The sequence below is a fragment of the Salvelinus namaycush genome, chromosome 1, assembly GCF_016432855.1.
Source record: "Salvelinus namaycush isolate Seneca chromosome 1, SaNama_1.0, whole genome shotgun sequence".
NCBI classification, from domain to species: Eukaryota; Metazoa; Chordata; class Actinopteri; order Salmoniformes; family Salmonidae; genus Salvelinus; species Salvelinus namaycush.
Window position 1 is genome coordinate 24,009,953 of NC_052307.1, and position 144,179 is coordinate 24,154,131.

General features: G+C 43.3%; 4 protein-coding genes across 4 annotated transcripts; 1 reads left to right on the top strand and 3 right to left on the bottom strand.

The window, feature by feature from the left end:
- Nucleotides 1-15,892: 15,892 nt before the first annotated feature.
- On the top strand, nucleotides 15,893-23,543 carry LOC120054613 (alpha-1A adrenergic receptor-like). Its single transcript, XM_039002093.1, has 2 exons — nucleotides 15,893-16,796; nucleotides 22,993-23,543. Exons 1-2 carry the CDS (start codon nucleotides 15,893-15,895, stop codon nucleotides 23,541-23,543), a joined length of 1,455 nt encoding a protein of 484 aa, XP_038858021.1.
- Nucleotides 23,544-31,543: 8,000 nt separating this feature from the next.
- On the bottom strand, nucleotides 31,544-54,256 carry LOC120051082 (dihydropyrimidinase-related protein 2-like). The gene is made up of 14 exons (XM_038997732.1): nucleotides 54,233-54,256; nucleotides 53,960-54,078; nucleotides 53,639-53,823; nucleotides 53,246-53,410; nucleotides 52,999-53,060; nucleotides 51,268-51,348; nucleotides 51,107-51,175; nucleotides 35,959-36,079; nucleotides 35,322-35,478; nucleotides 34,142-34,283; nucleotides 33,718-33,888; nucleotides 33,006-33,185; nucleotides 32,686-32,869; nucleotides 31,544-31,999 (listed from the first exon to the last, which is right to left on the bottom strand). The coding sequence occupies exons 1-14, from the start codon at nucleotides 54,254-54,256 to the stop codon at nucleotides 31,908-31,910; spliced, it is 1,752 nt and encodes a 583-aa protein (XP_038853660.1). The 3' UTR covers nucleotides 31,544-31,907.
- Nucleotides 54,257-64,404: 10,148 nt separating this feature from the next.
- Nucleotides 64,405-79,277, bottom strand: LOC120066195 (BCL2/adenovirus E1B 19 kDa protein-interacting protein 3-like). Its single transcript, XM_039017432.1, has 6 exons — nucleotides 79,172-79,277; nucleotides 68,333-68,594; nucleotides 68,151-68,232; nucleotides 67,932-68,026; nucleotides 67,369-67,518; nucleotides 64,405-66,591 (listed from the first exon to the last, which is right to left on the bottom strand). The coding sequence occupies exons 1-6, from the start codon at nucleotides 79,257-79,259 to the stop codon at nucleotides 66,543-66,545; spliced, it is 726 nt and encodes a 241-aa protein (XP_038873360.1). The 5' UTR covers nucleotides 79,260-79,277; the 3' UTR covers nucleotides 64,405-66,542.
- A 2,283-nt stretch (nucleotides 79,278-81,560) lies between these two features.
- Nucleotides 81,561-93,156, bottom strand: LOC120066266 (serine/threonine-protein phosphatase 2A 55 kDa regulatory subunit B alpha isoform). Its single transcript, XM_039017564.1, has 10 exons — nucleotides 92,842-93,156; nucleotides 92,268-92,345; nucleotides 87,975-88,072; nucleotides 87,682-87,847; nucleotides 87,389-87,501; nucleotides 87,056-87,233; nucleotides 86,669-86,833; nucleotides 86,162-86,331; nucleotides 85,736-85,827; nucleotides 81,561-84,254 (listed from the first exon to the last, which is right to left on the bottom strand). Exons 1-10 carry the CDS (start codon nucleotides 92,846-92,848, stop codon nucleotides 83,978-83,980), a joined length of 1,344 nt encoding a protein of 447 aa, XP_038873492.1. The 5' UTR covers nucleotides 92,849-93,156; the 3' UTR covers nucleotides 81,561-83,977.
- Nucleotides 93,157-144,179: the final 51,023 nt, after the last annotated feature.

A 144,179-nucleotide genomic window follows, 5' to 3' on the forward strand; every position in this document is an offset into this window, starting at 1 on the left:
ATTGAAACAGTCAGGGAAAGTTTTAAGGAAGTTATTCAAAAACCTCCAAATAACCTATAATTTCCATTCTCAGAGAATTAATAAAGACTGTCATTGTAAATAAGAATTTGTTCTTAACTGACTTGCCTAGTTAAATAAAGGTTAAATAAAACAAGTAAAAAATACAGGAAAACTTTCAAGGGACCAGAGTAAAACATTCTCAGAACCTCCCTGCAACCTAAAAATAAACATTCCCAGAAGAGGCAACATTTCAGTTTTATCGGTCAGGAAACGTATGGCTTCATTCCCACAACCGTTGTGAAACCAAAAACATCTGTACCCACAACTTCCAAAGAACCAAATGTTCTAGCTGGGTCTCTAAGGGAAGTCATTAAGGTGAGTGTCAGTGTAAATGGCAATATTTGTAGGAATGTTTAGACAAGATATGTCCCTAAATTAAGTGAAACGTGCTCTACCTGTCTAATTTAATTGATTTTAGAATTGTCAAAACTCAGCAGTCTGCCCTGGTGTCTGAAAGGCTCAGACTGATAATTGCCATTCTGACAGGTCTTTTACAGATGGAACTTGACAAGATGCACACACAGACAGACAGAGAGAGGTGGTGGAAAGGGAGGGAAAGAGATACAATCTGTATTAGTAATAGTCTGCTATTGTTCTAACATTTAGAGAAATCTCTCATCTCTAACCAAATTAATCTCTTTTTTTGACATGTGTTCGTATTCCATCATTCAATTTAATGATGTCTTTGATATTTTTTCATCACTGATAATATCACATCAGTGAAATTAAATGGCAGATGTGCAGGAAGGAAGGGTCAGACCAGATTTACTCTGCATGATCCCAAATGTGCAACCCAAATGTTGTCATTGTGAAATATGTTTACTACCATTGCTAGTAATTTTGAGTGGTGATTAACAACTAGGAGTTGTCATGGTTATGTAAGTGTTAGGAGGGGAAAGTGAATCTTCCCAAAGCAGTAGCAGCAGGTACTGAGAGGCGGTTCATTGCTCATCTGCCAGGAGAAAGAGGATTCCCAAAGCTCTGCTATGATAGCGTTCTAGAGGCTTGGGTTGGTGTTGAATCTTTATGAGTTTGAAAACAAACAAGCTATGAACAGTTTACAATGGATGAGAATTAGAGAGAGTGTTGATGGTATCCTCAATGAAATTATTAAATATACAGACCACAAATTCCAATTGGCTATACTTAAACTCTTTAACATCATCCTTGGCTCTAACCTCTTCCCCAATATTTGGAACAAAGGACTGATCACCCAATCCACAAAAATGGAGACAAATTTGACCCCAATAACTACCGTGGGATATGCGTCAACAGCAACCTTGGGGAAATCCTCTGCATTATCATAAACAGCAGACTCGTACAGTTCCTCAGTAAAAACAATGTAATGAGCATATGTCAAATTGGCTTTTTACCAAATTACCGTACGACAGACCACGTATTCACCCTGCACACCACAATTGACAAACAAACAAACCAAACCACAGGCAAAGTCTTCTCATGCTTTGTTGATTTAAAAAAAGCTTTCGACTCAATTTGGCATGAGAGTCTGCTATACAAATTGATGGAAAGTGGTGTTGGGGGAAAAACATACAACATTATAAAATCCATGTACACAAAGTGTGCGGTTAAAATTGGCAAAAAACACAAATGTCTTGCCACAGGGCTGTGGGGTGAGACATGGATGCAGCTTAAGCCCCACCCTCTTCAACATATATATCAACAAATTGGCGAGGGCACTAGAACAGTATGCAGCACGCGGCCTCATCCTACTAGAATCTGAAGTCAAATGTCTACTGTTTGCTGATGATCTGGTGCTTCTGTCCCCAACCAAGGAGGGCCTACCACAGAACTTAGATCTTCTGCACAGATTCTGTCAGGCCTGGGCCCTGACAGTAAATCCCAGTAAGACAAAAATAATGGTGTTCCAAAAAAGGTCTAGTTGCCAGGACCATAAATACTAATTCCATCTAGACACCATTGTCCTAGAGCACACTAACAACTATTACATACCTCGGCCTAAACATCAGCGCCACAGGTAACTTCCACAAAGCTATGAAAGAGCTGAGAGACAGGGCAAGAAGGACCTTCTATGCCATCAAAAGGATCATAAAATTCGACATACCATCTGGATCTGGCTAAAAATTCTTGAATCAGATATAGAACCCATTGCCCTTTACGGTTGTGAGGTCTGGGATCCACTCACCCACCAATAGTTCACAAAATGTGACAAACACCAAATTGAGACTCTGCATGCAGAATTCTGCAAAAATATTCTCAGTGTACAACGTAAAACACCAAATAATGCATGCAGAGCAGAATTAGGCCGATACCCGCTAATTATCAAAATCCAGAAAAGAGCTGTTCAATTCTAAAGCCACCTAAAAGGAAACGATTCCCAAACCTTCCATAACAAAGCCATCACCTACAGAGAGGTGAACGTGGAGAAGAGTCCCGTAAGAAAACTGGTCCTGGGGCTGTGTTCACAAACACAAACAGACCCCACAGAGCCCCAGGACAGCAACACAATTAGACCCAACCAAATCAGAAGAAGAAAAAAAAGATTATTACCTGACACATTGGAAAGAATTAATAACAAAAAACTGAGCAAACTGGGATGCTATTTGGCCCTAAACATAGAGTACACCGTGGCAGAATACCTGACCACGATGACTGACCCAAACTTGACTATGTACCTACTTAGTGAGCATAGCCTTGCTATTGAGAAAGGCCGCCGTAGGCTCTCAAGAGAAGACAGGCTATGTGCCCACTGCCCACAAAATTAGGTGGAAACTGTCAAATGTATGACCATTTTAAAGACATATATTTCCCTCAGATTACACAGATACACAAAGAATTCGAAAACAAACCAAATTTTGATAAACTCCCATATCTATTGGGTGAAATACGACATTATGCCATCACAGCAGCAAGATTTGTGATCTGTTGCCACAAGAAAAGGGCAACCACTGAAGAACAAAGACTATTGTAAATACAACCCATATTTATGTTTATTGATTTTCCCCTTTGTACTTTAACTATTGGCACATAATATGACATTTGTAATGTCTTTATTATTTAATGTCATGTTTACTGTACATTTGTGTTGTTGTTTTCACTTTTGTTTATTATCTAGTTCACTTGCTTTGGCAATGTTAACACATGTTTCCCATGCCAATAAAGCCCCTTGAATTGAATTGAATTGAGAGAGAGAGAGATCATTTTTATTGTTTATTTCACTTTTGTATGTTATCTACCTCACTTGCTTTGGCAATGTTAACACATGTTTCCCATGCCAATAAAGCCCCTTGAATTGAATTGAATTGAATTGAGAGAGAGAGAGAGAGAGAGAGAGAGAGAGAGAGAGAGAGACAGAGAGACAGAGAGAGAGAGAGAGAGAGAGAGAGAGAGAGAGAGAGAGACAGAGAGACAGAGAGACAGAGAGAGAGAGTATAGGACAAGCCAGAGATGGTCAGATGGTCTTTTCAGGGACAGTGACATCTATCCCTGATAAAATAATTTAGGGTCCTACTACAGTCATCTCTCACTGCACCCATTAACCCCTTATATCTGGAGCCATCTGGGAAACAGATAAGATTTCAATCACATGGCATTTTATACTATTTGTGTGTGTGTGTGTGTGTGTGTGTGTGTGTGTGTGTGTGTGTGTGTGTGTGTGTGTGTGTGTGTGTGTGTGTGTGTGTGTGTGTGTGTGTGTGTGTGTGTGTGTGTGTGTGTGTGTTTGTTTGAGGTCCATAAGAGATATAAGACCAATATTTTTTATTCACAACACATAATCATCTGCTTTGTTCTGCAGCTCTTCTAAAGAGTAAGCAAATGTACAAGTCAAGGGAGATTCCATGCTTTGCCTTTTGCCATTAAGTTAATTGTGCAGCGAGTGAAATTACATTTACAAACTAAAAGACCTGCAGGCATATTTATTTTAGCATTACAAACAGGGGGAGAGCTTTAGGCATTTTGTATAACTTTATTTCTTCTTTATGGACCTTCCACCTCAATAGTTTTGAGTTTAAAGAAACATAACTGTACAGCAATTAATTAAGGAATAAACGGCTAAACAGGCTCTCCAAATCTGTTTTATTATATTCCTTAGTTTGATCGCGTTATAATGAACCATTCTTTTCTGGAAACCATGGAACATTGCTGTGCCGCCACCCTGTTTATATTGCTGGGGAAATCAAAAGTTCTGTATAAATAGTGATGACGCAAAGGGATGCTAATCTGATGAAGGAAAGAGAGGTATAAGTTATAATGAAGCCTATGCGGAGGCAGGGGAGTGAAGGGGTGATGGTAGCAATGACTAATTCCGTAGTCATCGTTTCAAGGAGTTAATGCTCTTGAAGAGCAGCACTTGTAATGCGGGATCCCAGGGCTTTCCATTAGGAGCGCACTTGGCTATCTGCGTTAATATCAGATGCCTCACCTCGGTCAAGATAGCGGAGCACATCACATAAGCCCGCAGTCATTACACCATGATTACACCTAACAATACCTCTTTTTCATATTCCTTTTTGCTTTACCGTATACTTGACATTTGTTGATGTTCAAACCATCCGTACAAGGATAAAGAGTTAGGTGAGTAGCATGCCGGTCCGGTAAAAATGTTTTATTGATTGCCTTTGTCAATGGGATCGAGTTTAAGTTTTTTGAAGAAGTAGGTTAACTCATTTATTGCAATATATTTTGGTTGATTGTCTACAGATATGTTATTAACGTTTGCTTGCATTGCATAGGCTACTTGTACGCAGGGCTGCATTGGAATAATAGGCTAAAGAGATTAAATGTAGGATAGTCTAATTTGGGGGTAAAATTACACCCAGTTATATTGAACACGGTTCCATTTATGAGAATCACAGTCACGGACAAAAGCTCGAATATCTACTCGACTTTTTCATTCTCCCATTCTTCTTATTTTGTACAGAATGAAAACGGTTCATTCTAGTGTCTACAGTTCATCATAAATATCTGCATTTTCATAAACTTTGTCGTTTTCAATAGTGGTCTAATAGCATAATCATCGTTAGATATCCGCTGCTTTTGCAGAGCCTGGCTTGTGTAGTTAAAATGTGTACAATGACAGTATCCTGCAGTAGGCTAGTAACGATACCTGAAATAATATGTTTAATTGTTTATTGCATTGCACTTTACATTAGCCTCGAAGAGCAGTAAGGAGAACCCGTTATTTGTTAGGCTATGGCTTCTATGTCTTCCTTTCTTTCTTTCTTACTATCTTTCTTTCTTTGCAGAGGAAATGGTATGTTCTTACAAATTGTGTATTCTATTTCTTTGATGCATTTTTTTCACACATACTGTATTAATTTGCTTCCTTCCTAGTTTTATTTCATAGAATTGAGCTGAAATAGGTCTAGTCCAATAATGTACGTGAAAAACAAACAGTGTGACTATTGAGCATTAGAGCTACTGGTAAGGGACAGTGAATACAACCATACTAATCATTTGGTGGGTGCTTATATTTGTCCTATTTCACACAGGTACAAGTGTGTATTCAACACATGCAAATTGGAAATGTGTTTTATTGCATATCCCAACTCCCTGTGATACACCCTCGGAGAGAGTGGGGTCACAATTCTGGGTCTGCTATGATCAACTGTTAAAGTGCCTTGCTCAAGCACATAGACAGATTTTTCACCTTATCAGCTTGGGTATTCAAACTAGTGACCTTTCAGTTACTGGCCCAACGCTCTAACCGTTAGGCTACCTGCCACCCCATGCCATGTGATAGCTGAGCAGCCCCATACTATGTGATGGCTGTTCATTAAAGCGTACCAGTATTTGTAATGTAATCTTGGACAGAATGGATGTTGCTGTAGGGGCAGTCACGATTGCAGTTATGCGGACACAATGTTTCAGGCTTAATGTAATGCTTGCCTTTAACCATCCATGACTTATCTTGACTGTTTGTGCAGCTTGCTAGACTCAAACGATCCCTGTTTTCTTGATTTTAGTACAATGTGTTTGCAGTTTGGGTTTGTGGTAATTTATTGAGACATTTCAGGAGACCTGTGCACCTGAGTCTGGTATGCACCTAATATCTAACATCCAGATGTTGCCTACAGGGCACTAGGCTGAGGACAACTGAGATTTCATGGGTGACAATGATGCAACTGTCATTGTTGATTATTCTGGAGAAATGAACTAACAAATGTCATAACTTTGTCATGGGCTGTTTTTAATTTGTTCCACACACTTCAGTGGCTGAGAATCAGATACAGTCTTAGCACCCTATACTGCCCTCAAAGCAAATTAGCACTCTCTTATCCTGCTAGAACACAACCCAAGATATATTACAGTCTTAGCACCCTATATTGCCCTTAAAGCAAATGAGCACTCTCATCCTGCTACAGATGTAGCATTTTAATTTGAGCCAGTTTCCTACAGCAGGAAAATAATCCTGCACCAACAGGAAATGTGAATTATTATGTGGATTATAATTAATGGACATGTTTGTAGGGGTTGACATATTTTTCGTAAATGCAAATCAAGTCTGAAATTTCAAAGTGGAAATTGCAAACTTTAGAAGCTTTTTTAAACCTCAAATACACTACATATTTTACATTTCCTGTGTTGCTGGACAGTTCTCCTGCAACAGGGTGATCAAATTAATATTCTACATCTGTAGGACACAAGCCAAGTGCTGTTGTGTGTTATAACCATACTGTGAGTAATATGGCTGCACCATCCCAGTGTTAGCTCCAGCAGCACAGCACAGGCAGGAGCTGGTTGGAGGTGTGAATGTGGATGGCAGCTGACTGCACACAGGAGTCCACCAGGCTGCTTCGGCAGCTGCTCAGCCAGTGTGGAGCAGGACTCAGTGGGGCACAGAGGAAAGGTCACGCTGTGGTTAATAATGTGACAGAGGAGATATCGAGGGAGGACAGTAGCGGACTAAGTAATACTTTAGAACCATCAACACACATCTGCGTTTTTCCCACCCATTGTATCAGCTCTGGAACCAGAAATTGGCCCTGGCATTTCTAACACATCAGCTCATTTTTTCCTTGAGGTACCTATTATTAGCCAAATAATGATCACATTGCGCAAAAAAAGAGACAAGTTAGACATGCCCACTGGCCTAAAAATGGACCAGCCCATCTGGCACTTGCCTGAAATGCCACATGGCTAGTCCGCCCCTGCTCACCTATTCTGCATGGCAGGTCTAATGGATAGGGTGCGTGCAAAGTGCAAGAGAGGGGGTTTGGTTAGAATACATAAACCTTGACACTGATGGACATATAGTTTAAGAGCTGCAATCAGATTAACTTCTAATGTCATCTTCTCAGTCAAAGCTGCTTATCATAACCCAATATAAATCCACTAGGGCTGTTTCCCTCCACTTTTAGTATTCTACTCTGTTGTCAACGTCAGGCATTTTATCAAAACCATATTCCATAGATGACGTCCACGTACCAATTGCCACTGAGCAGCGAGACAGTGGGCATTTTATGTGAGACATTGTGAAAGTTTGTTTTGAAACAGGAGAGACAGCCAGAAAGATTGTTGCATTTCCGCCATATATCAAAGTCAAGATTAATTATATAAAAGGATCTAGCACGGCATGTCTTAAGATTTTTGACGTCATTAAAGTCAACAATCAAATCCAATTTTCTCTTCTATTCTTAATCTACACAGATAAATTGAGATAAAGGGACATATTTGCTAAGCGTTTGCAGCAGGTGCAAATTCTGCATCTGTTTTTCTTTCAAAGGATAATTAAATTCAGGACGAGAGAATACAAATGTAAAAGAAAGGTTAGAAGAAAGAGTAAGGCTGTTATTGTGATGGAACAGTTTTATGTTTTAGCTTTGTTTTTAGTCTTTTATCCCTTCCCACTGGGCACACACGGATTGAATCAACAAGGTTTCCACATCATTTCAATGAAATTTCGTTGAACCAACATGGAATAGACGTTGAATTGGCGTCTGTGACCAGTGGGTAACTGAAAAAAAGCGTGACGAAAGCTTAGTAAATCTGGATAAAAACAAAAAAATTCTAAATGCTAAATATTTCGCATAGACTGCCATTATTTAACAGTGCATTCTGGTAATTATAAAAGACAAGTGCGAGTAAAACCAAAAGCAAGTAAATTGATGCCATACAATATGGTGCAGTGTGAGGAGTTAAACATGAACAGTACAGCATTAGAATCCAGATCGTAATCAACATGGCTTACAGTTGTCACAATGTGATGTATTGATTATCCCACATTGATTTACACGGACATGGGATAGAGATTGATGAAGTCAAGGATAAAAGCATTTCAAAGATAATGTGTTTATAAAAGGTTGTCACTGATATTGAAATACACTATATATGCACATATACAGTACCAGTCAAAAGTTTGGACACCTACTCACTCAAGGGGTTTTCTTTATTTTTACTATTTTCTACATTGCAGAATAATAGTGAAGACATCAAAACTATGAAATAATATATATGGAATCATGTATTAACCAAAAAAGTGTTAAACAAATCAAAATATATTTAAGATTTTATATTCTTCAAAGTAGCCACCCTTTGCCTTGATGACAGCTTTGCACATGTAACCGATGTGAAATGGCTAGCTAGTTAGCGGTGGAGCGCGCTAATAGCGGATGGGTAACGATGCTTCGTGGGTGACTGTTGTTGATGTGTGCAGAGGGTCCCTGGTTCACGCCCGGGTTGGGGCGAGGGGACGGACTAAAGTTAAACTGTTACACACACTTGAAATTCTCTCAACCAGCTTCATGAGGAATGCTTTTCCAACAGTCTTGAAGGAGTTCCCACATATGCTGAGCACTTGTTGGCTGCTTTTCCATCTCAATTGGGTTGATGTTGGGTGATTGTGGTGGCCAGGTCATCTGATGCAGCACTCCATCACTCTCCTTCTTGGTCAAATAGCCCTTACATAGCCTGGAGGTGTGTTGGGTCATTGTCTTGTTGAAACCAAATTATAGTCCCACTAAGCGCAAACCAGTTGGTAAGGCATGTCGCTGCAGAATGCTGTGGTAGCCATGCTGGTTAAGTGTGCCTTGAATTCTAAATAAATCACAGTGTAACCAGCAAAGCACCCCCACACCATCACACCCCCTCCTCCATGCTTCACCATGGGAACCACACGTTTGGAGATCATCCGTTTACCTACTCTGTGTCTCACAAAGACACGGCGGTTGGAACCAAAAATCTCAAATTTGCACACATCAGACCAAAGGACAGATTTTAAATAGTCTAATTGTCCATTGCCCGTGTTTCTTGGCCCAAGCAATTATCTTCTTATGGATTTGGCATTTTACCAAATAGGGCTATCTTCTGTATACCAGCCCTACCTTGTCACAACACAGCTGATTGGCTCAAATGCATTAAGAAGGAAAGAAATTCCACAAATTAACTTTTAACAGGGCACACCTCTTAATTGAAATGCATTCCAGGTGACTACCTCATGAAGCTGGTTGAGAGAATGCCAAGAGTATGCCCAGCTGTCATCAAGGAAAAGGGTGGCTACTTTGAAGAATCTCAAATATAAAATATATTTTGATTTGTTAAACACTTTAGTTACGACATGATTCCATACGTGTTATTTCATAGTGTTGATGTTTTCGCTATTATTCTACAATGTAGAAAATAGTCAAAATAAAGAAAAACCCTTAAATGAGTAGGTGTGTTCAAACTTTTGACTGGTACTGTATGTGGACACCCCTTCAAATGAGTGGATTCGGCTATTTCAGCCATACCCGTTGCTGACGAGTGTATCATCAAGCACACAGCCATGCAATCTCCATAGACAAACATTGGCAGAAGAAGGGCCTTACTGAAGAGCTCAGTGACTTTCAATGTGGCACTGCCATAGGATGCCACCTTTCCAACAAGTCAGTTCGTCAAATTTGTGTGTGGTTGAAAAACTTGTTTTAATGACTCCAACCTAAGTGTATGTAAACTTCCGACTTCAACTGTAGATATTCCATGAAAATTTTGCCGTTTCCTGCTACAATAGTCATTTACAACATTACCAATGTCTACACTGTATTTCTGATCAATTTGATGTTATTTTAATGGACAACATTTTTTGATTCTTTCAAAAACAAGGAAATTTCTATGTGATCCCAAACTTTCAAAAGTTAGTGTATATACAGTTGAAGTCAGAATTTTACATACACTTAGGTTGGAGTCAATAAAACTAATTTTTCAATCACTCCACAAATATCTTGATAACTGTCACGATCGTCGAAAAGAGTGGACCAAGATGCAGCGTGGTATGTTTCCATCTCTTTTAATAGGAAGAGAAAAAACTCAAAGAACAAAAACAATAAAGCGAACAAACGAAACGTGAAGCTAATAATAGTGAACACAGGCAACTATACATAGTCAAGATCCCACAAAGCACAATGGGGAAATGGCTACCTAAATATGATCCCCAATCAGAGACAACGATAAACAGCTGCCTCTGATTGGGAACCATACCAGGCCAACATAGAAATATAATTCACCTAGATAACCCACCCTTAATCACACCCCGACCTAACCAACATAGAGAATAAAAAGCTCTCTATGGTCAGGTCATGACAGTACCCCCCCCCCCAAAGGTGCGGACTAAGGCTGCAAAACCTGACTCAATAGGGGAGGGTCCGGGTGGGCATCTACCGTCGGGGATGGCTCCGGCGCGGGGCGAAGTACCCACTCCGCTCGTGGACACGTCATCGGAGAAACCGGACCGTGGCTTGTTGCCGGAAGAACCGGACCGTGAGTCGTCTCAGGAGGAACCGGACCGTGAGTCGTCGCCGGAAGAACCGGACCGTGGGTTGTCGCCGGAAGAACCGGACCGTGAATCGTCGCCGGATGCTCCGGACCGTGGATTGCCACCGGGGGCTCCGGGCCGTGGATCGTCGCCGGAGGAACCGGACCATAGATCGTTGCCGGGGACTCCGGACCGTGGTTCGTCGCCGGGGACTCCGGATCGTGGTTCGTCGCCGGAGGCTCCGGACCGTGGTTCGTCGCCGGAGGCTCCGGACTGGGAACCCCCAGGTGGCACCGGGCAGATGACACGCACCTCAGGGCGAGTGCGGGGAGGAGGCACAGGACGTACTGGACTGTGGAGGCGCACTGGAGGCCTGATGCGTGGGACCGGTACAGGTGGCACCGGGCTGATGACACGCACCTCAGGGCGAGTGCGGGGAGGAGGCACTGGACTGTGGAGGCGCACTGGAGGCCTGATGCGTGGGACCGGTACAGGTGGCACCGGGCTGATGACACTTACCTCAGGGCGAGTGCGGGGAGGAGGCACAGGACGTACTGGACTGTGGAGGCGCACTGGAGGCCTGATGCGTGGGACCGGTACAGGTGGCACCGGGCTGATGACACGCACCTCAGGGCGAGTGCGGGGAGGAGGCACAGGACGTACTGGACTGTGGAGGCGCACTGGAGGTCTAGAGCGTAGAGCTGGCACAACCCGTCCTGGCTGGATGCTCACTTTAGCCTGGCATGTGCGGGAAGCTGGCACAGAACGCACTGGGCTGTGAAGGTGCACTGGGGATACAGCGCGTATCACTGCATAACATGGTGCCTGAACGGTCACACGATCCTTACGGTGAGTACGGGGAGTTGGCTCTGGTTCAAAACCTAGCTCCGCCAACCACCCCGCCAGCCCCCCCCTCAAAAAAAATTGGAGGCTGCCTCTCGGGCTTCCGTCGTGGCCGTGAACCCCGGTGTCGTCATTGTCCTTCCTTCACCACTTGCGTCTGCTTCCATGGAAGGCTTTTGTCTCCTGCCATTATCTCCTCCCAAGTCCAGGATGTCTTTACCTCCTGGATATCCCCCCAGGCCCAGGATACCTACTCCTGGCCATGCTGCTTGGTCCGTTTGTGGTGGGATCTTCTGTTACGATCGTCGAAAAGAGTGGACCAAGATGCAGCGTGGTATGTTTCCATCTCTTTTAATAGGAAGAGAAAAAACTCAAAGAACAAAAATAATAAAGCGAACAAACGAAACGTGACGCTAATAAAAGTGAACACAGGCAAATATACATAGTCAAGATCCCACAAAGCACAATGGGGAAATGGCTACCTAAATATGATCCCCAATCAGAGACAACGATAAACAGCTGCCTCTGATTGGGGACCATACCAGGCCAACATAGAAATATAATTCACCTAGATAACCCACCCTTAATCACACCCTGACCTAACCAACATAGAGAATAAAAAGCTCTCTATGGTCAGGGCGTGACAATAACAAACTACAGTTTTGGCAAGTCGGTTAGGACATCTACTTGACACAAGATATTTTTCACAAAATTGTTTACAGACAGATTATTTCACTTATAATTCACTGTATCACAATTCCAGTGGGTCAGAAGTTTACATACACTAAGTTGACTGTGCCTTTAAACAGCTTTGGAAATTCCAGAAAATTATGTCATGGCTTTAGAAGCTTCTGATAGGCTAATTGACATCATTTGAATCAATCAGCCAAGACCTCAGAAGAAAATAATTGTAGACCACCACAAGTCTGGTTCATCCTTGGGAGCAATTTCCAAACGCCTGAAGGTACCACGTTCATCTGTACAAACAATAGTATGCAAGTATAAACACCATGGAACCACGTAGCCGTCATACCACTCAGCAAGGAGACGCGTTCTGTCTCCTAGAGATGAACATACTTTGGTGCGAAAAGTGCAAATCAATCCCAGAACAACAGCAAAGGACCTTGTGAAGATGCTGTAGGAAACAGGTACAAAAGTATCTATATCCACAGTAAAACAAGTCCTGTATTGACATAACCTGAAAGGCCGCTCAGCAAGGAAGAAGCCACTGCTCCCAAACCACCATAAAAAAGCCAGACTACGGTTTGTAACTGCACATGGGGACAAAGATCGTACTTTTTGGAGAAATGTCCTCTGGTCTGATGAAACTGTTTGGCCGTAATGACCATCGTTATGTTTGGAGGAAAAAGGGGGAGGCTTGCAAGCCAAAGAACACCATCCCAACCGTGAAGCATGGGTGTGGCAGCATCATGTTGTGAGGGTTCTTTGCTGCAGGAGGGACTGCAGGAGCTCAAGACATCAGTCAGGAAGTTAATGCTTGGTCGCAAATGGGTCTTCCAAATGGACAATGACCCCAAGTATTGGAGTGGCCATCACAAAGCCCTGACTTCAATCCTATAGAAAATGTGTGAGCAGAACTGAAAAAGCGTGTGCGAGCAAGGAGGCCTACAAACCTGACTCAGTTACACTAGCTCTGTCAGGAGGAACAGGCCAAAATTCACCCAACTTATTGTGGGGAGCTTGTGGAAGGCTACCTGAAACGTTTGACCCAAGTTAAACTATTTAAAGGCAATGCTACGAAATACTATTTGAGTGTATGTAAACTTCTGACCCACTGGGAATGTGATGAAAGAAATAAAAGCTGAAATAAATCATTTTCTCTACTATTATTCTGACATTTCACATTCTTAAAATAAAGTGGTGATCCTAACTGACCTAAGACAGAGAATTTTTACCAGGATTAAATGTCAGGAATTGTGAAAAATTGAGTTTAAATGTATTTGGCTAAGGTGTATGTAAATAATACTACTTGAGCAAAAGTCAAAAAGTATTTGGTTTTAAATATACTTAAGTATCAAAAGTAAATGTAATTGCTCAAATATACTTATCAACAGTAAAATTATAAATAATTTAAGCAAACTAGACTGCAACATTTTATTGTTTTTATATTTTCATTTACGGATAGCCAGGGGCACACTCCAACACTCAGACATCATTTACAAACGAAGCACGTGTGTTGAGTGATCCTTGACTGGTCTCTCAAAGCACTTCATGATGACAGAAGTGAGTGCTACAGGGCGATAGTCATTTAGTTCAGTTACCTTTGCTTTCTTGGGTACAGGAACAATGGTGGACATCTTGAAGCAAGTGGGGACAGAAGACTGGCATAGGGAGAGATTGAATATGTCGATAAACACACCAGCCAGCTGGTCCGCGCAAGCTCTGAGGACGCGGCTTGGGATGTCGTCTCGGCCGGCAGGTTTGCGAGGGTTAACAATCTAAAATGTCTTACTCACGTTGGCTACTGAGAATGAGAGCCCACAGTCCTTGAGGGTGGTGTTATCCTCAAAGCGGGCAAAGTGTTTAGCTTGTCCGGGGGCAAGACGTCGGTGTTCGCTACGTGGGTGGTTTTCCCTTTGTAATCCGTGATTGTCTGGATTCCCTGCCAAATACGTCTTGTCTGAGCCGTTGAATTGCGACACCACTTTGTCTCTGTACTGACGTTTTGCATATCTAAGCCTACCTCTTGATCTGTCTCTATCCTCCTGACTGGTGTTTCTTTTTTTTAAAGAAACAAAATATACTCTGCATTGCTGATAAAATCTGGGTAAAAGATTGAAAGGAATGTGAGTTTTATTCAGTACATTTAGTTATTACTTGCTTTTCTACCAACCTTGCCAGCAGGCATGCCAGCTAAGATAGACAAGCTAGCTACTCTAACTTGATTGATAGCCTGTAATGCCTTCTTGGTAGCTAATTGAGGTTGTGAGATAGGTTCTCAATCTGGGCTAGATAAAGCCAACTTCATACAATTGCTGGGTGGCTAGTAGTATTACAAAGAAACAAAAACAAAAAAATGTAACAAAACAATAATTTTCAAACAGGACAAATCTGAGGGGGCACGTGCCCCTGTGGGCTTTATTGCACTTTATTGGTCACTCGTGTCCATGGCTGGATCTGCCTCTGTATTCTTCAACCAACATGTCCAATCAATAACAACAAAATAAGGCCACAGCTCCATTGATCAGCCAGAGGAGAGGGCGTTCCTGAGACATGCTCTCGCTCCCATACAATGGCGATGGATATGAGACAGTTTTTTGAACAGCTAATGATATTGAAACATGCTGCAGAATGCAAAATGTGGCTGTCTGAACATTTTTATAAGATGCACTTGTCTGATGAGAGTTGATTTTGCATGAGATCTTTTGTGGATGTTGGATGTCAAACCAGCTTACACTTTTCCTTACTCGAGCAAAGCATCACTGTGGCTGTATCTCTTTGTTACAGGGGGAGTCACGTCACAGACACACAGTAACTACTGAACTCATCCACGTCCAGACAGGTTGTCCCAACATTCAGAAGACTTGGACAGACTTGCCCTGGGACTGGCCTGTTTTTTCACCTGTATTAACCCCCCTACCTCCTACCCTGGCAAGGGGTCTGGTCTGGAGCTCAAGCTTTAACAGGGAGGACATCGTTCAGTATTCACTTCCATTTGGACTGGACCAAACTAAAACCAAACTACTCGCATTGACACTTTTACAGATTGCATATGCTTCACTTCCTCTTCCCACTATTCAACATTTTGATATGATACAGACTTGCACTTGTTCACTTTGATCTAGCTATTGGGAAAATCAAAGAGAGGGACCCCAGAACCTATGCCTATGATAATGATCCTCAGTAACCAAATACTCCTCTGATAGGTCAGACTGTCAGAGTCAACTCCACACTCCATCAAATATATTTTAGGTCTCCAGCTGTATTATAACTTGTGGTTTAACATCAAGGATAATCTCAAGATGGATTAGCTTTTGTTTGTTAAATAGCGTTCCTCTGCATACACAATGCTTGTCTCTATCAGTGTTTTAAACAAGCCCATAGCTTTCTATTTTTGATTAATTGTAATTGCCCATTAGTTTAAGACAACATGAGTCAAATGAAGCTTTGACATGACAGACTTAATGTGATCATTATTTGAATGGCTCTCAGGAAAGTGCTCTGATGTCTTTGTCTTCTCTCAGCGAACTTAACTGTTTGTCTGTCAGTCTACTGTTCAGTACAGGGCAGGACAGTGTATCAATACTTTCTAGAGAACAGATGGTTCCTATAGCAGACAACATGAACATGACCCCAGAGCATCCAACACAAAACTGCTCCAACTGCAGCCAGGCGTTTGTCCCAGAGCTCAATGTGGTCAAGGCTGTCGTGCTGGGACTGATACTTGGGACAATTATTGTATGTGGGGTTTTTGGGAACATCCTGGTTATCTTGTCGGTGGTCTGTCATCGACACCTACGAACAGTCACACACTACTTCATCGTCAACCTAGCGGTGGCAGACCTCCTACTGAGCTCCATCGTTCTGCCCTTCTCTGCCACCTTTGAGATCCTAGGGTACTGGGTGTTCGGAAGGCCCTTCTGCAATGTGTGGGCAGCGGTGGACGTGCTGTGCTGCACAGCCTCCATCATGAGCCTGTGTGTGATCTCAGTGGACCGCTACATCGGGGTCAGCTACCCGCTGCGCTACCCAGCCATCGTGACAGAGCGCAGGGCACTGCTTGCCCTGGTTGGCCTGTGGGCTCTGTCCGTCACCATCTCCATTGGCCCTCTGTTTGGCTGGAAAGAGCCGGCTCCAGAAGACGAGTCTATCTGTAAGATCACAGAGGAGCCTGCCTACGCCATCTTCTCTGCTGTGGGCTCCTTTTACCTCCCGCTGGCCATCATACTGTCTATGTACTGTAGGGTGTATGTGGTGGCCCGCCAGGAGAGCCAGGGCCTGAGAGAGGGGCACAAAACAGACAAGTCAGATTCAGAGAGCGTCACGCTGAGGATCCACCGCGGCAACATGGCCGTGTCTGAGGACGAGGCCCTGCACAGCCGCACACACTTCGCCCTGCGTCTCCTGAAGTTCTCCAGAGAAAAGAAGGCCGCCAAGACCCTGGGCATTGTGGTTGGCTGCTTTGTGCTCTGCTGGCTCCCTTTTTTCCTGGTTCTGCCCATAGGTGAGTGTTACCCATTGTACCCAGGCTCCTTACCTTGTAGACCATGCTCCACAGCTACCATGTCATGCTGTTAATGCCACACCCTCTTGTATCTATACTTGTCAAAAGAATTTATGAGGTTTTGTAATTCAAATGTATTGCAGAGATGGCTGTTGGCCGGAGGGAGGGTGAGGAAGAGAGTGTTGGATGACTCCCAAAATAGATTTTCACAACAGTCTCTGGTGCCATATCATGCATACCTTTCTTATGTCATACGGTATCAACCATAGAAGTAGAACAACTTTATTTACATGTCTAATAAATAAGTTATTTTATGTTATGTGAGGATGTGGATAATGTAAAGAATTATATTGAGCTATGTGCTATTCTTCCATTAATCAGTAATGGGCTGCATCTGCAAAGATTTCCTTTTATTGATGCCAAATTAAAACAATCTGAAATAAGTCAAATGTTGCATCAGAAAGTGTACACATGCAACACTTCAATCTCCTCCTCATCCTGTTGTTATTTTACCTGTCACGACCGTCGTTCAAGGAAGACCAAGGTGCAGCGTGGTGAGCGGACATACTTTTATTATAATGATGTCGCCAACAAAACAATAAACATAGAAACGACCGTGAAGCTTAACTTGGGCTATAATGCCCCTAACAAAGTCAACTTCCCACAATGACAAAAGAGGAAAAGGCTACCTAAGTATGATTCCCAATCAGAGACAACGATAGACAGCTGTCCCTGATTGAGAACCATACCCGGCCAACACATAGAAATACAAAAACATAGAAATCAGAACATAGAATGCCCACCCCAAATCACACCCTGACCAAACCAAAATAGAGACATAAAGGCTCTCTAAGGTCAGGGCGTGACATTACCTTTCGTACACGACTGCTTTGAAATATCATTTAACTACCATACTATTTTTTTATGAGTATATGAATACACGTACTAACAATGTGGTATTTCATGTGTAACTAATAAAATAAAGTAATTTCAGTAGCTTTTATTTCAGACCACACAAAATGTTGAAAGACAGGTATAATTGCCGTAAGCGTTTTCTGATGTTAACACAAGCTTTGAATAGAGTCAGTATTATTTAAAAAATAAAACTGATTGATGAAAGTTTCAGAATAGGCAATATTATCATCCTCACTATTTCATATTATGAAAGAACACTTTTGTGTAGAAATTATTGAGAGTATTTTCAGGCAAGCCAAAATACCAGTCTCAAGAAATGATCCTACATTAGAGAGTTGAACTACACACCCACCCACCCGCACGCACGCACGCACGCACACACACACACACACACACACACACACACACACACACACACACACACACACACACACACACACACACACACACACACACACACACACACACACACACACGTGCACCACAGGAGGCTGCTGAGGGGAGAACAGCTCATAATAATGTCTGGAACAGAGTAAATGGAAGGGCATCAAACACCTGGAAACCATGTTTTAATGTAATTGATACCATTCCACTGATTCCACTCCAATCATTACCATGAGCCTGTTCTCCCCAATTAAGGTACCACCAACCTCCTGTGGTGTGCACACACAAGCAAGCTCACACATTAAAGAGTGAGAGTGATAGAGAGCTACTGAGAGACCTAGAGTACTTTTGGAACACCCATTTAAACTGAACAAAAAGTGTAAAGTGTTGGTTTCATGAGCTGAAATAAAAGATTCCAGAAATTGTCCATAAGCACAAAAAGTGTATTTCTCTTTTTGTTTATATATAAACATTTGTTTATATCCCGGTTAGTGAACATTTCTCCTTCGCCAACATAATCCATCCAGCTGACAGGTGTGGCATATCAAGAAGCTGATTTAACAGCATGATCATTACACAGGTGCACCTTGTGCTTGGGACAATAAAAGGCCACTCTAAATGTGAAGTTTTTTCACATAACACAACGCCACAGAAGTTTTGAGGGAGCATGCAATTGGAATGCTGACTGCAGGAAAGGCCCACCAGAGCTGTTGCCAGAGAATTGAATGTTCATTTCTCTACCATAAGCCGCCTCCAACATCATTTTAGAAAATTTGGCAGTACCTCCAACCAGCCTCACAACCGCAGACCACGTGTATGGCGTTGTGTGGGTGAACAGTTTGCTGATGTGAACAGAGTGCCCCATGGTAGTGGTAGGGTTATGACATGGGCAGGCATAAGCTACGGACAACGAACACAATTGCATTTTATCGATGGCAATTTGAATGCACAGAAATACCGTGACGAGATCCTGAGGCCCAATGTGAGGCCCATTTTTTAAAGGTATCTGTGACCAGCAGATGCATATCTCTATTCCCAGTCATGTGATATCCATAGATTAGGGCCTAATGAATTTATTTCAATTGACTGATTTCCTCATGAACTGTAACTAAGTAAAATCTTTGAAATTGTTGCATGTGTGTTTACATTTTTGTTCAGTATACATTGACATTATTAATTCATTTCTAGTTCATTTTTCATTTTCAGACACTCTTATTGATTTGTTATCCAGCCAGCCCTTAAGTGCTTTTCAAATTAATAGTTTGGATGTTATTTGAATTGGTTTTTCAGAAGGCCACTGAGGGGTTACTGTAATTTGGGTGTCAGGTGTCTCAGTGATGCAGTGCAGCTAACTCAGGTAAAAGCTGTGGTCTGGTCTAGCATTAGGCTAGCCAGGTACTGAGCCATCATAGGGTTCCACAGATAACAGAGATACTCTCAGCATGGGTGGGTAGTCCCTTTTCAATGTTTTTATAGTCCCTTTCAGTCAGCCTCTGTCCCAGTCATCTTCTCAGTGTGATCAAAGAGCTGCTGTGGTAATGCTGCTGCTGAGAGCTGAGCACATGCTGCCGGACCTGTTAGCTGCTCATATTTCAATAACACACTTGAGCCCCCACTGAGCCAATAAGTCTTCCTGGCATTTGACAAGATAACTGTTTTTTTTCTCGCTCTCTCTTTCTCTGCCTCTCTCCACCTCTCTCTCTCATCTCTCTCTCTCTCTCTCTCTCTCTCTCTCTCTCTCTCTCTCTCTCTCTCTCTCTCTCTCTCTCTCTCTCTCTCTCTCTCTCTCTCTGCCTCTCCCCATCTCTCTATCTGTCTGTCTGTCTGTCTGTCTCTCTCTCTCTCTCTGCCTCTCTCTCTCTCTCTCTCTTTCTCTGCCTCTCTCCATCTCTCCATCTCTCTCTCTCTCTCCATCTCTCTCTCTCTCTCTCTCTCTCCCCCTGCCTCTCTCCATCTCTTTCTCTCTCTCTCTCTCTCTCTCTCTCTCTCTCTCTCTCTCTCTCTCTCTCTCTCTCTCTCTCTCTCTCTCTCTCTCTCTCTCTCTCTCTCTCTCCCCAGGCTTGTCATCTATTGCTCTTGCTTGCAACTCACTTATCACATAGAGGCATTCTCAACAATGTGATCACAGCAGGAAGGACAGATAGTCATCACATCATTGCTTTTATTGAAGGACGACCTCGGGTCCCCTTCGTGGTTGTTTAATAAAGAACAATATGGAGTTCAGCAAAAGCACAAATGTGTACTACACTCACTGCTAGTTAGTTTCATAATTTTAGTATAGGAAGAATGTGGGAATGAAATACAAATCAAGTGTTTAAAAAATATGTATCTGTTCAACTCCGGACTTCCTAACCCCTCAGGGTTCAGATTTATTATACGCTCTCATGCTCATAAATATAGCAAGCGCAACAGAGGGCTGGGTCTTCTTGGTGGTTATTCTACTCCCTAACCATGGCTGGCTGCCCTTTCTAACAAAACCATGAAGGCATCAAGGACAACATGTCACAATGTTATCTATTATTATCCTGTTAAATATAACGATTTTCCATTTAAGATTGATTGTGTTAGGCTGGGGATGGTTATTTCTGTTTGCTTGTTTTATTGGGACAGGCTTTATAAACGAACCCTTGTGGGGATTTGAGTGGGTCTAAAGGTTAAGGAGGGATATCACTGTCTTGGCAGTGTGTTTATTTTGAGACTGGTTTGTTCTTTTTTCTTCTTGACATTCCAGGAGCCGTTTCTGAAGGCATGACCAAGAGCATAGCAACGGTTTGCTCACGTGTTCACAAGGGTAGTGGTATTTTGCACCCTTCCTGCTGGTGCTGTGGTTGTTAGTCAGTAGTTGCTATGGTGCCAGCCATGTATCTTTGGTATTGTTATCTTAAATCATTATCAACAATATGAATCATATTTGGTGGTGGTGGTGGTTCTGATGATGATCTACAGTACTATAGCAGTAGTTTATATCCTTGTCTTCCTGGATGTACAGTATGGAAACGTCTCTCTTGGGAAGTAAGCACATATCTATTGGTCATCCATTATTTATTGCTCAATCTATCTTGTTTTCCTTTGCTATACATCACTATATAACCTCTGTTTTCTTTAAAAAGCATGTTTTGCATCACTGTCTTTTTATGGGTTCAACATTTTATAGACAAATGAGGCTACTTGAGTAACGACAATCTTAAATGTATGTAGTTCTGTCCTCGAGCTGTTCTTTTCCATTAATATTCTGTATTATTTCATATTTTATGTTTTGTGTGGACCCCAGGAAGAATAGCTGCTTCTATTACAACAGCTAATGGGGATCCTAATAAAATACCAAATACCAATCAAGTTCCCCCTTAGGAGGTTTTAGGCTCCAAAATGTATGAATTCAGTCACAAGCAGAGTAATATAATTATTGTTGCTCGTTGCACAGTAGGAGTCATCTGAGATGTGCTTAGCACAGAATCATATCGCTCAAAATACCTCCTCTCTCTCCTCAATCTCTCCCCCTCTCTATCCATCTCCACATCACGCTGTCATTTTTCATTTTTGTCTCCGACGGCCTCTCCAATAAAGAATTTCACAAGACAGCTCATCCCATCCTGCCTTTGAAGATAGATGCTCCATTTCAAGGCTATCCAAGACCTCAGCCATTTCATTATTTTAATGTGTCAAGCATTTGGTGTGAAAAGTCCAGTGGTGTAAAAAGTACCCAATTGTCATACTTGAGTAAAAGTAAAGATACCTTAATAGAAAATGACTCAAATAAAAGTGAAAGTCACCCAGTAAAATATTACTTGAGTAAAAGTCTAAAAGTATTTGATTTTAAATATACTTAGTATCAAAAGTAGATGTTATTGCTCAAATATAGTTAATTATAAAAAGTAAAATTATAAATCATTTCATATTCCTTATACTGTATTAAGAAAACCAGATGGCACAATGATTCATTAAAAAAATTATGGATAGCCAGAGGCACACTCCAACACTCAGACATAATTTACAAACTAAGCATTTATGTAGGGCTGACCAGGGATGTTCTCTTGATAAGTGCGTGAATTGGACCATTTTCCTGTCCTGCTAAGCATTCTAAATGTAACAAGTACTTTTGGGTGTCAGGGAAAATGTACAAAGTAAAACTACATTATTTTCTTTAGGAATGTAGTGAAGTAAAAGTTGTCAAAAATATAAATAGTAAAGTACAGATACACCCCAAAACTACTTAAGTACTAGTAGTACTTTAAAGAACTGGAAAAGTCTGCATGTAATGTGTATCTTAAACCATTTCCTCTACTGCACTATTAAGTGTGCAGCTCACACACTCTCACACTTTCTCACATTAGTCCCTCTAATCAGAAGCAGCATGATTTATGAAGGCAATTTTAATACAACAAATACCTTGATGTCAATACCTTGACATTGGTAGCTCTAGAAATATGATAAAACTATAAATTGAACCCAAGTGGAAATAAATGTGTTTTTTTCAACACAGTCTTTGGCTCTTCTGTTGAGTGTGTACAAAGTATCTGCTTCTTTCACACGTGATCAACATTAACCCTGATTGGATTTAGATGTATTAGGAATGTTATAAAGTATGGCACAAAATCTTAATGGAAATATGTTCCTCTAATTGTTTCTTCTTATCTCATGTTGATATCCTGATTTACGTAGTCATATCATCAACAAAGACTCTGAAATAACAATCTGGGTTAAACACCTGTTATTGTGTTGTGATAAAGAGCTCAAGTATGATAATCAGTTTTCTTCCCTTTGTCTGTGTGTGTGTGTCTGTGTGTGTGTGTGTGTGTGTGTGTGTGTGTGTGTGTGTGTGTGTGTGTGTGTGTGTGTGTGTGTGTGTGTGTGTGTGTGTGTGTGTGTGTGTGTGTGTGGTATGTGTGGCCTATTATAGGTTCCATATTCCCAGCATACAGACCTTCGGACACAGTTTTCAAGATCACCTTCTGGCTGGGCTACTTCAACAGTTGCATCAACCCTATCATCTACCCCTGTTCCAACCAGGAGTTTAAGAAGGCCTTCCAGAGTATTCTGGGAGTGCGCTGTCTGAGAGCCCAGTCCAGAGCCACTCATCACCCGGGTCCAGCCCAGGTTCAGGGTCATTCTCTCACTCTGAGACTAGATGGCCGAGGGGACCCCTCCTGCTTCAGCCCCTCCTCCTCCATAGCCCTGTCCCGCACACCCTCCTCTAGGGATGGCAGGGAGTGGAGGGTATTCTCTGGAAGCTCCGTGGCAGGGTCTGGGACAGCGGTAGAGACAGGACGGGCTAAGGTGGCCCAACTGTGCGGTAAGAATCTGCTGAAGACCTGCTGTTGCATCAGAGACAGGAGCTTCAGCCAGGGGCCCAGCCAGGGGCCCAGCCATCCCCAGCCCCCTCCACACGGGACCCTGCCCATCATTAAGATCCACCAGCTGTCTTTGTGTGAAAATGGAGAGGCTGTATAACCAGAGATAATAAGTGATTTGGATCGTCTCTGGTATGAATGTACTGTAGCTCCTCACTCTTAACCCTAACAATGATCCACCCTCAAGGTCCAGCACTATTAAAGGAAACTGAAGTGAATAGTGAATACATGTCTATGCCAGTGGAGTTTACAAGGATGGAATAATAATAATAGCTGGAGGAGATGGTGGAAATATTTTAATATTTGTAATATTCTGACTGCAGTTACACAATGCCAGTGGATTTGAATTAATGACTGAAGAAAAGTTTGTTTTTGTACACTAAACCAAGGTTTTACCTTGAGATGTTTCTACTTTTTAAGACTTGAACATGAATTCCCCCCGTGCACATTCTCTCGGGCAGTCTTTGCCACTCTTCACACTTTACTATTCAGTTGATTTAAATAGTAAAGAAAAACAGTCCAAATTACTATGCTAAGAGCAAACTATTTCCCCCTCCCGGTTTTTCACAGGGAGATCTGTCATTTTACTGGGACCTACACTTTAGTTATATCAATATATGTATTATTTATTCCAGATATTCCTGAGAAGATATTGGGGTTTGTGAAGGTATTTCATAAAAGAGCCAAATGGTTTGTTCCTTGGGTAATGTTTACAAGTTTTAACAGGTCAAGTCTGTACATAGGTTATTGATGGTAACCTCATATATTGTTCAAAATGATTACCTTTCTCCCAGTGTCTTACCATTTACCAAGCTCTTTTCCTGTTGTGAGAATAGTGTATATGACTGTGTCTAAAGCAGGCAGGAACCCAGGAGGATACTGTCATTCCATGTCACGTACTCCAATAAAAAGAATATGAGATATTCTCAGTTTTTCTTTCATTCTCAGTAATTTCATAAACACACGTTTCATAAACACGCATGGACAATAATACTTTGTACTCCAACATTCCCATGATACCCCTTTCCTCTGCCAGATAGAAGATTAACTTCTTCCTGTGGATTTCTGAGGGATCGTTTCATGGGTTTTGACCTCATAACTGCTCCCTAAACCTCTAAATCCACCATGAACAAGTAAGAAATGAGCTATTTGCAGATTGCATCCATATGCACTTACACGCACAAGCACACACATATAAGTAATTGCATGGATATGCACTGGCCACAGTGTGGGCATAATAATCTTTGCATCGGCTTATCTGTGACTTACATCAAGGAAAAACAACGAGTAGTGAACAGGATATGGAGAGCAGATAGTATTGATTGACTTTCGTATCGTCTGAGATACCCAAAGATTGGAAAGCTGCCGTGGTCAACCCCCTCTTCAAAGGGGGAGACACTCTAGAAACAAACTGTTACAGACCTATATCTATCCTACCCTGCCTTTCTAAGGTCTTTGAAAGCCAAGTTAACAAACAGATCACCAACTATTTTGAATCCCACTGTACCTTCTTCGCTATGCAATCTGGTTTCCGAGCTGGTCATGGGTGCACCTTAGCCACGCTCAAGGTCCTAAATGATATCATAACCGCCATCGATAAAAGACAAAACTGTGCAGCCGTATTCATGAACCTGGCCAAGGCTTTCGACTCTGTCAATCACCACATTCTTATCGGCAGACTCAACAGCCTTGGTTTCTCAAATGACTGCCTCGCCTGGTTCACCAACTACTTCTCAGACAGAGTTCAGTGTGTCAAATCGGAGGGCCTGTTGTCCGGACCTCTGGCAGTCTCTATGGGGGTGCCACAGGGTTCAATTCTCGGGCCGACTCTTTTCTCTGTATACATCAATGATGTCGCTCTTGCTGCTGGTGATTCTGTGATCCACCTCTACGCAGACGACACCATTCTGTACACTTCTGGCCCTTCTTTGGACACTGTGTTAACTAACCTCCAGACGAGATTCAATGTCATACAACTCTCCTTCCGTGGCCTCCAACTGCTCTTAAATGCAAGTAAAACTAAATGCTTGCTCTTCAACCGATCGCTGCCTGCACCTGCCCGCCCGTCCAGCATCACTACTCTGGACGGTTCTGACTCAGAATATGTGGACAACTACAAATACCTAGGTGTCTTGGTTAGACTTTAAACTCTCCTTCCAGACTCATGTTAAGCATCTCCAATCCAAAACTAAATCTAGAATCGGTTTCCTATTTCGCAACAAAGCATCCTTCACTCATGCGGCCAAACATACCCTCGTAAAACTGATCATCCTACCGATTCTTGACTTCGGCGATGTCATTTACAAAATAGCCTCCAACACTCTACTCAGCAAATTGGATGCAGTCTATCACAGTGCCATCCGTTTTGTCACCAAAGCCCCATATACTACCCGCCACTGCGACCTGTATGCTCTCGTTGGCTGGCCCTCGCTTCATAATCGTCGCCAAACCCACTGGCTCCAGGTCATCTATAAGTCTTTGCTAGGTAAAGCCCCACCTTATCTCAGCTCACTAGTCACCATAGCAGCACCCGCTCCAGCAGGTATATTTCACTGGTCACCCCCAAAGCCTGTTCCTCCTTCGGCCGCCTTTCCTTCCAGTTCTCTGTTGCCAATGACTGGAACGAATTGCAAAAATCACTGAAGCTGGAGACTCATATCTCCCTCACTAACTGTAAACATCAGCTGTCAGAGCAGCTCACAGATCATTGCACCTGTACATAGCCCATCTGTAAATAGCCCATCCAACTACCTCATACCCATATTGTTCTTTTTTTTGTTCTTTTTTTTTGCTCCTTTGCACCCCAGTATCTCTACTTGCACATTCATCTTCTGCACATCTATCACTCCAGTGTTTAATTGCTAAATTGTAATTATTTCGCCACTACGGCCTATTTATTGCCTTACCTCCCTAATCTTACCTCATTTGCACACACTGTATATAGATTTTTTTATATTGTGTTATTGACTATGTTTGTTTAGTCCATGTGTAACTCTGTGTTGTTGTTTGTGTTGCACTGCTTTGCTTTATCTTGGCCAGGTCACAGATGTAAATGAGAACTCAACTAGCCTACCTGGTTAAATAAAGATGAAATATAAAATATAATCCCTCTGATACAGCGTATCTCCAGCAAGTCTTGGTAGCCAAGTGGACATGCTTTCCCGAGGGGAGTGGCCAGAAATACTTTACATTGGCTGACATGACTGTGCCCCTCTGTGAGTCATACTGTCTCAGTACTGACATCATCGAGAGGCTATTGGCTCTGGTCATCAAACCACAGATAGTATTGATGAGTGATCGGGAGTATGGTGGTGGTGGGGGGGGGGGGGGGGGGGGGGGGGGTAATTAGGAGAGAGAGACAGAGATACAAGAGATACAAAGGGAAGTCCAATTCAATTAAACCTGCATTAGTATTATTAAAAGCACACAGTAGCTTTTTCAGATCATGTAATAGCATCATAGAAAAGTTGTGGGTACTGTAAAAATGTACTATCAAATCAAATTTATTTATAAAGCCCTTCTTACATCAGCTGATATCTCAAAGTGCTGTATAGAAACCCAGCCTAAAACCCCAAACAGCAAGCAATGCAGTTGTAGAAGCACGGTGGCTAAAACTCCCTAGAAAGGCCAGAACCTAGGAAGAAACCTAGAGAGGAACCAGGCTATGAGGGGTGGCCAGTCCTCTTCTGGCTGTGCCGGGTGGAGTGTGGGATTACTATTAGTACCGAGTAGACACCGTTCCCAGGTAGATGCTCTTGCTGTAGTTTCTAAAGAAAGATAAATTAGTCATGGAGGTAACATCCCACCAGTATCGTCAGTCAAATAGATTTTTTTAAAGAACAACTGAGAAAGATACTGCGTCTCTCTACGCTACACCCCCCTGCTAATCTATTTTAATGTTCTAATCTACAGTCTTTGAAATGCAATAGAGCTTTGGCTGAAAAGGGATCAGAGTGGAAAAATACAAAAAATCTTCTGTTGCAATGACTGACTTTGTTCTTGACTCAGCCCAATGTGACGTGCTGGTGACATATGAAGGCTAGACTTCCATAGAAATACGTTGATACAAAGTTCCCACAAGGGCAAAGATGCTGCTCATTCATTTTCTCTCACAGAGAGACTCAGAGAGAGTGAGCAGAATGGGAACATAATCAGAATAATAGCTCCCTATTAGTGACTGTCATATTCTCACTGTTTTCTAGGAACACTTTTAGAAAAAAGGGTGTCCCCATTCCACAGAGGAAAGAGTTCTACCTGGAACCAAAAGGGGTCTTCAAAGGGTTCTCCTATGGAGACAGCTGAACAAACCTTTTTGGTTCTAGATAGCACATTTTTTTCTAAGAGTGAAGACACTGATGATGACTCAACATGGTCCTGTAAAGGATCCCCTGGAGCTTCTTCTAGAGTTCTTCTACACTGTTTGTTTTCAGAAGCTCTCATGAAAAGGGGTGGATTGATCGACCCAATGCTCTCCCTTCTCCACTCCACTATCAATTAGTGTGCCCTCATATTTATTTTATTTGACCTTAATTTAACAAGGCAAGTCATAACTAGATTCAGTCATAATTGGACAACTGCTTAGATACCACTGCTGCCATGGGGAATGCTTCAGGAAAATCATGATGCTTCTGGTGGACTAATTCTACATGTTGCCAGGATTCATTACCCCCATCTTTCTCACCATTGTGTCTCTCATAGGAAAGGAGCCTGGAGAAAGGGAGAAAGAGCCAACCCTGACCATACAAAGCAGACTGTCTCCACCTAGTGTGCTTGCCTGTAGCCTACAATTAAAAAAAATCTACATCATTTCTGCAACTCCAAGATCTCAGAGGTTATTAGGTAATACATACACTGAGTGTACAAAACATTAGGAACACCTTCCTAATATTGAGTTGCACCCCCTTTTGACCCCAGAACAGCATCAATTCGTCGGGGCAAGGTGTTGAAAGCGTTCCACAGGGATGCTGGCCCATGTTGACTCCAATGCTTCCCACAGTTGTGTCAAGTTGGCTGGATGTCCTTTGGGTGGTGGACCATTCTTGACACACATCGGAAACCCAACATTGTTGCAGTTCTTGACACTCAAACCGGTGCGCCTGGCACGTACTACCATACCCTGTTCAAAGGCACTTCAATCTTTTGTCTTGACCATTCACCCTCTGAATGGCAGACGTACACAATCCATATCTCAATTGTCTCAAGGCTTAAAAACCCCTATTTCACCTGCCTCTTCCCCTTCATTTACACTGATTGGAGTGGATTTAACAACTGACCTCAATGAGGGAGCTTTTTCCTGGATTCACCTGGTCAGTCTGTCATGGAAAGAGGTGTTCCTAATGTTTTTTACACTCAGTGTAAAATTCAAGTACATGAATTATCAAAAGAATGGTGACGGCGCATAAAGACGGAGGAAATCAGATATGTGTCTTTGTTTTGAACACTATCCATAGACTTTTCAAACTACGGAGCACGACATGGTTCAATGTGCCTATAAATCAGCACAATTTACTTTTTCTTATTTTATTTTTATTGCTGCCGTCTTGGAGCTAAAATTGGGATCATGTATACTGTGCTAATGCCAAACAAAAAATTAGTAATGGAGAGCACTGTAAAATACAGCGAACTTAGCAAATGAGTTGTTTGTGGTAAAGTACATGGGGGTCGTCATCTTCAAGCATCTTCGCCATTCAAGACAAATCTAATGAACAGCAAACTACTACAGTGAAGAACATTGACTATTCACCTTAAGATTTAAAACAGTGATTTATACTTACTGGATTAAATGTAACATTGAATTGAAATAGTAGTTATTACAATGGGAACATGAGATTCCTGACATTTTAATTTATACATATGTGTTTATTTACCGGTATGTATGTACAGTATTTTATGACTACCAAAACTAAAACAGTATCTGCTAGCACAATAAGTATTAGACAATAATTGTTATTAGAGAGACACATCAATTGTTTTATTTTTTATTTTTATGTTTAAAACCATTTAAGTCAACACTGATAGTATTCAACGTCGTCAGGAATAAGTATTCCAAAATCCCAAAACATACATGGTCAACAGTTTATCACAAGATGGGAGGGAGGGCAACGACAGTGCTAAAAATCTGAAATAAAAAACAAACACTATAGGAAACCTCCCCACCGGCAATTTACTTACAACACATAGCTTGGCATAACAACCCAAACCTGACAAGGCAAGGAGGAGGAAAGAATACAATGCTTGTACAGTATACAGAGAACTGGTCAGAGAAATGAGGAGCCTACTGTAAATGTCCCTACTGTACCGTTCACAGTGTCGAGTGAGTGGTTAATAAACATTGGCTTGTGGTCTAGTGTAACATTGTTCATACTCTGATGCGTGGCACTAACAGTAAGGTCTAATGTGAATAGGTAAGAGGGTAAAGCGAGTGATGATGGAGCGAGCACCTGTTAAAAGTGGCTCCCATCGTCAACACTCACAGGGCTAAGAGGAGGTGCTATTCTAGTGACTCCAACAATAAGGACAGGAGTCAAACCACATCATTAGTGTAAATAGCTTTTTTCTCTGGATCTCAAAGCACTACATGAACTAGCTTGGTCACTGACAGAGGTTAACAGGTATTTGTACTAGCTTGGTCACTGACAGTGCTTAACAGGTATTTTTCATAAATACATGGTTCTTAAAGCGTACTATCAATCAATACTTTATAGAATAGGCAGGCAAGTGATATTGAACAAACATTCTGAAAAAACAACAAAAACAAACATATCAAATACAAAATCAACATTGCATTTCCACAGATTCACCTTTTGCACTTTAGCAGATAGAAAACGAAGACTTGTGTCATGTAATAGCCGACTCCGCTCCCCCGTAAAGTAGTTTCACAAAGCTTGAATTGCTGTGGTTGAGTGGAAAAAGTAGGCACCACCATCTGCACATACACAGCATTGATCAAATAGCACCTGGTGCAGAGAGGTTGTTAGGGGCAACCTTCTATCGAGCATGGCTGTCAGTGTCATAAGAAAATAAACAGCAGTGTGAATATAGGAAGCCTGGTGTCTCGGCGACCTTTAACTTCAGACAGCTCGTGAAAAGAGAGAAGAAAAAGGAGGAAAGAGGCAAAATGTCTCGTCAGTTTTTTGGGGGGGGGTGAAGGTTCTCCCTGCTGCCATGTATTGTGCATGCTTTATGTCAAAGGTGTTCCGACTGAGGGGAGTGAGGAGATGAATGGTTTAACCATCTCCCTTGACTTCTGCGCATTCCATCAGCAGACAAGCTAAGATCTAAGAGTCAATATTTCAGAGATTGAAGTAGTGTTTTAGCTCTAGACACGATCAAAAATGTATAATATTAACAACAAAAACATTACAACAATACAAAAAGTGCAGCAATGAGACAAAGTAAGATAGAAGTGAATTTGTTCAGCTGAAAGTTCTGTTGTAATACTGACCAGAAAGTCAGGCTATGGAAGGACAATAACTAGAACTCACAGCTGTTTAAAAATCATACAAATACTGCAAACTGACTTAGTGAGGTAAAAACGTTATCCGAGTTCCTTCAACAACACTATTTTACAGCCTCGAAAATATAAAAGCATTTGTGAAACCTTCCATTTACTTATAGGATGGAAGAAAAACAATAACCGATGTACTATAGTTAAACATGCCATGTGTCTTTGACAGTGATCTAATGCAATGGCTCTGAGTTTACAATACATTAGGAACACCTGCTCTTTCCATGACAGACTGACAAGGTGAATCCAGGTGAAAGCTATGATCCCTTATTGATGTCACTTGTTAAATCCACTTAAATCAGTGTAGATGAAGGGGAGGAGACAGGTTAAATAAGGATTTCTAAGCCTTGAGACAATTGAGACATGGATTGTGTATGTGTGTCATTCAGAGGATGAACGGGCAAGACAAAAGTGCCTTTGAACTGGGTATGGTAGTTAAGTGCTAGGTGTACTTTTTCATGCTCAACAGTTTCCTGTGTGTATCAAGAAAGGTCCACCACCCAAAGGACATCAATCCAACTTGACACAACTGTGGGAAACATTGGAGTCAACACGGGCCAGCATCCCTGTGGAACGCTAGAGGCTGTTCTGAGGGCAAAAGGGGGTGCAACTCAATATTAGGAAGGTGTTCCTAATGTTTTGTACACTCAGTGTATATACAGAAAAACATCAATTCACTTGACTCTTCTTTAAAAAAAATGAAAAGATTGCATATGGCATGTAGGTAATAGAAAACAAAACATTGAGTGCTATTTCTTTTTTTTTCTTTGAATGAGGTGACAGAGCGGTTAAGTAAGAATGAAGATGGATGGAGTGTTTTGACCACCAGCTTGCAGTTAAGTCAGGGAGACGGGACTACAATAGATGAAGCTTTGTTGGTTGTGATGGTTGGTCTGGGAGCTGAGGTGGATCCTCCTGCTCCGCTCCTCTCCTCCCTAGCTCAGCTGACAGTAGAGCTTAACCCAGGCTGGTGATGTTGGACCTACCACCAGGGGGCGCTGCAATGCGCTGGGTGTTGCGGCGGGGAATGTTATCATCAACTTGTGCACCTGGCATGAGAGACAAGAGAAAAGAAAGTCAGTTACACTACATGACCAAAAGTATGTGGACGCCTGCTTGTCAAACATCTCATTCCAAAATCATGGACATTAATATGGAGTTGGTCCCCCCCTTTGCTGCTGTAACAGCCTCCACTCTTATGGGAAGGCTTTCTACTAGAAGTTCAGCCACATGAGCATTAGTGAGGTCGGGCACTGATGTTGGGCGATTAGGCCTGGCTCGCACTCTGCGTTCCAATTCATCCCAAATGGGTTCGATGGGGTTGAGGTCAGGGCTCTGTGCAGGCAAGTCAAGTTCTTCCACACTGATCTCGACAAACCATTTCTATATGGACCTTGCTTTGTGCACGGGGGCATTGTCATGCTGCCACAAAGTTGAAGCACAGAATAGTCTAGAATGTCATTGCATGCTGTAGCATTAAGATTTCCCTTCACTGGAACTAAGGGGCCTTGCCTGAACCATGAAAACCAGCCCCAGACCATTATTCCTCCTCCACCAAACTTTGCAGTTGGCAATATGCATTGGGGCAGGTAGTGTTCTCCAGGCATCTGCCAAACCCAATATGGTACAATGTCAGGCCAAATGATAATACTTGTGTGCTTACACATCATAGTATTATGCTATTCCTATTGATATTCCATGTGGAGCTGTGAGAGAAACGTTGAGCTGTACTGACCAGACAAGCTGAAGCCAGACTGGTGCAGGTTACGGACGGGCTGGGGAGCCTGCTGCTGTTGCTGCTGCTGCAGCTTGGCTGGAGAGGTCTTCACCGAGGTGACCGGGGTCATGACCTTAGGTGTCACATTCTCACACACCGGCCCGTCATAGAGACCCCTGGGGACCCCACTCAGCTCCGTCAGCTGGGAGGACAGAAAGACAGACGAGATAACAGCATCAGTTCGGCTGTTCAAGTTCATCACTGTCAGTGAGAATGGTAATTAACAATCAACCATCTATATTCTATTCAATGTCAGTTTCACTGCACTATAAACTCACCCTGCTGCGAGCCTTTATCCTCCTGTAGACATGGTCAGGGAAGGGCTTGCGGCTCACATAGCGCCCACAGCCCTCAGTGGTATGGAGGTTGCCCTCTTCCAACACTATTTTGCCCTGGCTGACCACCACCAGGGGAGCTCCACGCACCTCGGTGCCTTCGAAGATATTATACTCCACAGCCTGCAAAAGAAGAGCTTTGATGAGAAGACTTTCAAATAGACTGACAAAGTACAAGAGGGCAAATCACAGAGAAAGACAGCACTTACTCTACTTTCACATGCACATTGCAAACCCCCAAAAATATTTCAAAGATTTGAGGCCTTTTTCCATATGAATTTTAGTCTAGGCCCTTATATATTCAATGAATTGTGCCAGCATGGTAACTGTGGCATTCAGCTGACATCATCAGGAGAAACTAGTGCTGATGTAGCCAGCTAGCTCCTCTAAATGAAAGAAAGTGGTGACTCATTGAGGGATAACTCAGGCCCTGTCTGCATGAGCTGTTCTCTAACAACTCATTTCAGGTCAGTAGATTTTACTTAATGGTTTGTCTCAACACTTCGTAGGAAAAAGGCTTCAATGTTTCATATGAAAATGGGTAAGAATTGTTTGATCCAAACTGAGTCTTACATACAGTAGGTGGGACTAAAACCATGTATAAACACCACGGTTATGATATGGTTAGTACAGTGTGGGTTGGCCAGGCTCTCACCAGGTTGTGACTCTTGGCAGAGATGATCTTGCTGACGTCTGGGTCCCAGAGGACCAGGTCGGCGTCAGAGCCCACTGCAATGCGGCCCTTACGGGGGTACAGGTTGAAGATCTTAGCTGCGTTGGTGCTGGTCACAGCCACAAACTGGTTCTCGTCCATTTTTCCAGTCACCTAAGGGAATAAGAAGACAAGGCATTGTCACTTCCTTACTAACAAGACAGCTGCAAACGTTCACTTGAACAACTGAGAACCCCTTGATGACATGAATGACTGCATCACAAATGGGGAAAGTAAATTGATTGTTAATTCTACAAAATCTATATCTATTTACAAAGACAGGATCAATTTGAAAGAAGAATGTTTGATTGTGGTATGTTTGATTGTAGGAAAACCAGCAAAAAAATGTCAGTAGGGTGTGCCTCACCACACACTTGTCCCAGATGAGGGAGAGTCTCTCCTCAGTGCCGTTGGTGCCTTCTGGGATGAGGGTGAAGTTGTCTTTGCCCACAGCACGCTGGGAGGTGTGGAACGTGCAATGAGCACTACCAGTCACCTGCAGGTCACCACTGGAGAGGAACAAAGGATGGAGGGAGAGAGAGAATGAGACACTCCACTGAGTGATATGACTTTCCATGGGCCTCATTTATCAACCGTGCGTACATTTCTTTAAAAAATTCTCCCTGACTGTCTAGCTTTCATTTCTGTGATTATTAGTGAGCTGTAAACAGTCAAGAAACTGTATGAAATGTAGGTCCATTATCATTTTCTACACAGTTTTGATTGGATTATAGTCATCTTAAAGTATACTGAGTTCGTTCCCCACCCCAAGAATGTATAAAACGTTATTGTTTTAATTCAAACCACCGGTGGGCCAGATTGGACCCCCTCGCGGGCCTTATGTTTGACACCCCTGTTATAGCATCTGAAATTAAATAGGCTTGGCTACGATGTCGCGCTCCTAATCCTATCGCACAGCAATACTGTAGCCTACCCGTACTGTCACATACTGTCGAGGTGAACAGCCTATTTACTTTTGAGCCTGCTTAGCTATTGAATGAGCGATTGATAAATGGTAGCCTACTATTTGTTGTGTAATGGGAATAATTCAAACCAGTTATGTCAGAAAAGGAGAGACATGTCCTGCAATTTGATTATGATTTAGGCCTATATAATAAAATTAAAATAAACATATTAGATGACATGCTGCTTGCTATGCGATCTCCTCTTAGGGACCTTAGCATAGTAATTTGGATTGTTTTTCTTTACTATTTAAATCAACTGAATAGTAATGTTTGAAGAGTGACAAAGACTGCCCGAGAGAATGTGCACGGGGGGAATTCATGTTCAAGTCTTAAAAAGTAGAAACATCTCAAGGTATTTGCGTGGAGATACACACACTTTCCCATCAAGTTCAAAATCGATAAATACCAACCTTTGCGGGAAAACTGGAATATATATATATATTTTTTTAAACCTTTGATAAATGAAGCACCAGGAGGCTAGAATGACATATCACCTTCTGGTGGAGGATGTGTGTAAGTAACACATGATTACTGCTTATCTCTGTGTTGAGTAGAGGTACATAGTGTAAATGGAGCACCTACCAGGAGAGCAGTGAGTTGAGATAGTCAGGGGTGGTGGGGTCAGGGCTGAGGGGTGGGGAGGTGACGAAGGCAGCTGCCTTGGCCCAGTTCTTACTCCAGTAGTGGGTTCCGTCCGTGCCCAGGCTGGCAGAGATAGGCTCTCCATACACCACAGCACCTAGAGTACCACAGAACACAGCAAAACACCAGGTCAGAGGGCTTGTGCCCTGTCTCCAAAGCAGGACTGATTTACAAGGGGAATCATTTATGTGCGATTTGACATTTAGTGTACCTTAAAACAGACGGGTAGCCTAGCAGTTAGGACTGCTGAGCCAGTAACCGAAAGGTTGCTGGTTTAAATCCCTGAGCCGATTAGGTGAAAAATCTGTCAATGTTCCCTCTTAACCCTTATTGCTTCAGGATCGCCGTCAATAATGGCTGATCCTTGGCTCTGACCACACTCTCCGGGGGTTTCTCAGGGGCAATGGGGTATGCAAAAAAAGAATTTCCAATTCGCACGTGTGAAATAGGACAAATGTAAGCACACACATTACTATTATTAAACAGTAGTTACGATACACAAACCACACAAACCACAGAGAGCAATCAATAGAAAACATGTTACATTAGTCCATCACTTCTTTCTCTTTACTATTACCCTTTTTCCTGGCCAGGGCGATGACATCAGCAGCACTCTTGCTCATCACCTTGGTGATGTAGAGGGGGCAGTTGGTCTGATTGGCCACAGTGACTGACCGGTTGACTGCTTCTGCCTCCACCTACACAACAGAGACAGACACAGAGAAAGGGAGTTCAGACCAGACTCAGTGACCTTCATGTTGAGTTACGGACTTCTTCACTGCTGCAGCATTTACCAAAATGCTGACTAGGCATTCTGGAAGAAGCAAGCATAGGAAAAGAAAACTCAAGAGACTTGACTCTCACATTCGCTGTTCAGTTACTTCTGTAGTGAGTTCTGTTAAAGGAGAAGTTTGCTTTTTAACAACCAAATCCTTAAATAGCATGTCATAGAAAAATCCAGAGACTTATTTTTGCAATTGAACTTTTTATATTTTTTATTTACTGCAACCAGCGATTCACTTTCTCTTCCTCGTTGTGGAGTACAGAGGCTCTGAAAAAGCATGAACAAAGGCGCTAAAAACACTAAAATATGTAATTTTAGAAAACGCAAACGCTCCCAGTATAGTCATGCAGGTGCAGGTCTTTAGATGTTGTACACATTAAATCGTGTCATTCTGAACTTTATCCGCGATGGTATATTCCATTTCGTTGCGACTCAAGCTTTTCCCCCATCCAGCATTTCCATTCACTGTGTAACCTGCTGCTAGAATGGACGGAGAGGTATAGCTCAAGTCGCAATAAAATGGAATATAATGTTGCGGAGAAAGTTCGGAATGACACAATTTCATGTGTACAACATCTAAAGACCTGCATGACTATACTGAGAGCGTTTGCATTTCTAAAATGACTTATTTTAGTGTTTTTGGAGCCTTTGTTAATGTTTATTCGGAGCCCCTGTACTGCGCAACGAGGAATAGAAAGTGAATCGCTGGTTGTGGTACATTTCGATTTTTTTTTGATAAATTGCAAAAAAAAAAGTGTCTGGACCTCCGGAAGCCCTGAGGCCCAAGGCAAAAAATGAAAACTTCCAAGAAGACTCTTGGAATCATCTAGTTTGAACGACTTAATAAAAAAAAAGTTGTTTGAACAAGATACTAAGAGATACTAAGTCGTTCAAAAGAGGTACAAAGTTGTTTCAATTACTTATTATCTTGTTTGAACGACTTAATTGTTATCTTGTCTAATTAGGCGACATTTGTTATGCAGCTTGTCAGACTGTGTAATGGTTGCTGCAGCCATTCATTCACTGATTTGATCGATTGATACGATTATTAATTGACAGTTCTTTGATAGCCTAAAGCAGGGCTGCTTATGAATGCCAGAGCATGTAAGTGGACAAATGTGGAGCAAGGAGCAGAGCGTAATTCGAACAGATTATAAAAAATGGTGTTGGCCTTCTCTCCCGCTCCAATGTCGCTGTAGCCTTCTCTCACGCTGCAATTTCGCTCTGGTACTGCTCAGCAACAAGCTCTGGGCCTGCTCTGCCAAGCATTTTTTGTTTCTTTATCACTATTCTTTTAATTAGGGCTACTCGGTTGTAATTATTTAGTCTACCCCACCCACAGTAAATCTATTTAATATTCTACTTTCTGTAGTTTCTATTTTGAAGGACTTCAAATATATTAAAGGCTTTTTTAGGTGAGCAATACATAAGCTACTGTAAAATGTATTTAGGTTTTTCTTGGAATAGAAACCCCATAATATAAATCAATTTAATGAAGCAAAAATATCAGAAAAAAATAAATAAAGGCCAGTATCAGCTTCTTTTTTAAATGAGAATAAATAATAGAAAACTGCAGGGGTCAAATGATTTGTGCACAGAAGCAAGCACCAATAAGCTTCATATGAGCACTCTACGAATTAAATATCATTATTATCACTATTATAAAGAAAGAAAAATACACATGTAAAAGCTTAATTACATAAAGGAATATTACTGGGAATATATACATAATATAAAGAAGAAAAAGGAGAATGGAATATATATGAAAAGCCTCCAATTAAAAAATACGTGGATACTATTTCAAAACATTTTTTAAATGTTTTACAGAGTCTATTATGCATCATTATTATTATTTTGATTGGAGAAAGAAAACAAGTAAGCGGCCAGTATGGTGCAATAAACTTTAGTGAACTATTTAGAGAAAATATTTACAAAATACAGTGCATTCGGAAGGTATTCAAACCCCTCTAATTTTCCCACATTTTGTTACGTTACAGCCTTATTCTAAAATTGATTAATTTGAATAAACTGAAATATTGCATTTACATAAGTATTCAGACCCTTTAGACAGTACTTTGTTGAAGCACCTTTGGCAGCGATTACAGCCTCAAGTCTTCTTGGGTATGACGCTACAAGCTTGGCACACCTGTATTTAGGGAGTTTCTCCCATTCTTCTCTGCAGATCCTTTCAAGCTCTGTCAGGTTGGATGGGGAGCGTCGCTGCACAGCTATTTTCATGGCTCTTCAGAGATGTTCGATCGGGGTCAAGTACGGACTCTGGCTGGGTCACTCAAGGACATTCAGAGACTTGTCCCGAAGCCACTCCTGCGTTGTCATCAAATCAAAATCAAATGTATTGGTCACATACACGTGTTTAGCAGATGTTATTGCGGGTGTAGAGAAATGCTTGTGTTTCTATCTCCAACAGTGCAGTTATATCTGACAAGTAATATCTAAACATTTTCCAACAATACACACAAATCGAAGTAAAGGAATGGAATTAAGAATATATACATATTTGGATGAGCAATGTCAGAGCAGCATAGACTAAGATACAGTAGAATAGTGTGGTGCCAGGAAAATAACCTCTCACTCAACGTCAACAAAACAAAGGAGCCGATCATGGCCCTCACCTTCCTGTAAGCTGTCTCGTCATTGTTGGTAATCAGGCCTACTACTGTTGTGTCGTCTGAAAACTTGATGATTGAGTTGGAGGAGTGCGTGGCCACGCAGTCATGGGTGAACAGGGAGTACAGGAGGGGGCTGAGCACGCACCCTTGTGGTGCCCCAGTGTTGAAGATCAGCGAATTGGAGGTGTTGTTTCCTACCTTCACCACCTAGTGGCGGCCCGTCAGGAAGTCCAGGACCCAGTTGCACAGGGCGGGGTTCAGACCGAGGGTACTATGGTGTTGAATGCTGAGCTATAGTCAATGAACAGCATTCTTACATAGGTATTCCTCTTGTCCAGATGGGATAGGGCAGTGTGCAGTGCGATGGCGATTGCATCGTCTGTGGATCTATTGGGGCAGTAAGTAAATTGAAGGGGGTCTAATGTGCCAGGTAAGGTAAATGTGGTATGATCCTTGACTAGTCTCTCAAAGCACTTCATGATGACAGAGGTGAGTGCTACGGGGTGATAGTTATTTAGTTCAGTTACCTTTGCTTTCTTGGGTACAGGAACAATGCCGGCCATCTTGAAACATGTGGGGATACCAGACTGGGATAGGGAGAGATTGAATATGTCCGTAAACACTCCAGCCAGCTGGTCTGCGCGTGCTCTGAGGACGCGGCTAGGGACGCCGTCTGGGCCGGCATCCTTGCGAGGGTTAATACGCTTAAATGTCTTACTCATGTCGGCCACGGAGAGCCCACAGTTCTTGGTAGCAGGCCGCGTCGGTGGTACTGTGTTATCCTCAAAGCGGGCAAAAAAGGTGTTTAGCTTGTTCAGAAGCAAGACGTCGGTGTTCACGACGTGGCTGGTTTTCCCTATGTAGTCCGTGATTGTCTGTAGACCCTGCCACATACGTCTCGTGTCTGAGCCATTGAATTGCGACGCCACTTTGTCTCTATACTGACGTTTTGCCTGTTTGATTGCCTTATGGAGGAGGGAATAACTACACTGTTTGTATTCTGCCATATTCCCAGTCACCTTGCCATGGTTAAATGCGGTGGTTCGCGCATTCAGTTTTGCGCAAATGCTGCCATCTATCCACGGCTTCTAGTTAGGGCAGGTTTAATAGTCACAGTGGGTACAACATCTCCTATACACTTCCTGATAAACTCAGTTACCGTATCAATGTAATCATCAATGTTATTCTCAGATGCTACCCGGAACATATCCCAGTCCCAGTGATCAAAAATAATCTTGAAGCGTGGATTCCGAATGGTCAGACCAGCGTTGAATAGTCCTTAGCACGAGTACATCCTGTTTGAGTTTCTGCCTATAGGAAGGGAGGAGAAAAACGGAGTCATGATCAGATTTGCTGAAGGGAGGGCGGGGGAGAGCCTTGTAGGCATCCCGGAAGTTGAAGTAGCAATGGTCAAGTGTTTTAGCAGCGCAAGTACTGCAGTCAGTGTTGACAGAACTTTGGTAGCATTTTCCTCAAATGTGCTTTGTTAAAATCCCCAGTTTCAATAAATGCGGCCTCAGGATATGTGGTTTCCAGTTTACATAAAGTCCAGTGAAGTTATTTTATGGGCTGTCGTGATATCGGCTTGAGGGGGAATATACACGGCTGTGACTATAACCAAAGATAATTATCTTGGGAGGTAATACGGCCGTCATTTGATTGTGAGGTATTCTAGGTTGAGTGAACAAAAGGACTTGAGTTTCTGTATGCTATCACAATCACACCATGAGTAGTTAATCATGAAACATATACCCCCGCCCTTCTTCTTCGCGGAGATATTTATTGCTGTCTGCACGATGAACTGAGAACCCATCAGACAGTATATCCAGATAGAGCCATGTTTCTGTGAAACAGAGTATGTTACAATCCTTGATGTCTCTCTAGAAGGAAATCTTTGCCCTGAGCTCGTCACCTTCAATATCCAAAGACTGAACATTAGCGAGCAATATACTCGGATGCGGGTGGTGTGCTCGCCTAGAAGTCCACTCCGAATACCTCTTCTCCGCCGGCGGTGTTTTGGATCAGCCTCTGGAATCAATTTAATTGCCCTGGGGGGTAAGAACAACGGATCCGATTCGGTAAAGTTATATTCCTCGTAATGCTGGTGAGTTACCGCCGCTCTGATATGCAAAAGTTCTTCGCGGCTGTCTGTAATCACACAAAACAAATCTGGGCTAATAATGTAAGAAACAACACATTAAAAAAAAAAAAAACTAAAAAGTTGCCTAGGGGCTGGAAGCATGGCGGCCCTATCTATCGGCGCCATGTGCTTAGGGTCGTTGTCCTGTTGGAAGGTGAACTTTCGGCCCAGTCTGACGTCCTGAGCGCTCTGCAGCAGGTTTTCATCGAGGATCTCTCTGTACTTTCAGTGGCAGGGACTGCTCTGTTAATCTTTCCCTCGATCCTGGCAAGTCTCCCAGTCGCCTCCACTGAAAAACATTCCCACAGCATGATGCTGCCACCACCATGCTTCACCGTAGGGATGGTGCCAGGTTTCCTACAGACGTGACACTTGGCATTCAGGCCAAATAGTTCAATCTTTGTTTCATCAGACCAGATAATCTTGTTTCTCATGGTCTGAGAGTTCTTTAGGTGCCTTTTGGCAAACTCCAAGTGGGCTGTCATGTGCTTTTTACTGAGGAGTGGCTTCCGTCTGGCCAATCTACCATAAAGGCCTGCTTGGTGGAGTGCTGCAGAGATGGTTGTCCTTCTGGAAGGTTTTCCCATCTCTCTGTCAGAGTGTTTATCGGTTTCTTGGTCACCTCCCTGACCAAGGCCCTTCTCCCCCGATCGCTCAGTTTGGCTGGGCGGCCAGCTCTAGGAAGAGTCTTGGTGGTTCCAAACTTCTTCCATTTAAGAATGATGGAGGCCACTGTGTTCTGGGGGACCATTGATGCTGCATACATTTTTTAGTACCCTTCCCCATATCTGTGCCTCGACACAATCCTTTCTTGGAGCTCTACGGACAATTCCGTCAACCTCATGGCTTGGTTTTTGCTCTGACATGCACTGTCAACTGTGGGACCTTATGTAGACAGGTGTGTGCCTTTCCAAAACATCCAATCAACTGAATTTACCACAGGTGGGCTCTAATCAAGTTGTAGAAACATCAAGGATTATCAACGGAAACAGGATGCACCAGAGCTCAATTTCGAGTCTCATAGAAAAGGGACTGAATACTTACAGTTGAAGTCGGAAGTTTACATACACTTAGGTTGGAGTCATTAAAACTCGTTTTTCAACCACTCCACAAATTTCTTGTTAACAAACTATAGTTTTGGCAAGTCGGTTAGGACATCTACTTTGTGCATGACACAAGTCATTTTTCCAACAATTGTTTACAGACAGATTATTTCACTTATAATTCACTGTATCACAATTCCAGTGTGTCAGATGATTACATACACTAAGTTGACTATGCCTTTAAACAGCTTGGAAAATTCCAGAAAATGATGTCATGAATTTAGAAGCTTCTGATAGGCTAATTGACATAATTTGAGTCAATTGGAGGTGTACCTGTGGATGTATTTCAAGGCCTACCTTCAAACTCAGTGCCTCTTTGCTTGACATCATGGGAAAATCAAAAGAAATCAGCCAAGACCTCAGAAAAACAATTGTAGACCTCCACAAGTCTGGTTCATCCTTGGGAGCAATTTCCAAACACTTGAAGGTACCACGTTCACCTGTACAAACAATAGTACGCAAGTATAAACACCATGGGACCACGCAGCCGTCATACCGCTCAGAAAAGAGACACGCTCTGTCTCCTAGAGATGAACGTACTTTGAAGGGAAAAGTGCAAATCAATCGCAGAACAACAGCAAAGGACCTTGTGAAGATGCTGGATGAAACAGGTACAAAAGTATCTATATACAAAGTAAAATATATCCACATAACCTGAAAGGCCGCTCAGCAAGGAAGAAGCCACTGCTCCAAAACCACCATAAAAAAGCTAGACTTCGGTTTGCAACTGACCATGGGCACAAAGATTGTACTTTTTGGAGAAATGTTCTCTGGTCTGATGAAGCAAAAATAGAACTGCTTGGCCATAATGACCATCATTATGTTTGGAGGAAAAAGGGGGTGGCTTGCAAGCCGAAGAACACCATCCCAACCGTGAAGCACGGGGGTGGCAGCATCATGTTGTGGGTACTTTGTTGCAGGAGGGACTGGTGCACTTCACAAAATAGATGGCATTGTGAGGAAGGGAAATTATGTGGATATATTGAAGCAACATCTCAAGACATCAGTCAGGAAGTTAAAGCTTGGTCGCAAATGGGTCTTCCAAATGGACAATGACCCCAAGCATACTTCCAAAGTTGTGGCAAAATGGCTTAAGGACAACCAAGTCAAGGTATTGGAGTGGCCATCACAAAGCCCTGACCTCAATCCTATAGAACATTTGTGGGCAGAACTGAAAAAGGTAGTAATGATTTATTATTATTACTGCTACTACTGCATGAGGCTATAAAACTGCCACAGCAAGTTGATCACTGCAATGCAAGGATTTATTTTGCAACACGTCCGCCAAGTCTATCCATTACGCACGGTTTTCCCTCTCAAGTGCTCCTTCTCCAGGAGCTTTGCCTTATCATCAAATGAATAGGTTGTTGTCATCCATGCTATTGAAAATTGAACAGCTTCCTTATGTTTCAGTAAACCACTAGGCAACACATCAAAGATTAAACTAAGTGTCATCATGAAAGTTTATTATCTCTTCATTTTATTTTGGTGATTAAATGTATTTTTTCTTGTTATTGTGAACTGTAGGCTATAACAAGTTAACCCATTCAACTGAAGGCCTATCACAAATCTCTTTTTGTAGGTGATTCCGATAGGCTAATAAATTGGTGATGACTACTTTTATTGGTGATGCCTACTTTAATTGCATGTTTAGGCTACTGTTAAAGAGCTCACATTGGCACGAAAAAAATAAAAAAAATAAAAAAGAGCTCACATTGGCTACTTCTCTGCCAGAGTTCATGAGATAACTAAACTAGTCCTACCGGTAAGGGATTCCATTATAATATCACATGACCTACCTACATTGATTCCATTGATGAAAAACCTCGTGTCGCACACATTTCATTCAACATTTCATTCTAGCTCACAATCAAGGAGGGCTGTGCATTCTAGAGAACTACCGATAATCTGCAATTTTTTTGTCTAACGGCCCTTCTCTATCGGCTTTGCAGGCTTTGCTGATAGTCCCTCTACATAGCAAAACTGTAGCCATGCCAGCCACCACTCCCCGCCTGAGACACGACACGAGCACTACACAATGCCGAGAAATGTCAGAAAACAGCAAGCTAGCTCATTTTCTAACAGAAAGGTGCAGTATTGAGAAATGGATGAATTGACACAGTGACCAAAATCGAACTCCTGTTGCAAATATTAGTTTAGTTAATTCACTAATAATTAGGCTTGTGTCGACATGCCCGGACATTCATGCAATAAGCAAGCTAGCTAAGCAGATAGCTATGTGACCTGTCAGCAAAAATTAGGATAACTAACCCTTTCATCTGTGGTGTTAGCTAGCTAGCCATATTAGCTACAATGCGAGCTAGCTGGCTAGATAAACATGGTGCTAAAATATCAGACAGGAGCTAATAGCCAATGTAGCTAGCAAACATTAGCTGGTTATCATTTTGAACAGGCACCATTTTCGGCAACGAGCCATCTGACTTGCGGTATAACGTTAGTTATTTACTGACGTGCTGATCTGACCAGCCGCAATCGTATCCATAAATTGACAGTTGAAAGTTGGATTAGATGATTGTCATAATAGGGAAAGAATGAAGTATTTTAAAATGCCCAAATAAAGGTTGGCAATAGGTTTAGCTAACTAAGAATCTTCTTGTATATTTATACACCAGCGCGTGTATTGAATGGCTCATATCTACCCAAATTATGGGTAGATATGAGCCATTGAAACAGAACGTGCATTGTTATTTCATATTTTTTCCTACCCTCGCTCTGCTTGTTAGATATTATGCACATTTATGGCTTGGTAGCAAATGTCATCGCCATTGAGTTGGTTTTCATAGTAGTAGTAAACAGCACCAAGTGATATGAGCGATGAGACGTGAGCAGTATTGGTTGCTCAATTTGTCGCTAGATTACGTACTAGTGACGTCAGAGTTAATTTGCAAATGTAAAACATTTTATTTAAATGTTTTATGCTTATGCTGTCCCTCAGTCTCTCATGGATTGATAAATTCTCCAAAGCAAAACTAAATAGAATGTTTCAAGGTGAACAAAAAGGAACCAATTAGATCATTAAACAGCACAGAAAAAACAAAGGTAGATAACTTTTTGAGAAAATACTATATTTTTATTATTATTATAGTTTATGCCTGGGAGACTTGTGGAATCATTAACAACAAGGAACCGCAGAACCATCTACTAGCCCTGGCCAGCTAGCTTTTCTGAACGCTGTGTCCCCTGCTCGCCCAGCATAATGGTGACTTCCGAACAGCACTCTGACTCACCTATTGCTGCTCTTTTGACCCTATGATCACTCGGCTACACAGCTGATGCCCCCTGGACTGTTTCATTAACACAGTACCTAATTATGTTTACCTGTCAGCCCAAGCCTCGAACTCAGGTCCTGTATGTACCTAACTGACCCGTTCTGCCCATTCATCGCCATTTACCCGTTGTTGTCTTAGCTCTCCTGATCAACACCTGTGATTGCTTTATGCCTCTCTCTAATGTCAATATGCCTTGTCTACTGCTGTCTTGGATAGTTTTTATTGTTTTATTTCACTGTAGAGCCCTCAGTCCCGCTCAAAATGCCTTAGATAGCTCTTTCGTCCCACCCCACACACATGCACCTCACCTAGGTTAATTGATGCCTCCAGAGACGAAACCTCTCTCATCGTCACGCAAAGCATAGGTTTACCTCCACTGTACTCACATCCTACCATACCCTTGTCTGTACATTATGCCTTGAATTCTCAGTCCCCAACGCACTAGACGACCAGTTCTTATAGCCTTTAGCTGTACCCTTATCCTACTCCTCCTCTATTCCTCTGGTTATGTAGAGGTTAACCTCTAGCCCCCCTTGAGCCCCCAGTTCTACTCCTATTCCCAGGCGCTATCATTTGTTGACTTCTGTAACCGTAAAAGCCTTGGTTTCATGCATGTTAACATCAGAAGCCTCCTCCCTAAGTTTTTTTCAACTTCACTGCTTTAGCACACTCCGCCAACCCTGATGTCCTAGCCGTGTCTGAATCCTGGCTTAGGAAGGAAATTAGGAAATTTCCATCCCCAACTACAACATTTTCCACCAAGATTGCAACTCCACCCCCTTTGGTAGTTCTATCTACTGCAGAGACAGCCTGCAGAGTTTTGTCATGCAATCCAGATCTGTGCCCAAACAATTCAAGCTTCTACTTTTAAAAATCCACCTTTCCAGAAATAAGTCTCTCACTTTTGCCACTTGTTACAGACCCTCCTCAGCCCCCAGCTGTGGCCTGGACACCATATTTGAAATAATTGCCCCCAATTTCTCTTCAGAGTTTGTACTGTTAGGTGACCTACACTGGGATATGCTTAACACCCCGGCCGTAGTACAATCTAAGCTAGATGCCCTCAATCTCACACAAATGATCATGGAACCTTCCAGGTACAACCCCAAATCCGTAAACACGGGCACCCTCATAGATATCATCCTGACCAACCTGCCCTCATTGCCTGCGTCCGGAATGGGTCTGCGGTCAAACGACCACCCCTCATCACTGTCAAACGCTCCCTAAAACACTTCAGCGAGCAGGTCTTTCAAATCGACCTGGCCCAGGTATCCTGGAAGGATATTGACCACATTCCGTCAGTAGAGGATACCTGGTTATTCTTTAAAAGTGCCTTCCTCACCATCTTAAATAAGCACGACCCATTCAAAAAATGTAGAACCAGGAACAGATATAGCCCTTGATTCACTCCAGACCTGACTGCCCTTGATCAGAAGAAAAACATCCTGTGGCGTTCTGCATTAGCACTGAATAGCTCCCGCAATATGCAACTTTTCAGGGAAGTTAAGTACTAATATACACAGGCAGTTAGGAAAGCAAAGGCTAGCTTTTCAAACAGAAATTTGCATCCTGTAGCACAAACTAAAGAAAGTTCTGGGACACTGTAAAGTCCATGGAGAATAAGAGCACCTCCTCCCAGCTTCCCACTCCTCTGAGGCTAGGAAACACTGTCACCACCGATAAATCCACGATAATTGAGAATTTCAATAAGCATTTTTCAACAGCTCTGCACCCCCCATAGCAACTTGCCCAAGCCTCCCCCATTTCTCCTTCACCCAAATCCAGATAGCTGATGTTCTGAAAGAGCTGGAAAATCCGGACTCCTACAAATAGGATGGGCTAGACAATCTGGACCCTCTTTCTAAAATTATCCGCCGCAATTGTTGCAACCCCTATTACTAGCCTGTTCAACCTCTCGTATCGTCTGAGATACCCAAAGTTTGGAAAGCTGCCGCGATCCTCCTCCTCTTCAAAGGGGGAGACACTCTAGACCCAAACTGTTACAGACCTATATCTATCCTACCCTGCCTTTCTAAGGTCTTCGAAAAGCCAAGTTAACAAACATATCACCGACCATTTCGAATCCCACCGTACCTTCTCCGCTATGCAATCTGCTTTCCGAGCTGGTCATGGGTGCACCTCTGCCACGCTCAAGGTCCTAAACGACATCATAACCGCCATCGATAAAAGACAATACTGTGCAGCCGTATTCATCGACCTGGCCAAGGCTTTCGACTTTGTCAATCACCACATTCTTATCGGCAGACTACACAGCCTTGGTTTCTCAAATGACTGCCTCGCCTGGTTCACCAACTACTTCTCAGACAGAGTTCAGTGTGTCAAATCGGAGGCCTGCTGTCCAGACCTCTGGCAGTCTCTGGGGGTGCCACGGGGTTCAATTCTTGGGCCGACTCTTTTCTCTGTATACATCAATGATATCGCTCTTGTTGCTGGTGATTCTATGATCCACCTCTATGCAGACGACACCATTCTGTATACTTCTGGCCCTTCTTTGGACACAGTGTCCAAACTGAACTCCAGACAAACTTCAATGCCATACAACACTCCTTCCGTGGCCTCCAACTGCTCTTAAATGCAAGTAAAACTAAATGCATGCTCTTCAACCGATCACTGCCCGCACCTGCCCGCCCGTCCAGCATCACTCCTCTGGACGGTTCTGACTTCGAATATGTGGACAACTACAAATACCTAGGTGTCTGGTTAGACTGTAAACTCTCCTTCCAGACTCACATTAAACATCTCCAATCCAAAATTAAATCTTCCTATTTCGCAACAAAGCATCCTTCACTCATGCTGCCAAACATATTCTCGTAAAACTGATCATCCTACCGATCCTTGACTTCGGCGATGTCATTTACAAAATAGCCTCCAACACTCTACTCAGCAAATTGGATGTAGTCTATCACAGTGCCATCCGTTTGGTCACCAAAGCCCCATATACTACCCACCACTGCGACCTGTATGCTCTCGTTAGCTGGCCCTCGCTTCATATTCGTCGCCAAACCCACTGGCTCCAGGTCATCTATAAGTCTCTGCTAGGTAAAGCCCCGCCTTATCTCAGCTCACTGGTCACCATAGCAGCACCCACCCGTAGCATGCGCTCCAGCAAGTATATTTCACTGGTCACCCCCAAAGCCATTACTCCTTTGGCTGCCTTTCCTTCCAGTTCTCTGCTGCCAATGACTGGAACGAATTGCAAAAGTCACTGAAGCTGGAGACTCATATCTCCCTCACTAACTTTAAGCATCAGCTGTCAGAGCAGCTCACAGATCATTGCACCTGTGCATAGCCCATCTGTAAATAGCCCACCCAACTACCTCATCCCCATATTTTTTTTGTTGCACCTTTGCACCCCAGTATCTCTACTTGCACATTCCTCTTCTGCACATCTATCCAGTGTTTAATTGCTAAATTTGTATTATTTTGCCACTATGGCCTATTTATTGCCTTACCTCCCTAATATTACTTAATTTGCATACACTGTATATAGACTTTTCTATTGTGTTATTGACTGTACGTTTGTTTATTCCATGTGTAACACTGTGTTGTTGTTTGTGTCGCACTGCTTTGCTTTATCTTGGCCAGGTCGCAGTTTTAAATGAGAACTTGTACTCAACTGGCCTACTTGGTTAAATCAAGGTGAAATAAAGAAATATATATATTTTTTAAATTACCTCACTCGCTGCTGCAGCGGGGAGAGGACCGGAGCGAAGAGGCCGGAGGGGCGGAGCGAAGAGGCCGGAGATCTGGCGCAAGTGATGGGTGCACACACACTCAGCCGAGCGGGCACAAACAGGGAAGTCGCTAAATCAAACAAAAGTCGCTGAGGCAGCCTTAATAAGTAGCTACATTTGTCGCTATACTCTTTTGCCAATAAAAGTCGCTGGAGGGGTCTGAAAACTCACAAAATCTCGCTGCAAAGTTGGCAACAATGGATGAGGAGATGTGAATAGGAACTAAGTTACAGTCGCTCATCCAATCGTAGCAGTAGGATCAAGTTATAACCCGTCTATTTCTTGACAGAGCTGAACTGGCCAATTGAGCTGTTTCGAGTTTCGTCCTGGCAGCTGAGTTGTTTCAAGATGCGGCCTGACAGCTACATTTTTTTTTATCCCGATCACTGAAAATGACAAATTATAGTTTCATAAACATCTGTGATCACAAATCATGACATTATGTTGGACCCATTTGCATTGAATATGTTATTTTATATTCTCAAACTAACAGCAGTGCCATTATGATGTCCTTCCATACAGGCGTGACATGCTGTAGTGATGCTCCTATGAGAATGTTGTTGATCAGTAGGATAATATCAGTCCCAAATGGAAGGCAAACAGATTTTTTTGTCATCTGAAGCATCAGACTCCACCGATCAGTCAAAACAAGCTCAATAACTCAATGCATGCACACACTCCTATTGAATATGCATTCATCTGTACTGTGAGTAAGCCTATTGTATGGCATCTTGATTTACCTAGTTAATCAAGAGATTTACCTTCCAAATAAAATTATTTTGTCATCAACATTTTCAAATTTAATGATATAAAATATTGGCCTCTGTTACCGACAAAAATTGGTATCGGAATGAGCCCTAAAAAAAATCCACATCGCTCATTCTCTAGTGTATTCTCTCCAGCAGTGGTGAAGTGTAGGGCTATGACTATGTAGCCTTGTGACACTGTCCTTCTGGACAGTCCCTATTGTATGTTGAAATCTCATTATCTTCCTGCAGATGACAGTATTGTGTCATGACCTGAGGGCCTACTTGTTTTCATTCTCTCACCTGTCTTTATTATAATAATAATAATATTGAATTTGTAAAGCGCATTTCCCATGCTTAATGCGCATGTGAAGCTTATTGGCGTTTGCTTCTGCGCGCAAATCATTTGACTGCTGCAGTTTGAGATGATTTATTCCCTTTTATTTATGAAAAGAAGCTGATACTGGCCTTTATTATTTACGGTTTATTTCTGATATTTTAGATTAATTAAATTGATTCATTTATATTATAGCGTTCCTATTCCAAGAAAAACAAAAATACATTTTACAGTAGCCTATGGATTGCCTACCTAAAACATCCCTGAATACATTTAGTCATTTAAAATAGAAATGACATATCCTAATGTTAAAAAGTAGAATATAAACTAGAAATAGGCTACTCTGGGTGGGGTAGGCTAAATAATTACAACCAAATAGACCTAATTAAAAGAACGGTGATAAAGGAAACAAAAAATGCTAGGCAGGGCAGAGCGAAATTGAAGCGGGAGAAGGTACACACCATTTTAAAAATCTGCTCAAATTACGCTCTGCTCCTCGCTCAACACTCGCCCAGTTACATGCTCAGGCTAAAGCAGGGCTGCTGTTGAATGCCAATCAAAAAACGGTCAATTATTAATCATATCAGTGGATGGAATCAGTGAATGAATGGCTGCAGCAACCATTACATGGTCTGACAAGCTGCATAACAAATTAGATTTAATTAGACAAAACAATCGTATTGTTTTTTACTAACTTGTTCAAACAAGATAATTAATAGAGTCTAAGTTCTTATTTTATTTATTTACTTCAGGGCTTCCATTTGGACCCATCTATAACATGAGATTTACATTAAAAATGTAGATGTGGTTGTAAAGCAACATTCTCCTTTAATATCATATAGCCTCTTTCTTGCTTTCCATGTAAAACAACCAAAGGCACACTTCAAGTTCAAGTAGAAGACTAATTGAAGCACAGCACTTGGCCAGAGGTCATAGTTACCTCCTCTGGGCGGCTCAGCACGTGACCCTCAGGGCCAGTGATGCCCAGCTCCAGGATCTTACGCTGCTCCTGCAAACACATCAGACAACAGCTTTAGTGGCTTGGCCTGTGGAGACAGCAAACTGGGACAATGTGATAGGATTTATTAGAAGTTCTGTTACCTCGGCAATGATGTCCCCGTTCTCTGCGTGCACCTGAGCGATGGCTCCCAAGTTTCTGATGACATTGAACACCTCGTACATCTACAGGAAGAGGAAAGCATCCTTTCAACACACAGGCCAGGGAACAAGGGGCTTTAGCAATGAGGACATTTACAATGTGTTTTTTGGTGGTCCAAGGTTTAGTGGAGATCTTTGTCAGAGCAAGACATGTTGGATGAGAATGTTAAATGCATAGATTAATTAATTTACTCTACTTCTTTAGGTTGACCACATGGTTCAACTCAGAATTCACATGGCAATCAACTAGGAATTGACAGCTGCAATAGGCCACAGGAAACTGTCAGGCAATCTTTCAGCACGTGTTACAAGAGTCATCCCCAGTGGCAGTCCTAACCACTAACCAGCCTGTGCTGAGTGGGAAAACTCAATACAGTGCCATTAACAAAGCTTTCCCAGAAATACATGTGCAACGTGAGAGAGATCAATCACCCCACAGAAAGACAATCCTTTATCTAGCAGTCAGATAGCAGTAGATATTCCAGAGGAGGTGAAGAAGGCTTCAATAATCTCATAATTGTTGGAGCAGTGACGTGCTGTAGTCACCAAATTTGAGATATGCACGTATAAATCCATGCAAATCCCCCATTGACATCAACTACTTTTTACACGTACTAATCTCAAATTAGGTTTCAGCCTTCAAAGAGTTTATAAGCAATGGGTAACACTTTACTTGACACGCAGTGCCATAACATGGTCATAACCATTAACTAATGTCATAACAGCTGACATAACCTGTCATAATATGGTCATAACATTGTCATAACCCATATATTTACACCTGTTGTGACATATATTGCATTATTTTATGGCTGGTTATGACACTTACATAAGAGTGTCAAAACCCACATTTATTCAAACTAGTTTTTTCCCTGCCAAGAAGTTTCCTTTCGTTTGAATGTTTGTTTCTTAAATCCTTTGTTGTTGTTGTAATAAATTATTTATAGTCATGTTTTATTCATCATATTTTAAATAACTTTATGACACTCATGAAGAATTATGACCATACTGTGTCACTTTACTTGGACTAAGAAAATACACTTTATTACACTGTCAAAAAGCATTATGACCTTAATAATCATACAAGCCAGATAGGCCTATCTCGTACACACCCTTATATCAGTCATCAGTCAAAAAGAGGGTGTCTGGTCCTGCTCCTGAAATCTGTTCCTGCATTCATCTCAGTCATCAGCAACAGGGCATTGGGGTAAGCTGCATGTCTGACATCAATGTGTACACAATTACAATGATAATTTAATATGGTCAACAACAAAAAAATTGATATAACATAAACATACTGTTGACACAGACTATGGTGTAATGGAATGTTTTTGCTTTGTGTGGTAGGTTTTGTGGGTTTTTACACTCTTATGTAGGTGTCATAACCAGCCATAAAATAACACAATATATATCATGACAGATCTAAATATATGTGTCATGACAGTGTTTCTGACCATATTATAACAGGTTATGACATATTATGACATGGTTATGACGCTGGGTGTCAAGTAAAGTGTTACCAAGCAAGATCATACAGAATATAATTTCATGCAATGCATTTACGCAAAGTGCAATGCAATCACAACTTTAAATGCATGCACAAGCCTCCACAAATGTTGACTCCTCCATCCGTCGGCAGTAAATCATACCAATCTGAAATGCTTCAAATCGTACCTGGGAGTCGGAAAGTTGGAAAACATCCTTATAAGCCAAATAGACCAGGAAAGAGTTGACACCTAAAGATAGAAAACTTATGAGCAATAGTAGCAATAGACAAAGGGTTAGCAAAGGGAGAGGAAAGGACAGTCACAGGAAGGAAATAAACCACAAGGAGAGTCTTAGTAGAAATCATAGCTCCCCCACCCCAACTGACATGAGTGAATGGGTGACAATGGTTTGTGTAATTGTGTTAGTTGCGTACCGTGGTCCTTCACCAGGCTCTCCATCTCCTCCTGCATGCCCTTGTGCCAGTTAGTGATGTCCACATGCAGGGAGTAGTCACAGCAGGACTTGCTGTCGGCCCATTCCCTCCACTGGTTGAACGCTGCCACCAGGCTCACACCTGGTTCTGGAACCACATGATCAACTACAGACAGACAGACAGACAGACACCATTGTCATTGAAACCACCTTAGCAGTAACATTATCGCGTTTTACAGAAGCCAGACATAATATTCAAAACCATGAGGCAACATGAATATCTGCAAAGGGTAAATTAGTAACAAATGTTTTGGCTGGTTGATATCGGTATTTCAGAATCTAGAGGTTTCTGTAAAGTGTGTCATTGGGGATGAAGCATTTCATTAGTACATACCTATCATGGTGGTTCCCCCAGCCAAAGCAGCACGGGTGCCCTGGTAGAAGTCATCTGCTGACACCATGCCCCTGTCTGGCATCTGGAAGCGTGTGTGCACATCTATGCCCCCGGGCATCACCATGCGTCCATGGGCATCAATGATCTTCACCCCACCAGGAACTATCAGGTTCTCTCCAATTTGCCTGAGGAGAAGAAATGTATTTAGAGAGGGAGAGACCAGAAATGATCAAAGGCATTACAAAATAAGATACTGTTTTTCCCCATATATATATAGCCAACAAAAGTGCCAACAATGGCGCTCGAACTAATAAGACTTACTTGATGACTCCATCCTCGATATAGATGTCAGCAAAGAAAGACTGGTCATCATTTACAATCTTTCCACATTTGATAAGGAGACGATCACTCTGTGAGAAGAGACGGAATTTAATTTGTGACTTAATTGTGTTAACAGCAATGAGCACCACAACCCATTGATGATAGATCTAAAAAGCATACTTCATATTGGACAAATTTGGCATGAAAGGTAAGCTAGCCAATACTCAACCCCAGCACATCCATCCATCCAGGAGAGCTTCAACAGAACCTAACTGAATAGAAGCACATCAGAGGCATACCATAAGGGACTAAAAAGCTCCACACAAGGATAGAGTCCTTAGTATGCATTTCTGTATAAAACAGCACTAGGGCTTGGCCAAGACATGGCCATTGTCTTGTCTGCCAAGAAACCCCAAACAACAATGCATAAGCAGAGCTAAATCAGAAACAAAGTAACACCCAATTGTATTCAACAATATATTTTTAAGTGTTTTATCGAAATGGAAAAATTCAAAACAAAAAGGACACATGCTTATGGCCACAATTTTCTTTATTTTTGTGATCTTTCTGCAAAGTTATCTTCTTAACCAACAAGAGCTGTTTCTTTCTCTGTCAAACCAGTGATGCAGTTAAGGGGAATTCCGACACATACTCAGAATGTCTCTACCCTAAGTATACAAAACATTAAGAACACCTGCTCTTTCCATGACAGACTGAAAAGGTGAATCCAGGTGAAAGCTATGATCCCTTATTGATGTCACTTGTTAAATCCACTTCAATCAGTGTAGATGAAGGGGATGAGATAGGTTAAAGAAGGATTTTTAAGCCTTGAGACAATTGAGACATGGATTGTGTATGTTTGCTGTTAATGGGGTGAATGGGCAAGACAGATTTAAGTACCTTTTGAACAGGGTATGGTAGTAAGTGCCACCGGTTTGTGTCAAGAACTGCAACGCTGCTGGGTTTTCACACTCAACAGTTTCCTGTGTGTATCAAGAATGGTCCACCACCCAAAGGACATCCAGCCAACTTGACACAACTCTGGGAAGCATTAGAGACAACATGGGCAAGCATCCCTGTGGAATGCTTTCGACAAATTGCAGAGTCCATGCCCCGACGAATTGAGGCTGTTCTGAGGGCAAATGGGGTGCAACTCAATATTAGGAAGGTGTTCCTAATGTTTTCTATACTCAGTGTATATCATGTGAGTACAGAAAATGTACAAAAAAAGTATGCACTCAATACTGTAAGTTGCGCTGAATAAGAGCGCTTGCTAAATGACTGAAATGTAAAAATGAGTGCAAAGATTAGGCTAATGCCCAACTGAAAGGCCTTTTAAAGCAACCACTACTCAGACAACACTTGGCTTCTCCATTTTTACTAGGCTATTGGCCATTTATTTCATATAGAATAAGGCTTTATGTGTTAAGTCATGACATATTCCACCCTGATCACAAACAGCTCAGATCTTGAGGGGTAGCCTAGTTCAGTCTGAGATACAGGGCTGTGTAGAGTAGAGCATGGCTTAATGGAAGACCAGGAGCATCCACTTAAGAGTAGGACAAATAATCCCATTTCCATCTGAGGAGAGCATCTACTGTTGGCTCGGGCTGGCCTACTTCTCATCAGCCCTTCTTCTCATCTGGCCTTCCTCGGGGAGTGTGAACTGAGTAGCTACCTTAATGAGGCCGATAGAGTTTCATCCTCTCTCCAGACCATACAGCAGTCACAAGATGTAGAGTGTTAGTATCCACCTAGCGAGCACACTGCCCTGAGTGCTTTCACAATCAGACAGTGACCTATAGCCTACAACTAATAGTCCCGTGTGGCTCAGTTGGTAGAGCATGGCGCTTGCAACGCCAGGGTTGTGGGTTCAATTCCCACGGGGGGACCAGGGTTCAATTCCCACGGGGGGACCAGGATGAATATGTATGAACTTTCCAATTTGTAAGTCGCTCTGGATAAGAGCGTCTGCTAAATGACTTAAATGTAAATGTAATAGTTGTGGTGGTCGCACAGAAGACTGAACAGGCCTCACAAAACTGCATTCTTCCAGCATGATCTAACAGTCTATTATCTTCAAATGGGTCAGTTGACTTCAGATTAGACCACATTTCTGCACACAACCAGAAAAAGGAAAATAACAGGCCTGAGTGCAAGGGATAAGGCAAATTGGTTCCAATATCCTGTTTCATATGTCTTTGATAAATCATGAGTGATCTTGTCTTACTTATCTTCATCTGTTCAACATCCATAGTAGAAGTCGACCGATTATGATTTTTCAACACCGATACCAATATCGATTATTGGAGGACCAAAAAAAGCCAATACCGATTAATCAGCCGATTTTTAAAATGTATTTGTAATAATGACAATTACAACAATACTGAATGAACACTTTTATTTTAACATAATACATCAATAAAATCAATTTAGCCTAAAATAAATAATGAAACATGTTCAATTTGGTTTAAATAATGCAAAAACAAAGTGTTGGAGAAGAAAGTAAAAGTGCAATATGTGCCATGTAAAAAAGCTAACGTTTAAGTTCCTTGCTCAGAACATGAGAACATATGAAAGCTGGTGGTTCCTTTTAACATGAGTCTTCAATATTCCCAGGTAAGAAGTTTTAGGTTGTAGTTATTATAGGAATTATAGGACTATTTCTCTCTATACCATTTGTATTTCATATACCTTTAACTATTGGATGTTCTTATAGGCACTATAGCACAGGTGTCAAACTCATTCCACGGGGGGCCGAGTGTCTGCGGGTTTTCGCTCCTCCCTTGTACTTGATTGATGAATTAACATCACTAATTAGTTAGGAACTCCCCACACCTGGTTGTCTAGGGCTTTATTGAAAGGAAAAACCAAAAACCTGCAGACACTAGGCCCTCCGTGGAATGAGTTTGACACCCCTGCACTATAGTATTGCTAGTGTAACAGTATAGCTTCCGTCCCTCTCCTCGCCCCTACCTGGGCTCGAACCAGGAACACATCGACAACAGCCATCCTCGAAGCATCGTTACCCATCGCTCCACAAAAGCCGCGGCCCTTGCAGAGCAAGGGGAACAACTACTTCAAGGTCTCAGAGCGAGTGACGTCACCAATTGAAATGCTATTAGCGCGCACCCCGCTAACTAGCTAGCCATTTCACATCGGTTACACCAGCCTAATCTCGGGAGTTGATAGGCTTGAAGTCATAAACAGCTCAATGCTTGAAGCACAGCGAAGAGCTGCTGGCAAACGCACGAAAGTGCTGTTTGAATGAATGCTTCACGAGCCTGCTGCTGCCTACCATCGCTCAGTAAGACTGCTCTATCAAATATCAAATCATACTTAATTATAACATAATAACACACAAAAATACGAGCCTTAGGTCATTAATATGGTAAAATCTGGAAACTATCATTTCGAAAACAAAACGTTTATTCTTTCAGTGAAATACGGAACCGTTCCGTATTTTATCTAACGGGTGGCATCCCTAAGTCTAAATATTGCTGTTACATTGCACAATCTTCAATGTTATGTCATAATTATGTACAATTCTGGCAAATTTGTTAGGAATAAATGGTCTTCACACAGTTCGCAACAAGCCAGGCAGCCCAAACTGCTGCATATACCCTGACTGCTTGCATGGAACGCAAGAGAAGTGACACAATTTCCCTAGTTAAAAGAAATTCATGTTAGCAGGCAATATTAACTAAATATGCAGGTTTAAAAATATATACTTGTGTATTGATTTTAAAGAAAGGCATTGATGTTTATGGTTAGGTACACATTGGTGCAACGACAGTGCTTGTTTCGCGAATGCGCTTGTTAAATCAACACCGTTTGCGAAATAGGCTGTGATTCGATGAAAAATTAACAGGCACCGCATCAATTATATGCAACACAGGACAAGCTAGATAAACTAGTAATATCATCAACCATGTGTAGTTAACTAGTGATTATGTTAAGATTGATTGTTTTTTTATAAGCTAAGTTTAATGCTAGCTAGCAACTTACCTTTGCTTCTTGCTGCACTCGCGTAACAGGTAGTCAGCCTGCCATGCAGTCTCCTTGTGGAGTGCAATGTAATCGGCCACAATCGGTGTCCAAAAATGCCGATTACCGATTGTTATGAAAACTTGAAATCGGCCCTAATTAATCGGCCATTCCGATTAATCGGTCGACCTCTAATCCAATAATATCTTAATCCAGTAATATCTTTATTATAGGCCTATTAGAAAATAAGATGGAATCAGCACCTAAAACAAGGATGCAATCAATGCAACCATTCATGATAGTGGTTGATTCCACTGGGTATTCACAAGATGGAAACATTGAGTACAGAACATAATCAGTAATGTGTTATGCAATGAGATTTACACTACTATGCAAAACACTGACTTACTGTGTTTTAGTGTGTTTTATGTCTTGCCACTGGATCTCTTTATAAATACCTCACAAACAGAATGACTTCATGAGTCTCTGTCCCACCTAACAGCACCAGAGGATGTTAAATGAACTAGGCCTATTTCTATACATACAGTATCTCTGAGACTGACAACCTCAAGGGCAAGCATAGAATGTATTTATTTCATGGACAAGATGTTAACAATAAGCCTATGCTATAATGCTCCCATTTTGGCTGTAGTGTTTCCATGCGCGTGGATGAAAGCGCGTTCTTTGTTATTTATCTCCGGTAATGAACATACTATTCTCCGTCTTAAAATGTTATTGTTTATTTACGTATTAGGGTACCTGAGGTTTGATTATAAACATTGTTTGACTTGTTTGGATAAGTTAATTGCTAACATTTTGGATTCATTTTGAAGGAGGGAAACCGGTGGATTATTGAATGAAGCGCGCCAGCCAAACTGAGTTTTTATGAATATAAAGAAGGACTTCATCGAACAAAAGGACCATTTGTGATGTAACTGGGACCTTTTGGAGTGCCAACAGAAGAAGATCTTCAAAGGTAAGGCATTTATTATATCGCTATTTCTGACTTTTGTGTCGCACCTGCCTGGTTGAAAAATGTTTTTCATGCTTTTGTATGTGGGGCGCTGTCCTCAGATAATCGCATGGTGTGTTTTCACCGTAAAGCCTTTTTAAAATCTGACACAGCGGCTGGATTAACAAGAAGTTAAGCTTTATTTTGATGTATAATACTTGTATTTTCATGAATGTTAAATATTTATATTTCTGTAATTTGAATTTCGCGCTCTGCAATTTCCCCGGATGTTAAAAGAAGAAGTTAAAAGGTATCCTCCTGCCTCGTTGTACAGTGAGCCGAGTAAAATGCTGAGCTGGATGGGCTCTGTGGATGGATGAGTAATCTTTGTGACACGGAATTGATTCTGTACCAAACACTCTCTTGGAAATATTTAGGCTACACCACAAACATTGGTCAATTGGTCTAGGTCAGGGATGGGCAACTTTGATGGGGGTGGGGGCCACAAAACAATCTAAACTCAGGGGCCGCAGTGGCTCGCGGGTCTACATACCCACATCCATACCCACACATGCAGTCAGAGCCAGCCTTAACCTTTTGGGGGCCCTACGTGAAATTTTGTAAGATGTTTTAGAGTTAATTAACTGGCACGGGCCGCCAGTTGCCCATCCCTGGTCTAGGTCATTATAATAGCAGGTATATTACTACTTTCCATGGGATTGCATATCAATCACTGCTATGCAGTCTGTAGGCAAAATCTCTTTTTTTTTTTTATAGCACTGTTTGCTGATGAGGTGGTGCATCCAAAAGGGAACTACTGGAACAGAAAAGTAGAACAGCTCAATCTGTCAATGCCATGTACATTAGCAGCATCCCATAACTTCTCTCTTTGCATTTGGTGGGCTGAGAGAGGAGTGTGCAAGTAACAGGGCCAAGGCCTAAACCCTAGGATGCTTCAGTAACAGTGTTTCACATGGAAGATATGAGTCAGCCACACCGCAATGAGATGGTGCCACTGGTACAGTTGATGGGAAAACAGCACATTGCTCTGTCCCCATTTTAAAGCCACAACACGCTGTCATTTGATGTCAGGTGCTTAGATAAGTCTGCTCCAGTTGTGAGAGAGAGCCGACAGCTGCCTGAAAATACCTCCCCCCAATCCCAGTTCCCTTCCATGTTGCCCTTGCAGAAACAAAAGGAACAGATCTCTAGAACCATTTTATTTCAATAATTCATATATTTTTGACAGGAACGCACGCAAATGTGTGGTTTGTGCTATTTGATTAAAGACATTAAATGCCTAAATGTCATTACTACATGTAGAGTATGGCAGCATACAGACAAAAGCTAGGCCTTCACGGCAGGTAGCCTAGTGGATAGAGCGTTGGGCCAGTAACCGAAAGGTTGCTAGATCGAATCCCCGAGCTGACAAGGTAATAATCTGTAATTCTGCCCCTGAACAAGGCAGTTAACCCACTGTTCCTAGGCTGTAATTGTAAATAAGAATTTGTTCTTAACTGAATTGCCTAGTTAAATATAAAAACAGTTTACAGCAAGGATGGATTTAATCCAATGACCTACTTTTCATTAAAGGTTTTTGCCCTTTTAACTCCTAAGGTTATGACCCCCTCCCTAAATGTCATCATGGCAAATCAACCCTTTGCTGTCTAGGGTTGATAAGACGAATTGTTGTGACAAATACATATGTATTCAATAAATGAATACATTTTCTCCAAAAAACATTGTATTATTGTTGCTGGGATTTTCCCCACATTTTAATTTATATTGTGGTATCCCCATAGTCTATAGCTACAGTATTACCAATAAGGCATTACAAGTATATTAGAATCCATCTGAATATAAGGATGGAAAATATAAAAGATTTGTCCCAATCATCCGTTCTTGTTCCTGATCCTGTCGGCTAGGCTAAATCGTCTAACATGGTAGGATATGGAATGGCTAAAAAATAGCATGCACACAATAAAATGAGCGTCTTGACGATTATTCCAATGACATGAGCGCATAAACTGGAGTTCCAATTATGACCAATTACCCTGCCTTTGTTAATTATTGCAAAGCAAGTGGTGACATTGCATTGGTATGAATGCCCCCCCTCCCCCCCTCCCCCTTCCCCCCCTCCACAGATAGCGTGATAACTACAGCTAGCACAGTCTAGCTGTTTAATCCCTACTGCTAGTTTATTCATAGGTATAGATTTTACACACAATTGTTAAATTATGAGCATTTAAAACACTACTCACTGTAATGCGTGGTATATTTTTCTTTCCCTGGTATCCGGACATCTTAGCGGCGCGTTGTCAGCGTCCTCGTTTATGGCTGTCACCTCACTGATGTTAGCTAGACCGCTAGCAATGAAAGGGATGGATGCTCGGATGCGTTGAGACCAGTCGACGCTCAGACAAAATTGTGTCTCCGGCTATCGCCTGACTAAATTCGTGAAATAGCTCAATCCGTTCCAACTAGGTTTGCTGAATGAACTTAAAAGGTTTGACAGCCTTTCCTCACGTTCCAATGCTGCGCCAAACCTGTCCAGCAGTCACCAAGCGATAAGATAAACAGTGATGAGGGCCACGGCCACCGTGCATGCGCAATGCCCCACCCTGCCTCTCCACTCACCTGCTGCAGGCCAAATCTGGCCAAGTCTAGAGGATGGATGGGAGACTAGGAGTGACACTGATGCTTATTCGATTTGTCTGAAACAATGCAACTTCCTTTAATTAGAAAGGACAAGCAAAGTCCAATGACATGAGCGCATGAACTGGCGTTCCATGTTTGACCAATTACCCTGCATTTGTTTACTATAGCAGTGCAAGTGGTGACATTACATTGGTATGAATGGAATGAACTGGTAATAAACCTGAAATAAGATATTTTCTCAGATATCAAATATTTTTCTCAAAACACACACTGCATTATAATTATCTTTTGAACAATTAATTATGACAGATACAACCCCTGTATCCCAGTCTAGACTGAGTAGGTGTGGAAATTATCCTTTCATGTATAAGTGGTGACTAATTAGAGTAATGAGGAAAAGGCCCACACACTAATATCCCTGTACCCCCTCTATTGGTGGTATAGGAACAATCTACCGTCAGGTTTAAATTTGTTACACCTTTGATGATTGAAACCAATTATGTGTATTTAGTAATATACATAGTGTGTGGAAGCCTTATGGATTAAATGCTGTTATGTTTCATCAAACAATACGACAGTCAGGTGTGCATGTTGATTTAATTATTTAATTCATTCAGGGATGTATTGTGCATATTCTGTTTAATTTAATGTAATATAAATGCAATTAGATTGCTTTTAAAATTAGGAAGGAAGCCATTCATACGTATACGCATAGTCATGTGGCCAAGTAGCAGTTTGTCCATGTAGGTAGAAATTTCAGCACATACAGTGCATTCAGAAAGTATTCAGACCCCTTCCCCTTTTCACATTTTTATGTTACAGCCTTATTCTAAAATGGATTCAATTATTTTCCCCCTCAATCTACACACAATGCCCCATAATGACAGCCAAAACAGGTTTTTAGAAATGTTTGCAAATGTATTAAAAATATATATATATCTGAAATACCTTTACATAAGTATTCAGACCCTTTGCTATGAGACTCGAAATTGAGCTCAAGTGCATCCTGTTTCCATTGATCATCCATGAGATGTTTCTACAACTTGATTGGAGTCCACCTGTAGTGAATTCAATTGATTGTACATGATTTGGAAAGGCACACACCTGTCTATATGGAGGTCCCACAGTTGACAGTGCATGTCAGAGCAAAAACCAAGCCATGAGGTCGAAGAAATTGTCCGTAGAGCTCCGAGAGGGGTTTGTGACAAGGCACAGATCTGTGGAAGAGTACCAAAAAAAAATTCTGCAGCATTGAAGGTCCTCAAGAACACTGGCCTCCATCATTCTTAAAATGGAAGAAGTTTGGAACCACCAAGACAGTTCATAGAGCTGACCGCCCGGCCAAACTGAGCAATCAGGGGAGAAGGGCCTTGGTTAGGGAGGTGACCAAAAACCCGATGGTCATTCTGACAGAGCTCCTATGTGGAGAACCTTCCAGAAGGACAACAATCTCTACAGCACTCCACCAATCAGGCCTTTATGCTAGTGGCCAGATAGAAGCCACTCCTCAGTAAAAGGCACGATGGCCAACTTGGAGTTTGCCAAAAGACACCCAAAGGACTCCGACCATGAGAAACAAGATTCTCTGGTCTGATGAAACCAAGATTGAAATCCTTGGCCTGAATGCCAAGCGTCTGGAGGAAACCTGGCACCATCCCTACAGTGAAGCATGGCGGCAGCATCATGCTGTGGGGATGTTTTTCAGCGGCAGGGACTGGGAGACTAGTCCGGATCAAGGGAAAGATGAATGGAGCAAAATACAGAGATCCTTGATGAAAGCCTGCTCCAGAGCGCTCAGGACCTCAGACTGTGCAGCGACTCTCCTCATCCAACCTGACAGAGCTGGAAAGGATCTGCAGAGAAGAATGGGAGAAACTCCCCAAATACAGGTGTGCCAAGCTTGTAGCATCATACCCAAGACTTAAGGCTGTAATTGCTGCCAAAGGTGCTTCAAAGTACTGAGTAAAGGGTCTGAATACTTATGTAAATGTGATTTCAGTTTGTTTTAAATAAAATGTGTAAAAAAAAATCTAAAAACCTGTTTTTGCTTTGTCATTATGGGGGTATTGTGTGTAGATTGATGAACTATTTAATCAATTTTAGAATAAGGCTGTAATGTAACAAAATGTGGAAAAAGTCGAGGGGGTCTGAATATTTTCCGAATGCATTGTACCACTTCTTTCAACATCAGAACATCTGCTGTAAGCCAATCGAGATGTCTGAAATCCCCAAACCTCTCCTCTGTTGCCATGGGTTAAAAGAGGTAATTATCCCTCAGAGTATAATAGAAACATGAATTAATGGGATGAACCAAGAGGGATCTGTTCTTTACAAAAGTGTTTCGGCATACACAGACAGAAACGTAAGCATTCATTTAGAGACAGCATGCTGAGGCTAAGAGGACAGACATCTTAATACAGTACTTTATTTCCTCTAAACCTCAACATTACCTGCTCCGTAACTTCGTAAAAGGGGTGACTTGACAATGTTTAAATGATTCAAGTCGGAGATAACAGCAATAAACCTTGCTTGCAACAATAATCTACAACCTTTCACCGATATTCAGATCAATGCAAAGTGGTTAATTTGACCTTATTATTGATTTAGTGCGTCACTGTTTGGAGAGATGGTACTGTTACATCTACCCAGTCGCTGTCTAGGTTCAATAAACATCTGCCAATTAATGTGAAACACCTCTGCCACTGCCTATTCTTTCTACTTTTCATGCATCAAGATACAGAGTACTTGACACTAATCCATCACCCACCTTCCTCTTCTGTTGACAATGTTTTACAATGCATTTCTGTTATATCCGTATTTCACCATACAAAACCCACATTGGAGTGTATTGCGGTTAATTTCTCATTTTAATGTCAGATTTTCATAAAATTGGAAAAACTATCAAACAAGGCTGAAAGTTCTTGCTACTAGAATCAATATCACAAACAAAACATGTTCAAGGAAAAGGCCAAGCATCTTTCAGTTTGTATTTTGGATTATTAAAGAAAAAATATGAAACCAATGATAATGCACATACTTCTTCTGCGTTAGATACAGGATGGACTTGACAATATTAAATGAAAGCTATGACAGCCTTTGGCATCTCATGAATGATAATAAGTTAATCAATGCCAATTACAAGCTAAAGGCATGCATGCAATGGGAGTTACTTTGAGTTGGCACAAACCAAGAACAGAGGCACAAAAAACAATCCCACTCAAAAAAAAAGAACCCTACTACTGTCATCACATCTATCCCCATTGTCCACTCACCCTTCCCCCCAAAGTTAAAAAAACTAAACCCGAAATAACCAAGCAGTGGTGGAGTGCTGGTTCTGTATAGTTACTTTCCCAGGAGTTCCTATCGCACGCTATGTGAGAATAATTTCTTAGTGTATGAAAAAAAAAAAAACGTTTTATTATTGCAAAAAAAAGAAAAAGGGTCCTTTATCAGATTTCATACAATTATTTCAGTACCAAATAGGTCATTGTTAAACATTTATCCAAAAATCATTACTTACATACGGTCTGCTTTATGGAAATGTATGCCTATGGGGAATGGAAACATATTTCATGCATACACAAAATGTTCACCATAAGAATCATGAAAAATCTCAAAATGGATCACCAGAGGACATGTCAAAACCAGGTAGGTGACTTATCAGGACTGGAGATATGAGTGCATGTCACTGTTTGTGTTAGTCTAACCTTCTAGTTAAACTTGTCCAATAGTTGAGAAATCACTGTGCGTGTTACCTTTGAAATGAAAGCGCTGAGATTAAAATAAATCTATATTTGGCACTATGCAGTAGTCATTTTGTGTACCAAAAGCAAACAAAACTGAATTATTTGTGGCCAGTTATAACATCCTTCAACCAATACATCCTACTCTGTATGGTGGCTGGACCTATACACTGAGGGCGTGTTACCACACAGGAAAACTTACATTCAAAAGGTTTATAGAATCAGCTTGGAGAAAATAAATAAGATATGACAAACGAAAGGAAGAATGTGTGGCATTGACACATTTGAGTTGTTGAACAGCAGGCAGGTTGTGTATATTTGTATTCAAACGTTCCCTTACCCCGTGCTTTACCCTGTACTGCAGAGCATTTAGATGTACTATTCTTTCTGCATCTATCTACTGGGATGTTTTCCTGTTAATCAATGGAAACCTGCAGTAGCTATTCACACCCTTTCACCAAGAGACCACCTTCAGAGAAAATTATTTGGGGCTACTAAATGACAAAAATGAGGTATAACTAGAGTAGGCTGGAATAGAAGCAAACTTCTCCTGAATTGATAAGTCTGGGCTGAATATTATTCCAAACTATGTAATAAAATAACAAATCTGAACAACAATACCACTTGATTCACAGTCACTGCAATTCTCAATGCCAATTGAAAGACGTACTGCAGATATGTAGCTTATTTTGGTTCAGGTAAAAGTCACCATGAAATTAACTGACTTGGAGTAGGGAGCAGTAAAGGAATTATTGATTTCTCAAAGCACAATCTCTCAGTCTAAGCCAAGGAATCTGTATAGAAATCTAAGAGAGAGTCCAAAACCCTCAGGCCCTGTGCCATCCAATACCAGTCACAGTGTTTGTGCAGAACAGTATCAACAGCTTTTGAAGAATAATTTTGTCCAGAAGTACAACACTCAGATTCAGGCATGTGCTGTTAACTATTATGTGCTGCTAGTGGTCATTACTGTTCAAAGCCAATCTGTGTCAAAAGTTAAAAGGTTCCCAGTCATTTATGAATTATGAACCCTCCAAAAGCACGCTACATCAAAAACTTGGGAAAGTCATTGTCAGATAAAGTGGTACAAATAACTAAAGGGGGAAAAAAACTGTTGAAAGGAGATAGCTAGGCATACAATGGATGCAGAGGAAAAGAGGGCATTTAAGCACATGAAGACATTGTAACAACTAGTCAACAGGATAATTTTTATGCGACTTCCAGGCACTGCTTCACTTTGGGTTTAGAAAGAGCTGGTGGAAGGCGTGGGGAGTCTCTTCCCAATGTAGACCCTAAGGAGACAATAAGTACAGCATGACAATTCAGGTGATTAACTGACATTTTTTTTTTTTTAACAGCTAATTGAGCGACGATGGTTCATTTCATTCAGTTTTTCCTTCTGTGAGCTCAATGTGCACATTGAACATTTTCTCTAAAGATAAATCAGACCCAGCCTGACCTGTGTGATGTAGTAGGGAGTTGTAGTTTACAACAGGCCAATATTCTACATAGTTTAGCGCAAAAACATGGTAATCAACAACAATGACCATAATCCATTGCGCATCTATCTACCTTGTCCAGTCTCTTATGCCTGCTACGGAAGAGGCAGAAGAATGCACAATCGTGAGAGGATAGAGAGAGCAGCTGTTGCTTTGCAAAGGTATGTCTACCTGAAAAGACATGATCTAGTTTGGTATTCAGCAGTCATAAAAGTACGCCTTATTTAAGAAATACAAAAGAGTGATTTTGTCACAGCATATGCAGCAGCTCTAGAGAAATAAGATTACTTTATTATATAATTTCAAGTTATCAAATAAACTAATGTAATACACAACTACAGTAATGTGGAAAATTATGGTTAATAAGTAATAATGGGCAGTCACTACCATCATGGGACTTTTAATTGTTTTAGTGTGTTAGAGCAAAATCAAAAAACGTATAATCGAACAGATCACAAAAAAGCACTAATCGCTCAGCACTAATGACAATGATTCAACAGCAGACAATCTACAAATACTCACATATATCCATTTGATTTGCTAGTTGTGTAAGATGGAACAGTCACTCACCCAATGCCGAGGGCAAGAATGTGAGATAGAAGTAAGGAAGGGATGAAGACTTTGAGGAAGTCAGCAGAGAAGATACCCCCTTTCTTCATGGCTCCACTATTTCTCATGCTTAGGGATACTGAGCGTCTGGGGTGACGGAAGTGGAACTCCCTACAAAAAAACAAAATAAATCACTGAACATGTTCACCATTTTGAAACAAATTGCATTGTTATCCCACAGAAAATTGTCATTTGTATTATACACTTTCATGGTCTGGGCAGATATGGAACTTACTAAGTTGTCTATTTTTGCTATGATTTAGGCTAGCAGTTTTGTGTTAGAGCAGGGGTGGGAAAACTTTAAAGGCTCGAAGGCCACATAGGGATTTTGAAAGGGCCGCACAGTTTTTTGCTGGGGAAGAAAAAGAGCAGATATTAAAAAAAATCTAAATATATAGGGCCATTATAATTTCTACATTTTCTATCTTTATACTTAAATCTCCCTCCGGCTGGATTGAATGGGCTCGCGGGCCGGATCGTAGTTTGCCCAACCCTGTGTTAGAGTGTGCAGTGTGTCTCCTTACTTGGGTGGAACGTTTTCAGGCCGACTGGACCAATCTGCAACCTTGCTCATCAGGATATCCTCTTCTCTGTTTTTCTCTGGACCTTCCTCCTCTAACTGCAGATGGGGGGAGAGAGAGAGCACATGTGAACAGAGAGGTAATGTAGGCCTATAGTGTAACAGTGTAGACAGGGGCATGGATGGAGGAAGAGAGACATGAGGGCAGGCTGGGTTGTTGTACCTGGCTCCCTCTCCGACTGGACATCTCCACATCAAAGGTGATTTGGCCATCATCCTGATCTGGACTGGGAGGTCTGTGAGGACTGAGGTGCAACACAGGAGGAAATAAATATACAAATTATACAAACACCCCAACATGGAGGAGAGTTTAGGGAGTACACTAAAAACATGACACTCCCTTACCTGTCACAGGAGGAGCTGCTCTGGCTGGACTCGTGCTGGGCGTCCAGCAGGATCTTCTCCATGTCTCCATTGTGGATAGAGGAGGATGAGGGCACATGCTCCAGCGCCGCTGTCAGACTCTCCTCCACCTCCTCTGGCACCACCTCCAGGGCCTGACTCTGCCCCTCATTCCCGTTCCCCGGGGCAGGAGAGGGTGTGGTGGAGTTTGGCAGCAGGGCCTGGTTCCTGTTGTTTCCATTCATCTCCAGCTCCACCCACGACCCTGAAAACATAAAGATGGCAGTGGGGTTTGGAGGAAGTATGTGTATTAGTAAAAATGTTAGTGACATAAGTCTAATGGTAAAGATACAGTGACAAGTTCTCAAATTCGATGCATGGCTTACTGCACCTTCACCAAAAGACATTGCATTTTGATCCCTTCTACCGTTTAGGACCTTTTATCTCAGATGCATGAGACATGTCTGTGCTTTGTCTGGCCTTGTTTGTCTCAGCCACTCACAGTATGTGTAATGAAGTCACTGTATGGAACATACAGCAGTGCATGTTAACAAGGAGAGTCAGTGGATGGCCACCCTATGCTGCCGAGGATTAGGCCTAACTCCATATGCATGAAAGCAGAATCATTTTGTAAAACAAAAAATAGACATGCATGCATGTGCATGTTACTGAAATGATTACCTTCATTAACAAAAACAAACATACATTACATGACCAAAAGTAGGTGGACACCTGCTCAAACATCTCATTCCAAAATCGTGGGCATTAATATGGAGTTGGTCCCCCTTTGCTGCTATAACAGCCTCCACTATTCTGGGAAAGCTTTCCACTAGATGTTGGAACATTGCTGCACGGACTTGCTTCCATTCAGCCACAAGAGCATTAGTAAAGTCGGGCACTGATGTTGGGCGATTACGCCTGGCTCATAGTCAGCATTCCAATTCCTCCCAAAGGTGTTCGATGGGATTGAGGTCAGGGCTCTGTGCAGGCCAGTCAAGTTCTTCCACACCGATCTCGACAAACCATTTCTGTATGGACCTCGCTTTGTGCACGGGGGCATCGTCATGCTGAAACAGGAAAGGGCATCCGCCAAACTTTACAGTTGGTACTATGCATTCGGACAGGTAGCGTTCTCCTGGCATCCGCCAAACCCAGATTCATCCTTCGGACTACCAGATGGTGATGCGTGATTCATCACTCCAAAGAACGCATTTCCACTGCTCCAGAGTCCAATTGCGGCAAGCTTTACACCACTCCAGCCGACGCTTGGCATTGCACATGGTGATCTTAGGCTTGTTTGCGGCTGCCTGGCCATGGAAACCCATTTCATGAAGCTCCCGACGAACAGTTATTGTGCTGACGTTGCTTCCAGAGGCAGTTTGGAACTCAGTAGTGAGTGTTGCAACCGAGGACAGACGATTTTTATGCGCTTCAGCACTCAGTGGTCCAGCTGTGAGCTTGTGTGGCCTACCACTTCGCGAGTAAGCCATTGTTGCTCCTAGATGTTTCAACTTCACAATAACTGCACTTACAGTTAACCGGGGAAGCTCTAGCAGGGCAGAAATCTGACGAACCAACCAATCTGTTGGAAATGTGGCATATGACGGTGCCACGTTGAAAGCGACTGAGCTCTTCAGTAAAGCCATTGTACTGCCAATGTTTGTCTATGGAGATTGCATGGCTGTATGCCATGCAACAGGTGTGGCTGAAAGAGCCAAATCCACTTATTTGAAAGGGCGTCCACATACTTTTGTATATATAGTATAGCAGACTTCAGCAGAGTTCAGTTTAGAAAAAGGCCCTGGACTCAAAGTCTAGCCTGCTTTAAGCCGCAACTGGAACAAAGCATGCTCTCAGTCTTTGCTCACAGTGATAAACAAGCACCCACGCCTATTAAGCAAAACATTCCTGACTTCCTCTCTTGGGGACATCAATTGGACTTGTAATGGGGTAATCTCATCCACCAGCCAGCTCCCTCTCTAATTCGAGCCTGGGGATAAGGTTAGTATGGGTGGCCTGAATGCCACTGTGTCAGTGAGATTGTGTGGTTCCATTGCCAATCTAGGCCATTACATAATGTGCATATTCTATAAAACATAGACATAGCATAGAGATGTTATGTCTATCCATCATGATCTGAAATAGTATGCCTCTTATTCATCATTTTGCTTCATTTGATTGCTTCTCTATAAATAAACACACTATCCAGATGATAGCCTACATTTCATAATGATAGTGCTACTGCCTCTAACAGCAGGCTGCCTGAATGGAATCCAAACCGCTCCCATGCACGGGTAGGAGGGAGGGCAGTTATGCAATCTCTGCAATCAAGCTAAGCATCGAATCCAGGGCCATAAAATCCAGGGCCTGACTATTTAGCCAGTTACGCCTGAGCAACATTCAACTAACTAAACCTCTTCTAGGACTTTCCCTGTGCATTCTACCAGAAACCCACTCTGCATCTCCATACTGTATAAAAGGGACAAGGAGGAACAGAAAGTACTATACAAGGACACCAATAATACAAACCTATACCATCTTAATCTTGTGCTTTTTCCTCCAACGTGGACTGTGTGGGCAGTTTAGAAACTGCATCTGATGGTCATGTGAATATTGAGACTGTTCAGCATACAGTAGCGGTCATTGGGGGTGGAAGTAGGCAATATACCTATTGCGTTATCTGCAAGGTTTACCTTTGACAGTTCCTACCCAAACAGATTTACCACCCCTACCGAAAAGAAAAAAATATCATTATTTTTATTACTGATTAGATTGAGACATTGAGTAGCCTATCTAGTATCAATCTTATTATGAGAAAGCCTTGTAAGGATATGGTATGATGACACTCAGTAGCCTATCACTGAGTATTATGGGCAATTGATAGGCTTAGACAGAGGTGTGGACTTGAGTCGCATGACTTGGACTTGAGTCTGACTTGAGCCACAAATTTGATGACTTGAGACTCAACATGATATAAAAAATAAAATAACTTGGACTTGGAGCCTTAATGCTCAGGACTCTTATTTGACTGGAGACTTATCTGGCCAGGTTTTATAATGTTTTGTCACTTACTTTGTGGCACAGAGTCTCCGTGAATTACTCTCCACGCAGCCAGAGACAGTATCGCACTTGCAAAAAAAAAAAAAAAGTGAAACGCACGCTTGGCCCTCTAATTGGACCAGCAAAATATCAGTCAACACAGATCGGGTGAGCTAGCTCAGTGAAAAGGTTTTGGGTGGGTTGCGAGTGTAGCCTACCATTTGGATTTTATATTTATACCTTCGCTTATTCAACCTGGTCACTAACATAGGCCTACGGAAATGCACCAAATTCTTGTTTCAAAATCATCTAATCTGTGCTTCAGAACCAAAAAGTTGCACATCTTGACTGTTGACCAATCATCAGCATTGGCGCCCAAAGGCGGGCACACATATTCAGATTAGTTACCAGAAAGCACTTGTTTAATTTTCTACGGTTTTGCCTGCCATTAATGTAGCCTCCCCTACATTAATCCATATTAAGTACCATTTAGCAATCTGCTACAGACACATCTTTGTCACAACAATAGGCTACCTGGTGATTTCATTGATCATGTTCATATTTCAGATAGGCCTAGTTTGGGTGGGTTAATTATATACCTCAGTGGTGGTACTGGCTATATTATGTCTAAAGATAGCTGTAACATCACACACCCCTTCAAATTCTTATGAAATTAAGATGTATCATTCTGGCAAACTAATTAAGATATTTGTGAGGAAGAAAAAAGGCTAAAGACAGATCGTGCTTTCCATTCAATCGTGCAACATCCGCTTCATACAAGTATGATCCTGCTTGCTCTGGACTCCAGAGAAGTGACAATGACCATGTTTACATGCAAACAAATATCCCGTTATTATTCGGGATCTCAAGTATTCTGCTTTTGAGTTGACACATGTAAACATCATATCCCTTTTAAAATAAATCGAAAAAGCTTGTATCCCGGTTATGAGAACCCGGATAAGATGCCTGGGATATGTTGATCTTAGATGGGATACTGTGGCATGTGAACATTTTATGCTGTTTACTGTTGCTTTACACGGTCTGCGCAGGCTGAGTTTAGCATTTTATGGGTGTTGTGTGATGTTTTCATCTGATTGTCAAACAAATCACTTCAAAAAGTAGTCTACCAATCCTCCCGGGTGGCGCAGTGGTCCAAGTAGCTGTACCACCAGAGACTCTGGCTGCGACAGAACTCCGGCCGCGACCGGGCCCAGGCTCTGTCGCAGCCGGCCGCGACCGGGCCCAGGCTCTGTCGCAGCCGGCCGCGACCGGGCCCAGGCTCTGTCGCAGCCGGCCGCGACCGGGCCCAGGCTCTGTCGCAGCCGGCCGCGACCGGGAGGTCCATGGGGCGACGCACAATTGGCTTAGCATCGTCCGGGTTAGGGAGTGTTTGGCCAGTAGGGATATCCTTGTCTCATCGCGCACTAGCGACTCCTGTGGCGGGCCGGGCGCAGTGCATGCTGACCAGGTCGCTAGGTGTACGGTGTTTCCTCCGACACATTGGTGCGGGTGGCTTCCGGGTTGGATGCGCGCTGTGTTAAGAAGCAGTGCGGCTTGGTTGGGTTGTGTTTCGGAGGACGCATGGCTCTCGACCTTCGTCTCTCCCGAGCCCGTACAGGTGTTGTAGCGATGAGACAAGACAGTAACTATTAACAATTGGATACCACGAAACTGGGGAGAAAAAAGGTAAAAAATTATTATATATATATTTTTTAAGTAGTCTACCTACCTGCGCAGTTCAATCCTCCGTACTGGACCGCATAGCATTGCTACATTCACCCCTAATTTTGACAAGTTTCTGATAATTTTATTTATTTATTTTATTCTACCAGGTAGGCCAGTTGAGAACAAGTTTTAAATTTACAATTGCGACCATGCCAAGATAAAGCAAAGCAGTGCAACAAAACCAACAGAGTTACACATTTACAAACGTACAGTCAATAACACAATAGAAAAATCTATGTACAGTGTGTGCAAATGTAGAAGAGTAGGGAGGTAAGGCAATAAAAAGGCCATAGAGGCAAAATAATTACAATTTAGCATTAACACTGGAGTGATAGATGTGTAGATGGTGATGTGCAAGTAGAGATACTTGGGTGCAAAAAAACAAGAGTATAAATAACAATATGGGGATGAGGTAGGTGGGTGTGCTATTTACAGATCGGCTGTCTACAGGTACAGTGATCGGTTAGCTGCTCTGACAGCTGATGCTTAAAGTTAGTGAGGGAGATATGAGTCTCCAACTTTAGTGACTTTTGCATTTCGTTCCAGTCATTGGCAGCAGAAAACTGGAAAGAAAGGCGGCCAAAGGAAGTGTTGGCTTTGGGGATGACCAGTGAAATATACCTGCTGGAGTGCGTGCTACGGGTGGGTGCTGCTATGGTGACCAGTGAGCTGATATAAGACGGGGCTTTACCTAGCAAAGACTTATAGATGACCTGGAGCCAGTGGGTTTGGCGAAGAATTTGTAGCGAGGGCCAGCCAACGAGAGCATACAGGTCGCAGTGGACGGTAGTATATGGGGCTTTGCTGACAAAACAAATGGCACTGTGATAGCCTACATCCAGTTTGCTGAGTGGAATGGTGGAGGCTATTTTGTAAATGATGTCGCCGAAGTAAAGGATTGGTAGGATAGTCAGTTTTACGAGGGTATGTTTGGCAGCATGAGTGAAGGATGCTTTGTTGCGAAATAGGAAGCCGATTGTAGATTTAATTTTGGATTGGAGATGCTTAATGTGAGTCTGGAAGGAGAGTTTACAGTCTAACCAGACACCTAGGTATTTGTAGTTGTCCACATATTCGAAGTCATAACCATCCAGAGGTGCGATGCTAGTCGGGCAGACGGGTGCGGGCAGCAATCGGTTCAAGAGCATGCATTTCGTTTTACTAGCATTTAAAAGCAGTTGGAGGCCACGGAAGCAGTGTTGTATGGCATTGAAGCTCGTTTGGAGGTTTGTTAACACAGTGGCCAAAGAAGGGCCAGAAGTATACAGAATGGTGTCGTCTGCGTAGAGATGGATCACAGAATCACCAGCAGCAAGGGCGACATCATTGATATATACAGAGAAATGAGTCGCCCCGAGAATTGAACCCTGTGGCACCCCCCCAGAGACTGCCAGAGGTCCGGACAACAGGCCCTTCGATTTGACACACTGAACTCTGTCTGAGAAGTAGTTGGTGAACCAGGCGAGGCAGTCATTTGAGAAACCAAGCCCATTGAGTCTGCCGATAAGAATGCGGTGAATAACACATTCGAAAGCCTTGGCCAAGTCAATGAAGACGGCTGCACAGTATTGTCTTTTATCGATGGCGGTTATGATATCGTTTAGGACCTTGAGCGTGGCTGAGGTGCACCCATGACCAGCTTGGAAACCAGATTGCATAGTGGAGAAGGTACGTTGGGATTCGAAATGGTCGTTGATCTGTTTGTTAACTTGGCTTTCGAAGATTTTAGAAAAGGCAGGGCAGGATGGATATAGTTCTATAACAGTTTGGGTCTAGAGTGTCTCCCCCTTTGAAGAGGGGGATGACAGCGGCATCTTTCCAATCTTTGGGGATCTCAGACGATACGAGAGGTTGAAAAGGCTAGTAATAGGGGTTGCAACAATTTCGGTGGATAATTTTAGAAAGAGGGTCCAGATTATCTAGTCCAGCTGATTTGTAGGAATCCAGATTTTGCAGCTCTTTCAGAACATCAGCTGTCTGGATTTGGGTGGAGAAACTGGGGGGGGGGGGGGGGGGTTGGGCAAGTTGCTGCAGAGGGTGCTGAGCTGTTGGCCGGGGTAGGGGTAACCAGGTGGAAAGCATGGCCAACCGTAGAAAAATGCTTTTTGAAATGATCAATTATCGTAGATTTATCGACAGTGTTTCCTAGCCTCAGTGCAGTGGGCAGCCGGGAGGAGGTGCTCTTATTCTCCATGGACTTTAGTGACCCAAAACTTTTTGGAATTAGTGCTACAGGATTAAAATTTCTGTTTGAAAAAGCTAGCCTTAGCTTTCCTAACTGACTGAGTATATTGATTCCTGACTTCCCTTAAAAGTTGCATATCGCGGGAGCTATTCGATGCTAATGCAGAACGCCACAGGATGTTTTTGTGCTGGTCAAGGGCAGTCAAGTCTGGGGTGAACCAAGGGCTATATCTATTCTTAGGTCTACATTTTTTTGAATGGGGCATGCTTATTTAAGATGGCGAGGAAAGCACTTTTAAAGAGAAACCAGGCATCCTCTACTGACGGGATGAGGTCAATATCCTTCCAGGATACCTGGGCCAGGTCGATTAGAAAGACCTGCTCGCTGAAGTGTTTTAGGGAGCGTTTGACAGTGATGAGGGGTGGTCATTTGACCACGGACCCATCACGCACGCAGGCAATGAGGCAGTGATCGCTGAGATCCTTGTTGAAGACAGCAGATGTGTATTTAGAGGGCAAGTTGGTCAGGATGATATCTAAGAGGGTAACCATGGTTACATATTTAGGGTTGTACCTGGTAGGTTCCTTGATAATTTGTGAGATTGAGGGCATCATGCTTAGATTGTAGGACGGCCGGGGTGTTAAGCATATCCCAGTTTAGGTCACCTAACAGTACGAACTCTGAAGACAGATGGGGGGGGGGGCAATCAATTCACGTATGGTGTCCAGGGCACAGCTGGGTGCTGAAGGTGGTCTATAACAAGCCGCAACGGTGAGAGACTTGTTTCTGGAAAGGTGGATTTTTAAAAGTAGAAGCTCGAATTGTTTGGGCACAGACCTGGATAGTATGACTGAACTCTGCATGCTCTCTCTGCAGTAGATTGCAACTCCGCCCCCTTTGGCAGTTCTATCTTGTCGGAAAATGTTGTAGTTGGGGATGGACATTTCAGGATTTTTGGTGGCCTTCATAAGCCAGGATTCAGACACGGCTAGGACATCAGGGTTGGTGGAGTGTGCTAAAGCATTTAATAAAACAAACTTAGGGAGGAGGCTTCTAATGTTAACATGCATTAAACCAAGGCTTTTACGGTTACAGAAGTCAACAAATGAGAGCGCCTGGGGAATGGGAGTGGTGCTGGGGGCTGCAGGGCCTGGGTTAACCTCTACATCACCAGAGAAACAAAGGAGGAGTAGGGTAAGGCTAAAGGCTATAAGAACTTATAACTTACATTTGTTTATCAACTATAGTTCGATACATGCAGCTTCTCTTCTATCATAACTTGTTGCCCCAGAAGACTAAATAAAGTAGTGCTTACCAGAATAATGTCTTACAACAATAGAATAAATGCATTAGTAATCTAGTTAACACCAGTGAAGTTGTCTGTTTCGTTAAGGGACCGGGGAGAAAAAGCAATAACTCCAAAACAATAACTTTTGAGCTCCCGAGTGGCGCAGCGGTCTAAGACACTGCATCACAATGCTAGAGGCATCACTACAGACCCTGGTTCGATCCCAGACTGTATCACAACCGGCCGTGATTGGGAGTCCCATAGAGCGGCGCACAATTGGCCCAGCGTCGTATGGGTTAGGGGAGGGCTTGGCCGGGTTAGGCCGTCATTGTAAATAACAATTTGTTCTCAATTGACTTGCCAAATAAAGGGTAAAAAAATCAAATTTTAAAAAGTGGAACGATTGGTCCTGTGCAAAATGTCATCAGTTTGACCAGTTTTAAGGAAATGAAAAGCTGAGAAAAACATTTCTGATAAAACTTCTGTTTCGTACTAGGTGCATATTTTAAGGTTGAAATTGTCTGCTTGCAGAACAGTGTCAAAGATAACATTACACACACGTTCACATTTTCTCAAGAGATGATGAAAGAAATCACATTTCTCCCCTCCTGTTCCTGAGACAAAATTAACATTTCTTTTATAATTTTACTGCAAGAAAATATATTATGTGAGAGGTTATAGGCCTACAGTCAGTGTCCATATATCAGTTATTATTCCATTTAACACATATGAACTTAAATTAGGAATATTCTGTTTATTTGTGGTTAGAGTGATACTCATTGAGCGGGATATCAAAAGGTGCATGTAAACAGCTTATCCAGTATTAGACCTTAAGCGGGATATGAGCTACTATCTGGAATAATGTGTGCATTTAAACGTGGTCAACGTGACATGATATCCCTAGTTGATATTGACTGCTTCCTTGAATGACTCATCTCAAATTGCAGGTGTAAAACACTGTTAATTTCTGAAGCTTGTGGTTTGAAAATGCATCACTATTTATGGCTGTAATGACAGGCTATATTTGTGCAGTGATTGTGCGTGCGAGTTCACCCTGTGCGCAAGCTTTGAACCAGGCCTTGTGGGGGTCAAAAAGTTATAAAATCCTTGCGCTAGCAAACAGATTGCTGATTTACTTTACAGCAATAGGACCGGGTGCAGCGTAAACATCAAATTGTAAGGAGAGAAGATTGCCATAAATGAATATGCAGATCCAAAAATTGTTTGGTGTTCAAGAATATGACCTGTTTACCTTGCAAACTCACCAGCAATGGGGAATCAAGCAACAATTACTAGCATAGGCCTACTGGTATTTTGTTATGTCAAAATTGCTTGAAATTGAGCATTTACTTACGAAGCTCACATTTGAATTTGTTGTAAAAATGAACAACATAATCAAAAATGTGTTGAAGATAGAATAATGAAAATGGCTGTATGGTAGTCTCAAATAGACAAGGACAGTTGTGAAGAGGGCACGACAACGCCTATTCCCCCTCAGGAGACTGAAAAGATTTGGCATGGTTGCTCAGATCCTCAAAAAAGTTCAACAGCTGCACCATCGAGAGCTGCACCATCGAAGGTCAGGATGACTGGTTGCATCACCGCCTGGTATGGCAACTGCTCAGCCTCCGACCGCAAGGCACTACAGAGGGTAGTGTGAACGGCCCAGTACATCACTGGGGTCAAGCTTCCTGCCACCCAGGACCTCTATACCAGGTGGTCAGAGGAAGGCCGCAAAATTTGCCAAGGACTCCAGCCACCCTAGGTCAAAAAGGCTTCTTAACAGCTTCTACCCCCAAGCCATAAGACTCTTGAACAGTTAATCAAATGGCTACCCGTACTATTTGCATTGTCCCCACCCCACATATTTACGCTGCTGCTACTCTGTTTATTATCGATGCATAGTCACTTTACCTCTACCTACCTACATGTACATTTTACCTCAATTACCTCGACTAACCGGTGCCCCAGCACATTGACTCTGCCCCAGAACCCCCTGTATATAGCCTCGCTACTGTTATTTTATTGTTGCTCTTAAAGGAAAACGCACATATGTAGACATGCTGCATGCAAACGTCTAGAAATGTGTTTCGCATGGCAAAAACGTCTAGTGAGTGCCTTCCACAGCAGACATGCATTTCTAAAGCATTCCATTCGCCTTTGTGTGGATTCAGAAAATCGACAATGCACTGAATGTGTGCAACTCAAACCATAAACGCTTCTGAATAGCTGGAGTTGTTAACACATTACATTACTTATAACAGGGAATTTGTTCGGATTCGACACATTTCATTTATAATTTTCTTTTCAGACATGTTTTGATATGGATTAAGCCCGCCCCAAGACAAATTAGAGTTTAGTGGTATCCTTCCATGGTTGGTTGAAATCCTGTCACTCAAACATTCAAAGTAAATCCATTGGAGCAATAAGGGTGACGTTAAAACAATATTAAGGGCTCCTCCCGCCCTGTGGAAGCAGAAGAAATTCCAACCGAGGCAACTTTTGCGATATTTTGTTATAAACATTTACCATGAAAAGCAAGCACATTTGTTGGACATGTATTCAAAACTCTTGATTGTTCGAAAAGGTTGTCGATGATACTTACCGTTGAGGCTAGGCTCCTCGTTATTGTTTTGCTGAGCAGCAGCAGTGGCGGACATGTTGCCAGCTCCGTTTTTAGCGTTTGTCAACATGACACGCAAGCGACCGCGCGCGCAGGCATATCATATATGATTGGCTCACCTGAGAAGAGACGTCACCAAATTATTTCACTAACTTTAATTTGTTGTGCAAAGTATGCACCAACGGAAATCAACATTTGTTTGTGAAGTGTATTCCTTGTTTTTCGCATTTCAATTTTCTGATCTCTTGCTTTATTTTCTCAATTTTCAAATGTTGCTTGTGTATGTAATGACAAGACACTTTCCTATATAAAAACATTATACATTATGAGGACATAAAAATACAAGGCATCTCACTGTGAAAGAAGTCAGAAACGTATTACAATTATTGTATTCATTCTTTATTACTCATTAACCTAAACTGTATTTTATTCTGTTCGACAAATGCAAACAGACCTATACTGTGAACCTTTAAAACTGCTGTATTCCTTTTAAATCACCCAGAATTTCCCAATCTTTATCAAGAGTCCCTCAAAACAAAACATAAAAATAAAAGAAATTCACAAAAATAAAAAGTGCATTCAGTTGTGAGTCCTGTGAATACATTATATTTAAGTCCCCCTGAGCATTCTCCTGCCTGACAAGCCGCCAGTCACTTCAGGAAACATACTTTATCTAATTTCCTCTGCTATGATAAAGGCAATTAGGTCCTTCTGAATGACATTTGGTGGCTTTAGACAAGAGCTGTGAAGACAGGAGTGTGTGGGGGAAAGTATTATTTTATTTTGTTCAGGTGTCTCCAAGTATTGTTTTAGTCTAAACTGACAGCAGAGATATACAGTTGAAGATGGAAGTTTACATACACTTAGGTTGGAGTCATTAAAACTCATTTTCAACCACTCCACATATTTCTTGTTAACAAACTATAGTTTTGGCAAGTCGGTTAGGACGTCTACTTTGTGCATGACAAGTAAATTTTCCAACAATTGTTTAGACATTATTTCACGTTATCACAATTCCAGTGGGTCAGAAGTTAATACACTAAGTTGACTGTGCCTTTAAACAGCTTGGAAAATTCCAGAAAATGTTGTCATGGCTTTAGAAGCTTCAAATAGGCTAATTGACATAATTTGAGTCAATTGGAGGTGTACCTGTGGATGTATTTCAAGGCCTACCTTCAAACTCAGTGCCTCTTTGCTTGACATCATGGGAAAATCAAAAGAAATCAGCCAAGACCCCAGAAGAAAAAATATTGTAGACCTCCACAAGTCTGGTTCATCCTTGGGAGCAATTTCCAAAACGCCTGAAGGTACCACGTTCATCTGTACAAACAATAGTATGCAAGTATAAACACCATGGGACCACGCAGCTGTCAAACCGCTCAGGAAGGAGACACGTTCTGTCTCCTAGAGATGAACGTATTTGTGCGGAAAGTGCAAATCAATCCCAGAACAGCAGCAAAAGACCTTGTGAAAATGCTGGAGGAAACAGGTACAAAAGCAACTATATCCACATAACCTGAAAGGCCACTCAGCAAGGAAGAAACAACTGCTCCAAAACTGCCATAAAAAAGCCAGACTACGGTTTGCAACTGCACATGGGGACAAAGATCGTACATTTTGGTGAAATGTCCTTTGGTCTGATGAAACAAAAATAGAACTGTTTGGCCATAATGACCATTGTTATGTTTGGAGGAAAAAGGGGGATGCTTGCAAGCTGAAGAACACCATCCCAACCGTGAAGCACGGGGGTGGCAGCATCATGTTGTGGGGGTGTTTTGCTGCAGGAGGGACTGGTGCACTTCACAAAATAGATGGCATCATGAGGAAAGGAAATTGTGTGGATATATTGAAGCAACATCAAGACATCTGTCAGGAAGTTAAAGCTTGGTCGCAAATGGGTCTTCCAAATGGACAATGACCCCAAGCATACTTCCAAAGTTGTGGCAAAATGGCATAAGGACAACAAATTCAAGGTATTGGAGTGGCCATCACAAAGCCCTGACCTCAATCCTATAGAAAATTTGTGGGCAGAACTGAAAAAGTATGTGCGAGCAAGGAGGCCTACAACAAACCTGACTCAGTTACACCAGCTGTCAGGAGGAATGGGCCAAAATTCCCCCAAACTTATTGTGGGAAGCTTGTGGAAGGCTACCCGAAACAATTGACACAAGTTAAACAAGGCAATGGTACCAAATACTAATTGAGTGTATGTAAACTTCTGACCCACTGGGAATGTGATGAAAGACAGAAATAAATCATTCTCTATACTATTATTCTGACATTTCACATTCTTAAAATAAAGTGGTGATCCTAACTGACCTAAGACAGGGAATTTATACAAGGATTAAATGTCAGGAATTGTGAAAAACTGGGTTTAAATGTATTTGGCTAAGGTGTATGTAAAATTCCGACTTCAACTGTATGTATGTATGTATGTATATGTATGTATATATATATATATATAAAAAATAAGATCCAATCTGTGGCAACAATTACATTTGTACCGTAACTGAGCCGTGATGTTCTAATGCCAAGAGTGTGATGGCGGTATGGGGTTAGGGGTATCACGTGTGTCTTCTCCTATTGAGCATTTTACATCTTAACCATAACTAAACATAAGGCTAGTAGTAGGCTACTCTTCTTCCTCATGTTATGACACATTTTCACAACAGCTATTATAAGTGACAGCCATTATAAACTGTCCACAAAACAAACATAAGAAAATCTAAGTATTCAACAAGGACATGAGGAAGTGACCCTCACAACACCAGTAGAGCTAATGACCTTTATTGCACAGTCTGCAATAGTGCTTATTGGTAGCCTTACTAGTAAATGAGACTCAATTGATACGCTTAATGCTAACTTATTAAATCTAAAGTTTAGAGATTTGACAAGCAAATAGAATTAAATCAAATGGCTCACAATTGGTATCTCGTCAATCAAGTATTCGCGTAGCCATGTGCTACAGACAGAACAAAAAATGATTTACTTCCCAAAATATCAACAAAGAATGCCACATTGACTAAATACAGTACAAACGCTGGAAATGCCGTTTATTTGAAATACTGTCTCCAATGCCCTGAGCTGACATTACCCAGTAATTCCATCCAATGATACCCACTAACACAACTCACTTAACAGTTTAGTTTGTTTCCTGCATAAAGAACTTATGCACAATCAAAGAGAGAAAATATTGTTTCATAAAATATTTCAAGTCAGTAACCCTGTCTAGTCAATAAACCTGATACTCAGTGAACGCGCGGTTAAGAGCATTTCTTCAGTCAAACTGAAGCAAACAGATAATGCCTTTCCCATTCTCAACCAACGTACAATGGGCTATTAATAATAAAATTCTCTTTTACTCAGTGCAATTTTTTTGGAAAACACAGCCATGGCAAACAAACGGATGCACACAGATCCACACCGGAGTTAAAACAATTAGCGCAAATGAACTAGCTTTAACTCAGAAGCACCCGAATCCATTCCAGTCAATATCGGTTACAGTAACCCAAATACAAAAACGAATGACCATTATGATTCCACAGTGACACATACCTGAAAATACTTATTTGGACATCCAACATGCATAAAGCCTTTCTTAATGGCACATTAATATGCACTCCATCTTTAAACCCGCAGCTCACGTGAATTTAACACAATAAGTCACATTAACTATCACCAGTCCAAGTAATCCTTCAGTCCATAGATCAGTCCAAAACCTACAGCTTAATAGACAACAGTGATCAGACTACACCAAGTAGTGCGAGGGGATTAAAGAATATGAATCAATATTTCTGTCTTCTTAATTCATACAAAAATAAACTAATTATAGTGATTATTCTTTATCTGAAGTACAAAACATCATTAAAAAACAAACAAAAAACTTGATCCAGAGGGAAAACTTAAAAATTCACAAAAACATAAGCATAAGTCAAGACTCATGCATGGAACGCCGCTCACATTTAAAAACGGACAAATCATGCAGGTCAGCCAAGGCAGGCCTGTCTTTCTCCTGCAATTACTGCACTGGAGCCTCTGTGCTGAGCTGTACATGGTGGCACTCTAAGTGCAAGAAGGAGATTAGGCTGCAATGCCTCTGCCCACTACCGTTTACTTGGAAAAGCAATGGCTTCATACTGTAGGCTAGCTCTGGAGAAGGGCACTGTGCTTACCAGACGGTTAACCCTTGTCTGTAGTCTCAGACTGGCTAACTGTATATTTTACATGGTCGTCTCGAAATTACCCCCAGACCCCAACCCAGCCCACCAACTGAGTTGAGCTATTGTGTGTGTATGCTTGTCTACATCAATGTTTAGAGTAAGTGTGTACTGTATGTGAAAGAGGAGGGTGAGCAAACTTGGAAATTTGACAAATGGCCTGGGACAAAAATTGAGAGCTGGCAGCTTGCCAATTTGGTCAGTGAAGAATAGCAATGTTGTGATGTGTCAACGATGGAGGGAACAACTTCCTATCAAAAGAAAAAATGCTTGTATATATAAAAAATGCTTGTGGCACCAAAACCGTTAAATGAGCAACATAGTAAATTCACAAAATAAACAATATCTTAAAGACTAGTGTTATAAAAGTGTTCCCTTTGGGATGTAGTGGACAACAGTTGCAATGTGGCAGAAGAAGTGTGGTACTGTTGGAGCCCCCTGAACAGGAAATAAGACTAAGAAAGCCATCAAAACAGAGGCGTTTTGCTGCACTTCTCCAGTTGAGATGTTGGGGACCAGAGTAGTGAGGCTAAAGTGGGATCTGGGATATGAAGGGTTCATTGAATATTTGTTACAGTTTGTCCTGAAATATATAGAGGTTGTTAGTGGTGGCCACTGCAATGATGTTGTCCTGAGGGTGCCAGGCCGTGTGGAGGATCTTCTTGTTAAAGTCCAGGCTGTCTACACTGATCTCGTCCTTCTTGCGCTTCCCACCTGTGCACACCTTGCGGGGCTTGAGCACAGAACGAGGCTTACTGCTCTCCCGAGACGCCTCCAGGGTCACATCCTGCCGGTAGCCTCGGTCAAACATCCTGAAGAAGTTGTTGTATGAGCCCGTCATCACAACACTGAGGAGGACAAGGGTGGGGAATGAAACTGAGGTAGTGGCAGACTGACAGTGGTTTCACATCCAAGTCTTTCAATCACAGAATCGAACCAAAACATTTATCTCAGGCATATTAAGACCATACAAAATTCAACTGTATTGTGGCATTTGGGGCAGCAGGTAACCTAGTGGTTAGAGCGTTGGGCCAGTAACCGAAAGGTTTCTAGTTCGAATCCCTGAGCTGACAAGGTAAAAATCTGTTGTTCTGCCCCTGAACAAGGCAGTTAACCTACTGTTCCTAGGCCGTCATTGTAAATAAGAATTTGTTCTTAACTGACTTGCTTAGCTAAATAAAGGTAAAATAAATTTACAGTCAGGTCCATAATTATTGGCACCCTTGATTAAAATAAGCAAAAATACTTTATAAAATAAACACAGACCTATATGGTATGCAAAAAGGGGGAAATTCTTTAAAAAAAATGCTAATACAATAGCTCAGAGAAAGAGATTAACAAGTAATACACATTTTAAAAAGTAAAGAAGATAGGGGTCAAAATTATTGGCCCCCCTGTTTCAATAGTCTAACACCCTCCCCGTGCGAGGATAATGGCACAGCCTTTTTCTAAAATGTTGAGATTGGAGAACATGTTGGGAGGGATCTTAAACCATTATTCCATACAAAATCTTTTTAGATCATTGATATACTTTGTCTGCTGCTATGGACTGCCCTCTTCAATTCAAAGTACAGATTTTCAAAGGGGTTCAAGTCCGGACACAGATGGCCATTGCAAATATAGTGCTTTTGTGGTCAATTAACCATTTCCACCACCATATTTTACTGTAGATATGAGGTACTTCTCCGCATATGCATCTGTTTTTCAACGCCAAACTGGCCATTGGCGTGTCGCCAAATAGCTCTATTTTCATGTAATCTGACCATAGCAACTGGTTCCAATCCAAGTGCCAATGCCGTTTATCAAACTGCAGGCGGAGTCACATGAAAATGCAAGGGTGAGCCTTGAGCTCTGTTTGACAGCGATAAAGGCAGCCTTTGATAAGGTCTGTGCCGCTCAGTTCAGATGAGGGGATATCCCCATGTACTGTATCTTACAGTAGCTACAGCCTTTCTTCTGCAGGCCAAATGGAACATAACATCACTATGTACAACTTCAAAATAAATACAACTATTACTCTTTAATGTGTCCTCAATGTCTAACATTGATCTAATGCAGGGATGGGCAACTTCAGTCCTCGGGGGCCTGATTGATTGCCCCAGCTAACACACCGGACTCCTATAAACAACTAATCATGATCTTCAGTTTAGAATGCAATTTGTTTAAATCAGCTGTATTTGTTAGGGAGGGGGAGAAGTGTGACACCACTCCAGCCCCAGAGGACTGGAGTTGCCCATCCCTGATCTAATGTATCATACAGCATCAACTTCATGATCAATGTCAGACAGCTATTCATAATTCTAAACCTAATGCTAAACTTGACTCTCACCTGTCGTTTCCATTCCAGCAGCACTCAAACTTATCAAAGATGCAGTCGTTCTCATAGAGTGAGCACAGTTTACTCCTGAGGTATTCATGAACCTGTTGGGAGGAAAATTATAGTTTATCAAGACACTGAAAACAGTACATCATATTTGCACAAAAAATACATTGGTTCAGTCTAATATAAGCATACCATCAAATGATAACAAGTGATACAATAATCAACTGAATGTATCCTTGCTTGAAAACCATCAAATACAACAAGGGCCAATACAGGACAAGTGTACACGTAAAGGACACATGTATACACTATATCTCCCCCTAGTGGAAGACTTTGGTATCAAACTAAAGTTTAGAGATTTGACAAGCAAATAGAATTTTGGACGCAACATCCATGATGTCACCATCTCCCACCACACAGACACCAGCTGACCTGATAAGTCTCTACTGGACGGGACTCCATGTTGAGGTCCCAGATTTTGACGGACAGGTAGTCCCGGGTCATCATGTAGCGCCCACTGTGGCTGAACTTGACATCAGAGATGGAGGAGATAATCTCAGAGAAGAATGAACGATTGCTTGGATCTTCAGGCTCTTCAAACACTGAATGAGACAAGGAGAAGTGTGCTCGCTTAGTCAGTTCATTGGCTGGTTTTCTGTTCAGCACTTTGGGACATCAGCTGATGTAAGGGATTTATAAAAACATTTGATTGATTGAGTAGTCAATGACAGGAATGGACTCTTGAAACATCTGCTTCCAAGGTCTCTGAAATTTCTGGGCTTCTCAGTACTTTTAATCTGTCTCCGAAAAACTGCGTACATGTAGTAGTCATTTCAATCAATATGCCATTTTAGTCACTTTACCTAGTCGTCTCCACAGGGCACAGCATTCTTCTGTCTGAAACTAAAATCTTTGACTCCACTGTCAGATGCCACTTACGTTTGGAGTGCTGGTCACAGAGAGCGGATGCTCTCATGTCACAGAGGCGGATGGTGCCCTTGCTGCTACTGTAGACAAATGTGTTGCACTGGTTTGGATGGAACTCTGCTGCTGTAATCACCTCTGTCAGCTCCTCCATGTTGACTGGCTTGATGTCCACAATGTCTGAGGTCAGTGAGGTCAAGGGCAAACATAACAGCTCTGACACCACCACAGATAAGGGGGCTCCTGAACTACCCTGACCCACAAATTACTTGAATTGTGCTTTATTGAACTGTCTCAGTCAAATTGATTACAGTACTATCCAAGACAGTCTACATATATATATATATATATTTTATCAGACAGCATGAAAGGAAAAAGTGATGGGGACCAAACAGAGGATACTAAAGCTGCGGTCAGTGATCTCTAGGTTCCAGAGGTTGATGCGAAGGTCATCGGCAGACAAGTAGGTCTCACAGTCACTGTTGACTGAGATGGAGTTGATGTGGTAGGTGTGTGCATTAGCAAACACTCGCCTGGGGCTGGCCTCAACCATCAGGTCCATCGGCTGAAACACTGGGACCTGATGGTGAAGAAGAGATTTAGCAGGTTCTGTAGTATGAGTTGTGTGTGTATAGGATTAGGTGTTAGGGTGAGTCTACACACTCTTAGTTGTGTCAGTGTTGGGGTCTCTGAGTGTGTAGGGTATAGGTAGTGGGTACGTGAAGGTCTACACACCCGTAGTGTTGTGACGGTAGTGGGGTCTCTGTAGCGCCCATCCTCTTCCTTGAGGTTGTACCCCTCTGGTCGCTTGTCCCGTTCACTGATTTTCCACAGCTTTATAGTTTTATCTGCAAGACAAGACACACATGCATGTCACACTGCTTCTGCACAAGCTAAATATTTATGTTGATCCCTCTCCTACTCAAATCATACAAATGAGTCAATTTAATAAAACAGCTTATCTAGAGTTTCCCCATCTTCACCAGAGGAAGGGCTGGGGAGGTACATGCACACACTAATCTGCTGACCATTTGTGGACAAGAGGAACTGTGCAGCGTTCTTCTGAGGCAGCCACCGGATCTTGTTGATCTTCTCCTCGATCTCAAGGCTCTTCAGGTAGTCGAACTCAGGCTCGTGGCTCTGGAAGGTGCTGTAAACATTGTACTCCCCACGGCACTGTGGCTGGTTCTTGCTCTGCACAATGACAACATGCATAACAGATTTTGGGTCCAATCATGTAAAAAATAAATATACTACTGAGACAAGATTCAGTCAAGTAATTGATTTTAGTGGACTGTGTTGAGCAGGAACCTTTACTTACCTCTAGCTCCTGCTGAAAGATCACAACGCGGCCCCCCTTGTCCCCAGTGGCTAGTAGCTCCCCAGAGTGATTGAATTCCACAGTGGATATGATGTCAGCTGTTACAAATAACATGACAAGTAGTAGGTAAAATTTATTTTTGCAAAATAATAGATGTATCAACATTTGTCATGGTTTTTGAGGTGGGGAACTCTCCATTTAGCAATGTGTCTAGTGCCCAACAGTGGTGCACTGATTTCACTACTGAGCATAATACTACTAGCCTAAATCTGATTTTGAGAAGCTGTGGAAAGCAAGGTATAGGCCTACTTAACCACCCCAGAGGGAAAATGTAAAACAAACATAGCATCTGCAGCTAACCACTTCCGTAGAATTCTCATCCCGCTGCCTTTAGCTCAACAATCTCTCCCTTATGACTGAGGTTGGCACAAGCCTGAGTGTAGGGTAGTGCTATCCCCAACATAACAGGAGTGCTATGGAGAAGTGCTTGACTCAGCTCCTGCCACAGCCACACACTGCCTCTCCACAGTTCCAATAGGAACAGACAAAGGGGAAAGGAAACAAGCAGAAATAAACTATATTTTGTTGCAGCATGAAAACGGTTGCATGTCCCACATTGCCACTGTCTGAGTCCTGCAGCCTTTCGCATGTCTGAAAGTCTGTTTAGATTAACTTAACGGGACAGGCACACAGCAATCAGGTTTCCATTCAACCTTTTTATGCAAGTAAAGTACATGTCAGGAAAAAGTGACAGGCCTCATGGAAACTGCACATTTGTTGGTAAATGTTCCAAATGTCTACAAAACACACTAGACAAGAAAGGATTTTTGTGTGTCTGTAAATGTAATTATGAGAGAGAAATGGCAGTGGAAACACTTATGCACAAATGTTGACATAACTACCATATCGAAGCAAACTGAGTCACGTGATGATATATTGTGTGATCCTCCCAGTACGACTTGGGAAAGCATGCAGTTTACTAGGCTAGAATAAATAAACAACAAACTTCACAGGGTGGTGAAAGTACACGGAGATCAGCTTGATGCTCCTTTCAAATAAATATTGAGCGTCTTATTCTGGTGACATGAGGATCGATGATTGGCTGCTGTTTGACAAATAAAAACACTTTCTCTTTTGTCCATAATAATCTCCTCACATAGGTTAAACCCAAATGTATCTGTGAGCTGCTGGCTAGAGCGCACGTGCCAAGGCCAGAGTGGTCACATTTGCTATACAATGCACTTTTTTTGTGTGACAAAACCATCAGTAGAGTTGAAAATGCGATGGAAAGCAAATGAAATTGTACTTTTTAAAATAGGTACATGGTAATTTAACCGTCAATTTTATACAGTTGAAGTCAGAAGTTTACATACACTTAGGTTGGAGTCATTAAAACTCATTTTTCAACCACTCCACAAATTTCTTGTTAACAAACTATATTTTTGGCAAGTCGGTTAGGACATCTACTTTGTGCATTACACAAGTAATTTTTCCAACAATTGTTTACAGACAGATTATTTCACTTATAATTCCCTGTATCACATTTCCAGTGGGTCAGAAGTTTACATACACTAAGTTGACTGTGCCTTTAAACAGCTTGGAAAATTCCAGAAAATTTTGTTATGGCTTTAGAAGCGTCTGTTAGGCTAATTGACATCATTTGAGTCAATTGGAGGTGTACCTGTGGATGCTTTAGGCCTACCTTCAAACTCAGTGCCTCTTTGCATGACATCATGGAAAAATCAAAAGAAGTCAGCCAAGACCTCAGAAAATAAAATATTGTAGACCTCCACAAGTCTGGTTCATCCTTGGGAGCAATTTCCAAACGCCTGAAGGTACCACGTTCATCTGTACAAACAATAGTACGCAAGTATAAACACCATGGGACCACGCAACCGTTATACCACTCAGGAAGAAGATGCGTTCCGTCTCCTAGAGATGAACGTATTTTGGTGCGAAAAGTGCAAATCAATCCCAGAACAACAGCAAAGGACCTTGTGAAGGTGCTGGAGGAAACAGGTACAAAAGTATCTATATCCACAGTAAAAAGAGTCCTATATCGACACCACCTGAAAGGCTGCTCAGCAAGGAAGAAGCCACTGCTCCAAAACCGCCATAAAAAAGCCAGACTACGGTTTGCAACTGCACATGGGGACAAAGATCGTACATTTTGGTGAAATGTCCTCTGGTCTGATGAAACAAAAATAGAACTGTTTGCCATAATGACCATCGTTATGTTTGGAGGAAAAAGGGAGAGGCTTGCAAGCCGAAGAACACCATCCCAACCGTGAAGCACGGGGGTGGCAGCATCATGTTGTTAGGGTGCTTTGCTGCAGGAGGGACTGGTGTACTTCACAAAATAGATGGCATCATGAGGCTGGAAAATTGTGTGGATATATTGAAGCAACATCTCAAGACATCAGTCAGCAAGTTAAAGCTTGATCGCAAACGAGTCTTCCAAATGGACAATGACCCCAAGCATACTTCCAAAGTTGTGGCAAAATGGCTTAAGGACAACAAAGTCAAGGTATTGGGGTGGCCATCACAAAGCCCTGACCTCAATCCTATAGAAAATTTGTGGGCAGAACTGAAAAGCGAGAAGGCCTACAAACCTGACTCGGTTACACCAGCTCTATCAGGAGGAATGGGCCAAAATTCACCCAACTTATTGTGGGAAGCTTGTGGAAGGCTACCCAAAAAGTTTGACCCAAGTTAAACAATTTAAAGGAATTGCTACCAAATACTAATTGAGTGTATGTAAACTTCTGACCCACTGGGAATGTGATGAAAGAAATAAAAGATTCTCTACTATTATTCTGACATTTCAAATTCTTAAAATAAAAGTGGTGATCCTAACTGAGCTAAGACAGGGAATTTTTACTAGGATTAAATGTCAGGAAGTGTGAAAAACTGAGTTTAAATGTATTTGGCTAAGGTGTATGTAAACTTCTGACTTCAACTGTATTTAGGTGCACTATATCATCACGCACAGCCTTTATCCACAACAAGTACATTTGATGGAAACATCTCTAGAAAATGCTCCTATTGTTTTTATGCAGATTTTTGAATATTCACATGAAAATCTGTTGCCAATTGGATGGAAACCTAGCTACAGACACACACAGATCCTGACCTACTCTGCTTTGTTACGCTTGTTCTCAGGCAAAGCTTGTACTGTAAACAGAACCTTGTAATGTGGACACGTGATCAATCATACTCGGCTCCAAGCTATTCACACACTTCAACAGAGGAGGTGAGCCAAAGGCACCCAAGAGTCATTATACCTTTCCCTATATGTTATGTGCAACTAAGCACACCGTCTATGCAACCTAAACCCAATTAGGCTACTAGCTCTCAAATTAAAAAGCAAAAGTGCCATAGTGTTCCCAGCATCTTAATGAGTTTAAGTGGAAAAGTACAACAGTTAACATTGGCTCTTTACCAATGCTTTACTAACCTGCATCATGAGATGAAGGCTACAGACCAAAACTGCATGGCATGAAAGACTATATCTCCGTCATGAGAATCACCCAACATCACCTTACCTTTCGTTTTGGGTCACTGACCATTTCCAGACAATCAATTACGCACCATCACATCTAATTGCAAAATTGCCATGTCCCTTTATTATTTGACATGTTTGGTGGGTACCGTAAAACTTAAATTAAACTGAGTCTCAAAAAGCCACCTGTCCCTTTTAATAGCCGGGCAAAGGCACACATTTCAGCAAATAAACCTTGTGTCTAAATGAATTGTTTACGAGGTTACCATGAATAGATTACCAGGTTTAAAGTTTGACGTGTTACATTAAATAATTCAATAATGACTTTTTTTTTTAAATTATGGAAATCATCCGTTTTTTCATCACGAGTAAGAAACTGCTAGCCATTGGCTGATAACAGTAGCTTGCAGTTCTCAGCTGTTAACTGGCAAGCACAAAAAGTCAACAACTCCTAAATAGGCATACTAAGACAAAATGATTGTTGACACTGTGTGTACATGACAAACACATTTGTGCAGGCAATGAATAGATTGATTAAAATGCTTGAAGTGAATGCAGGAATTAAACAAAATCAACTAGCTATGCAAATGAGCAAACGTCTATGTATTAATAGATGCCTGGCTCAAATAGAAGCCCGTCTCTAATAAACGCTTGTTGTGTTCCGTGATTTGAATTGAAGTTATCGTATGTTTTGAGAGGAGAGGTGAAAGTGAGTCGGTGGCTGTCGTTGCTAACTGCACACTACATCAACTAGCTAGTTAGCAGTCTAGAGTCTGAATCATCAGTCATACCTTCAGCCACATCGTCATCAATCGCTCCTTTGACTTGAGAAAAACACCACTGCACATCATTGCCTCCGCCGCCAGCTCCTAGAACCGCACAAACAGCAATGCTTTGAAAATCAAAAGCTGCATCATCATGGTTCTGATGTCAAAGACAATATGAATATTCTTGATCAGCATGCTTTGTTTATAATCTCCTGACTACTGTAGCTACTTTCCATAAAACATCATCAAGAGAACTATTGAGCAACTTATAGACATCCTTGCTTGGTAACGTTAGCTTCAATAGAGAGTGGAAGTGATAACTAACACAGATAAAGTTAGGTAACATTAGCTATCTAAATGTTGAGGGTAGAGTTAGCTAGCTAACCTAGCCGAATCCTCCACTAACGCTGGTCAACACATGCAGAGCAGCGTTTACACTCTCAACTCGTAGACGTAGTACGCTAACCTTAGCTAGCTAGCTTCTCTCTAAATGGCAAGAAAACGGACAATCTAACGCTACATCAAAACAATTTATAGACTTTATGGGCGATTAACTTTACCATTTTATTTATTTTAGTAGCCTGCTAGTTAACTTTACCTGCCATGGTGGAGAGGGAATCTCTGTCGAGGAGGGCTTGTCTTGGTTGGGGCCCTTGCTTATCTTTCCAGTTTACCGTGCTAGGGTGTGTACAAGCAGAATATCGATGAGTGCAGGTGAATCGTAAAGCTATAGAGTGTGTGGCTTTTCCCCCCTACTATTCTTCAACTTCTCATGTCACTTATCTTGCTTAGCAGTGCTTTGACAATCAGCAACGCTCCCTTGGAACACCCTGCAAAGCTTCTTGTTTAGCTGGCTGCTTGCTTGCAAAATTTCCCTCTCCCTGCTTCTACTTTCAAAATGGCGCAACCTAGTCCTGCATTGACGTCAGTGAGAGACAGACTTCTTCTTCTTGTGAATTTCCGGTAGACTAGACGTGTTTTGGCGTATTGCTTCCTTTCTCAGTTCGGAATGTGCATTCCACATTGTGACAAAACAAAAAATAAAGGGAAAACCTTAAATTGCACCACCATCTCACCCTGCACCTAATATACATTTACATTTCAGCCATTTAGCAGACACACTTATCCAGAGCAAACAGGGTGCCTTGCTCAAGGAAACAGATTTTTCACCTACCTGCCATCCTATACACTAGCCCCCAAACCCACCAACCAATCCCACTACTTAGCCCTAAACGATCCTACACCAGGCCGTCGGCCTGGGAGGATGGAACCCCTTCTCTCAAAACTTTCTGTAGATCTTCTGCACTAAAAAATCTTACACCGAAATATTTATCTGCAACTACCACATCTATCTTGATGATTTCCGCTCCATCAGTACAATGCAGTTGATCACCAACGCTATAATCGCAAGAAATCCAACCTTACTAAAACTCTCTACAGGACTATTCACTGTGGGGGCTCCCAGTCGACTCACTCACCCTTGGGCTATCCTCTACTCTCTTCACTGCCTCAGCATAGGAAACATTCTGCCCCACTCGAACAATCTCAACCTGTCCCTCTCTCACAGGGCTCTTCTGATCCACAGCTGCATGGGCACCCCCACAGTTGACACAGTGCATTCTCTATCCCAACTGCAAACTCCCTCTGACTATGCCCTCCTGCAATTTCTCACATCGTGGAATCTCTTACACACTGCTGCAACATGTCCGAATCCTTAGGACCTAAAGCAGTGAAGCAGGTTCAGAACATAAGCCCTCACAGAATAGCAAAGCACACTACAGGTTGAGCCCCTAGCCGCGTGACTCGAAGCGCCCGCTTCCTCTGGGAGGCTGTTACACAAAAGAATCGAAACAATTCCACTTCTCAAAACTATCAAAGATGTAACCATTCCCAGTTGGTCCTTTATCCAGCTTGAAACAATGTATGGGTTGGCCGAAAAGCAGGAATCCACTCTTTCCAAAAATCTCACTCCTACTGATCCAAAATCAGTTGCTGATAATGGGCCTCTGTAAGCCTACGTAGATATTTCCTTAATTCTCAGCCATTTCCAGCTACAATAGTCATTTACAACATTAACAATGTCTACACTGTATTTCTGATCAATTTGATGTTATTTTAAATGGACAAAAAAATTGCTTTTCTTTCAAAAACAAGGACATTTCTAAGTGACCCCAAACTTTTGAACGGTAGTGTATATTACAGTGCAGTCAGGAAAGTATTCAGACCCCTTGACTTTTTCCACATTTTGTTACGTTACAGCCTTATTGTAAAATGGATTAAAAAAATTAAAATCATCAATCTACACATAATACCCCACAATGACAAAGCGAAAATAGGGTTTTAGAATTTTTTAATGTTTTTATTTTATTTACATAAGTATTCAGACCCTTGCTATGCATCCTGTTTCCATTGATGATCCTTGATATGTTTCTACAACATGATTGGAGTCCACATGTGGTAAATTCATGATTTGGAAAGGCACACACCTGACTATATAAAGTTCCACAGTTGACAGCGCATGTCAGAGCAAAAAACAAGCCATGAGGTCGAAGAAAATGTTCTTAGAGCTCCGAGACAGGATTGTGTCAAGGCACAGATCTGGGGAAGGGTACCAAAAAAATGTCTGCAGCATTGAAGGTCCTCAAGAACACACGGGCCTCCATCATTCTTAAATGGAAGAAGTTTGGAACCACCAAGACTCTTCCTAGAGCTGACCCAGCCCAGACAAACTGAGCAATTGTGGGAGAAGGGCCTTGTTCACAGTGGTGACCAAGAACCCGATGGTCACTCTGAAAGAGGCCCAATGTGGAGATGGGAGAACCTTGCATAAGGATAACCATCTCTGTAGCACTCCAACCATCAGGCCTTTACGGTAGTGGCCACACAGAAGCCATTCCTCAGTAAAGGCCACATGACAGCCCGCTTGGAGTTTGCCAAAAGGCACCTAAAGGACTCTCAGACCATGAGAAACAAGATTCTCTGGTCCGATGAAACCAAGATTGAACTCTTTGGCCTGAATGCCAAGCGTCACGTCTGGAGGAAACCTGGCACCATCCCTACAGTGAATCATGGTGGTGGCAGCATCATGCTGTGGGGATGTTTTTCAGTGGCAGGCACTGGGAGACTAGTCAGGATTGAGGGAAAGATGAACGGAGCAAAGTACAGAGAGATCCTTGATGAAAACCTGCTCCAGAGCGCTCAGGTACTCAGACTGGGGCGAAGGTTCACCTTCCAACAGGACAACGACCCTAAGCACACAGGTAAGACAACGCAGGAGTGGCTTTGGGACAAGTCTCTGAATGTCCTTGAGTTGCCCAGCCAGAGCCCGGACTTGAACCTGATTGAACATCTCTGGAAAGACCTGAAAATAGCTGTGCAGCGAAGCTCCCCATCCAACCTGACAGAGCTTGAGAGGATCTACAGAGAAGAAAGGGAGAAACTCCCCTAATACAGGTGTGCCAAGCTTGTAGCGTCATAGCCAAGAAGACTCGAGGCTGTAATCGCTGCCAAAGGTGCTTCAACAAAGGACTTAGTAAAGGGTCTGAATACATATGTAAATGTAATTAAGTTTTTTATTTTCAATACATTTGCAAAAAATTCTAAAAACCTGATTTTGCTTTGTCATTATGGGGTATTGTGTGTACAATGATGAGGGATTCAATTTTTTTTTATTTTAGAATAAGGCTGTAACGTAACAAAATGTGGAAAAAGTCAAGGGGTCTGAATATTTTCGAAATACACTGTATATCACATGGGATGAACTCCTGTAACCATAATTCCCCAGTATCTGAGAAAACGGAACAATTTCAAACACTAGATGGCAATAATGTAACATGTAATCTGTCCCCAAACTGGTTCTTGTGTTACTTGCAGACAACGGCCTGCAGATTTGACAGAGGGGAAAAACACTTCTACACAGCTCTAGCTTCCCCTAGAATATAAAAGCTGTGCTCACCATAGTAACATGGAAGCCATCCAGTATCTTTATGTCATATGCTTTTTCAATCAAGGAGGCTTTCCTTGATCAAAATGTAAATCATTTTTTACACTGCTGAAGAATGCCATTTCACCAAGGTTACCAAATAAATAATTTTACATATGTGTAATCTATCTTTGTTCAAGTTATTTGCTGCCAGGACAATTGTTCCTTGCATATTACTGTTCCTCACAATGATAAAACATATGTATAATATATATCTTATTCATGGGTTTGAATACATCAAATGCATTTTATTTATTTGTATGCTTCAACGTGTGGTAATGTATGTTTAGCTTGTGTTAAAATCTGACGGATAACATGACTGAGTTTGTTTCCTGTAGCCAGTAACTTACTCACTTGTACATTATAATGGCTGCATAACGTTTCTTCTGAACAATACCCCTGATTGGTTGTAATCTGCAATACCTCAACCTCATGTTGCCAAGGGTATTCATTATCCTGATCTCCCCATCTATGCAATAATTTAAATATCTGCAAATGAAAGTAAAGATAGACCTGCAGGTTGGGAATGAAATGAAATATGAATGCCCAATCACATTTATTGTATTTTTGATAATTTGATAACTTTGATAGAGGACTCTTTTAGTGAGTGTTATTTGCAGAATTTTTGTAACCACAAACCACATAACATTCCAGGCCTACCTGATGTGCACCCAAACCAGCCTTGATTTCCCAGAGTTTATGGTAATTTGATTAATGAATTAGATCATTCACAGCCCTGGTTTGGTTCTCCTACAGAAAAACTTAAGAGAATTTCCTTTACTGTAACTAAATGTATACTGTTTGTGAGTATGTATGCTTAATTGGCCAAGTTATTGACGTTCTGAAATAAGTTACATTTACATTTTAGTCATTTAGCAGACACTCTTATCCAAAGTGACTTACAGGAGTAATTAGGGTTAAGTGCCTTGCACAAGGGCACATATACAGATCTTTCACATTGTCAGCTCGGGGATTCAAACCAGCAACCTTTCGGTTACTGACCCAACGTCTCTACAGTATGCTTTCTTGTCTTAAATATTACTTTCAAAGACACAGCCACCTCCATCATCACAATGAAGACTTATCCCCTCTACAATTAAAACAGATTAGATGAGGAGGCCATAGGTTTTGATAATCAAAGGGAATTAAGTCTGACATTTTAGGCAGTCACAAGTGCACTGATTAGCTGTTGTCTTCCATGCATTTTTCTCTGTAGACATCGGGCAGATTTCACAGGCTAAACCCAAGAAAACACAGAGACTTCTCATCAGAAGATGCAGCTCATAAACTGTCAATTTTTATCTGCTGAGGAAAAGGATTTGTTCTCTTGGTTTCCAAGGATTGTCAACAACAACAACAGCAGTAGTAACATGCAAGTAACATGCAACCCATAAGCAACAATGATGTAATATACAAAAGCTTTGTATCAATGTGTGTTACTTTTGTGAAATATTCACCACATTTATTGCAAAAGCTGCCAAAGGCCAAAGGTTTTGGAAATGTTTTATGTTTTATAACATTTTTTAGATGAATTTTCCTCTGGCTATTCCTTAAGCCTGTCCTGTGTTTTTTTTAAACATATTTAGACTCAAACTCAAAGGATTCTAAACAGTGAGCCCTGCAACTACTCATGGTTATACAAGATGTCTTTGTGTCATTATGAAAGGAGAGGAAAATGAATTACTATTCTGGTATCTGTTTACCAGATGACCTTGTGGAAATGTTTTTTTATTCTGTTTGACTCTGAATCCTTTATAAAAAGGGTACTTTTAAATGTGTTGGGTCATTTTTAAAAGACAAATCTATTGCTTCTTGTGTTATTTTTTTTGCCATCTTTGCTAATACGGAATGTGAGGCAACATCAAGGTCACCCAAGACTCCTTTGCCCCAGCCAATCTTACTGCACTGTATGATATTAGAACATGTCCTTATTAATTACCCAATTGAGTCACTCCATTTATAAAAAGTGATTTTCTCTGCCATTGACCTTGAGAGCCTTTCCTGTGTAGAATTTTGCCGTCGATGTGATGTATAGTTAATGTCCTACTAGAGTCATTTTGTAAGGACTCAAAAATGCATGTAGGAGGTCTTATTTTCACACCCATCGATGTTGTATGTAACTGCTGAAGAAAAAACAGCCACCAAACATCACATGGTAAAGTTGGTCATTTGTAGCCTGAAGAAAAAGTGGTAATTTGAAATAGCAGAATCAAGCAAGCAAGTATAGTCTACGTAGTTGCTAAAAAATAGACCTTGCAGGAATCCTCCCACAATCCAGCCGGTGCAGTGCTCCCTGGCAGGGATGGCATTACCTATTCATCAGAAGTGCTTGCCACTCTCTATGGAAATGAAATGCTAAAACATCCAATCACTTCCTGTAGTTGCCGAACTTACTTGACATGTACTAAACCTCATCCTATAATTTTCTAATCTATTCTCCCTGCATATTTGGATCTTGTTTACAAGTGGGCCACACCACAACCCAGTTCATAAACAGGGATGACATAGCAATAAACTCTTTAAAGATAATATTCTCAAACAAAAAGAGGCATATCTTGTATGTCCATATGTCCATAAATCCTTAATAGTATGATGGCACAAGAGGAGCGGTTGAGAGTGTTGGAATTTTGCTTATTCAATCTTATTCGTTTGGGTGAGGAGTATGCATCTCTTTTGAAGATGCATGGCTTATTGGGATCTTATTGCAAAGTATATCCAGATCAGTGGGATATTACTCTCCAAGGAATTGCTATTCTGCCAAACTGGCTCAATTTAAAGGTGCATTCACTGCCTGAAAAAGCAGACTCGGCTGAGATTGACACTTGAAAAATAAGTATATTCCCACAGCAATTTATCCAACAGTTACTTAAAGGGAGGGTTTATTTGGAGTCATCTGAAGTTTCAAAATGCTGGAAAATGCTATGTGAATAAGGTGAGATGTATCTATTGGAATTATCTTTGTTTAAACTACTGAATGGTCTCCAGCTCTTATACTTTTAATTATCTTCCTGTACACAGCCTGTGTGATACACATCAGAGAGAAGGAACTTCAGTCATTTTTCTCTTTGCATTCCTCTCACTGTCCATGCGCTCTCCAATGTCCTATGGCAGCTACAGAAAAACAGCAAAGGAGGCTGTCCTGAGGGCGAGACAAGCAAAATATGACCAAGATGCAAGAATGGTGCACTGTCCATGCGGACCAAGAATGGATTAGTGATCTGTGAAGTTCTGTGAAGTTCATCCTTCAATAGTGTTTTACAGTGTACACTGACCCTGAGTCAGCTTACTATGACTACCTGCATGGTGGCTCTAAACGGATTAAAATGTCAGCTGGACAACAGAACATCTGAGGTTTTTAATTTCCACCGCCTGCCTGCCACAGGTAGAAGTGGGATTTACAATACCTCAATTTCATGTCCTTGCAACTTTTCTGCCTCCCTCTTCCCTAAAAAGACAAATGCTCTCTTCTTCAAAGACTATTTCCCGTTTACATTTTGTCTAGACGCCATAGTTATCAGCCATGTACAGTATGAGGGTTAATTTTAGCTACACAACACTCTTGACATGCGCCCCCCAAAAATTCTCTATAGGCCTACTCCTGTTTTGGCTTCTTTAAATACATTATGTCTCATAATACAGAGTAAAAGGGAAAATGAAATGGTTATATCTGTCATGCCCTGATCTGACCTGTCCTTGTGCTTGTCTCCACCCTCTCCAGGTGTCACCCATCTTCCCCATTTATCCTCTGGGTATTTATACCTGTGTTTTCTGTCTGTCTGTGCCAGTTCATCTTGTTTGTCAAGCTTAACAGCGTTTGTCCTGTCAGCGCCTGTCTTTTCCCAGCCTCTCTTTTTCTCGTCCTCCTGGTTTTTGACCCTTGCCTGTCCTGACCTTGTACACGCCCGCCTGACCACTCTGCCTGACCCTGAGCCTGTCTGCCATCCTGTACATTTGCTCCCCCTCTGGATTACTGAGCTCTTCCTGTCCCTGAGCCTGCCTACCACCCTGTACCTTTGCTCCTTGTCTGGATTATCGACACCTGCCTGCCTTTACCTGTCATTTGCCTACCCCTGTTGTTACATTAAACATTGTTACTTCACACAGTCTGCACTTGGGTCTTACCTTGATACCTGATAGTATGAACTGGCCACGACTGACCCAGCAGACTTGGACCAGCTCGGCAATGCCATCTCCTCCCAAGGATCCACCATTGGTAGGCACGAGGAGTTGCTTCGCGGTCTGATGGAAGGGTTCCAGGCAGTGGCTGAACGTCACGACCTAGCCTTGGACGCATTGAGGGAGTAATTCCTTGGGTTGCCTACTAGGCAACCTACCATTTTTATTTTATTTCACCTTTATTTAACCAGGTAGGCTAGTTGAGACCAAGTTCTCATTTACAACTGCGACCTGGCCAAGATAAAGCAAAGCAGTGCGACACAAACAACAACACAGAGTTACACATGGAATAAACAAGCATACAGTCAATAACACCATAGAAAAAATGAGCGTCTATTTACAGTGTGTGCAAATGGCGTGAGGAGGTTAGGCAATAAATAGGCCATGGTTGAGTAATTACAATTTAGCAAATTAACACTGGAGTGATAGATGAGCAGATGATGATGTGCAAGTAGAAATACTGGTGTGCAAAAGAGCAGAAAAGTAAATAAAAGCAATATGGGGATGCGGTAGGTAGATTGGGTGGGCTATTTACAGATGGGCTATGTACAGCTGCAGTGATTGGTTAGCTGCTCAGATAACTGATGTTTAAAGTTAGTGAGGGAAATATAAGTCTCCAGCTTCAGGGATTTTTTGCATATCGTTCCAGTCATTGGCAGCAGAGAACTGGAAGGAAAGGCGGCCAAAGGAGGTGTTGGCTTTGGGGATGACCAGTGAGATATACCTGCTGGAGCGCGTGCTACGGGTGGGTGTTGTTATCGTGACCAGTGAGCTGAGATAAGGCGGAGCTATACCTAGCATAGACTTATAGATGACCTGGAGCCAGTGGGTCTGGTGACGAATATGTAGCGAGGGCCAGCCGACTAGAGCATACAGGTCACAGTGGTGGGTGGTATTAGGGGCTTTGGTGACAAAACGGATGGCACTGTGATAGACTGCATCCAGTTTGCTGAGTGTTGGAAGGTATTTTGTAAATGACATCGACGAAAGTCGAGGATCGGTAGGATAGTCAGTTTTACGAGGGTATGTGAGTGAAGGAGGCTTTGTTGCGAAATAGGAAGCTGATTCTAGATACAATTTTGGATTGGAGATGTTTAATATGAGTGTGGAAGGAGAGTTTACAGTCTAGCCAGACACCTAGGTATTTCTAGTTGTCCACATATTCTAAGTCAGAACCGTCCAGAGTAGTGACGGTAGTCGGGTGGGCGGGTGCGGGCAGCGAACGGTTGAAGAGCATGCATTTGGTTTTACTAGAGATAAAGAGCAGTTGGAGGCCACGGAAGGAGAGTTGTATGGCATTGAAGCTCGTTTGGAGGTTTGTTAACACAGTGTCCAAAGAAGGGCCAGATGTATACCAAATGGTGTCGTCTGCGTAGAGGTGGATCAGGGAATCACAAGCAGCAAGAGCGACATCGTTGATATATACAGAGAAAAGAGTCAGCCCGAGAATTGAACCCTTTGGTACCCCCATAGAGACTGCCAGAGGTCCGGACAACAGGCCCTCCGATTTGACACACTGATCTCTGTCTGAGAAGTAGTTGGTGAACCAGGCGAGGCAGTCATTTGAGAAACCAAGGCTGTTGAGTCTGCCGATAAGAATGTGGTGATTGACGGAGTCGAAAGCCTTGGCCAGGTCGATGAAGACGGCTGCACAGTACTGTCTTTTATCGAATGCGGTTATGATATCGTTTAGGACCTTGAGCGTGGCTGAGGTGCACCCGTGACCAGCTCGGAAACCGGATTGCACAGCGGAGAAGGTACGGTGGGATTCGAATTGGTCAGTGATGTTTATTAACTTGGCTTTTAAAGACTTTAGAAAAGGCAGGGCAGGATGGATATAGGTCTATAACAGTTTGGGTCTAGAGTGTCACCCCCTTTGAAGAGGGGGATGACCGAGGCAGCTTTCCAATCTTTAGGGGTCTCAGACGATACGAAAGATAGGTTGAACAGACTGGTAATACTGGTAATAGGGGTTGCAACAATGGCAGTGGATAATTTTAGAAAGAGAGGGTCCAGATTGTCTAGCCCAGCTGATTTGTACGGGTCCAGGTTTTGCAGCTCTTTCAGAACATCTGCTATCCATCTGCTATGGATTTGGGTGAAGGAGAAGCTGGGGAGGCTTGTGCAAGTAGCTGCGGGGGGTACGGAGCTGTTGGCCGGGGTTGGGGTAGCCAGGAGGAAAGCATGGCCAGCCGTAGAAAAATGCTTGTTGAAATTCTCGATTATCGTGGATTTATCGGTGGTGACAGTGTTACCTAGCCTCAGTTCAGTGGGCAGCTGGGAGGAGGTCCCCTTATTCTCCATGGACTTTAGTGTCCCTGTCACGCCCTGACTTTTCTTTATATTTTGGTTAGGTCAGGGTGTGAATAGGGTGGGTACGTTAGTTTTTGTATTGTCTAGGGTTGTTTGTATGTCTAGGGTTTTTGTAGGTCTAGGTGATTTGTATGTCTATGGTGGTCTGATATGGTTCCCAATCAGAGGCAGCTGTTTATCGTTGTCTCTGATTGGGGATCATATTTAGGTAGCCATTTTCCCTTTGGTGTTCGTGGGTTCTTGTCTATGTGTAGTTGCCTGTCAGCACTCATTTGTAAAGCTTCACGTGTCGTTTTGTTATTTTGGTTTGTTTGTTCAGTGTTCATTCTTATTATATTAAAGAATGTATGCATACCACGCTGCGCCTTGGTCAGATTCATACGACGAACGTGACAGAAGAACCCACCATAAAAGGACCAAGCAGCGTGTTCAGAAGGAGCAGACATCATGGACATGGGACAAGATTTTGGACGGTAAAGGATCCTGGACATGGGAGGAAATATTGGCAGGAGAGGATCGCCTACCATGGATGCAGGTGGAGATAGCGCAGGAGGAACAGCGACGATACGAGTGGACACGGTTAGCACGGAAGCCCGAGAGGCAACCCCAATATTTTTTTTGGAGGGGGGCACACGAGGAGATTGGCTGAGTCAGGTTGGAAACCTGAGCCAACTCCTCGTGCTTACCGTGGGGAGCGTGTAACTGGTCAGGCACCGTGTTATGCAAAGATGCGCACGGTGTCTCCAGTCCGCATTCATAGCCCGGTGCGCTCTATTCCAGCTCCTCGCATTTGCAGGGCTAGAATTGACATCCAGCCAGGACGGATGGTGCCGGCTCAGCGCTCCTGGTCTCCAGTACACCTCCTTGGACCAGAATATCCTGCGTCGGCTCTTCGTACTGTGTCTCCGGTGCATCTGCACAGCCCAGTGCGTTCTGTGCTAGCGCCCCGCACTTGCCGGGCTCAAGTGAGCATCCAGCCAGGATGCATTGTGCCAGCTCTATGCTCCAGATCTCCAGTGCGCCTCCACAGTCCAGTACGTCCTGTGCCTCCTCTCCGCACTCGCCCTGAGGTGCGTGTCCCCAGCCCGGTACCACCAGTGCCGGCACCACGCATCAGACCTCCAGTGTGCCTCCACAGTCCAGTATGTCCTGTTCCTGCTCCTCGCACTCGCCCTGAGGTGCGTGTCCTCAGCCCGGTACCACCAGTTCCGGCATCACGCATCAGGCTTCCAGTGCCCTTCCACAGTCCAGAGCTTCCGGCAACAGTTCCCAGTCCGGGGCCTCCAACGACGGTTCCCAGTCCGGGGCCTCCAACGACGGTTCCCAGTCCGGGGCCTCCGGCGATGATCTACGGTCCGGTTCTACATAGGCGGAGGGATCAGCGTAAAGAGGGGGGGCTGCATCCAGAACCGGAGCCACCACCGAGGGTAGATGCCCACCCGGACCCGCACCTTTGGGGGGGGGGGGGGGGGGTACTGCCACGCCCTGACCTGAGATATCTCTGTATTCTTTATATTTTGGTTAGGTCAGGGTGTGACTAGGGTGAGTACGTTAGTTTTTGTATTGTCTAAGGTTTTTTGTATGTCTAGGGTTTTTGTAGGTCTAGGGTTTTTGTAGGTCTAGGTGATTTGTATGTCTATGGTGGCCTGATATGGTTCCCAATCAGAGGCAACTGTTTATCGTTGTCTCTGATTGGGGATCATATTTAGGTAGCCATTTTCCCTTTGGTGTTCGTGGGTTCTTGTCTATGTGTAGTTGCCTGTCAGCATTCATTTGTATAGCTTCACGTGTTGTTTTGTTATTTTGGTTTGTTTGTTCAGTGTTCATCCTTATTATATTAAAGAATGTACGCATACCACGCTGCGCCTTGGTCCGATTCATACGACGAACGTGACAGTCCCAGAACTTTTTGGAGTTAGAGCTACAGGATGCAAATTTCTGTTTGAAAAAGCTAGTCTTTGCTCTCCTGACTGAGTGTGTGTATTGATTCCTGACTTCCCTGAAAAGGTGCGTTTCGCGGAGACTATTCGATGCTAGTGCAGTCCTCCACAGGATGTTTTTGTGCTGGTCGAGGGCATTCAGGTCTGGAGTGAACCAAGGGCTGTATCTGTTCTTAGTTCTACATTTTTTGAAAGGGGCATGCTTGTTTAAGATGGTGAGGAAATTACTTCTAAAGAACGACCAGGCATCCTCGACTGACGAGATGAGGTCAATATCCTTCCAGGATACCCGGGCCAGGTCAATTAGAAAGGCCTGCTCGCAGAAGTGTTTTAGGGAGCGTTTGACAGTGATGAGGGTGGTCGTTTGACCGCGGACCCATAGCGGATGCAGAAAATGAGGCAGTGATCGCTGAAATCCTGATTGAAAACAGCAGAGGTGTATTTGGAGGGCAGGTTGGTCAGGATAATATCTATGAGGGTGCCCATGTTTACGGATTTCGGGTTGACGATAATCTCCCAGCCCCTCTGTAAACCGGCTGGTAGCAGCACCATCACCCCGGTTTCCTGGGAACCCCGACTTTCTCTTCCAGTTCTCGCTCGTTTTTGCGCTGCAGCCTTCTTTGTTCCCCTCGGACTGCTCGAAGATAGCGTACATTATTACGCCGATATCCGGGAGGGCACTGACCTGGGCCACGGAGTTGTGGGAGCAAAAATCCGCTGCCTGCCTCAGTCTGGAGGTATTCGTGGCAGAGGTGAGAAAAGATTGAGGCTCTGGTGTCCGGGAAAGAGGCTTCCCGGAAGTTACTCCAGCTTAGGCAGGACACCCTCAGTGTGGCAGACTATGCGGTGGAGTTCCGCACGCTAGCAGCAGAGGGTACCTGGAACCCAGTTCGACACGTTCCTGCACGGATTATCTGAGGAGGTAAAGGATGAGCTGGCAGCCCAAGAATTACCGACAGATCTCAACTCACTCATCGCTTTAACCAGCCGGATCGATGATCGGCTACGGGAACATAGGAGGGAGAAGAGGTCTGATTGCAGTCCCAATCGCTCACTCAAGAATTCCACCTTGCAGCTGATGAACTCCGGAAGTCCCTGGCGTCTACGTCCCCGAGAGGGGCCCGAGCTTACCCGAGTCCCTCCGGAAACTGCCGATTCACCTCTTCCCGAGCCATTGCAGCTCGGCAGGGCTAGGCTGTCTCCAGCCAAACACGTACGCAGACTTGAGACCCAGAGTTGTCTGTATTGCGGTACTGCCGGTCATTATGCTTCTACCTGTTCCTTCAAGAGACCTAGCTCATTCGTTGGGGTGAGTACACTGGTGGGTCTTAAAGATAATTGTTATTTTCCCCATACTCGCTCCCCTCTCCATGCCACCCTGCTGTGGGGTGACCAGTCCAAGTCTCTCCAGGTACTCATCAACTCAGGGGCCGATGTGAGTCTCATGGACGTTACCCTGGCGCCCGAGCTGGGCATCCCCACTCAACCCCTCTCCATTCCCATGGGTGTTAGAGCGCTGGACGGGCGCTCTATAGGCCGGGTCACCCACCACACCACCCCGTCAACCTACGAGTGTCAGGGAACCACAGCGAGACGATCCAATTCCTGCTGGTTGAGTGTCCGCAGGTTCCCATGGTATTGGGATTCTCTTGGCTCCAGCAACACAATCCCTCCATTGACTGGGCTACTGGTGCCATCGTGGGCTGGAGCCCATCCTGCCACACTCATTGCCTGAAGTCAGCTCTGCCTGCCCCTGGACATCTTCTATTCAAGAAGGTCAAGCCTGAGGAGCTGGCATGCCGCTATAATGCCGCGGCTACACCCCCAGAAGCCGAGACCTTTACCCCCCGCTCCAAGATCATTAGCCCCTCTGCTGTTCATCCTCTGTTGCCCCGTACCCTCCGTATTTTTCCTACCTTTTCTGTGTCTAGATTCAAAACCATGTCTGACTGCCCCTTGTTTTCTGTTTCTAGCCCCCCCCCCCCCCCCCCCCCTGGATTACAGAACTCTGCCTGTCCCTGAGCCTACCTGCCGTCCTGTACCTCTGGATTATTGACCCCTGCCTGCCTTGACCTGTCGTTTGCCTGCCCCTGTTACAATAAACATTGTTACTTCACAGTCTGCACTTGGGTCTTACCTTGATACCTGATAATTCTGTTGTGCTATGTACCACTTCAGCCAGCTGACATGTAACAGAGGAAGCTTACACTGTAAAGAGATTGCCATGAATTTGACAGGCAGCTCGTGGCAAGTAAAATGATTTATTTCATATTACAGTACACCTGCTGTAATATAAATATGGTACCAAAGCAAGGACTATGTAATGACACACAATACTGTGAAAGTTACGATATTTTACGGTAAAAAAATTAAATGCTACCGTAATCGGAATGAATTCATGAATGAAATTCATTGAGGTGAGGGCTTTCTATTTTAATCAATCAAATGTATTTAGAGAGCCCTTTTTACAACAGGAGTTGGCACAAAGTGCTTATACAGAAACCAAGCCTTTAACCCCAGAGAGCAAGCAATGCAGATGTAAGGCACCGTGGCTGAGAAAAGGTCCTTTGAAAGGCAGGAACCTAGGAAGAGACATAGAGTAACCAGGCTCTGAGGGGTGGCCAGTCCTCTTCTGGATGTGCCATGTGGAGATTCTAGGACTATTTGGTCATTAAGGCTAGATCGTTCTTGTAGTATCCTTAAAGGCTTCTTAGAGTTACGACTCATGAGACTTAAGTACGGTTTAGTATTTAATTGTAACTTAGAATTACATTCTCCAATGCACCTGGCTTAAGCTACCTGAAGCTTTCTTAATCATCGTTATATAGGCAGACATAGGAAATAGCTACGGATAGCGGGAAGCAAACCCCCGTCTTGAGTCAATACTGCCATCTATTGGTAAACATAAATATACCAGGTTACTACATTCCCCCCCTTTAAAGCTAATAACCCAACTTAAATCCTTTCTGAGCTATGCTATTTTCTTATTTACATTTTTTCAAAAATGATCTCCTTTAGGATCTGAAAAATGCTGGCGGACGTCTCTCTCTAATAGAGCGTCTCAGAGGTGGTGTAGGTGGTGCCACCAGATCTTCACCCCTTGATGGTGAAACAAAGTCCTTTTGTGGAGACTTCACAGGAGGAGGTCGTCCCGGACTGGTGGTCTCAGGAAGTTGAGCATTGTTGTTCTCAGGTGGTTTTTGTCCAACTGCAACTCTGGGGAACGTTCCAATGTCCTGTCCTGCTCGTTTAAGAATTGATCCAGATCTCTGGATGGAACTGGAATTCGAGCTCGGATCTGATCCGTGTCTCCTTAGTCTTTGTCCACTTCCGATGATCACAGTATAAGATACTGGTCCTGAGCAATCCTCAATGGTAGCTGGAATCCATTTAGGACCAAACCCATAGTTTCTTGTATAGACATAATCTCCAGGTGAGAAACTTCTGAGTTTGGCTCGGGTGTCATGATTACATTTTTGATTCCATTGCTTTTGTTGTGTTTTCATTTTCAGGTCTGGTCTGATGAGATCCAAGGTTGACCTTAACCTCCTTGACATCAACATTTCTGCAGGTGACAACCCAGTTGTAGCTTGAGGAGTAATCCTGTAGCTAAACAAGAATCTTGACACCTTTGTTTCAATGCTGGGCCCTTGCATCTTCCTCATCTCCTCCTTCAAGGTCTGAACTGCACGTTCTGCTTATCCGTTTGAAGATGGGTGAAAAGGGGCCGACGTTACATGCTGAATTCCATTTTTTTTCATGAAACTTGTGAATTTAGTGCTTGTAAAACAAGTAGCATTGTCACTAACCAACATTTAAGGCAATCCCATAACACTGAAGCTTTGTCTCAACTTTTCAATTGTAGCGTACAATGTTGACGTGTTCATGGGGTAAACATCCATCCACTTTGAATGAGAATCAATCAGCACGAGGAACATTTTTCCTAGGAAAGGTCCAGCGTAGTCCACATGTAGTCGTGTCCATGGTTTTTCTGGCCATTCCCATGGATGTCATGGCGCGGTGGGGGGTGACTTCCTGTTACTCTGACAATCTGCACACCGGCTAACCTCATTTTCCACATCGTGGTCCATCTTTGGCCACCAGACATATGACTTTGCTAGGCCTTTCATTCTCGACATACCTGGATGTGACTGATGCAACAAATTCAGTAGCAACCCCCGCCCTTGTGGTGGGATAACTACTCTTAAACTCCACAGAACACATCCATCTCGAACACTCAATGCCAAGCGGTGAGTGTAGTAAGGCATGATCTGAGGCTCGGTCACTGTAGGCCATCCTCTCAGGATAAATTCATGCACTTGTGATAGCGTCACATCCTTTGAAGTCCATTGCCTGATTTGTGCTGTGTTCACCGGTGCATCATCCAACACGTCGATCATCAAAACCTGGTAATTTTCTTCTTCCTGACTGATGATTTCTGGAACGGGCAGCCTACTCAGAGCATCAGCATTCCCATGGCATCTACCTGGTTTGTAAATTATTCTGTACTCGTAGGCCCTGAGCCACACAGCCCAACATTGAACTTTTGGAGAGACCATTTGTGGTACTGGCTTTTGTTCATGGAACACAGAGATCAGAGGCTTATGGTCGGTCACAATAGTGAATGTTCTCCTGTACAAGTACTTGTGGAATCTCTGTATTCCGAATATGACAGCCAGTCCTTCCTTGTCCAGCTGAGAGTACTTTTTCTCCGCTGGCGACAATGTTCTTGACATAACCTGATAGGTTTCTCTGCACCATTCTCCACCCGATGGGATAGCACCGCCCCACACCATACGATGAGGCATCACACGATAAGATGAGATCTCTGTCTGCTGAGTAGTGCACTAGCACTTCAGCTGATTGCAGTAACACCTTTGACTTTGCAAAAGCTTCTTCCTGTCTTTTTGACCATTTCCAGGCCACATTCTTCCTTAGCAGTTGATGTAGAGGAGCTAAGAGGGTAGAGAGGTTCGGGGGGAAGCGATTATAATAATTCAGCAAGCCTAGATAGGCTTTCAGCTCTGTAACGTTTGTCGGAGCTGGAGCTTCCACAACAGCCCTCACTTTAGCTTTGACAGTGTGTAACCCCTTGGCATCCACCTTGTGACCCAGGTACTCCACTTCATCAGCTAACAGTGTACACTTGCTCCTCTTCAGCCGGAGACCGGCGTCCTCCATCCTCCTCAAAACTTCACCTAAGTTTCTGAGATGTTCCTCCTTCGTGACTCCCGTGACAAGAATGTCGTCGAGGTAAACCGCTACCTTGGGTATCCCCTGCAGAATTCCCTCCATAGTTCTTTGGAAGATAGCTGGTGCAGAAGACACCCCCGAAAGGTAAGTGTTTATAGGTAAACATCCCTCTGTGGGTGTTTATGGTCAGGTACTTCTGTGAAGCTTTATCCATTAGCACTTGCTGATATGCATGACTCATGTCCAGTTTTGTAAACTGTTGCCCTCCGGTTAACGTTGAAAGCAAATCCTCCACTTTGGGTATGGGGTACTGCTCCAGAGAGGAAACTCTATTTACAGTCAGCTTATAGTCCCGCATAATCTGATTGAACCATCTGGTTTTAGTATGGGAACTGGTGCTGCCCACTCAGAAAACTTGACAGGTACAATTATATCCTCTGCTAAGAGTCTGTCAATTTCCACATCCACTTTAGGCTTCATGGCATATGGAACTGATCTTGGCCTATAGAATCTGGGAGTAGCATCAGCAGCAACATGAATGGTAGCTTGGACCCCTTTTAACCTCTCTTGGGTACGTGAGACGTTAGCGTCCCACCTCTTCAACAGCCAGTGAAACTGCTGGGCGCCAAATTCAAATACAGAAATACTCATTATAAAAATTCAGAAAACAAAACATATTTTACATAGGTTTAAAGATTAACTTCTTGTGAATCCAACCTCGGTGTCAGATTTTAAAAATGCTTTACGGCGAAAGCATACCTTACGATTATTTGAGAACATAGCCCAGCAGACAAATCATTACAAACAGTAACCAGCCAAGTAGAAGAGTTACACAAGTCAGAAATAGAGATAAAATTAATCCCTTACCTTTGATGATCTTCATATGATTGCACTCAGCAGACATTAATTTACTCAATAAATGTTCCTTTTGTTCGATAAAGTCTCTTTATATCCAAAAACCTCTGATTTGTTCGCGTGTTTTCTTCAGTAAACCACAGGCTCAAACGCAGTCAAAACAAGCAGACAAAAAAATCCAAATTGTATCCGTAAAGTTCATAGAAACATGTCAAACGATGTTTATATTCAATCCTCAGGTTGTTGTTAGCCTAAATAATCGATAATATTTCAACCAGACAATAACGTTGTCAATATGAAAGGTAAACAAGAAAGGCACTCTCTCGGTCTTGCGCATGAAAAAGCTCTGACACTTTAGGGTCCACTCATTCAGACTGCTCTTACTTCCTCATTTTTCAGAATACAAGCCTGAAACAATTTCTAAAGACTGTTGACATCTAGTGGAAGGCATAGGAACTGCAATTTGAGTCCTAAGTCAATGGATACTGTAATGGCATTGAATAGAAAACTACAAAACCAACAAAAAAAACAACTCTCGAATGGATTTTTCAGGTTTTCGCCTGCCAAATCAGTTCTGTTATACTCACAGACACTATTTTAACAGTTTTGGAAACTTTAGAGTGTTTTCTATCCAAATATAGCAGTTATATGCATATCATATTTTCTGGGCCCGAGAAGCAGGCAGTTTAATTTGGGCATGCTTTCATCCAAAATTCCAAATGCTGCCCCCTACCCTAGAGAAGTTAATGTCCCGAGCTCTTCTTTGAAAACACACTCATGCTTTGAAAGCACCTGCTGTAGTGTCAATGTCTCTGTGGTGACATGTTTGATTTCATCCCAGTTCAATTTTATTTCCTCCAACCACCCTCTCCCTAGTAAGCTGGGGCCAGTACCTTCCACTACTAAGAGAGGCAGACTTTTCTTTTGTCCATGATATTCCACTTGAACATCAGCAACTCCAATCACAGTGATCTTCTCCCCTGTGTACGTTTTGAGTTTAATGGGGGTGTCTCTCAGTTTAGGCACTTCAACGGTTTTCCACTTCCTATAGAATTGGGACCTGTTCATCAGTGTGACACTACATCCTGTGTCTAGTTCAAACGGTACCTTAAATCCATTTATTCCCATTTCCACAATGAAAGGCTTCGCCGTCTTCGTAATCGCACCCTGTACACTGTACATTGAGAATGCTTGCTCTGCGTACTCCCTTTCACTTTCTATCACTTGATTAGAGCAGTAGCTAGAGCATCTGGAGGTATTCGTTTTTTTGTCCGTTCTCTTTTCTGCAGCCCTTGGCTTTTTTTTTTATTGCGGCACGCCCTCGCAATGTGGCCTATTATCCCGCATGGATAACACTTTTCGTGTTTGAATTTACAGTCAAACGTTGCGTGTTTGCCTTTGCAACGATAACAGTCTCTATTAGCTGCTGCACCACGGCTTTCCGTTCTTTGAAATTCTACGAGCTCAGCGCTGCTCTCTTTTACTGTATGGCACGCAGTTGCGCCCCTTGCCTGCAAATCCAGTGCATTTCTATTTGCGGACTCCATGGCCTGGGCCAGTTTGAGTGCACTCTCAAATGTGAGATTGGGCTCTGATAACAATTGTATTTGTATCCTGTCATCATTAATCCCACACACCAGCCGATCGCGTAGCATTTGCGATAATGTATTCCCATAGTTATATGGGAATGCTAGTTCTTAACTCAGCCACATATTCCCCCACTGATTCGATAGGTTTTCTCATGCGTGAATCAAACTTGAATCTTTGTACTATCTCACTGGGTTTTGGGTTGAAGTGATTTTTTAATAGTTCGACTAAATCTATGTGTAACGGCTTTCCTCCTCCTCTTCATCCGAAGAGGAGGAGCAGGGATTGAACCAAAATGCAGCGTTGTGTGATGACATGATTTATTTAAACAAGACGAAAAAACGAACTACACTTGAATAATAAACAAAACAAATAAACGATGTAGACAGACCTGGACGACGAACTTACATGAAACACGAAGAACGCAATAACAGGAAAACTGACTACATAAAACGAACGAACGAACAAAACCGAAAACAGTCCCGTGTGGCGTAACATACAGACACTGACACAGGAGACAACCACCCACAACAAACAGTGTGAAAACACCTACCTTAATATGACTCTCAATCAGAGGAAATGAAAACCACCTGCCTCTAATTGAGAGCCATATCAGGTCACCCTTTAAACCAACATAGAAACAGAAAACATAGACTGCCCACCCAAACTCACGTCCTGACCAACTAACACATACAAAAACTAACAGAAAACAGGTCAGGAACGTGACATAACCCCCCCCTTAAGGTGCGAACTCCGGGCGCACCAGCACAAAGTTTAGGGGAGGGTCTGGGTGGGCATCTGACCACGGTGGTGGCTCAGGCTCTGGGCGAGGTCCCCACCCCACCATAGTCAATCCCAGCTTACGTTTCCCCCTACGACTGACCACCCTCCTATTCCACCCACTTACTTTTAATGGTAACCTTACGATAAGAGGCAGCACCGTGACAAGGGGCAGCACCGGGATAGAGAGATAGCTCAAGACAGAGAGGTAGGTCAGGATAGAGAGGTAGCTCAGGATAGAGGGGCAACTCCGGACTGAAAGGCAGCTCCGGACAGAGAGACAGCTCTGGACTGAGGGGCAGTTCTGGATTAATGGCCGCTCTGGGCTGAGGGGCAGCTCATGACTGGTTGACGGCTCTGGACGCTCATGGCTGGCTGACGGCTCTGGACGCTCATGGCTGGCTGACGGCTCTGGACGCTCATGGCTGGCTGACGGCTCTGGACGCTCATGGCTGGCTGACGGCTCTGGACGCTCATGGCTGGCTGACGGCTCTGGACGCTCATGGCTGGCTGACGGCTCTGGACGCTCATGGCTGGCTGACGGCTCTGGACGCTCATGGCTGGCTGGCGGCTCTGGCAGATCCTGTCTGGTTGGCGGCTCTGGCAGATCCTGTCTGGTTGGCGGCTCTGGCAGATCCAGTCTGGTTGGCGGCTCTGGCAGATCCTGTCTGGTTGGCGGCTCTGGCAGATCCTGTCTGGTTGTCGGCTCTGGCAGATCCTGACTGACAAATGGCTCTAGCGGCTCCTGACTGACTAACGGCTCTAACGGCTCGGGACAGACGGGCGGCTCTAATGGCTCGGGACAGACGGATGGCTCAGACGGCACTGGGCAGACGGATGGCTCAGACGGCGCTGGGGAGACGGATGGCTCAGATGGCGCTGGGGAGACGGATGGCTCAGATGGCGCTGGTGAGACGGATGGCTCTGGCCGGATGAGACGCACTGTAGGCCTGGTGCGTGGTGCCGGAACTGGAGGCACCGGACTGGAGACACGCACTTCAAAGCTAGTGCGGGGAGCAGGGACAGGGCACACTGACCTCTCGAAGCGCACTATAGGCCTGGTGCGTGGTACCGGAACTGGAGGTACCGGGCTGAGGGCACGCACCTCAGGGCGAGTGCGGGGAGAAGGAACAGTGCGTACAGGGCTCTGGAGACGCACAGGTGGCTTAGTGCGTGGTGCCGGAACTGGAGGCACTGGACTGGAGACACGCACCATAGGAAGAGTGCGTGAAGGAGGAACAGGGCTCTGGAAACGCACTGGAAGCCTGGTGCGTGGTGTAGGCACTGGTGGTACTGGGCTGGGGCGGGAAGGTGGCGCCGGAAATACCGGACCGTGCAGGCGTACTGGCTCCCTTGAGCATTGAGCCTGCCCAACCTTACCTGGTTGAATACTCCCCGTCGCCCGACCAGTGCGGGGAGGTGGAATAACCCGCACCGGGCTATGTAGGCGAACCGGGGACACCATGCGTAAGGCTGGTGCCATGTAAGCCGGCCCGAGGAGGCGTACTGGTGGCCAGATATGTAGGGCCGGCTTCATGACATCCGGCTCAACACTCAATCTAGCCCTACCAGTGCGGGGAGGTGGAATAACCCGCACCGGGCTATGCACACGTACAGGAGACACCGTGCGCTCTACTGCGTAACACGGTGTCCGCCCGTACTCCCGCTCTCCACGGTTAGCCTGAGAAGTGGGCGCAGGTCTCCTACCTGCCCTTGGCCCACTACCTCTTAGCTCCCCCCCCCAAGAAATTTTTGGGGTTTCTTCTCGGGCTTCCTTGCTAGCCGCGTACCTTCATATCTGCACTCCTGGGCTGTGGCTGCCTCCTTCTCCTCCCCAGAGCGACGATTAACTCCAACCTTCGCCCATGGTCCCTTTCCTTCTATGATCTCCTCCCAACTCCAGAGATCCTGCATTCGTTGTTTCCTGGACCACTGTTCGTGGTCCCGCTGCTTGGTTCTGGTGAGGTGGGTGGTTCTGTAACGGCTTTCCTCCTCCTCTTCATCCGAAGAGGAGGAGCAGGGATTGAACCAAAATGCAGCGTTGTGTGATGACATGATTTATTTAAACAAGACGAAAAAACGAACTACACTTGAATAATAAACAAAACAAATAAACGATGTAGACAGACCTGGACGACGAACTTACATGAAACACGAAGAACGCAATAACAGGAAAACTGACTACATAAAACGAACGAACAAACAAAACCGAAAACAGTCCCGTGTGGCGTAACATACAGACACTGACACAGGAGACAACCACCCACAACAAACAGTGTGAAAACACCTACCTTAATATGACTCTCAATCAGAGGAAATGAAAACCACCTGCCTCTAATTGAGAGCCATATCAGGTCACCCTTTAAACCAACATAGAAACAGAAAACATAGACTGCCCACCCAAACTCACGTCCTGACCAACTAACACATACAAAAACTAACAGAAAACAGGTCAGGAACGTGACACTATGAATGACTTTTCTCCTGGTTTATCTGGGCTCAACAGGTTTCTCATTAAGCTGTACGTCTGTGCACCGAAAATGCTTACCAGTATGGATTTATGTATAGTGGCATCAGTTATTTCATTAGCAGCAAAGACATTTTCCATTATTTCACAGTACTCCTCCCATTCCTGATTTTTAGGATCAAATGGTGGCAGCGAGCCTATTGTTGCCAAAGCCATCTTTTCCGATTCTTTCTCCCCTCACACAGTCAATAATTTGTCCTACCCGTATCCAGGGAATCAATCCTTCAGAATCTTCCACCGCTCACTTGAGTCTCACCTCCCGCGTCGCACGACAAACACTCCGTTAAATTCGTGGCAAAAAAAATCCAACGCAGTTCTCCATAGTTATCCTCATCGCCAAATATGCAGTATCCTTAAAGGCTTCTTAGAGTTATGACTCATGAGACTTATGTACGGTTTAGTATTTAATTGTAATTTAGAATTACATTCTCTAATGCACCTGGCTTAATTAAGCTACCTGAAGCTTTCTTAATCATCGTTATATAGGCAGACATAGGAAATAGCTACGGATAGCGGGAAGCAAACCCCCGTCTTGAGTCAATACTGCCATCTATTGGTAAACATAAATATACCAGGTTACTACAGTTCTTCAATATGTTCAAATGTTCATAGAAGACCACAGGGTCAAATAATAATCATAGTGGTTGTAGAGGGTGCAAGAGGTCAGCACCTTGGGAGTTAATGTCAGTTGTGCGACAACATGTGTGGGGTGTTGAGGGTGAACAGCTCAGGGTTCCATGGCCGCAGGCAGAACAGCAGAAACTGGGTCAGCAGCACGACCAGGTGGACTAGGGACGGGGACAGCCAGGAGTCATCAGGCCAGGTATTCCTGAGGCATTGTCCTAGGGCTCAGGTCCTCTGGGAGGTAATGGAGAGAGAGATATGGGAGAATTAGAGGGAGCATATCTAAGATCACACAGGACATCAGATAAGACAGGAGAATTACACCATATATAACAGACTGACCCTAGCCCCCCGGCACATAGACTATTGCTACATAGATACAGGAGACTGAGACGGGGGGGTCGGCTACACTGATGCCCCATCCAAAGTTACCCCTGGACAGGGACAATCAGGTAGGATATAACCCCACCCACTTTGGCAAAGCACAGCCAAAACAACACTAAAGGGATATCAACAGGCCACTAACTTACTACCCTGAGACAAGGCCGAGTATAGCCCACAAAAATCTCCACACCGTATGAGCCCGAGGACAGGAAGGACGGAAGAGTGCAAGCAAGCCAGTGACTCAGCCCCCGTAATGTGCAGAGAATCCCAATGGAGATAGGGGAAGCGGTCAGGCAGAGACAGGAGGGTGGTTCGTCACTCCAGTGCCTTGCCATTCGCGTTCGCACCCCTGGGCCAGACTACACTCAATCATAGGCCCTACTGAAGAGATGAGTCTTCAGTAAAGACTTATAGCTTGAGATCGAGTCTGTGTCTCTCACATGGATTAGCAGACCATTCCAAAAAAATGTAGTTCTTTAGGAGATTTTAGAGTGTTTTTCTGTAATTACAAGGGATTGGTGCAAGCAGGTTGGCTGCTAGGTAAAGTGTTTACACGTTACACCATATTAATGAATAGTTGGTGTTTTATATCACTTGCACTTCTAGAGGCCTCAACAAAGACTTTCAAACTGGCAGCGACTACAGGGCAAACAGATGAAAATGACATGGCAAAATGCTCAACCATACATCCTCTATACATTTTAAATGGATGGGGCACTATAACCACATAGGTTTTTTTTTTTTTTTTTTTTTTTTTTTTTGGGGGGGTGGATCAGCTTAATATTGCGGAAAGAATGTTGCTTCCAATGTAATTGTCTGCATCATTTCCAATCCCCCATATTTTTTTGGGTAAATATATATATCCATTCACGTATGCATACATATACACATATATACATACACATACCTACATAGACATACATACTTTTTTAAAGAGTATACCTTTATTATTATTCCCCGCAAACCCTACCACCGATCCCCCAATTGGAGTAAACTGATAAACATTTCTGTTTTTACCTTCAATTTATACATCTTATACACATTTTACAGACACAGTCTACTTTATAATAGTTCTCTCTTGTTTGTTCTTAGTCCTTCCTCTATTTCTGTTGTCCATCCAGTTTGATTTCCACTTGTAACTGTGCTATTTCACAATAGCTCCGCACCTATACACATTTCACAGATCCCGTATGCCCTACATTGTTTATCTTGTTATTAGTCCCACCCTTCAGCTCCACTCAACCTTTCCCATCTATCTTCCAACATCATCCATTTCGGATTTTTATTTGCCATATATTTTTCAACTGTGCTGTGATGCTTCACAAAAGATTTGAATCTTCCTATTCTCATAGCTTCCACGGATTGTAAATTAAAAATAAACATTTTTGCTAAAATAATTATTATATTATTGATTGATTGACTATGGCTTTTCAAATCCCCCAGTATTGCTATCTGTAGCGTTAGTTCTACGCAAATGTTGCAATTCTTCAACCATTCCTGGACCTGTGACCAAAAACGAGCTACATGCGGACAATACCAAAATAAATGGTCTAATGACTCTGCCTCCTCACAGCAGAATCTACAGAGCTGGGAAGATTGTATCCCCCATATATATAACATTCTATTAGTTGCAAGAATTTTGTACAATAATTTAAATTGAAAAATTCGAAGTTTTGAATCCGGCGTTGTTTTGCGTATCAATTCATACACCATGTGCCATGGAATGGGTACATCGAAAATCTCTTCCCAACTATTTTGCAATTTATATGGCACAGCTGTAAGTTTTTTGGTCCTTAAATGAAATTGGTATATGTTTTTATTTATCACACTTTTCTTTAACCATTTATGTTCTTTAATATAAGGCCGACATACAAGTTCCTTACTTTTATCCCCTTCCACCTGCCTCTTCCATTTTTGTGGTAATGCTGCAATTAATTGGTTGTAATTTTGGGTAGAGCAGACATTTCCATATGTCTGTGTTAGCTGCATGTGTGACATTACTCCACCAGTCCTATTTATGATATCATTCACAAAAATTATACCTTTTTTAAACATTTCTTCGATAAATACAGTTTTTTTATCAATTACTATATTTGAATTTAACCACAAGATTTGTTGTACTATTTGTTCCGTCCTTTCAGGTGGATTAAACTGAAATTGCAACCAACTTTCTAAGGCTTGCTTAAAAAATAAAGATATTTTGGAGATTATTTCCTTTTCAAGCAACCGAAAGTGAGCAGGTGTAATCTGAATAAAGGGAAAAAGGCCCTTCTTGAACATAGGATGAGACATTCGTACCAATCTACTAGAGAACCAGTTTGGATTTAAGTATAACTTTTGTATGACTGATGCCTTTAGTGAGAGGTCTAATGCTTTAATATTTAATAATTTCTGCCCTCCGAATTCATATTCGTTATATAAATAGGCCCTTTTAATTTTATCTGGCTTGCCGTTCCAAATAAAATTGAATATTTTTTGTTCATATAATTTAAAAAGCAGGTCACTAGGTGTAGGCAAAACCATAAGCAAATAGGTAAACTGTGATATGATTAAAGAGTTAATCAGGGTGATTTTCCCACAAATAGACAGGTATTTTCCTTTCCATGGTAGCAAGATCTTATCTATTTTTGCTAACTTTCTATAAAAATTTATTGGAGTGAGATCATTTCTTTCTTTTGGGATTTGTATACCGAGTATGTCCACATCACCGTCAGACCATTTAATTGGTAAACTACATGGCAATGTAAAATGTGTATTTTTTAGTGATCCAATACGTAATATGGTACATTTATCATAATTTGGTTTTAATCCAGAGAGGATAGCAAATGTATCTAGATCCTCTAAGAGGCCGTGGAGAGATTCTAGTTGTGGTTTTAAAAGAAAACATGAATCATCAGCGTACAATGACACCTTAGTTTTTAGGCCCTGGATTTCTAATCCCTTAATATTAATGTTTGATCTAATTTTAACAGCTAACATTTCAATGGCAATAATAAATAGATATGCCGATAGTGGACAACCTTGTTTTACTCCTCTAGATAGTTTAAAACTTTCTGAGATGTAGCCATTATTTACTATTTTACACCTAGGGTTACTATACATAATTTTTACCCATTTTATAAGAGATTCCCCAAAATTGAAATATTCTAGGCATTTATATATAAACTCCAGTCGTACTTTATCAAAAGCCTTTTCAAAATCAGCTATGAAAACCAGGCCTGGTGTCCCCGATATTTCATAGTGTTCTATTGTTTCCAGTACTTGCCTTATATTATCTCCAATGTATCGTCCATGTAAAAAACCTGTCTGATTAGGATGAATAATATCTGACAAAACTTTTTTTATTCTATGCGCCAAGCATTTTGCTAGGATTTTTGCATCACAACACTGAAGTGTAAGAGGTCTCCAATTTTTTAAATGGACTGGATCTTTATATATACCACTTGGGTCCTGTTTCAGTAATAATGATATCACACCTTCTTGTTGCGTGTCTGATAATCTATCATTTATATAGGAGTGGTTAAAACAAGCTAATAATGGTCCTTTGAGTATATCAAAAAAATGTTTGTATACTTCCACTGGTATGCCATCCAGTCCTGGAGTTTTCCCATCCTTAAAGGCCCCAATTGCATCAAGTAGTTCCTCCTCTGTAATTAGGCCTTCACATGAGTCTTTCTGTACAGATGTTAATTTTACATTATTATTAGGGAAAAAATCCATACAATTAGTTTCAGTTAGTGGAGATGGAGGAGCCTGAAACGAAAATATATTCTTAAAGTACTTTACTTCCTCTTTCAAAATATCATTTGGTGAATCATGCGTGACTCCATCATTTGTAACAAGTTTTAATACGTTTTTTTTGGTAGCATTTCTATATTGAAGATTGAAAAAGAATTTGGTGCATTTTTCCCCATATTCCATCCAGTTCGCTTTATTTTTGTAATATATTACACTGGATCTTTCTTGAATAAGTTCCTCCATTTCTTTTTGTTTTTCCTCTAACTTATTCTGTGCCTCTATGGTACCGTTTTTATTGTTATCTAACTGTACTGTTAGTCCTTCAATTTCCTTTGTTAATATGGACTCTTTTGATCGAAATTGCTTTTGTTTTATAGATGAGTACTGAATTGCATGGCCTCTAAAGCCACACTTAAAAGTGTCCCATACAATATGGGGATCTGCTGTACCTATGTTATGTCTAAAAAAGTCAGTTATAAATTCTTCTGTCCTAGTTCTAAACAATTTATCATCTAGTAGGCTTTGATTAAATTTCCAATATCCTCGCCCACGTGGAAATTCTGTAAGAGTAATATATATGCCAATTATGTGATGGTCCGACCGCATTCTGTCCCCTATCAAACACTTTTTAACTTTTGGTGCCAGAGAGAATGATATAAGAAAGTAGTCAAGGCGACTAGCTTGATTAAGCCTCCGCCATGTATATCTCACTAGGTCAGGGTATTTAAGTCTCCATATATCCACTAATTCCAATATATCCATGACATTCCTGATTTCCTTAAGTGCCTGAGGGTGATAGTTTGTAGTGTGATTTCCTTTCCGGTCCATAGAGGTATTTAAGACCGTATTAAAATCTCCCACTATAATAATAGAGTCTAGTGTTGCTTGTAGAGTTGATACATTCTTATATATATTGTCAAAGAAGCTTGGATCATCATTATTCGGACCGTATAGGTTAATAAGCCATATATGTTTATTGTCCAATAACATATTTAAAATAATCCATCTACCTTGAGGATCTGTTTGGACAAGTTGCACATTTGGATCAAAGTTATTATTAATTAAAACCATCACCCCTTTTGAATTTCTTTGCCCATGGGAGAAATATATTTCGCCCCCCCAGTTCTTTTTCCACAAAACTTCATCTAAAACTGTCGAATGGGTTTCCTGTAAACAGTAGATATTATAATCCTTCTCTTTTAGCCAGGTAAATACTGATCGTCTTTTCTTATTATCTGCTAAGCCATTACAATTGTAACTGGCTATACTTATTTCACCACTTACCATAATGAGACACACCTTTCAATTATTTTTATCAAAATATATGTTTGTAAACGTCCTATTAAAAAGTAACATAATGATTGAGTGTCTATATAGTTGTACCATGACATTTGCATCTCCACTAAGCAAACCTCCAATTGGTCCCCACTATTCCACCCGCCAAAAGCCCCCATCTCGAGTTGGGTTGTCATCCCAATGACCGGCAGACCACCCCCGACCCCCCGCATCGCACAGCCCCGGACCGACTGGGATCCATCCTTCGAAAAGTGCACATAGGAGTTAATTTGATACAGCATTCTCACTCACAGGAGTAACAAATAAAGCCTCTTACAAGGCACGCCTCAAAATATGTTAATGCTCAGAAACAACCATACCATGCATCCAATAGTGGTTAAAAGTTTTTGGGCGCTCTAATGGTACTGTAAAGTACTGTATTTTGAGGGGTGAAATTACAGTACCATTCGAAATACAGCAATTTTCCCACTATGCACCATAATTTACAGTATGCCGCAGTAAATCGTTTCAGTTTTTTTGTTGTTGTTAATAATACCTCAAATTACCATATTAACTTGCCTGTGGCATTGACCTGCTCTGTCCGTGGCACTGTACAGGCTGGTGGAGGAGGCCTTGTCCATGGTGCTGAAGGCTTCAAAGTTTGTACTGTAAAAAAGGAAGCTAGATTCAGTGCATTGAGGTTAGAAATGTTTTGAGCGAGCTGGCTAGGGTTATTTACCTGGAGAAATTGTGTTTTAGCTGAACTGGCAACTGCTTATTCCCTTTGCCATAATTGTCTTTTTGGATTGTTTACTGAACAGACATGGCCTTGTATGATGATAGTGGCAAAAACTGAAGGTGAACAAAACAAAATAAACATTTGTGTGATTGACAGATTGTGTGTGATTGTATGATTGTTTCACTTGTCTGCTGTATGGATATATGCATAGGAAACTGTGATTTCTCAATCTGTAAATTACTTCAATTTCTGAGTCAGTTTGGCATATGACTCAAACTCATTAGATGGACGTTTGGTGAGGACACAGGTTAGTCAGTTAGATAATGAGAAATTGACAAGTATATAAATGGAACTACATGGACAGCTTTTCCAACTCAAAGGGAGTTAAGTAATATGAACAACCCTTAGAGGGAACTTGTGGTCTGTTGTGTGGAATTGCTTCCTTTGTGCAATTTTTTTTCTTACATGAAAAGACTGAAGGACACCTTTCTCAAACCACCCACAGTTTCTCTCAGTCGTTCTCTCTTTGTCTTGCCGTATTCAGAATAATTTATTTAACATATTGCCAGCCATGTATCATTTTAAAGGAGTGACAAAAACAAAGCAGCAACAAAGGCTGCACAATTCTTTATGGTGATGAAACTGGCCAGGGACTGATTAGTGCATCTCCTGCCTAGTGATTTAAAGCAGAACGCATGGTATGGGGATGAAATAAAACACCAGGGACTCCAACCATTGAAGTCATTTTAACTGTAAAATGGAAAGATTGATGAAACCGTCACCAAACAGGGCAGGTGGAATTCAGTAGGTAGAAGTCAATCCCCAGCTCCCAAACCCCCCCAACACACCCACCCACACCCACCACCCTGTGCCCTTTCTTACTGCCTTTTTGTTATGGTGAAATGTATCTCAATTTGACTAATTCATAAAACCATTAGGAGAGACTGGAGGATTACCTGTCACATGTGAATGTAATTGATGTCAGTGAATGGGTGATTAGCACAGTGGCTGTACATCATCCCATCACAACCACCCACCTAGTCCCATCACAGGCCACAGGTCTTTGTGACAGTATAGATACCCCCCATGAATTATAGCGCAAAAAGCGCAACACAAATGTCCTTATCAATAGAGTTACAGGCAGACCGATGGAGAGGGGAGTCACATCAACAGCCTATTAATGTCCTTTTTTAAAATTATCCCTACTTTTTTACCTTCGATACTGGTATGCAATCATTTATGGAAGCAGACACTATGTGAGTAAAATGTTCCAGTGCACAGTGTTACCCTGCTGCGCCAGCTTCCCTTACTGTCATGATATCATGGAGCAAAGCCATTTGGAATTATCTCTCCTTTCTGCTGATTAACTATTTGTAGTTGCTTTCTATTATAACTCCATTAAAATGTAATTCCCAGGGGGACATTACTGGGCTTTTGATATAGTTTTCTGTACTGGCTGAACCACCAAAACAGTGCTTTATCAAATACCACACCACACATAAAGATACAATACACGACCAAATATAAAATGTGATTCTTCTCACCACAGTGTCGTGACATTGTATTGATTAATGTGACGACTGCTGCTTGTCGAATGATTAACGGTTTATAATTATGTGATTAAATGAATCAGGCAATTATTAACTCATTAACCTGGGGCACCATGGGAAAGTTTTAGCTTTATTGAGTTTCTATTTCCCAAATTAACTCAAAGAATATCAGAATATCGACTTTACAACAGTCGCTAATTAATCAATTTCCTCTACAGGCTTGCTAACAAGCTAAAATTATAATATAAGATACACAAAAACACAGTCTAGGCTATTGATTAGAACTTAGTATGATAAAACAGATCCCTAGAGGGCCAACACAATATGACACGTGTACACAAAATGGGGATTTCAAGAGAGAGTGCACGAGAGAAAACACACTTGGGTGCATTTGTCAACTGTGCTTATTTTAACCCTAACCTTGCCCCGAACTGCCACTCTTATGGGTCAGAATATAATGATGTAATTACGTGTTGAAGGTATCCGATGGGTGTCTCTGCATAGACCGGATTCCGACTTCTCTGATGACGGTCCGTCATCGGGAACCGGGTGTAACTCTTTGTTTCTCCTCACAATGTCAGTGTCCTTTCTCTTAGTGGTCTGGTTCCTCGCCCTTGCTCTGAAAAGGGGTTTCGGAGGAGGGCTAATCAGCCGTGTGGATGGTTCCAGCGTGGGAAGCAAAACAGTGTAGACACACGATTCCTTGGAGAGTGGTGACCGGGTGGTCCTGCTTGAATTCACCCCCTTTAGATACAGCTACTCGACCATAGCATATATTGTTAAAAGGTTCCTTTGTTTTCTTCAACCTCGTGTTGCTTTTTCTGACCACTCAGACCTTGGCTGCAGCTCAGGGTCCCTTAGTCTAATATGTTAATTCTTAACTCACATGTTTTATACCCTCGGGTCAGAAATGGGTGTTTCCGCCTTCAGGGCAATTCTCTGGGCATACCAAGTTACGAGGCAAGGTCTGGATTTGACTCAGATCCAACTTAGACAACTAACTTCACATTTCATCTTTACAAAAACATTCTCTTTGATCTGGACATTTTCCACACAATGTACAATATGCAAACAGTAGGCACATATTAGGAAAACTCTTAAAGTTGGTTTCGTTATAATGTCATCCTTTAACCTTTAATAACATAACAAAAACGACATTCATTTTCATATTCCATCTATCGTCATTACCACCATTGTGGCTGACAAAACCAATTGTCCCAAAGTCCCTTTATTGCATGTTAATGTTCTGAGGCTGGTTCTCCATAGTGAGAGGACAAAGGAATTTTGTCTGCTGCCTTAAGATTTACAATGGGCGTGAGGTGTCATAAACCCCCCATCTCCATACCTCTCGATCTCTTACATTTACATTTACATTTAAGTCATTTAGCAGATGCTCTTATCCAGAGCGACTTACAAATTGGTGCATTCACCTTATGATATCCAGTGGAACAACCACTTTACAATAGTGCATCTAAATCTTTTAAGGGGGGGGGGGGGGGGTTAGAAGGATTACTTTATCCTATCCTAGGTATTCCTTAAAGAGGTGGGGTTTCAGGTGTCTCCGGAAGGTGGTGATTGACTCCGCTGACCTGGCGTCGTGAGGGAGTTTGTTCCACCATTGGGGTGCCAGAGCAGCGAACAGTTTTGACTGGGCTGAGCGGGAACTGTACTTCCTCAGAGGTAGGGAGGCGAGCAGGCCAGAGGTGGATGAACGCAGTGCCCTTGTTTGGGTGTAGGGCCTGATCAGAGCCTGAAGGTACGGAGGTGCCGTTCCCCTCACAGCTCCGTAGGCAAGCACCATGGTCTTGTAGCGGATGCGAGCTTCAACTGGAAGCCAGTGGAGAGAGCGGAGGAGCGGGGTGACGTGAGAGAACTTGGGAAGGTTGAACACCAGACGGGCTGCGGCGTTCTGGATGAGTTGTAGGGGTTTAATGGCACAGGCAGGGAGCCCAGCCAACAGCGAGTTGCAGTAATCCAGACGGGAGATGACAAGTGCCTGGATTAGGACCTGCGCCGCTTCCTGTGTGAGGCAGGGTCGTACTCTGCGAATGTTGTAGAGCATGAACCTACAGGAACGGGTCACCGCCTTGATGTTAGTTGAGAACGACAGGGTGTTGTCCAGGATCACGCCAAGGTTCTTAGCACTCTGGGAGGAGGACACAATGGAGTTGTCAACCGTGATGGCGAGATCATGGAATGGGCAGTCCTTCCCCGGGAGGAAGAGCAGCTCCGTCTTGCCGAGGTTCAGCTTGAGGTGGTGATCCGTCATCCACACTGATATGTCTGCCAGACATGCAGAGATGCGATTCGCCACCTGGTTATCAGAAGGGGGAAAGGAGAAGATTAATTGTGTGTCGTCTGCATAGCAATGATAGGAGAGACCATGTGAGGATATGACAGAGCCAAGTGACTTGGTGTATAGCGAGAATAGGAGAGGGCCTAGAACAGAGCCCTGGGGGACACCAGTGGTAAGAGCACGTGGTGCGGAGACAGATTCTCGCCACGCCACCTGGTAGGAGCGACCTGTCAGGTAGGACGCAATCCAAGCGTGGGCCGCGCCGGAGATGCCCAACTCGGAGAGGGTGGAGAGGAGGATCTGATGGTTCACAGTATCAAAGGCAGCCGATAGGTCTAGAAGGATGAGAGCAGAGGAGAGAGAGTTAGCTTTAGCAGTGCGGAGCGCCTCCGTGACACAGAGAAGAGCAGTCTCAGTTGAATGACTAGTCTTGAAACCTGACTGATTTGGATCAAGAAGGTCATTCTGAGAGAGATAGCAGGAGAGCTGGCCAAGGACGGCACGTTCAAGAGTATTGGAGAGAAAAGAAAGAAGGGATACTGGTCTGTAGTTGTTGACATCGGAGGGATCGAGTGTAGGTTTTTTCAGAAGGGGTGCAACTCTCGCTCTCTTGAAGATGGAAGGGACGTAGCCAGCGGTCAAGGATGAGTTGATGAGCGAGGTGAGGTAAGGGAGAAGGTCTCCGGAAATGGTCTGGAGAAGAGAGGAGGGGATAGAGTCAAGCGGGCAGGTTGTTGGGCGGCCGGCCGTCACAAGACGCGAGATTTCATCTGGAGAGAGAGGGGAGAAAGAGGTCAAAGCACAGGGTAGGGCAGTGTGAGCAGAACCAGCGGTGTCGTTTGACTTAGCAAACGAGGATCGGATGTCGTCGACCTTCTTTTCAAAATGGTTGACGAAGTCATCCGCAGAGAGGGAGGAGGGGGGGGGGAGGGGGGGGGAGGATTCAGGAGGGAGGAGAAGGTGGCAAAGAGCTTCCTAGGGTTAGAGGCAGATGCTTGGAATTTAGAGTGGTAGAAAGTGGCTTTAGCAGCAGAGACAGAAGAGGAAAATGTAGAGAGGAGGGAGTGAAAGGATGCCAGGTCCGCAGGGAGGCGAGTTTTCCTCCATTTCCGCTCGGCTGCCCGGAGCCCTGTTCTGTGAGCTCGCAATGAGTCGTCGAGCCACGGAGCAGGAGGGGAGGACCGAGCCGGCCTGGAGGATAGGGGACATAGAGAGTCAAAGGATGCAGAAAGGGAGGAGAGGAGGGTTGAGGAGGCAGAATCAGGAGATAGGTTGGAGAAGGTTTGAGCAGAGGGAAGAGATGATAGGATGGAAGAGGAGAGAGTAGCGGGGGAGAGAGAGCGAAGGTTGGGACGGCGCGATACCATCCGAGTAGGGGCAGAGTGGGAAGTGTTGGATGAGAGCGAGAGGGAAAAGGATACAAGGTAGTGGTCGGAGACTTGGAGGGGAGTTGCAATGAGATTAGTGGAAGAACAGCATCTAGTAAAGATGAGGTCAAGCGTATTGCCTGCCTTGTGAGTAGGGGGGGAAGGTGAGAGGGTGAGGTCAAAAGAGGAGAGGAGTGGAAAGAAGGAGGCAGAGAGGAATGAGTCAAAGGTAGACGTGGGGAGGTTAAAGTCACCCAGAACTGTGAGAGGTTAGCCATCCTCAGGAAAGGAACTTATCAAGGCGTCAAGCTCATTGATGAACTCTCCAAGGGAACCTGGAGGGCGATAAATGATAAGGATGTTAAGCTTGAAAGGGCTGGTAACTGTGACAGCATGGAATTCAAAGGAGGCGATAGACAGATGGGTCAGGGGAGAAAGAGAGAATGTCCACTTGGGAGAGATGAGGATCCCAGTGCCACCACCCCGCTGACCAGAAGCTCTCGGGGTGTGCGAGAACACGTGGGCAGACGAGGAGAGAGCAGTAGGAGTAGCAGTGTTATCTGTGGTAATCCATGTTTCCGTCAGTGCCAAGAAGTCGAGGGACTGGAGGGAAGCATAGGCTGAGATGAACTCTGCCTTGTTGGCCGCAGATCGGCAGTTCCAGAGGCTGCCGGAGACCTGGAACTCCACGTGGGTCATGCGTGCTGGGACCACCAGGTTAGAGTGGCAGCGGCCACGCGGTGTGAAGCGTTTGTATGGTCTGTGCAGAGAGGAGAGAACAGGGATAGACAGACACATAGTTGACAGGCTACAGAAGAGGCTACGCTAATGCAAAGGAGATTGGAATGACAAGTGGACTACACGTCTCGAATGTTCAGAAAGTTAAGCTTACGTTGCAAAAAATCTTATTGACTAAAATGATTAAAATGATACAGTACTGCTGGCTGGTGAAGTAGGCTAGCTAGCAGTGGCTGCGTTGTTGACTTTGTTTGAAAGTGTAGCTGGCTAGGTAACCTTGATAACTGGCTAGGTAACCTCGATAACCTCGATAATTACTCTAAACTACACAATTATCTTAGATACAAAGACAGCAAAGACAACTATGTATCTAGCTAACACTACACTAATCAAATCGTTCCGTTGTGATGTATTATTAGTTTCTACAGTGCTGCTAGTCGGTAGAAGTTGACTAGCTAGCTAGCAGTTGTTGACTAGGTAGGAGAACGGTGGCGCGGCGACGAAAATAGCTGGCTAGCTAACCTCGATAATTACTCTAAACTACACAATTATCTTAGATACAAAGACAGCAAAGACAACTATGTAGCTAGCTAACACTACACTAATCAAATCGTTCCGTTGTAATGTATTATTAGTTTCTACAGTGCTGCTAGTCGGTAGAAGTTGACTAGCTAGCTAGCAGTTGTTGACTTAGAAGGAGAACGGTGGCGCGGCGCGGCGGACGAAAATATCTGGCTAGCTAACCTCGATAATTACTCTAAACTACACAATTATCTTAGATACAAAGACAGCAAAGACAACTATGTAGCTAGCTAACACTACACTAATCAAGTCGTTCCGTTGTAATGTAATAGTTTCTACAGTGCTGCTATTCGGTAGAAGTTGGCTAGCTGGCTAGCTAGCAGTGTTGACTCTTCCCCTCTGGTAGGTGTGAGATATCTCTCTGTAGGATTGTGGTCCACGGTAATCTGACCCGAGCAGGCCAGTCATGACAACAGAAACAGCATCCCAGAGCAGGACTCAAATACAGTACAGTGCAGGTGTGAAACACACATCTTAGTGGGCATATTCTGTTGGAAAAACAAAAGAAAAGTACTAATTCATGCATAAGAAGACATTGTAGTACCAGAGGTGAAAGACATAGCGTCATCATCCTGGGATTTGAGTATATGTCTTTCATTCCCCCGCCCACCTATAGAAATTGTCACTGTGTTAGCCAAGCCTTCATTTCAATCCCACGTTTGAATTGATCTGATCATTTCTTCAGGGCCAGGATAATGAAATGTTTGCCAATATATTCCTCCATTTGCAGGGCTTTGAACTAAACATTTTATTCACTCATCATAGCTTTTTCAGGAAATTAAGAAGGTGTAACGGCAGTCTATTTCGTCCTCCTCATCGGACGAGGAGAGGCGAGAAGGATCGGAGGACCAATGTACAGCGTGGTAAGTTTCCATGATTTAATAACATGAAAACAATATACAATTACAAAATAACAAAACAAACTAACCGTCACAGTCCCGTGTGGCACAAACACTGACACAGAAAACAACCACCCACCCACAAAATCCCAACACAAAACAAGCCACCTATATATGATTCTCAATCAGGGACAACGATTGACAGCTGCCTCTGATTGAGAACCATATTAGGCTGAACACAGAAACAGACAAACTAGACACACAACATAGAATGCCCACCCAGCTCACGTCCTGACCAACACTAAAACAAGCAAAACACATAAGCACTATGGTCAGGACGTGACAGAAGGTGTGTTTAACAGAGAAAAAGAGAGAGGGCTTTCATGTCAGGCTCCACACTCCACAGTCCACACAGAATCATTGGTAATCACACACAGGTACACAGTGCATTTGGAAAGTATTCAGACCCCGATTTTGTTACGTTACAGTCGTATTTTAAAATGTATTAAATATTTTTTTCCCTCATCAATCAATACACAGTACCCCATAATGACAAAGCGAAGACAGGTTTTTTGAATTTTTTGCAAATTTGCAAAAAAACAGAAGTACCTTATTTACATAAGTATTCAGACCCTTTGCTATGAGACTCGAAATTGAGCTCAGGTGCATCCTGTTTCCATTGATCATCCTTGAGATGTTTCTACAACTTGATCGGAGTCCACCTGTGGAAAGGCACACATCTGTCTATATACGGTCCCACAGTTGACAGTGCATGTCAGAGCAAAAACCAAGCCATGTGGTCGAAGGAATTGTCTTTAGAGCTCGGAGACAGATTGTGTCGAGGCACAGATCTGGGGTATGGTACCTAAACATTTCTGCAGCATTAAAGGTCCCCAAGAACACGGTGGACTCCATCATTCTTAAATTGAAGAAGTTTGGAACCACCAAGACTCTTCCTAGAGCTGACCGCCCGGTCAAATTGAGCAATCGGGGGAGAAGGGCCTTGGTCACAGAGGTCACTCTGACAGAGCTCCAGAGTTCCTCTGTGGAGATGGGAGAACCTTCCAGAAGGACAACCATCTGCATCATTCCACCAATCAGGCCTTTATGGTAGAGTGGCCAGACGGACGCCACTCCTCAGTAAAAGGCACATGACGGCCCGCTTGGAGTTTGCCAAAAGGCACCTAAAGGACTTAGAGCATGACAAACAAGATTCTCTGGTCTGATGAAACCAAGATTGAACTCTTTGGCCTGAATGCAAAGCGTCACGTCTGGAAGAAACCTGGCACCATCCCTACAGTGAAGCATGGTGGTGGCAGCATCATGCTGTGGGGAAGTTTTTCCAGCGGTAGGGACTGGGAGACTAGTCAGGATCGAGGGAAAGATTAATGGAGCAAAGTACAGAGAGATCCTTGATGAAAACCTGCTCCAGAGCGCTCAGGAACTCAGACTGGGGGCGAAGGTTCATCTTCTAACAGGACAACGTCCCTAAGCACACAGCCAAGACAACGCAGGAGTGGCTTCGGGACAAGTTTCTGAATGTCCTTGAGTTGCCCAGCCAGAGCCCAGACTCAAACATCTCTGGAGAAACCTGAAAATAGCTGTGCTGGGACCTTATCCATTTGTGATGCTTGAGAGGATCTGCAGAGAAGAATGGAGAAACTCCCCAAATACAGGTGTGCCAAGCTTGTAGCGTCATAACCAAGAAGACCCGAGGCTGTAATTGCTGCCAAAGGATCTTCATCAAAGTACTGAGTAAAGGGTCTGAGTACTTATGTAAATGTAATATTTCAGTTTTCAAAAATGTCTAAAAAACTATTTTTGCTTTGTCATTATGGGGTATTGTGGGTAGATTTAATCAATTTTAGAATAAGGTTGTAACGTAACAACATGTGGAAAAAGTCAAGTGGTCTGAATACTTTCCGAATGCACTGTAGACTAACTTCAAGAGAATAGATGCAATTTTGCAGGCACAATACCAAGACCTTTGAAAAATATATAACTACAATTCCTTTAAACACAGATGCAAATTATGTATTTTATGCACATGCTGATGTTTATTCATAGAGCAAAAGTAGGGTGTAAAAGGCAGATGTATCTACACAATACAGGGAATGAACCACAATAGTTATCTACATATCTCTATGATGGAATTACCATTGTGAATGACCACTTTGCTCTTCAAGTGTTATACTGTATGTCAGAGGAAATCTCTGTAGCAATCTCCATACTCTTTATTGACAGTTTATATGCCCTCCTAGCTCACTGGAAGAATGTTCAACAAGGGGATTTTGAATTTGATTAAATATTTCCAAGCTAGTGGGTATTGATCACGCTCATCAGTCTTCATCAGTTAATAATATTTCAGAAGAAAGCATTAATATTGCGTCCCAAAACACAACAGCTTCTCCAGTCAACAGGTGGTTCTCTTCTCAGGCAAGATCTCTACTTGGCGAGACATTGACTTCTGAGTCTTTTGAAGCGGAACTTTGCCAGAGCACAGAGAGTGAGAAGATCCAAGTATTTTCAAGATGAAGGGTTATTTAGCAGATGGGAGATACAATCCTTGCCAAGCCTTTGATAGTGGCTATGTTTGTGACTGTTCACAATTAGGCAAGCACTAAGAGGCATGATCGGAGCCATGTCCTTGGACCACACTTCTTCAAATAGCACATCTGACTAACACAGGATCAAAGTGCCTGATTCAAACCCATTGAAGGTAATATAGTCTTAATAGCACTTTGAGACATATATGTGGAGTCCCTCAATGTATCTTGTGTGTATAATACAAACATGCATAAGTACTGGACCTAAAAAGAGATGCCTCTATGCAATGCAATAACACATTTAAGGACATTAACTCCATATCCAATATACTTACTCAACCCTTTTGAGTGTGTTCAAATAAAACTATAGTGAGAGTGGTAAACATTTGGAAGGCAAACTGTTACTAATAAAGTCTCAATGAGAGACTAAGGGAGAGGAGGGACATTAAATATAAGATTATGTTTGACATGAGATGGCAAATAAGCTTCTGGCCATGTTATCTGATATAAACCACAAATTACTTGTTTGCCTCAAAGATCAATTTTCTTATAAACAAAGGAAAAGGTGACCTTACAAAAGGTCCAAACTTAAAACTTAAAGACCCAGTGGGAACTAATTCCACGTGAGTGGAATTTATGAGTCAGTTATTGTGTTTGATATGTTATTTTCCTGTTTGTTTGAATCCAGTCACAATCACAGCAGGGTTGGAAGTGAATCTGTTTCTTAATTTATTTATGTAAACTTGGCCTTCCTCCAGTTGGAGCAGATAATTTCATTTGTCTGAGCAGAGTGGCTGATTTAATAGGATTACAACCTGGCTGGGAAATAAGCATTGTCTGTGTATCTATGCCTCTGAACGTTTTAGCACATTTGTTAACCCATGAAAGCATGTTCATGTTCCCTTTCTATCAGGTTGAAAAAAGCTAGAGGATTTTCATCATCATCAGTTAGAAAAACAAAACCATATGATGTTTTAATGTTCCCTGCGAAAAGAAGCTGGGGATAGGCAGCAGTTAAATTGAATAACAGACCTATGTAGACCATAACCGTGTCACGTTCTGACCTTAGTTCCTTTTTTATGTCTTTATTTTAGTTTGGTCAGGGCGTGAGTTGGGGTGGGCATTCTATGTTGTTTTTCTATGTTTTGTTCTATACGTTAATTTTCTATGTGTTTGGCCTAGTATGGTTCTCAATCAGAGGCAGGTGTCGATCGTTGTCTCTGATTGAGAATCATACTTAGGTAGCCTGTTTTCCCACATTGGGTTGTGGGTAGTTGTTTTCCGTTTTAGTGTTTTCACCATTCGGGACTGTTTCGGTTTTCATTTTGATTCTCTTGTTCTTTTTGTATTTTGTATTCATTCTCATTAAAAGTTATTATGGATACGTACCACGCTGCATTTTGGTCCTCCTCTCCTTCCACCAACGAAAGCCATTACAGAACTACCCACCAACCAAGGACCAAGCAGCGTGGTAAACAGGAGCAGAGGATTCTGGACTCATGGACATGGGAGGAGATACTAGACGGTAAGGGACCCTGGGCACAGGCTGGGGAATATCGCCGCCCCAAGGAAGAACTGGAGGCAGCGAAAGCTGAGCGGCGGATATATGAGGAGGTAGCACGGCAGCGCGACAGGCACGAGAGGCAGCCCCCACATTTTTTGGGGGGGAGGCACACGGGGAGTGTGGCAGAGTCAGGTTGGAGACCTGAGCCCACTCCTCGTGCTTATCGTAAGCAGCGCGTTACTGGTCAGGCACCGTGTTATGCGTTTAAGCACACGGTGACGCCAGTACGCGTTCAAAGCCCGGAGCGCTATAGGCCAGCCCCCCGCAAGTCCAATGGGAAAGTGGGCATCCAGCCAGGGCGTGTTGTGCCGGCTCAGCGTGTCTGGTCTCCGGTACGCCGTTTCGGCACCGGGGTATCCTGCGCCGGCTCTGCGTGCTGTGTCTCCGGGGCGCTGGGAGGGTGCAGTGCGTCCTATGCCTGCGCTCCTCTCGTGCCGGGCGAATGTGGGCATTGAGCCTATGGGAGAGGTGCGAGTGGTATGCACCAGATCTCCAGTCCTCACTCACAGCCCGGTTCAACCTGTGCCTGCACTCTGGAGGGTCCGGGCTAAAATGGACATCCAGCCTGGAGGAGTGGTGCCAAGGCTGCGCACCAGAGCTCCAGTGCTCCCCCACAGCCCGGTCCATCCGGTGCCTCCTCTAAGCACCAGGCCTCCTGTAGGTCTCCCCAGCCTGGTGGGTCCTGTGGCAACCCCACGCACCAGGCTGTCTCTCCGTCTCCTCCCTCCAGGTTCTCTCTCCAGGCCAGAGTCGCCCTCTTGTCCGGAGCTGCCAGAGTCGCCCTCTTGTCCGGAGCTGCCAGAGTCGCCCTCTTGTCCGGAGCTGCCAGAGTCGCCCTCTTGTCCGGAGCTGCCAGAGTCGCCCTCTTGTCCGGAGCTGCCAGAGTCGCCCTCCTGTCCGGAGCTGCCAGAGTCGCCCTCCTGTCCGGAGCTGCCAGAGTCGCCCTCTTGTCCGGAGCTGCCAGAGTCGCCCTCCTGTCCGGAGCTGCCAGAGTCGCCCTCCTGTCCGGAGCTACCAGAGTCGCCCCTCAGTCCAGAGGCGCCCTCTACTAGGGTCTCCAATCCGGGGTCGGTGGCGAGGGTCGCCGTTCCTAAGGTGCCACATAAGTGGGCCGAGACTATGGTGGAGTGGTGTCCACGTCTCGCTCCAGAGCCGCCACCGCGGTAACTAGCTGCCATCGATTCTTTTCTTTTTGTTTCTGTTAGTTTGGGCTGATTGGGTGCACCTGTTTTGAGTTTAGTTTGGTGGGTAGGCTATTTAAGGGTAGGTAGCCCGCTGGCTGTTGTGCGGGCTTGTTTTCTGTTATGTTGGTGTTGGATTGTGAAGTGGATTTTGTTATTTTCTCGGAACAGTTTAGTCCGGTGTTTTTGGACTCATCTTTTCATGCGCCCGTGTGTTTTAGGGCATGATCGTTTTCCCTGTGTATTGGAAAATAAATCCACGTTCCTTAAACCTGCTCTCTGCGCTTGACTCCATCCACCCAGTACTCCTAGTAGCTCTGACAGAAGCCCGCACCCACTTATGGAGTCAGCAGGAGCAGCGACCACCCCTCTCCCAACTATGGAGGAGCGTGTCCATCATCATACAGCTGTACTTCATCGTATCGGGTCAGCGATGGACCAGATGATGGAGAGGATGGAACGATGGGAGAGGAGTGGTCTCCCGACGCCCCCTACAGCTCCCCTGCAGACGACACAACCCACTCCCACAGGGTCATCGGCTGGGACCAGCTCATTGCGTCTCACCCCCCCGAGGGTGTACGATGGAGCAGCGGCTGGTTGCCAGGGATTTCTGCTCCAGCTTGAGCTTTACCTGGCTACCGTGCGTCCGACTCCCTCGGGGGAGGAGAGTGTAAGCCTCCTTGTCTCCTGTTTGTCGGGGAGGGCCCTGGACTGGGCCAACGCAGTCTGGAACAGCCCAGACTCGGCTCGGGACCATTACGCAGAGTTCACCCGCCGGTTTCGGGCTGTGTTCGACCACCCACCAGAGGGCCGAGCGGCGGGTGAGCGTCTGTTCCACCTTAGACAGGAGACGAGGAGCGCCCAGGAGTTCGCTTTAGAGTTCCGGACCTTGGCTGCTGGTGCGGGGTGGAATGACAGGGCCTTAATAGACCATTACCGTTGTAGCCTCCGGGAGGACGTCCGTCGGGAGCTAGCTTGTCGGGACACCACACTCTCTCTCGATGAACTGATCGACATGTCGATCCGATTAGATAACTTGCTAGCTGCCCGCGGGCGTTCAGAGGGGGTCCTGTCCATTCCACCTCCCAGCCCTCCCGCTCCAACTCCGATGGAGTTGGGAGGAGCTGCATCTAGGGGGACCGGAGGAGGTGGCTCTTCTTGCACCTACTGTGGCCGGAGAGGACACACTTCGGACCGGTGCTGGAGGAGTCCATCTGGGAGTCAGGATGGCAGGCGGAATACTCCTCGGCCACCCCAGGTGAGTAGGCACAAGACTCACCCAGAGCTCCCTGTTGGTCACATGTTTTTGGTTATTTTTTTCCCTGCGTTTTTCCCCTCTCTTCAGCATAAGGCGCTAGTCGACTCAGGCGCAGCTGGGAGTTTTATGGATCGCGGACTCGCCCGTAGGTTGGGTATTCCGCTGGTGCAGATAGACCCACCTTTTCCCGTGCACTCCCTAGATAGCCGACCGTTAGGGTCAGGGCTGGTCAGGGAGGCCACGATTCCGCTGGACATGGTAACCCAGGGGGATCATAGGGAGCAGATCAGTTTTTTCCTTATTGATTCACCTGGGTTTCCAGTGGTGTTGGGGGTTCCCTGGCTAGCCATTCACAATCCCCTCATTTCCTGGCGACAGGGAGCTCTTCAGGGGTGGTCAGATGAGTGTTCAGGTAGGTGTGTGGGAGTTTCCATCGGTGCCACATCGGTGGAGAGTCCAGACCAGGTTTCCACTGTGCGCATTCCCGCAGAATATGCCGATTTGGCTATCGCTTTTAGTAAGAAAGAAGCGACTAAATTACCACCTCATCGACGGTGGGATTGCGTGATAAACCTCCAGGAGAACGCTGCACTTCCCAGGAGTCACGTGTACCCATTGTCACAGGAGGATACGTTGGCTATGGAGACATATGTCACGGAAGCTCTGGGACAAGGGTTCATTCGGCCCTCCATGTCACCCGCCTCCTCGAGTTTCTTTTTTGTGAGAAAAAAGGAGGGAGGACTGCGTCCGTGCATTGATTATCGAGGTCTAAATTCCATCACAGTGGGATTTAGTTATCCACTACCTCTCATCGCTACGGCGATGGAATCATTCCACGGAGCGCGTTTTTTCACAAAACTGGACCTCAGGAGCGCGTATAATCTGGTGCGTATTCGGGGAGGAGACGAGTGGAAAACAGCGTTTAGTACAACATCAGGCCACTATGAGTACCTCGTCATGCTGTATGGGTTGAAGAATGCTCCAGCCGTCTTCCAATCCTTTGTAGATGAGATTCTCAGGGACTTGCAGGGACAGGGTGTGGTAGTATATATTGATGACATCTTGATCTATTCTGCCACACGCGCCGCGCATGTCTCCCTGGTGCGCAGGGTGCTTAGGCGACTGCTGGAGCATGACCTGTACGTCAAGGCTGAGAAATGTGTGTTCTCCAAACCAGCCGTTTCCTTCCTGGGTTATCGCATTTCCACCTCGGGGGTGATGATGGAGTGTGACCGCGTTAACGCCGTGCGTAATTGGCCGACTCCAACCACGGTAAAGGAGGTGCAGCGGTTTTTAGGGTTTGCCAATTACTACCGGAGGTTTATCCGGGGTTTTGGCCAAGTGGCGGCACCCATTACCTCACTGCTGAAGGGGGGGCCGGTGCGTCTACGGTGGTCGGCCGAGGCAGATGGAGCCTTCAACCAGTTGAAGGCAAGGTTTACTGAGGCTCCCGTGTTGGCGCATCCGGACCCTTCGTTAGCGTTCATAGTGGAGGTGGATGCGTCCGAGGCTGGTGTTGGAGCCGTGCTATCACAGCGCTCGGGCACGCCACCGAAGCTCCGTCCCTGTGCTTTCTTTTCTAAGAAGCTGGAGCCGGCGGAGCGGAACTATGATGTGGGGGACCGGGAGTTACTAGCTATGGTAAAAGCCCTGAAGGTGTGGAGACACTGGCTTGAGGGGGCAAAATACCCTTTTCTCATCTGGACGGACCACCGCAATCTGGAGTATATCCGAGAGGCGAAGAGACTGAATCCGCGTCAAGCTAGGTGGGCCATGTTCTTTACTCGTTTTAGATTTACGATCTCTTACCGACCAGGTTCCCTCAACACTAAGGCCGACGCGCTGTCTCGTCTCTATGACACGGATGACCGGCCCATCGATCCGACTCCCATCCTTCCAGCCTCGTGTCTGGTGGCCCCGGTGGTATGGGAGGTGGACGCGGACATCGAGCGGGCGTTAAGGGTAGAACCTGTGCCATCCCAGTGTCCAACTGGCCTTAGGTACGTACCGCTTGGTGTTCGTGATCGTTTGATTCGGTGGGCTCATACACTACCTTCTTCGGGTCATCCGGGGATTGAGAGGACAGTGCGGGGTCTTAGGAGGAAATACTGGTGGCCCACCTTGGCTAAGGACGTGAGACTCTATGTCTCTTCCTGCTCGGTATGCGCACAGAGTAAGGCTCCTAGGCACCTGCCGAGAGGGAAGTTACAACCCCTCCCGGTTCCACAACGGCCATGGTCTCATTTATCGGTAGATTTCCTGACTGATCTTCCCCCGTCTCAGGGGAACACTACCGTTTTGGTCGTTGTGGATCGGTTTTCTAAGTCCTGTCGTCTCCTTCCATTGCCTGGTCTCCCTACGGCCCTACAGACTGCGGAGGCTCTATTTACCCACGTCTTCCGGCATTACGGGGTGCCGGAGGACATCGTATCTGATCGAGGTCCCCAGTTCACGTCCCGGGTATGGAGGGCGTTTATGGAGCGTCTGGGGGTCTCGGTCAGCCTTACCTCTGGGTATCACCCCGAAAGTAATGGGCAGGTGGAAAGAGTGAACCAGGAAGTGGGTAGGTTTCTGAGGTCGTATTGCCAGGACCGGCCTGGAGAATAGGCAAGGTACGTCCCGTGGGCAGAGTTGGCCCAGAACTCACTCCGCCACTCCTCAACTAACATGTCGCCATTTGAATGCGTATTGGGGTACCAGCCGGTCCTGGCTCCGTGGCATCAGAGCCAGACCGAAGCTCCTGCGGTGGAGGAGTGGGTACAGCGCTCTAGAGAGACCTGGCGGGCAGTCCAGGCCTCTCTCAGGCAGGCCAGTGAGCGGCAGAAGAGGAGCGCTGACCGCCACCGCAGTGAGGCCCCTGTGTTCGCACCAGGGGACAGGGTCTGGCTCTCGACCCGAAACCTGCCCCTCCGCCTGCCCTGCCGGAAGCTGGGGCCGCAGTGTGTGGGGCCATTTAAAGTCCTGAGGAGGATAAACAAGGTGTGTTATAGATTACAACTCCCTTCTTACTATCGTATTAACCCCTCGTTTCATGTGTCTCTCCTCAGGCCGGTGGTAGCTGGTCCCCTTCAGGAAGGTGAGGTACCGGAGGTCCCTCCGCCCCCTCTGGAGATCGAGGGGTCCCCGGCGTACGCTGTACGAGCTATTCTGGACTCGAGACGCCGGGTGAGGGGCCTGCAGTACCTTGTTGACTGGGAGGGGTACGGTCCGGAGGAGAGGTGCTGGGTACCGGGGAGAGACATTTTAGATCCTTCCCTCTTGGCTGATTTCCACCGTCGCCACCCGGATTGTCCTGCGCCTCGCCCTCCGGGTCGTCCTCGAGGCCGGGGTCGGCGCGCTGCGGGAGCCGCGCGTCAGAGGGGGGGTACTGTCACGAATCCCGCCGAGGATGGTGCCTCTTCCTGTTCGGGCGGCGCTCGGCGGTCGTCGTCACCGGCCTACTAGCTGCCATCGATTCTTTTCTTTTTGTTTCTGTTAGTTTGGGCTGATTGGGTGCACCTGTTTTGAGTTTAGTTTGGTGGGTAGGCTATTTAAGGGTAGGTAGCCCGCTGGCTGTTGTGCGGGCTTGTTTTCTGTTATGTTGGTGTTGGATTGTGAAGTGGATTTTGTTATTTTCTCGGAACAGTTTAGTCCGGTGTTTTTGGACTCATCTTTTCATGCGCCCGTGTGTTTTAGGGCATGATCGTTTTCCCTGTGTATTGGAAAATAAATCCACGTTCCTTAAACCTGCTCTCTGCGCTTGACTCCATCCACCCAGTACTCCTAGTAGCTCTGACAGACAGACTCAGATAATGTGGTCATTTAGTGCATGACTGGCAGTGATAGCTTTTCAATTAATACAGCCCAAATGCCAAATATGCTCAATAAGTTTTAATGGGTTCCACTCTCTGATGAACGCAGAGAAAGTGCATGAAGGTAAAACATATTATTTTTCCCTGATGCATTGGTCTGCTGTAACCTGTCATAGTTGCAATGAGCAGCAATGTAAGCAGGATCATTGTCCATTGTTTTCCTCCTCTTTCCATTTGTCATGTGAATGCTTACCTTTTACAGTTGTTTTCAACATAAACCATGGGCACTAAGATGGATTGTCTGGAATGGATACTGCTGCCTCCAAGGAATATAAAATAAGGAACTGCCAACAAAGCAGAACAGATGAAGACTGGATCAGCAGCCCGAACACAAAAACGTTCCAATATGTATGCAGACAAGACAAGAGGAACACATGTGAATATACAGTACTGGTAAACAATAAAGGGGACAGACTCTAGCAGCCATGTGAGACTACAGGTCCCAAGACTGGATTTGCATGCTTATACTATATTGACTTACTCTCTTGCTCTTACTCTGCCTGCACAATGTTTCTTCAGTTAATTAAAAGTGATTGAAAATGTAATGGTGTATAACCTAAGATTATGTGATTGACCTCATACCCTTCTCGAGGAATTGATTTTAAACATGTACATTTTACATGAAGCAAAATGTTCTTGCTTGCTATTTTTGAGGTTTTGCTGAGCAGTTTGATATGTGAGTGTGAGTGTGTGTGCTGTATGCATGCATGTCCAAACTCTATAGTGTGCTTGGAGTAGGCTAGAGTTATTGGTAGAGCAGTGTGTCCAAGTCATAGTTACAGTATTAATTCCCATGAGTCTGTAATCCCGTCCTGCCTCTGACTCCGAGACCAATATACAAGTCTACCGCTCTGAGCCGGATTAGGAAGAGGATTGCCCGGGGAACATTATATTAATTTTAGGCTTAAAAAAATGGGACGGCGACATACTGTACTTCAAGTACCGCCGCCACAGGGTGAAGAAGCCTACATCTAAATTCCACTTTATCCTCTCCAATGTCCCCCACTTTAAACAGAGTGGTTTTGAGAAGACAAATAATACAATAAAGAAGAAAGACTCTCCTCCCATGAGCATTAGCTCCAGGTGGCTGGAAGTAGTAAAAGTGTGCTCCAGCACCTGGTGGGTATGTGTGGCAGGCCTGCTGATTTATCTACCTGTTGTAGCCACTTGATGAAAAGCCAACAGCAGGTGTGAGATTATGGTTAGCACTTATTGTGGTGAGCAGATGTGGATGCTATTAAAGCCTTCCCAGACACAAAGGCTGCACTTTTCACTCCATCGGCATGGTAAGTGACCAGATCATCTTCAGCTCTGTCAGCACACATTGCAGAGGCATGGTTTGCCCATTTTATGTTTTTTTGTTGATTAGTCCATTTGAGATACTGTATTGGACATTATTCTAGTGTGAAACAGACTTTGATAAATGTAAGAACCTCTACCTCAACATAACACCAGACAGAGATTGTCTGCGTTAGTGCTATAGATTTGGTGCAATTAAGATTGTGTTTGGCGGCAGCAGCAGCTTTGACTTAAGTCTTCTTCTCATTAGTTCAACACCATTGGGTTAATAATGTCACCTGGGAAGGACAGGTAATGGCTCGTTTTCATGCAAGTATGCTTACTCACAAAAACAGCCATTCATACTTGTCATGTACACGTCGGCTCAGTCTGTGTAACCCGACACAGACTACCTAGGAGGTGGTAGTGGCCCTGACACAGACGTGAACTACTACACATTAAAGTTAACTGTTGGGTTACAACAAGGGTCAAGTCCATACCACCAAGCCCTTGTTTATTCAACTGCTTGGACACATGTGATATAGTATAAAGATGTCAAATCATGTGATATAAACATGTTAAATAAGTATTGTAGTCATTGCTATCAATTCATATTGTGCAGGCAAGGTAGCCTAGTGGTTAAAAGCATTCGGTCAGTAACCAAAAGGTCGCAGGTTCAAATTCCTGAGGTGATTAGGTGAAAATTCAGATGATGTGCCCTTGAGCAAGGCACTTTAATTCCTCCTGTAAGTTGCTCTGGATAAGAGCATCTGCTAAATGACTAAACAAAAAAAATACAAGGTAGTAATACAAACTAGATGTTAACTTTACAAGTAAAGTTGTTGTCACACCCTGACCTTAGAGCGTTTTTATGTCTATTTGGTTTGGTCAGGTGTGATTTGGGGTGGGCATTCTATGTTTTTGTTCTCTATGATTTTGTATTTCTATATTTTGGCAGGGTATGGTTCTCAATCAGGGACAGCTATCTATTGTTGTCTCTGATTGGGAACCATACTTAGGTTGCCCTTTTCCCTCCTTTCAGTGTGGGAAGTTGTCTTTGTTTGTGGCACTATTGCCTTAAGCTTCACGGTTGTTTTTGTATTGTTTATGTCGGCGTCATCCTAATAAAGAGGAATATGTACACTCACCTGCGCTTTGGTCTACTTCCTTTGACGGCCGTGACAGTTGTGGGGCTTGCTAAATTATTTTTGTGGTACTGGTCGAAGTTTAAAACATTTTAATTGACTATTTAAAGCAAAACAGTTTAAAAGTGTGTATGGTTATGAAAAACTTTACAGTAGTGGTAGTGTCTGCAGTAGTAATTGTGGTGACTGGTTATTGTTGAACAATTTGGTAAATGAAAAATTAGAATAGCCTGAACATGAAAGTTGGTTTGCTGTATCTATCTTGAACAGTTCAAGAGTTACTGTTGGTGGGTTATTTTATGCTAATGTATGGTCATTTATAGTTATTAGTTGATACAATATTATTTTTTTAGTTAGGATAGCCTGAATATGTGAAAGTTGGCTTGGTGTATCTAGCTTGAACGGTTCAGGAGTTACAATTATTGTTGGTAGGTATTATATGCTAATGAGTACATATTTAAGTTATAATTTATAACACAAACCAGAGCTAGACCAGAGCTTGTGCGAGCCAGAGCTAGCTAGCTACGCCCAGGACCAGAGCTGGACCAGAGCTAGTGCAGACCAGAGTTGTGGTCAGTAGTTGTGTGGTTGCGGTCCGTAGTTGTGTGGTAAGAAATTGTGTAGTTGTAGTCAGTTGTTGTGGTCAGTAGTTGTGTGGTTATGGTCAGCAGTTGTGTGGTTGTTGTAAGCCGTTGTAAGGTTGTGGTCAGAAGTTGTGTGCTTGTGCTCAGTAACCACACAACAGGCAGACCATTTATGGGAGGAAGGATTTCAGCATTGCGCAGCAGCTGAAACTTGGTCCCGACTGAGTCCGACCGCTCCTTGGCGGCGACAACACCAGGCTCCAGAGCATCGAAGCTGTAAAACAGGAAATAACAAAAACATTTTTGAAGATATTACAACCTTGCATAACATCAATTCACCTCCCAATTTTAGATTAGAAGAATAACTTCACGCAATGAAAATGATATTCACCTGAAGTGCTGGTACTGCTTGAACTGTGGCAGCGGCCTGAAGCATGGAGTCAGGTGTTCTTGCCAGCCATAGCTTTCCACCAGCACTGTACCATCCTCCAGTCCAACCAGCTGTGGGATGTTTACCCCTGTCACAGTGCTGTTCTTCACAACACCAGCAATCTCGTACAAAGTGTTCACTCTGGTCTTTCTGAAGCGCTGCTTGATGAGGCCGAAGCACCAGCCCGGGACAAACCTGTGATCAGGAAGTGAAGGTCCAGACTGTGTAGATATTCCATTAAAAATTAACTATTTCCAGCTACAATAGTCATTTACAACATTTACATACTTTTGTATTTCTGTTCAATTTGATGTAATTTTAATGGTAAAAAAATGTGCTTTTCTTTCAAAAACAAGGTCATTTCTAAGTGACCCCAAACTTATATATATATATATATATATATAAACTCAGCAAAAAAAGAAATCATCTCTCACTGTCAACTGCATTTATTTTCAGCAAACTTAACATGTGTAAATATTTGTATGAACGTAACAAGATTCAACAACTGAGACATAAACTGAACAAGTTCCACAGACATGTGACTAACAGAAATTGAATGTGTCCCTGCACAAAGGGGGAGTCAAAATCAAAAGTAACAGTCAGTATCTGGTGTG

Coding starts and splice junctions, on each gene's coding strand:
- LOC120054613 (XM_039002093.1), top strand. CDS start 15,893: ATGGTTCCTATAGCAGACAACATGAACATGACCCCAGAGCATCCAACA. Junction 16,797..22,992: donor TTTCCTGGTTCTGCCCATAG/GTGAGTGTTACC, acceptor GGCCTATTATAG/GTTCCATATTCCCAGCATAC.
- LOC120051082 (XM_038997732.1), bottom strand. CDS start 54,256: ATGCCTCTGATGTGCTTCTATTCA. Junction 51,176..51,267: donor ACGGGGACATCATTGCCGAG/GTAACAGAACTT, acceptor ATGTGTTTGCAG/GAGCAGCGTAAGATCCTGGA. Junction 34,284..35,321: donor CTCAACTCACTGCTCTCCTG/GTAGGTGCTCCA, acceptor GTTCCTCTCCAG/TGGTGACCTGCAGGTGACTG.
- LOC120066195 (XM_039017432.1), bottom strand. CDS start 79,259: ATGTTGACAAACGCTAAAAACGGAGCTGGCAACATGTCCGCCACTGCT. Junction 68,595..79,171: donor CGAGGAGCCTAGCCTCAACG/GTAAGTATCATC, acceptor TTATGTTTTCAG/GGTCGTGGGTGGAGCTGGAG. Junction 68,027..68,150: donor CCAGTCGGAGAGGGAGCCAG/GTACAACAACCC, acceptor CCCCATCTGCAG/TTAGAGGAGGAAGGTCCAGA.
- LOC120066266 (XM_039017564.1), bottom strand. Junction 88,073..92,267: donor TGATGACGATGTGGCTGAAG/GTATGACTGATG, acceptor TATTTGTAACAG/CTGACATCATATCCACTGTG. Junction 86,332..86,668: donor CTGTGACCAGCACTCCAAAC/GTAAGTGGCATC, acceptor TGTCTCATTCAG/TGTTTGAAGAGCCTGAAGAT.